The following is a 121,896-nucleotide window of genomic DNA, read 5'->3' as shown; positions in this document are numbered from 1 at the left end:
TTCTTGTGTTACAGTCTAGCTAAGCATGTTCCAGCTTAGGAAATGACCAATCACTGCTTTCTACCCACTGATGAACTTACTTAATTGAACCTAATGGCCTGCAAGTGCACACTAGCAAAGGTGAGGTGGAATAGGGGAAGGTTAAGTAGTCCATTTTATCTCCATTTTAATTAATGTTTCATCTAGAAAAATTTCAGTCACTCCGGCAGAAATAAATAGGAGTATTTGATACCCATTATAACATGAACTCAGAAATAGGGCAGAAAACAGAACCAAGAGCTCTTCACTCCCAAGTGGGTGTTCAAGTCTTTCAATTAGTAAGTCACTCCTTTGCTCTCACTTCTCTTTGCCCAGAGAGTCTTGATTTGTTTTATAAAGTGGAACAACAGAAAGCAAAAGCCTTCCTCCAGCTTCAGGCAGCATAACGCAAGCTAGCTCTGCTGTCATGAGCACGAAATGCTCCGAGTGATAATCCACCCTGAAAAGCAACTAAAGCTAAAGCTCCTCCAGCATCTCTGCATCACGTTTACTGTACAGGTCCCTAACTCAAGGACATGGATTATGCTTGGGCCACCACGAAGCAAACAATTAGACATAGTGATGCTCAAATTCACACCACTTACATAACTTCGTGGATTTGGCTTTGTGACCTTGACCTTTTTTTCCTCTTCTCAGTTGAGATTTTTTTATCTGCTGAAATTTTTACATTAGGTGCTTATGTTGTTCTATTCAAAGATGCTAAATATTGATGCTTGACCACAGCAGAAATAATATACTCTAACAAGCACTGAAAAAAAGATCTGCCACACAGGGGAAAATGACAGCAAAGCCTCAAAGTGCTGAAGAACCTGCATCCTATGAGGTAAAATAGGAAACAAGTGATAATGTAAGCCACACACACACAACCCTAAAAAAGATGAAAACGCAAATCCAAACCTAGAATGTTCTAGCACTTTTCTGTCAAAAGAGTTTAGAGGCAGAGAACTACCCTTACTTTACAGGCATGTAATGAAAGCACTGCCCCCACAGCACACAGGATATAAACATGACAAACTGTAACAATCTCTACCTCTGATTAAAACAAAGTAAAAGCCCACAGTCGTGATTCTGGAACGCATTTTCCCAATGATCAGCCAGCAATTTAGTAATGTTTTGTTGTGGAAAAATCCCTAAGGTACCAGGAAATTTCAGTGCTAAAACTCCTTCGGCAATACTACTTCAATCACTGCCCTGAAAAAAGTTTAATATAGACTATAAAGCCAGAAGGCAAAAAAAAACCCCAACCCTCTAGTCATGAAAAGATGAGACTTACGGAGTCTGCAAATCTTTACACCATTATATAACTCAGTAACTTTTGTATGCAACTCACTGCTGTGTAATGGCTGTTGGTAGCTAATCCTCAATGAAGCTAGGTGTCATACGAGACAAAGAAAAAGGAAAACAAATGCTAAGATATGTGGAATCCTCTGCATTTGTCAGACTATTCACACAGAATATATTACAAAAACCCAAACTTAAATTCACATCCACCCTATGAGTCTGGGCTCCACTGTACAGAGTATATATAAAGTGTATAAAGCAAGAGGTGAAGCAGCAAAATGTGAGGGAGGATGAATCTCTCCTGCAGTTTAGCCTGTTGTTAACACTGAGACACAAAAAGTGACTGTTCATAGAGAACAGAGTTCAATATGCCTTTGACAGAGCAACTGCAGCCCCAAACTGAAGATGCCTGCCACTGCTTTAGAGTACGACAACGATTTCTATCTGGAAAAGGATTTTAAGGAACACCATTTCTGTCTTGTTTTTGATTTCTTGTTTCTGAATGACATATGAGGCCAGGTGGGTGACAACATCCTTTCCACTGAGGAGAGGTTCCAGAAATAGAACAACACTACGTGAGATTCTCCTTTTGCTCTTTTAAATACTGTTCAAACTCATGCTCTCCTAACCTAATTTGAGCATAATTTAGAACTATATTTATAGCTGCTTTTCCACTCTGGAAACTGCCTTCACTTGCAGAAATGATGTTGTCTAATAATTAAGTTGTATATTGGCTGCAGCATTGCCTCTGAGCAAAACAGTTTGCAGCCTGCCTGCTTTTGATACCTGTTTCCTAATTATTATGGATCAACCTCTTCACTTGTGTTTCTGCCAAGTGTGAAGAGTTCATGGGGATTGGTTGTGTCAGCCCTTTTCACAGGGGAATTAAGCTGCATCCAAAATGCTGCAGGAGCTAACATGGAGTCAGCAAGCGGCAGTGCCTTTCTATCAGAGAGTCCTCTTAACTCATACTCTGAAGGAGGGATGTAACAGAAATAGCACTAGCCAGAAGTGAACACTCGTATCAAATACTCAGACTAAATCTTTGCCCAGTTCCTGAGCCAATTCCAAATACACTGTTAGATTAGACACTTTGAGGGGATTTGTCCTGTTTTGTGATCCTTGCAGAAACAGGGCTGCGAGAACAAATCGTTGGCCCAGGAAAGGGAGTCACTGAGCTGCGGAGTCACTCAGCTGCAATATGCAAGCTCTAAAAACTGTGCCCTCTCAGCTTCCTAAAGCTCAGGCTGTACAGCTGAGCCAGGGCCCATGTGACCGTGAGTCTGCCCAGCTCCTGCTAAAATGAGTTCTCCCTGGCTATCTCTGGCACACATACTGTTCCCACAGACTGAGCCTGTCATCACCAGCTGTACCACCTGCTTGGGCTCCTGAGGCCCTTCTGCAACTCCTCCTATTACCAAGCCATTTACTTGTTATACCCTCGTCCTGGCAGTGGGACAAAGCAATCAGCAAAGACACCACTTCTCTCTGGATCTGAAGAATACGATATCCCTTTGGACACATCAGAAGGTGACTGATACCACCTCTCTGTCAGTTCCACCTCTCCCCATGAGCACAGTCATGCTCTAGACCTTTACACACACCTCTCCTCAGACCGTCCTCACCCCTAAGTATGAACAGAAGTCTTACTGCAGGACTACAGAGGTGAGGAAAGAATAGAGCAGTATCAGGCTGTCCTGTCTGCTGCAACCCACAGAGCTAGGTACTCCCATTCATTCTTTAGAAGCCAGGAAAACCTGTCATAACTGCACTCCACTTCTTGCTGCCCTGCTTGGTGATATTTGGGCTGCACCCGGGAACAGCTGTGAATTTTCTGACAGAGGAGACACTAGCTACAGCTGACTGAAGTCCCCTTCCTGGAGGAAGAGCTGAAGATGTGAAAGTCAGCTAGGATGTAGAGGGGAGGGTGGTGCCCAAGGCTACAAGGTGCTCATCTAGCCAGACCTCCTCTGATGTGAAGTTGCCTTCTGTCATTACAGACAACTGAAAGGCCCAGACAGTACTGCAGGAGCTTAGGAGCTGCCTGTACTGATCAGCCAATGACCCTTGTAATTCCATGCCCTATTTCAGACAGTTGCCAGTCTCAGATGCTTAAGCAAGAGGCAAAAGAAATCTTATTTTGGCAACTGTGGAACAACTTGTTCCATAGCAGAATTATGCTGGAATATGTCAGAAGTCCCAGGAGATGAGAAAGGGTTTGAGGCATGTGTACAGCAGTGGCATGCAAGGTCCATAGTATGGTCATCTAGAACAGGGTGCAGTAAAGTGAAGGATCCATTTTTTAAAAAAAAAATCAGGACAAGAAATAGCACCATAGATTTAAATGTATTTCCCTTACCTACAAATACGCCAAACAGTCCTTCCTCTCTCTGAAGATTTAAGCTGCTATATCTTCTCCTTCACAGCCCTGAACAAAATTTATCTCATCTATAGCATGGAATTGACGCAGCTTCATGTTCTATTTCAACTACTTCAAAGGAACTTACACGTTTCTTTCCCAATCCCAGTGCAAAAGCAATTCAATTTCTAACATGTCTCTTGGTTCTTATCCTATACTGCCCTATTTAGGTTCTGTAAATTTCAGAACTTTCTGGAATAAGCACCCAACTTTATAAAAGCTTGTGTAGAGTTTTTGCCAATTACCTAGGTTGCACTTTCATATAACCCAGCTAATGAATATCAGCTTTAGCAATAACATATTGCTTAGCCTCTCAAAGTTAACCATAGGGTGTTTATTCCCATCAAGTTATCTGTCCAATGCATAAATGATAGAGCCTCACAGGACGGTAGCTAAAGCAGATTTGCTATCTGTGCTGACAGAGCAAAGCAGGCTTCCACTTTTCCACCTCGAGAGAGTAAAGCAGAAATGCTGTTATATTTGCAGGAAGACTCTTGGGAGCCAAGATCTGAACAGCTAAAGGAGACAAATTCCCCAGTCAGCAATGCACTTCAACACAAGCCTGACTGACTGGAATTACTTATGCGCTTAAAATTACACACACACTGAAGTAATTGCCAAATTAGGGCCAATGGCTATATCTGACATGCTGAGCCAAAATATTCTCCACCCCAGTACATACCAATGTTTCTGCTTTTGAACCTGCACAGAGACCTGTCCCATTAATATGTAACCGAAGCCCTTGACTGAAAGGCCATGAAGGACCTAGTGCAAAGCATTAAACTAGAAATTTGTCGACATAGACACAGATCATATAAGTGTATTTGCAGCATATCAAAGCCAGAGGCAACCTGTGAAAAAAAAAAGGAGCTGGCCAGCAATCCTTTCAGATTTTTTGGACAGCAATGTCCATGCTTTCAAAACATACTCTGATGACACCCAGGACAAGCAGATTCCAAATCTAAGTCCTGAATGAGGAATTCCTCTGGTGTATTATCTGTTGAGTCTTTCACCTGCATTTGCTCCTGGCTGATGTAGTGACACTCCGTCAAAATGGTTTCTAAGAATATCATATACATCACTTAAGAGTGCCTGTCAGATAATTCAGGGCTGAGCAACACAGCACTGGGAATTAGCCCCTCACTTCCATTTGTGGCCCCTAGAAGAGAGAGTTGTTAATTCAGCAGTTCATTTCAGAGAAAAATCTAGCATTTGCCCCTTTTCAAATCAGGTGGATAGGTGAAAATTCAGGGTTGGCAGACCAAGCAGACAGACTGCAAGCAGAGAGACTGCACATAGTGTCAGGAAGTTCTCTGGCATGATCCTATTTATGAAGAGCGAACATGAATTCCTCCTTCTGTCAGTAGAGGAGAAATAAGTGAAACACAGAGACAGTGTCTGAGGTCACAGCTGCAAATGCCTTTGAAGGTGAAATTATTGGTGTGGAAAACCTTTAGTACTGCCTTAAACATATTTCACTGTAAGGCCAAACTGAAAAAATAAAAAAGGATGTAATTGCAAATTAAAGTCCAAAATTGTTCCTGAAAACTCCGACTCAGCTGCTGCATAACCTTGAAGCTGTCTCAACTCTCTGGCTGACTAAAGTTGCCTAAGGCTGCCTCTGAACAGACCCAGAACTGCCCGTCCCAGCAAAGCAGAGTGGATCGGTATACAGTACTTGCCTGAACAGCACCTAAATCCAAGAGCAAGTGCTCTTGCAGACCTCCATTGTACACTGCATTTCATACCACCAAGCCAGAAGCTGCACCCTCCACCTTTTCTCACAATTTTTCAGAAGAGTTTCAGCTATACGGACATGTTTAGGAAGAAACTAAAAAAAATAATTAGGTGACTGCAAGGACACATAGGTGTGAATTTCAAGTGACATTCCCACATGCTAAAGAAGCGCAAGACCTCAGATGGGCTGCTGTCCACACCACTTTGTGTTAGCCAGCTCTAGTGAAGTTGAACTGCCAAGTACAAAAGCATCTAACTGCCCTTGACATTGTGCAAGTTCAGGATTCTCTGACTACCTAACATATATCTAACAGCCTACACAGATGCACCCAACTTACTGGATTTATGAGATATTACTTCCATCTATATACACTGTAGGCAAGTGAACAAACAACCTGCCTTGAGGGTAGAAATGCATGTTATTGACAAGGAATGACAAGGAACACATGTCATGTTATTGACATGTGTTGACAAGGAATGCATGTTATTGAACTAGAAAGTGAATTACAACAGTCCACCATGATGATACCAACAGACTATCTAAACCTGGGCCACTCCCACGATAGAAATACTTTCTCTGATCACAGAGGACATTTTGGCAGCCACAAATCTGAGTGAAAACACACACGCCACAACTTTCGTGTTGCATCTGTGACACTACCTACATTAAAAGCTCCTTGTACACTAGAAGCGAGCCGAAGCAAACTGTACATACTCTACTTGTACTTAAACGTGCCCTTCTATGATTGCATCAGTCACTCTGTTAATTAAAATAATTTTGGTGGGACTTCTTTTAGCTTTTAGAACAAAGAAATTAAAGGCCAGAGTCATTTCAACAGTGACTATCTTTGCAGGTGCTCCTCATCACAGCCTGGCACCACATCAGTGAGAAGGAATTTCTGACTGCACTGACTTTCCACGCCCGTGAGATCAGGGCTGACTTACATCAGTGCATGTTTACTTGCTGTCTCTTCTGCTGCTGATCATGGTTAAGAGGTTTCCACTCCCTGGATACTTAACCCTATGTCTCTGACAGAGTTCCACCCATCTTGGCTCTTCATCGAATTACCACAGAACGCAGTCTGACTTTATAAAAACAGTCTGTTTTAAAAAAAAAAAAAGAATTAAAAAAGTAGATCAACTGGCAGAACTGAGATGACAGGAACTTCTGGAGAGAAAAAGATTATAAAATGTAGTCAGACCAGACATCTCTTAAATAACTCAATTTGCTCCTCTCACTGTGCCCTGAGACCAACTACTCTTTGGGGGAACAACAGCCTTTTTGTGGCAGGGTTTGTGTATTGCCTTGCTCTTTATGCTGACTGGGACTCTCAGGTGCTACTGTGACAAAAATAATGAAAAACAAAATAAAGGAATGGAAGATTTGTATCATTCTTCAAAGTGAAGCCTGTTTTGATTTGTTTGTTTGTTTTACAGCCTAAATATCATCACACTGTCAAGCTCCTCTCCCTCAAGGCACTTGATGGTTAAATTTTATAACTAATCATCAGCATCTGCTTAGGGTAGGGAGTTCTTTGAGTTTTACTAAACCTCTCCTGGGCTTTGGGTGCTACTGAAGCATACAGATATCAATAAAGCTAATTCAGTTTTCAGCCAAATGCAATCTAACCACTGACAATCCACCTCCTTCAGAGTCTGCCACAACTGTGCAAGTATTTTTAACATTTATAATGTTTGCAAAAATTCCCAGGCTCCTCCTTTCCAAGACAATATTATTTAGCAGATAGGGAAGAGCAGTAAAAATTCCTCCTTCTCAGACCGGGCTATGACTTCCCATTCAAAGACAGTGTTGCTGATTGTCCTTGAAAGTATTTATGTTTCATTGGTGTTCTAAAGGCCTTGAAGTAAAGCAGAGCTTTGTTGGGCCTGGCATTACATAAAGCAGAGAGACAGCTTCTGTCCTGAAATGCTTTCAGTCTAAGCAGGCAAAACAAACAGCACATAAAAGGAACAGAAGGACCAAAAAGAAGTGACTTGTCTGAGATCACACAGCAAGTCAGGAATGCATTGGTCTGACTTGCAAAAAATCAATAAACTCAGTCCTTTTTTTTTGCAAAGAAAAAACTAATCAGGATGATGACCTGTTTCTGCCTCTGTCTCCACCATCGAAAACATTTATTGGTGCCTATTAATTTTGACACTTGACAACCACAAGGATTTAAGAAGCTTTAATTGCTGGCTCTTTCCCACAGTGTAAAGCACTGAGATGGAAAGTCTGATCTGTGTTTGGAGGGACAGGGCTGAGTAGAGAAGTCACACTTGTTCACATTTAACAGGCTGCCTACCCCCACACTAGATTTCGTTAGCTCAGTGCTTCAAAGACATGGCTATGATGTCTGATAAAGACTATGGCAGCATTCAAACAAACCTTGTACTCAGAAGAGAACAACACAAGAGGCTTCTTCTCAGAAATATCCCATTACATACACAGTCCTTTTCAACTGAGACTGAATTAGTCAAAACCTATTCAATGTACTTAAGTTAACACTACAAACCCCTTTGGATTGCAAATCTGATTGGCGGAGGCGGCAAGAAAAGGCTCGCTCAAACATTAAGAACAATTCAGGCATCCAAGCTCACAACAGTTATGACTCAATCTGGCTTGATTTCTAGTAGGCAGATTAAAATGCATTGTTTGTACCAAATAAAGCACGAATAATAGTATTGCCTTTGTCTGCCTCTTGCACTGCACTGCTGCTAGAGCTGTGGGAGACAAACCCCCCTCCTGGTGATACTCACAAAGAGACTTTACCTTCAGCTTCCTGCTCATAAGAGACTTCATGGCGGGGCAAGGCTGGGTTCAGCGACGCAGAAGACTGTTCAAGTCCTAGGGTCAATGTGGTGAGGTCACTGCTGGATTGTTCCTGTTCTTCAGGTTGCTCTGATCCAACCACTCTATTTAAGAAACGATAACAAAGCTTTCTTACAGGCACATTTGATTAATTACATTCTAAAGGATGCAACTCTGACCCCTGCATTAACTTCTTTGGTTTCCTTTATTCTTAGAAGAAAAGCTAACAAGGTTGATTTCCTCACTGCAAGCCAAATGGCTGTTAGAGTGCATTATCATTTCTCTGGCCCACTGGGCAGGATGCTGTAATCTTTTTGAAACAACAGGGATATTTTTAATTTACAGTGAAAAGAAGCTTAATAGCAATTCGAGTGATGTAATTTGGGGGAAACAAATTCCCTTCTGTTTGTTTTGTTTCTGTATCCATTAGACAGTCAAAAGAAGATTTTTGAAGTAACTGTACGTAAGCATCAGGACTTTTTCTGCATTTTAGCCAAAGGAAGTTTTGCTTAATGCGCATAAACTGAACAGTCTGTGATGCAGAGACACATATAAAATGCCAGACTACAGAGTGCAGCCCGATACCCTTACACACTCACTCTCACACTCTCTGCTCCTTATGACACCTCGATCTGTTTTGCATTGTGGCAGTTTCAGGGTAGAAAGCAGACCCGCACAGATTCACTCATAGCCTAGTGGGTTGCATGTCTTTACGCTAACCTTGCTGAACAAGCACTACAGTCAGTAAAAACAGAAGGACCAGCACTGCCATTTCCCCTGGTGCTCCAGCTGTGCCCTAAAAGAAAAGGACAGCAGCTGTTGTCAGGTATTCATGCCCTGTTACGCAATCAGGAAGAAGAGCACTTATTTCTGAACCCAGCTTTGGTTTAAGTGAGACAAAAATACCAAGCTGCTCAGAAAGGAGAAGTTACAGGCTTATGAGAAAGCAAAAATCAGATGTCTAGAAACACCAAAGTTGCAGTAATGGGGACCTCTGCCAGCGTTTCCTAGCTGAGGTTAGCTCACAGGTTTGGACCTCTGTCCTGATCTCTAGTCAAAGGGCAAGATACAGGCTTGTGAGTGTCGCTTTTCCTGACTATCTGTTCTCACTATCACACTTTGCCTAGCTGTATCTTGAATCAGAACTGAGTAACTTAGTTACTCACTTTAACTCCCAATGAACTCCATGAAATCCCACTGCCAAGCATGCTACTATTATTCTTTTCATTTTAATGACCTGTGGAATACACATACCAAGGTGCTACTGCATCGTGGGATATGTAAAACCGCCTGCGTATTTGTACCTGGGACCAAACTGGCTCACTGAACTGTTGCTGTATTCATCATTGCAGAGACCTGCTTTTTCCAAGCCTTGGATCACTCTGCCCTCCATTCCCCCTCAATACAGGAAGCTGACAATTGTACCATCTATCACCGTACAAAACTGCATCACCTCACCACACCCCCATAAAGTCTTAGACTTCCTAGCTTCCAAGGTTTTATTTCAACAGGATCCACCTACTTCACTTTTTTCCCTACTTATGTTTCAGAAACTCAGGCAGCAAGAACACATCATTTAAACAATGCAGAATGTCTCCAGCAGTAACAGCACAAATGGACTACTTCGGAAAACATAATTACTGGGTTGGAGTTTTCAATACGTCTCTGAAAACATAATCTCTTATAATTTGAGTCCTGACTATGCTACCACCTACTAACACACAGAAAGAGTCATCGAAGTGGAACTGCTCTTTAGTCTCACTATGATTAACACCTGCCACAGGAGATGTAAATTCCCTAGCAGCTGTGAGCTAGCATTAGAGCAAGGTCGAGGGTTTTTGTGAGGTTTTTTTTTCTTCCAGAGATGAGGAAAATAAGAAGCCATAGGAGACATGAGGGGCAACATTTTTTTCCTACTTTTCCCCTTTTCCCATTTCTCAAATACAAGAGATGTATTTTTTTTCTTTCAGATTATGCTTTTGAAATTTTAAATACTGATGGGGAAATTTGTTGCAACAATTTTTGGACCAACCTCCCTTCCTGTACTTCGTGTCCTCTATCAAATTTATACTGCCCTAACTACAAACTCTACGCCCTGCATCACTAGGTACTTCCTAAAATATAATTCACAGTTCATGAAACATTTGCTGTAGGTCTAAAAAGAACTGGCTGATTACACAATCCCAACAGCTTTTTGCATCACAGTAACTAACCTGGATAAACATATTAAAATATCTTCTTTCTTGAGATCACATTTCTGAGCAGGCAATGGTAATTCCACAAGAATTTTTGTCAGTCATCCATGGAAAGCAATGAAGTAGGACTCAGCATTGCCAACTCCCAAATATTTAGGGGAATGTTTCTTGCTCCCCTGCCCCCCGACCCCGTAAAGCACTCTGCTAGAATCAATAAGTTTACACAAGATCCTTGAATTTCCAGCTATAATTCTAGTTCTCATATGGCCAGATAAAAGTTTGAAAACATGATGCCTAACATTTTTGTTATTTTGTGAACTGCTTTAGTTTAAAACTAACATCTGATTCTGGTGGAGGTACGGGTTGCAGTATGTAGAAATAGCAAAACTTTGTGTCCACGCTGTAAAAACCCTTGTATCCATGCTACAAAACATAGTTCTAGGGGATATCTTCGGGTATTGTTGTTCTACTCATAGACAGATCTTGATGCTTTTCAGTTGCTTTAATTTCTGTAAGCACAGATATACAAAGTCATGATATATAAAACAAGTATGCATCTGAAATCTTTCAGTATGCAAGAGATCTACTTCTGTTATTGTGTCCTCAGCTTCAAATACTCCTAATTAGCAGCTGCCTCCAATCTTTTAATGAGTCTCTAACATCATTTAGTTCTGAAGCCACACACTGTTCAGATTGCCCTTCCAATTTTAATGTGAGTTAAATTGGGGTTTAACTTTTACTCATCTCCCAAGTTTCTCAACTGTGAATAATCCCCACAGCTTAGTGATTTGGCTGCTATTTGTTACCTGTGCCATGCTGCTAAACTGTTACTACCTGTCCTAACAAGCTCTCTGACTGGGCCAGCTGACAACTGTCTGAAAACAAAATGAAAGGGAAAACAGCAACAAACTCTCCTAAGCTTAATTGGGTGGTGTGAAAAACAGGTTACTTCGTCAGCCTTTGTAATTTTCAGGGATTAATTAAAGGATAATGTTTGCTGCAGAGGAGCTTATGAGGCAATAAATAGCTTTTGTGGCTGATTAAATGCCAAAGCAAAGCTGATAAAGGCATCTAATAATTGCAAAAGCCATTTAGTGCCTCGTGTCAGGGATGCAAGTCTCACTACACAACAGATCAGCAGCAAACTAACAAAACAGAGAGGAAGCTGTAGATGCCCCATCCCTGGAGGCGTTCAAGGCCAGGTTGGATGAGGCTTTGGGCAACCTGGTGTAGTGGATGGTGTCCCTACCCACGGCAGGGGGGTTGGAACTAGATGATCTTTGAGGTCTCTTCCAACCCAAACCATTCTATGAAGTCTCCTTGCCTCTAGAGACCTCGAATAGATAAATTCACACGGCATGCAACTCAGCCTCAAACCCAGACTGATCCTCACTCATCAAGAAACAGACAAGACGCTGACGAAGATGGTGATTTTGCCGCTCTACCAACACCTCGACAGCGCACAAGCCCCCTCCTTGGGCCAAGCACCGCCGTTTTACCAGCCGGGCTGCAAAACCCCGAAAAAGCTCCCGGCTCTTCCAGCAGCAGCCGAGCAGCGCTGCCGGGGGAGCGGACCGCAGCCCGGCCCGCCTCGCCCGCGGCTGTGCGGTGCGGTTTCTGCGAGGGGAGCCGGCGGCAAACCCGAGGGGTGCAACGCGGGGGGGGGGGGGGGGGGGGGGGGCGCTGCCAGGCCGGCTGGCACCGCCCCGTCTCTCCGCTGTCCCTGAGAACCGCCGCGTTACCTGGGCGGGCGGCGGGAGCGGCGCCGGCGGCTTCTGGAAGGCTCGACGGGCGGGGCGGGGCGGGCTGCGCGTGCGGCCCGACGGAAACGGAGTGCGCGCGGCTGCGCGTGCTGGCGGCGGCCGGGCCTTCCCGTGAGTGCGCTGAGGGGGGCGGGCGTGAGCTGGGGGGGCGAGGGGGAGACAGGCGCAAGCGTGATTTAGGGGCTTTTTCTGTTTCATTTATTTATTTGTTTGTGCGTTCGTTTATTTAACGAGCATGAGGGATGGCAAAGGTAGGAAGGCAGCCCTGGCTGCAGCATCCTCATAGCCAGTGCTGGGCCTTGGAGCTGTCTGTGAGGGTTGTATTTTCTCTAGATTTCTGTGCAGGTGTGAAAAGCTGCAGGGTCTTCACAGCCATCTGCTGCTTAGGCTTATTTGGACGTCTAGGCTGGCTGGTTTGTTTTCCCTTCTGATGGTGGCATATCGGGCTTCTGTGCTGATGGTCGGAGCTGCTTTTCCTGCTCGAGTGGGAAGAGGAGGAAGCAGCACATCAGGCTCCCTGGGGTGAGGGATTCACATCTCTTCCACAGCAGTGCTGTGGTGGCTTCAGGAGCTGTGACCACATCTGTTTCGGAGGCAGAAATACTGCACAGTGGAAACTTGGAGAAATAAACCAAACTGAGCCGGGTAAAATGGGCTCTCATGTCCCTTCCTCCTCTTTCACTTTCCCTGACCCTACACAAGCCCAGGTAAACTGTCATTGTGTTATTATTTTTTTCACTCTTCTTGCTTTGTTTGTTCCCTTGCTCTGTGGCTGATAAATAATAGGCACAGCCAAAGACTGATGTAACTTCTAACTGCGAGAACACACAGTTCTGCATTTTATAAACAATAATTAACTACTGCTGACTGCATCAGCTGTGAGAAGCCTGAAATGCTGATCACACCGTGCAGCTCTTACCAGAGCATCAAAGAAAGCAGAAGTATCAACTTTGAATTCTGCCACGTTGTCCTTTCCAGCTTGCAAATGAACTGATAATTTAACTGATATGATGCCTAAGTGGGTGAGCGTTAAGTTAATCAGAAACAAAGCCAAACGCTGGTGGGCCAGCATTGACTATTGGTTTGGTTAGTGTGCGTGGTGCTCCTCTCTGCAGTCTCTTGAAAATACTTTCTCCTGTATGGGCGGTGTTTTGACTTTATGCACAGATACTAACTTTGTCTATATATAGGTACCCAAAGCTTCCAAATGAACAGGAAATAGCACCTCAGTACTTCTAGTTTGGTAGACAAGATAGTTGTGTTCTGTGAATGATGATACTTGCAAGACAGAGGCACTGAGGGTGAACAGTTGCAAGTGTCCCAGAAGTGTTTTATGATTTGGGACTGAGTGGAGATGTGGGCAGCATGGAGAAATAGGTCAAAATACAGTGTAGCGTTCCTGAAGCCACACTTGTTTTCGTAGCATGGAGTCTAAAGTCAATTTTCTCCTGAGTTGAGGTAGCTCTGATTAAGCAGAGGCAGGAATCAGAGCACGTTGCTTTCTGGGGGTTAATGTCTTTTTTAATGTCTTCCTTCTCTGGGTATGGCAGAGATGGTATACAATTCAACTGACTTTTTTCAAGCTCTGTTTACTAACTTGCAAAAGCAGTTGGGTTTGAACATCTGCATTAGCTCTTCCCTTGGTTTATCATTACAGATTTCTACTTGAAGTCTTTATTTCCAGGATGCCAGGCTGTGACTGATTGATGATTAAATCGCTGTAAGTTCAGCATCAGTCATGCAAAACAGGGTCAGAATACATGAACGTGTGTCTGGAGAGAACAGTATTTATTCAAAGAGAACACAGAAACAGTAGCAAAAAGCGTACCACAGCTAACCAGTCAATTCACTTGCTGCTGGCATACTGATAAGTATTCCTATTTTCTCGATGGAGTATCCAAGCAGCTGGCCTGCATAAACTATGAAATGTAATTACTCTGACATATGGGAAATCTCTGGCAGGCACAGACTTGGCATGGACAGTGCAGCATCACCCTGCAAAGGCCCCTGGAACTGGAGCGTATTGGAGACGTGGCCAGCGTGTTCCGATAGCTCAGCTATTTCTGAGCCTCTGTCTGAACGACAGATTAGTTCAATTTGCTGTGTTCCTGGAACATCCCTTTGGCAGGATGCAGCATGTTATTCTTCCTTTCTCCCCATTTCTGCATTTCACCCTTTCTGACTTTTTCTGCAGTTTTTCTACCTGAGTCTGAATTTACGTTTTTGAAGTTGCTGTTCTCTGGACTGACTTCCTTCTCTCACCTAAAGAGGAAAATTTAGCACTAAATGTTCTCCTTTAGTATGTGGAATTCTCCTCTTACAATTTAGCAAATCCTGGTCTGAATTTTACTTTAAAAGAAAATACTTCAGGTCATCATCTATAAGAGCATATGTTTGTTGATCAGTTGCTAAATTAATGACAGACACCCAACACTGAGTTAGCTATCCACGTGATGTAGCGCTAAGAAAACAGCACAAGTTTTGGGTGTGTGACTTTTTTTAAGGCTTGGGGGAGGGAAGATAACCCAACAAAGTTCCTACATCCATGTTTGAGTTCCTTAGTGTTACCTGCTGCTAAGAACTTTGTTTCTTCAGTTATTTCTTTCTTCCTTTTAGAGTATTCAAGATTTGGCATAGTTTAGCATTAGAGTTTGTATAGTCTTTCACATATTTATATACTAATATGGATTTAAGTGGCAACTTTTTAGTCGATGTAAACTTAGTCTTAGCTCTTTGCGTAAGCAGCAGATCTGCTGATTTTTTCATAGAATCTCAGACTGTTCATCTGCGCAGAAGCTTCAGATTCTGAAAACCAGCCTCTCATCCCATTCAGCTGTAAGTTCCTCCAGTTTATTTTAATGAGAGATCAGTGGTGCACCGTTCTGAGAACTATAGCAGTGTGTGAGGAGTGACACGTTCAAAGTGAGGATGGTTGAGGGCAGCACTTCAGCTGGCATGGCAACGTTAGCACCTGGAGAGGCAATTAGAGTCACTGAACTGGAATGGACTCTAGTTGATAAGAGAAAAATCTATCAGAATTGATAGAAATTACAGTCCTTGCCATATTGTAGTTAAATATTTGTCCTGAAAACTCCAACAGTAGTATTTGAAATGTATGTTTTTTGATAGTTGTCTTCCTTTTTCTTGGAAGTAAGTGTAATTTTCAAACCTGAACTTAGTGGCTTGTATACTTGTGGGTTGATCAGGGTATGAACATCATTCCTGACTTTATGAGGGACTGAGCAAGTAGCCTCATTGTGTGTGGTGGGTATTCTTGCATGGGCATAGCGAAAGCACCCTACCTTTTATCTCGTGTTATGATGTCTTGTGCCTGGAAAGCTCTAGGTGAAAGTTGAACTAAACGTGGCTCTCTTGTGCAAGTACCTTATGACCACATGCAGTCCCTTCTTTATCTTGTTTGTTTAATAAGATTGGTACTTCATTTTCTTATTTTGCAAAGTATGATCCTAAACCTTTACCACACCTTTTACTGCTCAGAATTCAAACCTTCCTCTGAAGTTGGCTTCCCCCCCCACTCCACTGACCGCTTCTGGTGTTAATCATTATAGTATCTCACTCAGTTTTATAAATCCCTTGTGAGATGAGGTGATAGTTCTCCTTAAGCCTTGGCTCTCCTCTCTAAAAGTAGTAAAAAGACAAATCTGTCAAACTTGGGTTCCTCACATAAGGTACCAGAGACTATTTTTATACTGACTACTCTGAGAATTAACAAGTCATTGTTCTAAAAGACTTCAGCTTTAAGAGATGCGCCTCTTGGTCTTAAACCTTCTAACCACTGCCAACAGAGACCTTAATTTTACTGAAATTGCTTTCATGAGATGTACTGCACTTTCTTGAAAACTCATTTAAATTGAAAAAGAAAGTACTAAATCCATTTAAAATATTTTCGCACAGCTCTACAGTAGGTGAAGCAGGAGATTTTTAAGCGTTTGAAATGTTGATGTTCATGTGTGCTGGTTTGTGCAGATGCAATACTGGCTGGGTACGACTTAATTGGAGGTGTAAAGGTGCAAGTTTGGATCCCTGCATCTAGGAGATGTTCATAAAAATGGCTTAACCTTATGCAAGAAGGCAACAGAGTAACTCTTAATGGTTGTCCTTTGCTATCTATTGCAGTTTAGCATTAAAAAACCAAGATCACAGTGGGCCCAGTACACTTCCTGGAAAAGACAAAAGTCAACCTTCTGAGCCAATAAAACAGAGCTGGGTTTTTCAATAGAAATAAAAGTTAAACATGAGATATCTTAGGTCACTCAGACTAGCTCTTGTCAATACAGGGTTGTTCCCTAGAATGGATAGCTCTTGTTCTCAGTTGTCAGGTGTTTGGTTTTTTTTTTTAATTAAAAAAGACAAGGCACATTTTTTCTTTTACATAAAAAACCATTCCAGAGCACAGCTTATCTCAGCAGCATTTTCTGGTCAGTCAACAAGCCTTTTTAGGATGTTACTTACCTCAGCCCGTGTAACTTCTTTTTTGCTTTTGAGGTTGTGTGTCTCAGTAATCTTTGTTCAGCTTCACCTGTATTTAACTCTTTATTATTTCTGTAGAAAGTAAATACCTTTTTAAACCCTTTGTTGTGCATTCATTGTGCAGGCAATACAAACAAAAACATGAAGACGTACCATTTCAAGGTTTCAGTAGTATGCCTTACAAATGCACAGTTGTGTGTAATAAAAAAACCAAAACAGTTCCCTACAGTAAGAGCTGGAAGCGTATGCATTTGTGGAATTCATTGTACATCACCAGGTGTAAGTTTCTGGTGTAAAACTTAAGTTTATAGAAATATTTGCACTGTAGAAGCACTGTTTTCCTCACCCTGAACCGGGGTAAATACAGTTCATGATTTATTTCCTCTTTGCACAGGACTACCATGACTGAACAATTATAAATATCTAAACTTGGACAACTTATTGTAGCATTTAGGCAATATTAAAATGGCGGAGTACTGAAATGCTTTCTTTTCACAGATGGGAGTTTTACTGAAGAAAAATCTTCCAGAAAGCTATGCCTAAGATTTTGCTTTTTAGGCATGCTTATTCCCAAGGCACTAAGAGAGTAACCAAGCTCTTACTAACTGCTAAACTTATGACAATATAGTCATAGAGAATGGGAGAGTGCTACAGTAATGGAGATCCTTCTCTATTTCAGGAGGCTAGTAAAGGACGGACTTTTTTAAAAAAAACAAACCCAAACCTAGGTCAACATAGTATATTTAGCTGTTGACCAAGAAAAAAAGATATTTAGGAGCTTGGCACAGACCTTTTACTCTCCATTAAATTAAATGCACCTCACTGTAGGAAATAGAAGAAAATTAAATTTTTGTCGTTGTTTATTGCATAAAGCTTATGAGTGGAGAGGACTGAAAGCCTGCTCTGAATCTGTGGATTGCCAGTTTGTTTTTTGAGATGTGCTCACTTGTTTCGTACCTTCCCTCCTCCAGTGCCACCACCTTGCCAGCAGAAAGCTCTGCTTGTGCACGCACACAGCAGGAGGAGGAAATGCATCTGTCACACCCAGATCACTGTGAGTTACATCAGTGTGAAGGTTGAGCTCTGTTACCCTGCTGCTGTATGGTCCTCAGAGGAGCACCTCCCAGCAGTGGAGTGACATGCCTGTACTGGAGAGGGTCGTTTTGTCAGTCTCACACCAATGGAGACTCTCCTTTGTTGGGCAGAATCCCCCACTTCAGCTAGGGTTTGACTCTGGTTTTGGCTACCAGAGTAGCAACTCAAGTTTGAGTCTTGAACAGCAGCTCGGCCTGAAAGAGTGTAACTGAACAGATACCTCCATACCTGCAGTAGAGGAGAATATTCAAGAACTAGTGAAGCCACTAGAAGGTAAGAAGCCAACTTCTACAGTTCCTGACAAATCCAAAGGTCATGCCTTTTACTAGGACATGGAAAGAATTCAGATGAATCACCTGTATAAGAATGCTTATACTCAGAGAGCTGCCCTTGAAGTAACTCACTTAGGTGTAATTTAAAAGGTGAACTCATTTTTACTATAAAGTATCTCCCCACTTGGCTTAATTTAACGAAAAAAAAAAATGCAGTTTACAAGCTTTTGATTACAAAGCAGCTCAAAACCAGCCACAAGCCAGTTATTGCTGTGGTCCTTAAAAGATGTAAAGCTTGTGCTGTGCCAACGTTCTGTTTAATACTGCACGCCCAGCTGTATTTAACGCTATGTTATTTGCCATTCGTAAGTTAATCAAAACTTACATATGTGAATATGTTTTCATCTTAGAAGTTTTCCACAATTCCTAACATGGCTTAAGTTGCCCAGTTCTGCTTGAATTAAGACTTAAATAGAAAGATGTGCTCAGTGCCCTAGTAACCTGTAGGACCATGGGATGCTAGTAAAGTGGTACTAATGGTTAAGTGTGAAATTATCAGATTTAAAGACAAATGCTTAAGGTAACCCGCAAGCTCTCTAGAGATAATGGACCATCTTCTACAAAGGACTAAAGCAAAAGACTAAACTTGAACTAATGAGTTAAACTAAAACATGAGCATGCATACCTTGGATCTTCAGTGCAATTCTGAAATCAGCAAGCTTGGGAAAGAGACCTCGAAAAGCATTAGAGAGCAAGATTAAAAAAAAATAACCCTGCAACAGTCATAACTACATTTGCAGAAAGCAAGCAGCTTCCTGCTTAAGTGGGTTCCAAAGGTGACGTGCATGGAAGACAGAATTGTCAGATTGAATTCTTAGTTTAAAAGACATTTCTGAAGGCATGTTTATGCAGACTTGGTACTTGTTTGCAGAAGACAGTTTCCCATTTAGTTTCTAGTAGAATTTCAAGCAGTCTTAAAGTTTGGTTGAAAAGCACCATTTATGTATACAGTTGTTTCTAAACAGTTCTTCCAGCCTAGAATGTGGTCACCAGTAAGAGGTACTTAGTTTTCACAAATTAGCAAGCTTTGAATCTAGGACTATGTCATTAATTTGGAGGTCTAGCATTGGTGATTGGTGTTCTTTTGATGCAATTAGGTAACGGAGACAGACTCGTAGTTCAGTGCAAGTTACACACAACGCATCAAGCCTTGGGCATGCATGGTTCTACTCACTGGCCATGGGTTTTGGGGCCTGCAATGACTCAACTTGTAGGCTGTCATCATTAACAAGTAATGCCATGCAATAAGGCACAGCTGTAGAGCAAGATGGTTGGTGCTGAGCACCTAACATTCATGCACTATCTTTGAAGTTTTCATTTCAGCCTAGTTCTGGTCTGGTCTAGCTGAAGACCCATTAAACAGGTCAAATTCAGTTAGAGGTTTTCCAAGAATGTATTTCTTGCTACGTTTTGCCGTAAGTGACTACTTTGGGCACTGAGAACACTGCGCTAAACAAGCCAGATCACAGTCAATGGTCTGCTAGCTTGGAGAGCAGAGAAAAGCTCTCAGTTAACTATTAAGGTAACTAAATATATACTTAGTGCAGTGCTCCTGCTGGCTTCCGTTTTGAAAGTGTTAATTCACAGAACACTTAAGATCAGTCAGTACATACAATAAACTTGAAACAATTACTCTAAGTTCTGCTCCCCTCTGTTTTCCAGGTGCAGCAGTCTTTTTGATGTCATATCCAAGAGAGCCATCACTGAATGTTATGGTTGCATAGCAACTGCAATGTGACAAATAACTGGTTTAAAGCAGTCCTTTGCTGTGGTTATTTCTTTTCCAACAGGAGCCAGTTTCCTACCACTGCAACTCATAAAACCCTTGAAGAAAAACATATGCAGTGTTTTATGACTAAGAAAGAAGTTTCTTTATTCAAATACCTTGTTATTTCTGGGCGCTATCACCAGTACTGCACCAAGTTATCTTGAAGTACCCAGTATTAGCATTTCTCTGTAAACAGAACACCAAGCCCTATATCTTGTGTCTCCCTGCACTTGGATTATCAGTTGGAAACACCACAGAAATATTCTATGTATGAAGGTAGAAATTAACTAATGCAATACTAGTAATCCAGTTGTAATTTCCAAAAGCATTAGTTTTTTACCTAGTCAGCTACAGTGAAAAAGTCTTATCTACAGGAAAAAAATCTAAACATGGACATATACAACATACAAGTTATATATTCCCAGTTCTGTTTATTTTCATGGAATGCTAATTTAGTTACAATATGGCAGTTCATAACTACTGAAATGTGACATAAATTGATCTCCAATGCTGCAGAACAGTCTTGATTTATATATATTGTTTTAAAACAATCTTATTTTACATAGTTGAGGTCTCTGGTGGTTTTTGAGCCTGATGCTTAAGCACACAGCAAGCTACAAACCTTAGGTTTTATATTTATACATATTCTATGTATTCAGACAACTGCTGTAAGTTATCTATAATTTAATATTTATAAAAAGTGCATATACTGGTACATATGCACATCTAGAAACACACTTTTACTACTGCCTCCCTTTTATAAAAAGCTGTGTAACATACAGCCATATTATTCTCACTCACTGCTATTAAGGTACTTTACTATCTCTGTTACACAATTTCAACTATTTAATTCCCTCAAACTGAATGTAGGTATTTCTATGTGTATTTTCTCCTAAAGAAAAAAAGTCCTCCCTATTCCTTTAAGAAGCTTTAAATCATGCATCAGTTTAGTAAACAGTCACTTTAACATGGATTTTAGAATCCTAGACAGTGTAAAATCTACTTCTGGAAAACGTCTGTCTGTATATTTATTTTCTTCTTTTAGTTACAAAAAATATATAGGATTGAAACATACTGAATACATGCATCTCTCAAAGTGGCTATATTCTAGCCTTATAGATAAGTTAAAAAAGTACACCCCTGCTAACAGGATGCAAACATGGCCTCAAATAGGCCATTACCTGTATTTAATATAGCTCGTTACATTAAAAAGTTCAAGTCAGCTGTTCTCTCAAGATGGTGTCAGAAGACTGAAGAGCATAATATATTTATACTCAATATACAAAGGTGGGTGCAGATACCTAGTGCCATTTAATTATCCAATACTTTCAAGGCTTCTAGGCTTTACCTCTGGTGATACAAGTCCTGAAATGATCTGAATGAAAGTTTAACTTGAAAATTGTTTTTTAATACACCATAAAAGCAATTTGTATTTAAAAGAAAAATGTACACTGAACAACCTGAAGTACTCACTGAAACAACTGTACAAAGCTATTATAGATACAGAAAGAAAGAATGGTGGACTTAACTTCCAAACAGAAGTAACACTTGTTAACATATGTAAAATCTTGCTTTGTTTTGTTCTTCTACCAAGTAAGAATTTGCAGCCGTTCAGAACAAGTAAAATTCAAGCCACCTCACAATGTTTACATTTAAATTTCTTTTATACAGTGCAAACATTTAGGATAGAATAACTCCCCAGTGAAACAGGTGACACTGCTCAGTGCCAGTCTTCTGAAGATTCTTCTTTCGATAAGTCTATTTACATGTTAAGCTAAAGGTTCACTATATATACTTTGAAGTTTGCTGAATATCAGCAGAAAAATATGTGAACTAGCAGCAGTTGTATTACAAATATATGATGGTTACTTTAATGAATGCATAAAGTTTTCAAGACTGTATTCAGTGTCATACTGTTCTTGATCCCATAGTTCTCCAAGGTTTTCGAGTACTGATTTCATTGATGCTTTCCCAGAAGAGGTAGAGGTATCTGCTTTTTCAGTTTTTCCATCCTTCACGAAAGAGAAAAAAACACAATTAATAAACAGAATAATGTTTTCAGGAATATATTAAACTCTTCGAAGTCTGATGATTCTTTTTGGGGAATATCACTTCCCTTCTGTTTTTTAGAGAGCTGTCTACTATTCACCATTCCAACTTCAAAGTGTTTGTCTGATGAAATTTTACATTTTAAAGCAAAGCTTCTTCCTAAGCTTACTCTATTTTTGGTAGGTATTTGTAAAAATGGTTCTTTACCTTGTCAAGAGTGAACAGATCAAGAAGCTGTTCTGTTCCCATGCTCTGTAGGCTTGTGTTTTCTTGGCTGATCACTGTATTTGCAATATTCATTTTGAACTTTTGAAGACCCATAATCTTTTCCTCCAGAGTTCCCCTGGTTATCAGGCGATACACATTAACAACACGTTTCTGAAAGGAAAAAAAAAGCCCACTTAGCTCAGAAGTATCAACTTAGGTATTCAAGAAAGCATAATCTTTTAGTATTCATCACGGACAGGCTGGAAGCAGTTTGGCCTGGAGTTACCCTTCAGTAATTGTACTCAATAAATCTGACTGATGTTAGACAAAAAGAATGAGACTATGCCAGCAGATAGTAGAGGCACCTGCAATTGCATCTGTACTTGGGAAGTTAACAATTCACTGCTTTTTACAGCTGTAGAGGGAGATTAACAGCAGTCATTCTTTCCCTGTCCAGGCATCAGAGATGGACAACCCTATGGGGCTTCCCTTCAGTTCCTTGTCGCAGTTGCATCTCTTCCTCCACTGAAGGGTGATTCTTCCCTGGTCTCTTCTCAGCAGCTCAGGAAGTACAGAAGAGCAGGCATGCCAAGTTGGGGATGGGATAGGATAGGAAAGTACACACTTCAACATCTGGCATATTTGCAAGAAAGCAGTATGAATGAAAGCTTGGTGGAAACCACCAGATGTCATTTTTATTATATGCTACCACCTTTTCCAAATTCAAAGAAACAAGAGCTCAGCAAGGAAAAAGAACTTATGGGAAATGCAGTTTTTCACCTGCCCAATACGATGTGCCCGATCCATGGCTTGCAGGTCTCTCATTGGGTTCCAGTCATGTTCCACAAATACTACTGTATCAGCCCCTGTTAAGTTAAGTCCCAGTCCACCAACATGAGTGGTGAGCAACAGAACGTCTATAGATGGGTCATTATTAAACCTGCATACAAAAGAAGTTAAGCATGGTAAATTTCATTTCAGTAATGCATTTATGAACTTCAACTGCTTTGAGGCAGACAAAAGAACAATTTTGTACCATATAAATAATATAGTTGATTACAGTTGGCCTTATTTTGGTTATGAAGGGATATGCTTACCGTGAAACAATGGAATGCCTCTGACCAGCAGGTATGCTGCCATCTAGTCGTAAATAAGTAACTGAAGGTAACTGAGGTCTGAGAAGGTCATGCTCCACTATATCCAGCATGCTCTTAAGTTGACAGAAGATAAGCACTCTGTGCTGGGCCACAACAGCTTCAGTACCGCTTTCCGAAGATCCACCATTCCCCAAACCACAATCTATCAGCAGCTTAAAGTAAAAGAGCATTAAAGGATATCATTAAAATGACAGTAGATCTCATGTAAATTTGACATTGATGGAGTATCAAAAGTAGAAATAAGAGAAAAAATAAACTACAGAAAGAAGTCTGTAAATGACACTCAAATGACAATGCAAAGTTTGGCTTCACTGTCAAACTACGAAAATTTAAAAGTCAACAGAATAATCATTCTCTTAATTTCTCTTTACAATAGAATTTAAGTATGTAATGCAATCTAACTTTATCAAGCTAATAGTCTTCTGTATAATAAATAGGAGAAAGTTTGTTCTGTAACAAGGACAGGAATGAAAAACAGAATAAAAGTCAGGTTTTTGACAAGGCAGCAAAAATTATGTGAACATCACTTTGAAGGAAGCTTGTGCTTCCCCCTCCCCTTTGAATTAACAGGAAAAATAAGGCATGTGCCTAAAAACCCCTTTTACTCTATTTCATTTGCTACTTAACTGCTGTTTTAAGATCAGTTTCACATTGATGAAGTCTTGAAACAAAACTTCAGAACCGTAACATCGGTAGACACATTTAGGAAATTCAAGGCACAATATTCCAAGTCTACTTACTTGTTTTAAAGCAGACAGCTTAGGTGCATGTTGGATATCTCGGAGGGATGAATTATGAGCTGCAAGTTGCTCCGTAATTCTTTTATATTCGGGATGTTGGGTTGTTAACACTAATGCTGGATGGTTGCATAGCTTCCGTAAGTACTGCAGTGCCTTTATTTAGGAAATTAAACATTAGCAACAATGTAATCAATTTTGTTTGTCCTTTTTCTGTTTAATACAAGTATGGGGGCCATTCAACCACATTCCACAAGTTGGACTTCAGAGTGTTTTTCATTAAAGTTGCACATTTATATTAAGAAAATCTGTATTTCAAACTGTGTCCAATAACTGTTAGGAGCACAATGATCTTGGTTCCTGTTGCAGGAACAGTGCACAAAGACTACCATTTCCCACACCTTCTTGTGAGCATGGATATAGTAGATGGGTTTGGGAGCTGCGCAGAGCCTTTGAGAACTGTTGTTTTCAAGTAGCCAAGACTTAATCTGCAGTTCCTTAAGACCATGCACCTTTATAAATTCAGATCTAACCTTAAACTTTTTTGTTTATGTTTTAGAATCTTAATTTTTAAGTGTAACAACTGATTAATTCCCTCTTGTTCTGAGGTTTTGCAGTTGGTTATCAGTTTTTAATTGAGAGTAGCATCCAAGATGACAAAACAGCTGAACACTAGTTGAGCAGAACACATTAAAAAATTTAAGACTGTTTTATATCATTTACGACACAAACCCACAATTTAAGCATAATAGCTATACATCACCTTCCAGGCAATCCAATCCAAAATCTAAATATTTTACTTAGATCATATGGCCACAAATATGTAGGTTAACTATTTTGATTTTCATTATTTAATAAAACCAGAAATTAACCAAAGAGGTAGTAAAAATTACTGAAGAAATCCGTACCTGAAATACATGACCTGTAGCTTTCAGCTTTGGTTTTTCAGTTTCTTCATTCAGTGAAATTGAAGAAACTGTTTCATCAATATCACACTTGGCACGAGACTTGGCAAAATCTTCATAAAGCTGAACCTGTAGACCAACCCCCAGACAAAAGAATGAGAATGTGTTTTCCCTGAGAGTAGGACAGTAATTTTTAGAATTTAGTTTCGAGTTAAAATTCTGAATTATCATAAATCAAGAAAGCTATTTTATACATAGCACAAGATCAATATTAACAGTGGAATCTCTTGCGATTTAGTTTGTTTCAGCTTGGAAAATATTGTTTAAAAAAATCTGCAGATGCCTAGATGTTCTTGTAGAACCATGCCAGAAATTAAGCTAAAGAAATACTCTGTACTGAAATTAGTTTTTAAACAAATACTAGAAAAAATTTTTAGTCCTGTTGTCCCAGAAAATGTCAGAGCTGACATCAGCTTGACTCAGGAATACAGAAGTGATTCCTTTGTGGCCTTAACTGTGCTGAGAAAACCTAAGCTTCCAGCCACTTTTTAAGCATACCTGTAGAGGACTGAGAATACAGTAATAATCTTGAATAATTTTGGGTGGTAGATCTTGCAGTACATCCTCTTTCATTCTCCGTAGCAGGAATGGCAGAACCTGGCGGTGCAGTGCTTCCATTGCAAGAATCCCTAGTGAAGGTAACAGAAGCAGCACTTTAGAAAAAACCAAGAAAAGATTATTCAAAACATTCAGCCCTGCCCCACCAGTGTCATACATGTGAACCGACTGCACTTTCTCTTTTCATTGGCAGTTCTCATTTAAAGGAAGAAAGCCAAGATTTAACTTTGGATCCTTACCAGCCTCTTGTTCACGACTGGAGCTTCGGGCATCTCTACTTGCCAGTATTGGTTTGCCGTAACGAGCTGCAAATTGGCGTTCAGTGCCCAAAAATCCTGGCATAAGGAAGTCAAACAACGACCACAACTCTAAGACGTTGTTCTGAACATAAAAGAAATGTTTGTTAAATTATTTTCAAAAGTTGTGAATTGTTACAAGTTATCAGAAACACTTCCACACGTTTAACACTGCCTATAAAACACTACCAACATAACACTTCAACATTTTTCGAGCTCCTGGAGCATGGTGGCCCTTTCATCAACCTAGCTGATGAAAAGTTACGTGCACTTTTAACATATAAATGGACTTTCTACTGTGTCTGATGTCTTAAGCCACACCCTGAGTTGTTCTGGACAACAAAACCCGAGAGACACCAGTGGTCATAGTCCTGGGTGAAACAGATACTCCAGAGACAAGTCATTAGGACAAAGCCCCAGGTCTGGAGTTCAAGAGCTGAGTTTCTGGCTAGTTTCACTAGAGGCATAAGGAAATGCTCTCTCCCCTTCCCTGCCTGCTACTTAAAGAACAAGTTGTAGAGAAAGTCTTGTTGCCAGCTTTTGAGCCCCAGTAGTACCATGGATCCTGCACCCATTCCCCTATGCATGGGTATACTGAGAAAGGAAAAAGATGTAGTGTCAAGTATTTAGCAATAAAAGGCTTTTTTAACCATGTATACTTCGAACAAAACAACTCTGATAAACAGCATGATTAAAACAGACTGCAAAATAGATCTCTTGCTTGTTCTCTACTACTCACCCAACTCCTTTGGAAAAAACAACAGCAGTTACCTGGATCGGTGTCCCAGAAAGAATTATCCTGTAATTGGCAGTCAGCTGTTTTACTGCTTTTGACAGCTTTGTTTTTCCATTTTTTATTACATGGCCTTCATCAAGAATGCAGTAATTAAACTTAATATTTCTAGAAAAGAAGAACAGACTTAAGTAACATTTACAATTCTAACCTGTTAAAAACCTCAGAAAACAAACCAATTCTTACCTGAAGAAGTCAATGTCATTTCTCACAACATCATATGAGGCCACTATGAGATTGTGTCTTTTCACCTGGTGTTGTAATCTGAAGAAAAAAGAGATCATAACTGAAGCGTTCCTTACACAGGTTATTATTCCAGCCTTTAAAGGTACCATCACAAGTTCTACCATGCCCACAGACTATGCTTTAGTAGCAAAATGAATTGCAAAATTCTGTGTGTGATATTTTACCCAGGTCATAAATGCAAAACACATTACATTACCTTGCTCTCTCAGTAGGAGGTCCTGTATAGTGCAAAGGATTAAGATACTCCTTGGAGCAAAATTTGCCCACTTCATCCACCCAGTGTCCTGTGAGTGTAGGAGGGCACACCACCAAGGAGGGAAGAGGAACACTGTCCACCAGTTTTGTTCTTGCATATTCCTGAGCCCTTTAAGAGTATCAAAACAAGTTCAAAAATTTGTTTTTCACATAATAGTTGAGGTTGGATGGGACCTCTGGAGGTCACCTGGTCCAGCCTCACTGCTCAAGCAGAGCCACCTACAGCCAGTTGCCCAGGACTGCGTCCAGAGTCATTACCATAGATAAAACCTATCATTAAAGCCTTTAAGATACAATGTCATTTGTTTAAGCTTACCTGAGGCAATGATCACCTGCAAGAATGCAAATAGATTGTAAAGTTTTTCCTAAGCCCATGTCATCACAAAGAATTCCGTGAAGTTTGTATTTATTGAGAAACGCCAGCCAGTTCACTCCATCCTGAAATCAGAAAATTAGAAGGGTGCCTCAGAAGTAAAAACTGGCTCATAGCTACTTAGGCTTCAGTTCAAACACCCGTACGTTCTGTCATCCATCGCTGCCAAATTCTGAGCCTGCTGCCCACCGTGAATGCACCCAGGAGAGCCCATTTACATAAAGCAGAGAAGGAATGAAGGGAGAAACAATAAGCAGCCAAGCAGTAGGAGGCCTGGCTTTACACGGGCGAGCTGCCACAGCCAGCCTAAGCAAGGCAGAGCCCGTTGGCCATTCCTTGAGAAAAAAGACAATCCAGAGGAGGGGAGGGAATATCATTACAACAAAAACAGTGTAAACGGCATACATTACTTAATTTGTTCTTCCTTAGCCAAGAGTTCAAGATATACACTGCACAGCTAAGTACCCAACAAAAAAACCCACAAGCAAAAAGACCCAGCACCCAAACAATTCCTACCCTTCCATAAAATCGTTATCAGACTGGTACTTACTGCTCATTTAAAACAAAAGTATAAGCTGTTACCTGCTGATACTTTCTGAGCTCTGCTTTGATTGGTACTGGAATTTTATAGTTTTCCAGTTTTTTCCCATCCAGTAATTGTTCCAGAAAATGACGTTCTTTAGCTTTCATTCGGATTAATTCTTCAGACATGTTTGGTGGATCTGGTATACCAGCCTAGGATAATATTTTTAAAGCAGTAATGTAAGGGCTACAGTACTTATTTCTCACACAGGGAATAAGAAATAAAACCTCATACTATCTTAGACATGTTAAACAGACGGCAAAGATCTGCCATCTTCTCAACTGTATAAACAATTGTAGTACTGAGTTTGGATTTTGATTCCTTGCAGATCAACTCATCCAGGGTTGCAGGGTGCAAAAGACTAATTCTGCCTCAAAGGACACACTGAAAAGCTTGAAACAATTGTATAGGAAAGGGGAAATGCTGGTCATGCTTGTAAGATTTCACAAAGACTGAGCTATTCTACCTCTCATCAGACAGTCTATCTGGCTGGCTAGGGAATCCTTTGACACTTATTTCTCCTTAGCCACAATCTACCATCCAAAGTTAGACAGATTTTTCTCCTGCATATGTTAGTAGAATTAGAACTAAAGTGATACTGAAATCCATAGGATGCTTTCAAGCAGTTGGAAACTACTAGGAAAAAGAAAAACCTCCACATTTATAGCAGCAGACCTTGGATTCTTTGGGCTTCTGGCCTGGTATGGGCAGTACCTAGGAAGCCATCTGGGGACTCAATATGCTCAGACATTCTTGCTTGCTAATAATATACAGTAGCAAAAGAGGCATTGATATTTTCCATCACATCTGTCATCCCAGTTTTCTGGGCCACCTCCATCTTTAGTTAGCTTTACTTCAAAACCCAAGTTACTAATCACTTAGGCAGGGCTCCTGGCTGGGAAGAACTCCTCTATATCAAATAATTCCACAATGTATTTGGTTAATAAGAAAGAGGGAAAACTAACTCAGATTTCAGATGCTAGAAGTGCCTCAACAGGGTATTTATGTACATGCACACAGACAACAGCCCATTTGCTCAGCTGCTCTTCTGACCCTCCCCTTCTGAAAGAACCATGGCTGAAGTGTGAATACCACGTCAAGCAATTTGCTTTAAGTATATTGTGAATTTGTAGCACGATTACTTATCAATAAAACAGAAGAGATTAAGCTTAACCATTTCTCTTACAATCCTTCTCTCAGCCACATTTTCATTTTTATGGTTGAATGAATAATGAAACTGAGAATAAAGACAGAGGAAACTCAGCATAGCTAAGTTCTCCCAACTAATTTATTGCTATTGTTTCCAATTCCTCACAATTAGAATCCAACACAAAAATACAGATTAGAAACTCCAAGCTTATTCAGATCTCTAACTTTTACTTATCCAGCAGCTGAATTTGGATCTTGCATTTCAGGCCGTATATAAAATGCCAGCAAACAAACACAAAAGACAAGACAGACTCTTCATTTTGTTCCAGAACTGGAAATCATGCTTCATGGACACAAAATTGAAAGAGCGGAAAGTTTTTGTTTAAATAATACCACTATAACTACTGAAAACTGTAGGAGTTTTTCTTATGAAATATCTCCAAGACTACCCTAAAGAGTCTTCCGATGTATCCGTAAAACACCACTCCATAAAATTTTTTCACACAAAGCACATGTGAAACTTTGGGATTTAAATTGCTTTATTATCAAGTTTTCATAGACAAAGAAGGATTCCTTAATAAAGTATTTCCCTAGTCCCTATCAATCTACCTCCTACTCTTTCCACTGTGATGACTCCAACTCCTCTACAGTTATCAATTTAAACTCCTTGTTGAGCCTAACATTTAAAATTGCTAATGTTCAAAAGAGTGTCCCACAACAATAATGGTATTTTGTCTACAGTTCAATGTCCACGGGAGGCCTGTGACGAGTGGTGTTCCTCAGGGGTCAGTACTGGGACCAGTGCTACTTAACATCTTTGTTGGAGACATGGACAGTGGGATTGAGTGCACCCTCAGCAAGTTTGCAGATGACACCAAGTTGTGTGGTGTTGTGGACATGCTGGAGGGAAGGGATGCCATCCAGAGGGACCTTGACAGGCTGGAGAACCTCATGAAGTTCAACAAGGCCAAGTGCAAGGTCCTGCACGTGGGTCGGGGCAATCCCAAGCACAAGTACAGGCTGGGCAGAGAATGGATCGAGAGCAGCCCTGAGGAAAAGGACTTGGGAGTGCTGGTGGATGAGAAGCTCAACATGAGCCGGCAATGTGCGCTGCCAGCCCAGAAAGCAAATCATATCCTGGGCTGTATCAAAAGAAGTGTGGCCAGCAGGTCGAGGGAAGTGATTCTGCCCCTCTACTCAGCTCTCATGAGACCCCACCTAGAATACTGTGTTCAGCTCTGGAGTCCCCACCACAAGAAGGACATGGAGCTACTGGAGCAAGTCCAGAGGAGGGCCACGAAGATGATCCGAGGGCTGGAGCACCTCTGCTATGAAGACAGGCCGAGAGAGTTGGGGCTGTTCAGCCTGGAGAAGAGAAGGCTCCGGGGTGATCTTATAGCAGCTTTCCAGTACCTAAAGGGGGCCTACAGGAAAGCTGGAGAGGGACTTTTTACAAGGGTGTGTAGTGATAGGACAAGGGGCAATGGATTTAAACTGAAAGAGGGGAGATTTCGATTAGATATAAGGAAGAAATTTTTTACATTGAGGGTAGTGAGGCACTGGAACAGGTTGCCCTGAGAAGTTGTGGATGCCCCATCCCTGGCAGTGTTCAAGGCCAGGTTGGATGAGGCCTTGGGCAACCTGGTGTAGTGGAGGATTTCTCTGCCCATGGCAGGGGGGCTGGAACTAGATGATCTTTAAGGTCCCTTCCAACCCTAACCATTCTATGATTCTATAATTTTTCTCTCATTATTAATCTACTTCACTCTCAGTTTGCGTATTTCTAAGTCTGTGTATTTAATACAGTTCAATATCTGACACTAACTGGAAAGGGAAGTCCTAAGGGAGTTATGGAGTAACTACAGAAAAAAACCATGAACTGATCATGCATATGTAGACAATTAATAAAACAAGTATTCTGCATTGAGATGCTCACTAAATTCTATAAAATAGCTTTAAAAAAAAATGAAAGCTACATGTATTCCATAGGACTGTATTTAGGATGCATACGAAGAAGGGCACTGGCGTGAATGGCACTGGCATAAACAGCAGCATGACAGAAATTAATTTCTACTTTGCTCACTTCGAACTTTTTCAACATTTCAGTGCAAGCATACAGAAAGAAAGCACTCCGTTTATGGCAGATCACTAGGTTATCAGATACTAGGGTTCTATTATGCTAAATTAAAAACTGAGATAATAAAAGATACTAAACCCATTAAACTGTCTTTTTTTTCCATTAGAAACATGCAAATGAATTCTGAACTGTCTTCTATTACCATCTGGTGGTGAAAATAAGTTACTTAGAAGCTTTGTAGTCCTTCAAGTGCAATATTAGAAAGTGCCTGAGGTATGCAAGTTGTAGTAGGAGTGAAAAACTGAATCAAATCTGTACTGACTAAACACTACTGGATCATAATACATGGAATATCTTGCCCAAAGCTGTAGGGTACGGCTTTTTGATTTTAAGAACTACGAGTAAGTAAGCGTACTTGTCTCCACACTATATCTACTACTGCCATTTCATTTTATTCTCATTAAATCAGTATTGCTTCTTTATGCATTCCTCTTGACCACATACACAACACATATACCTAGGGGACAGTGCACATATAACTCCTTAGACTTTTGAGCCAAAACTAGCAAAAGAAGCATTACACACAAAATCAACAAATATACACTTTAACTTCATGTGCACAGTTGAAATGAGTTTCTTATAAAGAAGAATTTTACTTTAGCATTAATTTAGAAAATTACTAACAGAGGGGTCGATTTTACTCATTTTACATTATAAAGCCTGCATCTTCAATTATCTGACATGGACTCAACATCTATAAAACCAGTTTCCATCCAGTGTTTAAAAAGCCAGAAGTTTAGACTTTGTAGCTGGTGAAAAAGTGGTTACAGGACAGTTCACATGCTCAGTATACTTACAACTTGAGCTTACCTCAAGAGGCATTAGCCTAATTAGCGTTGCAAAGCACTGAGTAGCCATAAAACGTACACTGTCTGTCTGATCACTCATCCTACCCAGAACTGGAACCACTAGAAGAACAATGTATGGAACAATACCAACATCCAGCTGCTCCATTACACCTGGATCAGTTATTAAGGAAATAGTTTTTACCACTTCAGGATTGTCTGACATCAGTATACACCTGGCGGATTTCACACTCGATAGGTAAAAGCCATTAATACATCACATCCAGATGAACAGGACTGCTAACAAAGCCGGGGGCGTGGGAGGCAACATTCAGCTCAGTGAATTCCATGGTTTGAGAAACTGAATTACCTCCACCAAAACTTCATTTGATAGATAAAATAATAGCAATGGAAATGAAAGCTTCTTGCATTTCTTGTCTACAGGAAAAATTAACATTTTCTTTCATTCCTCCTCCCATTTTTTGCAGGCAACAGTTTTCCCAAAAATTATGCAACTGCAAGAGGCTTCTGCATTTTTGAATACTCAAGCAAGGATACACGCAAGTGCTTCAATTGCACCTTCTTGTTTGGTGTTGTCATCTATTGCTCCCAGCCACGGCAGAACTTTCTCTAGGAAGATATTCATTGTTGCCATGGTAGCTATTTTGCTCATAACACCTACACAACGAGCAGCCATGTGTCTCACTGCAGTGCTGGGATGTTGAAGGCACATATAAAGATGAGGCAAATGCTGTATTAACTGAATAGAAGAAGAGAGTGGGGGGAGAAAAAAGGTTAATATGAATTATAAACAAATTACTGAATTATTTTGAAGTAAACAGTCTTTTTTAAAGTCACCATTGCCTCACAAAGAAAGCTTGAAACAGCTCCTTCACAAGATCTAATTGTTTAGAATCAAAAAATTGTTTCAGAAGAAATAGACAATTGAATTTGAACAAGTATTACTCCCCAATACAGTTAAAATTCAGAAAGTAACAAAGTGTTTAAGGTTTTAGTCAAAATGCAAATCAAAAAAGCTCTTGATCATTAAGGAAGTGTTTCGCACTGGAAAAATACAGTACTAAGTACTGAGAGCTTTCTATTAAAAAAAAGAATTATTGCTTAAATAGAGATATGTAGATTAAAGAATTGCTTCCAGCTAGCAAATTTGTCCTAGACTCATCTCATTTATGTTTAGGCAGATATGAGTTATCCATGTTGGGAGTCTTATTAACTCTGTGTGACAAGACAGACAACCCAGAAGGAAATTCACATCTTCCCAAGCGAGTATATGTGTATGCACACGCCTTTTTTTTTTCCTCTTTCATCAGCACAAGTACATTTTTATGTCAGATATCTTAAACCATGTCCTAGTGTTGACTGGGACAGAGTTAGTTTTTAGCAGCTAGAATAGCTCTGTGTTTTGGATTTAGTATGGGACTCATGAGAAAAACATTGATGAGCACTAATATTTATAGTTCGTACTGAAACATCAAGGACTTTTCAGCTTGCTGTGTTCTTGCCAGTGTGCAGGAGCACTAGAGGCTGGGCGGGGAGCATGGCTGGGACAAAGCATCCACAACTCCCCTATGATTTGAACTTAGGATTGAGGGCTAAACTGGCCACTGAAGCATTCCACATCATGAAGCGTCATGCCCAGTATATGGATGAGGGCTGACTAGGAAGAAGAGCTCCTGCTCTTCCAAGGGCTCTCTCTCTTAGACTCTCAAAGTGCTGTATCTCTCACTCATTCCTTTTTTTTGTTTTCAGGCCTCTTACTCATCTGGGATTGCGGTGTCAGGACTTATCTGTTTCAGGATTGTTTGCAGGGATGAGACAGGCATTGGTCACCAGGTCGTGAGCAATTATATCACTTGTGCATCACTTGTCTGTATATGGTATTATACATACATATATTCATATATTATTATTATTAATTTGTTCTTATCTCAACCCATGAATCTCCTTCCCTTTTCCCCTTTAATTCTCTCTTCTCCATTTCCCAGGGGTGGGGGAGGGTGATCAAGGAGCTGTGCAGCATGTAGTTGCCAGCTGGGCTAAACCACAGCAAATGGATGGTCCCATTTTTCCTAGTGTAGAAGTCCCTAAATACTAGCTTTAATGAACCTATTCCACCCTCATTGAATTTCTATGTTTTTTTTTTTTAAATCTGCGTACAGTATTAGAACCCCCAAAACCAATCTACATGTTAACTACACACTATATGTGTGTATATATATAAAAAGACCTTTCCATGTCATATCCTAAATCCACTGAAAATCACTTCAGAATTTTATTAAAACAGATAAGAAACAATTCTGTATGTTCCATATGTATCATCTCCTCCATCTGCTCAGAATTCTGCAGCCATTCTTTATGGCCATCCTTTCCCATCGTAGCCTTTCCAGACAGAGTTCTGGCCTACTTACTCCTTGCATGGGAGCCTTTTCACATATTTCTGTCATTCTGTTGCCCTCCTCCCTGCCTCTTCCACAGCGACTATATTTATTCTGAACTACAGTACTACAGACAGGCTAGTACTGAAAAGCGTATGCAGATGGAGGCATAACAGTGGCTTTCTTGTTCTGTTTCTTTCTTAGTTTCTATCTTTTTATTTTAATCAGTATTTTACATTCAGCTGATACTTTCACAGAACTATCCTAACTTTAGGATCTCTCTCCTGAGTAGAAATAGTCAGTCTACAAATGCGTAAGATGTTAAGTCTTTTACATTAAGTGGTGGGTAAAAAGAAATAATTGAAAAAATTAATCAAATCCAGTCTACTGGATTTGGGGTAATTGAAGTTTCCCAATCCCCTGCACAGGGAGCCTGTCTGTTATCCAGGTTTAGGAAATCTGGAATTAGAATAAAGCAGAGTTGAGATACTGATTTAAATGTAACAATGGCATAAATATTATCGTAATTCAAACTTTGGACACAATCTTGTTTGGGCATCTGATCCAGAAAAGGATAGGCCAAGTCTAAACTGTAGGTAGGTGTTTGCTTTTGTGTTTTTTTCTAGAATCTGCTTAAACAAATACAGAATTTAACATCCTATAGGACACAGAAAAAATAGCTTTGAAGCATAACAGCTTAACTGCTGAAGATAGAAAGATATCTTCAGTTCATCAAGAGTAGGATACAGGACCTGGAGAACAGGCAAGCTAGCAAGTACAATAAAAATACCATTTGAGCAAAAATTAAAAAAAGGTCTAAAAAGAAGCCTTACAAAACAAAGATTTTAAACAGTGGCAATGAACAGAATTAATTGCTTCATACAAAAGCTGCTTTGGAATATGATTACCAGAGGATGTAGCTGAGTATCCATTGAAGCTGCGGTTGTTTCAAAAACCTGTAAAGAATTTACTAGCTCCTGGGCAGGAGCATCTCCTTTTTCCAGCAAGGACTTTCGGTCTGTTAAAAACAGAAAAGATGTTCAGTTTAGAGACTGACATACTGCACTTAGCCCACCAGCCCCCAACCAGCTTACATCAGAAACTTAATTACCAAAATTATTTATGTGAATGTTGTTCCTTAATGAACCAACCATAGCGTCCCAGAGATGTGGCAATCCTGTTGCCATTTCAGCACCAAAATGTTTAGCTATAGTAGATAAGGCAAATTCAGCTCCTCTTCTCTGTACAACATAAGGCTTCTGAGCCTAGAATTAAACGGTTTAACAAAGCAGTGAGGATAGATACATTTAAAAATAACAATTATTTTCAAGGAGCATATAGGCATTCCATTCTGGTTGTGTTTATAGCTACCTATGACATTTGCTGGTCGATTTTCTTCTTTGCAAGTTTTTTTTTATATAGGTAAAAAAAATCTTTTGTAGCAGATTTAAATCCTATAAATTTGGGGATCCAGCTTTTGCTGACGCAGGCCCATTTCAGCAAGAAGTCTTCCAACTGGTTCCAGTTCCGGAAGCTCAGACAGTGCCAATACAGAGGATACCAACAACAGTAACATGCTAGCAAAACTTCCCAAAAGCAATACTTGATTTGTTATTGACCCCTTTCTCTTGCTCCTGCTCTCTTCAGAAAGTGGAGCTGACAAAAATCACTAACAATTAAGAATAAAATCGACAACACTGTTTAGGAATCATAGTCCTGACTAGGATCTTATTAAAAAGACACTGAAGTTTTATATGAATAAAATAGTAACAAAAAATTTAGCAAATCAAGTGTGGAAGTCGTGTACACCCTAAAGCCAGGTGTATTTCAAATATTGTTTTTAATGCTTCAGAGCTTCCATTGCCCATCAAGATGACCAACATTAACATGGGTAATGGGACACAATCACAACACAGTTTGTGGAAATCCATTTGCATGGATTTATACTGAGATATTCATATCCTGTACTAAATGTAACATATTTCCAGAGTATTAATTTTCTTAATGACACACTGAAGGTTTAAATCATCATTGACTAACATATGCTGCTTGCATCTCAAAATTTTACGTTAAGTCAGTTCTCTCATGAAAACATCCGGGACTTCCCTCTTAAAACGCCATCAACTCCAGTGAATTGAAACTAATGGAAGGGAGGGGTGGATGTGCAAGTTGCAAACGCAGGTTTTTTAAATTTACCTCATCAAGTTCTGTAGGAATGCTTCCACTACTGCCAGTGGGGAGATCTGCAACTGGGGCTTTTGGAGCTTTTGGAGCAGGACCTCGCCGACTTGTGATGGCAAAAGCAGCTTTCTGATGTCTGTACAGTGTAATTATTCCCCTGTGCTTAGTAACTGTATGATGCATCCCATCTTTATCGGAGTTGGGCCCTAAAGGAAAAGAGAGAATAGCTGACAGCAATTTAAGATGCAGTTTAAAACGTAGGTGGAAGTGACAGCTACCTACAAGTCATCTGCAGATCTCAACGTGCTTTAAAAAACCAAAACGTTAAGTGCCATCGTCCTCAAGGATGGAAAAATTTAAGTACAGAGTAGAGTTACTCTGTTAAGAGCACACTACAGACTTGATAATAAAATCTAAGTGTGCAAACTGCCACATAAATTTTTATTCAGCAAGAAATATAGGTAACAAAACTTTAGTCAAATATAAAAAGTTTGCACAGTATGTAAACTAACACATTATGTTCTAAAGTTTAAACAAACTTGAACAGTTCAAGACTTGAATCATGATACAATAGCAGATGCCCTCAGTATCTTTGCATTTGTTGTTTCTAATTACACTAATCAGCTTAATTTTCAATCAGATATGAATGTTATTCTACTCTGAGACGAAGGAGGATGGTCAAATCTTAAAGCACGTTAGAATCTTTGACAGTATTATGGTCTTAATTTGTGTTGTTCATTCAATCCATCCATATTTAGCAAGGGACAGTCATTTAAAGAAAATCCATGACCGTAGTGCACCCAGGATTATTTGGTCATTTTGAACACTGTCTTCATCTTTTATTATCTTACTATTAGCCTATGGAACATAACACAAGTCAGACTTTTTTCTAACAGGCTACTCTAATTTCCATACTGAGTCAATTTCAATGCAAAGCTTCATAACACATGCAAATGAAATGCAATCATAAGTGGATAATAACAGTAAATAACTGAAAATTAAAACAACGGTCTTTTATACGTAAAGTTTCTGAAAACTATACACATCATTAGTTGTACACAGTGTGTAGTGTAAGATACTTGAATAATTACTAACAAATGAAGACTCAGTGACATGTTAAAAACACTGAAAACAAGACTCACTGAAACACTCATTTCAACAGTTCAGAGACACGCAGACATATTTTAAGAATCCCATCAGTCTTACATATCATACATACCTTTCGAGTTTTCATGGCTACTCTGAGGCTGTGCAGGACACGCTGCTAGAGGGGTAAGATGTGGATCCACACAGAGGGAGTTGCAGAGATTTTTTATAATCTTTGAGTTGGGACAAGGAGACCTTGTCGTACACTGCTGAAGTAGCTTTGCTATACATGAAGCCACATAGTTTTGTACAAGCGTATTCTCCTCTTTTTTGATAGCTTCCATTAAGGGCTTTATAACTGGATTTAGTTTTTCTGGAAGTTGCTGCAAGTTCACAACTGCACACGCAGCAAACGTATGGACTCGCAGATGCAACACTTGCCATTCTTGATTTGTTTCTGTAACGGTCATTTGAACTTGTTGTCGTTTACTGTCCAACTGTTGTAGAATTATAGGATTCAAAGTAAAGGATGATGTCACTTCATTGAAAACAGAAGTCACCTAATAAAATGGGAGAAAGAGTTACAGATCTGTTTCATTTACTGTTAAGTGGGATATCCTCTGAAAACTGCAGTTTTCATGGCAGAACATAAGTCACTTCATGGGGTATTATCATCTCCATTTTTCCACCAAATAGCAGGAAATGTTCCAAAATGTAGCTTCTCTATTCTTGAACAACAGCTCAAGCAGGAAGTCAGCCATATTATGAACATTTCAAGTCTATATTCCCAAAGCTAAAAGAGGAGTTTACGTACTCCTCCAAATTTAGATTGTCCTATAACTGCCAGATATATCCAGATATTCTGGCAATACATGAGCACATGACAGATAAGCAAAGGAGAATATGCTATGAATACAAGAGGCCAGAAAGGATGTGCAAGGTCCTATGCATAAAGAAGTTGTTCCTAAGCTGATCTGCTTTTGAGGAAAGAGACTGGGATAAAAAAAAAATCTACGGAAAAAGTTAGCACAACCCAGTAGATGCAGGATTTGCCATATCCTCCCCCACTCACAACTGGTTGACTACTGCTGCTTAAGTCTTTCACAGGAAACAGATTAAAAGCAATGTGGAATCATGGAAATGCTGAACTTATTCTGCTGATGGGATAGTTATGCTCCTAAGTACAGGAAAGATGATGGCTACTGAGAGGGTTAGTCTGAGGTTTTTTTTTGGTTTTGGATTTTTGTCTTTTTCTTTTAAATGCTCAGGCCAAGTCTTTCTGTTCTTCTTATTCTCAGCATCCCAGTTGCATACACAAACACACCCAGGATCCTAATCCCTCTCCTCTCCCACCCCAAGCTGCACCACATCCATCACCATTCCTTCATCCCCCCAGATCTAACACACCCATTCGACTCCAGTCTCCCTTTATTTTGCAGTCTCTCAAATCCACAGGCTCTCCACTGACATCCTACCTCATCTGTCCATACTCATCTCTCTCTCTGCTTAAGAAGCCAGTTTGGGGTTGGAAGAAAAACCTTTCATTTGTTGCCCCAGTATTATCAGTTCTATTTTTACTTACAGAGCTTTTCACGTCAAGAACTACCCTTTCTTGGCACATCTAACACTGATGTTTTCAGATTAAAAGACAAAACAATTGAACAGCCAGAAAATCAATCCACACTTTAAAACACATGCTTGGGGAGTCCAGAGGGAAGAGGTCTAGAGTCTAGGTCACAGTTTAGTCTTTTAACAGGTTTTGAAAGAGTTCCAGCCTGCTTTGTTTTCTTCTGTGTAGATTTCAATAATGAATCTACACCTGGAATCAAGAACACTGTCAATTTTTTCTCCTGTTAAGTATCTACCTTGCATTCCACTCAATTTTTGGCATAGTCTGTAAACACTGCAGTAATGAGTATTACATATCTCATGCCAAAGGATGTGTAAAGTCACCAGTTATTTCTGAAAGTTACTGTCTGAGTAATAATTATGCTGAAGATGTATTTCAAGACAAGAATAGATTTGAAGGAAGGGAAGGCATGCCTGTACTTACCAGCTCATTAGCTTGATCTATTGTAAATACATTGCAGTTTACTCTGTTTCCAATGTCAATGTGAGCATCAGCTAACAATGAGATGAGTTGTTTACATTCATTCTGCATTCGAGTAAAAGGAACAGCAATTTCATCATAATAGAGATGTTCAGAAAGGACCCCAAGTAAACGAGGTTGCACACAAATAGCCACAGTTCTACACTCCTATAACAGGAAAAGACATAATTTGTACTTCTGAGTAATCACAATTTCTTTTGTTTGGCTTTGGGCACTAAACAGGGCAATCTAGCTACAAAAAATCCAGTTTCCAGAGGGGCTATTAACATTTGTAATGTTAAGATAATGAACAAAACTTTCTGTCTGCCACTAGAACAGAAGTGATAGTGAATACAGGGAAGACAGTCATGTTAAAAGGAAGCACAGACCTTAGATAACAGGCATCTTGAGAATAGATTTATTTGTATAAGAAATGTGAACATATTTACTGATTCATAGTTCCAACAGTTGGCATTTAGCTCCCGAGTAACATATTCCTCCATTGTCTAACAATCCAGATTTTACTATTTAGATGTATAAATACCATTTTAGCTTATCAACTGAAACTTTATTTCAAGCTAAGTAGCAGACGACAAGCTGTGGATTAAGATAGTAAGTAAAATTTATTTTTGCTGCAGAAACATCCTACCTTCTGCAAGGCTGCCCACTCACAGATTACTAATGCAACACTAATCCTCTGCAAGGCAGATTTAGAATTCAAGTGGAAGAGCAGTAGCTGAGCTAATGATTCCGCTGGCTTTATTTCTTGAGTAACAGTATTTACACCTGGGTCACAAATGCAGCAACAAAGTGCTCCCAGCAACCTGACAAGAGGAGAAAGAACAGTCACTTCAATGTTAAAATTACTCTGCAATTGACGAATCAAAACAAAGATGTCAAAAGAGTCTACATAATTAGATTTTGGAAAAACAAGTATATAATGAAAAGAGATAAATTGTTTTAAGTATTTTTTTTCAGATTTCCAGTAAACTGACTTTGCTGCCATCATCCGAGCTCGCATGACGACATAATCCCTGGTTGGTGGATCTTCTGCAATGCTGTCTGCCCCAGCAATATATTCCTGAATCACTTCCTTATTCTGGGTTTGACCTTGACGCAGTTTAGCAGATGCCTTTTCCTATGCAATAAAGTTGGAAGAGGTTGAAAGTAAATGTGTTTGTAATAGAAAAGATGAATTTACATTCCATAACATTTCGAATAACCATCATACTCTGCGCAAAAGTTAGACTAAGCCAGAATGTTTCTTGGATAACAAACTTGTTAAAGCATTTAATCATTGTAAATCACCTCTCCACTAGTAATATTCTATGGTCTTATCAAATGTATGATATAGTTCCTTCACTATAATACTAAAACTAATATTCAACATATAGCTGATAAACTGAGTCCACACAGAGGAAAAAGGAAACTTCTTTCAGGACCTTTTCAGAAAAATGACACAATGCTTTTCGACTTAACTCAGCCCTGCAAACAGATGGTTTTTTTGAGCCATGATGGTTATGGAACCATGTAAATAAAGAGAAGTATTCACAGGGAGCATGCTATGTTTAGAGTCATAGAAAGGCACCACCACTCCCCTCTAACTCTAAGATCTTTAGAACATGTCTTTATATACAGCTAATCAATTTCCTGCTTTTTTCAGAACCGTTAGTGAGGTCACATTTCACTTACTTTTGATCTGGTTTTCACTTCTAGCAACATGTTTAAGTCAATGGGCAAATGAGATGGCTGCATCATTAAGCAGAGCCAGGCTCCCATCCACGGACAAGCAGCTGCAACCACATACTGTACAGACGCCTTGTTTAACAGTTCCAGCCATACCTTGGGAAACAACCAGTGGAAATCATGACAAATTTATGCAGTCTACTTAAGATCACATACCTGCCGATAAACTTTAGGAACCATCCTATTCTCCTTCACTCTATAGTAAAGCACCCCCTAAGCTAACTAAAAAATAATTACCATGAACACACTATTCTTCACCTGCACGAAAGCGCAGAGGATATGAAAAAGCAGGGTGCACAAACACTACACATCTAGGTCTTAAGTCATGCAAATACCTTGCTCATGCAAGTACCTTGTGAATAAGATCCAGAATTTCTTGGTTGCTTTCTAAAATACAAAATTGAAATATGTGCCTCAACATGTCTTGCAGAATTGGAGTCAGCCATGTTGAAGAGCTCTGAAACAAGGATATCATATGATCAAGCAGATTCCAATATGAATCGTAGTAAAACATTAATAACACTAATTCTTACCTGGTCTTGGGTAGACAGCAACGTGAATAACGTTTCCAGTGCTGCTTTTCGCACAGAAGATATAGTATGATGCAAGAATGGCCACACACGTGGGACCAAAACTGTGAGTGATTGCTGAATACTAGCACATGAAGGAGAGATGCAGAGGCAGCGACAGTGAAAAAAAAAACAAACAGAGAGAACCAAGTTAATTTTGTTTATCCTCAATTATGAAGTTTTATCCAAAAGAAAGCTTTTAAAAAAAGGAAAGTGTTATAGCATATAGAATCATAGAATGGTTAGAGTTGGAAGGGACCTCAAAGATCATCTAGTTCCAACCCCCCTGCCATGGGCAGGGGGTTGTATAAAATCATATGCTTGGTGATTTTAAGTGGAGGATCAAGTTAATACACCTTAAACATTTAAAATAGTTTGAGTCAATAGCTTTTTTTTCAGGAAAATACTGGGGTTTATTACTGGTATAAAGAACTAGTCAATTCAAGCATGTATTTTTTTACTGTGTTGTTTTACAGATTATACTTTGGGCTTTGTTCAACTATTTAAAAAAAGAGGAGTTTTGCTTTTGTTTTGAATTTATTATTAGGCATGTATGAGTTTAGAAATAATTAAAACCAAGCTTGGATCTTTTGTGCATGAACTTGCACATCAACTGATGCAAGTAGTACATGCTGAATTAAAGACAGCACTAGTGACAAAACTTCATTCTTAACTTTGAATTTGAGCAAAACCCAGCTTCAGCAGTGACAATCTTATAGGGTGAGAAAGATAAGATATGTAAAGCATCTATCTCAAGTGCAGATGCTGTGAGTTTATCGCATGTGTTATGAAAAATGTTAACATACTAACATGCAATTCCTTTAATTTTATGGAGTCCCAAACAGAAAGGAAGTAGGTATTGTCTTCGGCCAGTCATAGAATTAGTTGTTGTACTTGATGTGAATTTTCAAGTTTGTTACTTTCTTTAGAACTGTTGCAATAGTAAAGTTCTACAGGTATGTGCATGTGTGCTAACATACATCGTTTGCCCTCTTGTGTGAAGTTTGTCAATAAGGAGCAGACAAACAAGAAGTCTGTGGGCAGAACCACCGTATGAGTGGAGCTGATATCCTTTACTAAAATACCCAAGATGAATGGAGACAGGCAGGGGAGGAAGTTACATATAAACAATATCTAGTACCTTTTAATTATTTCGTTGTCTTTTACTAATGTAATGAAAATAGAATCACTGTCCTCATCTTCACTTTAAGGAAGAGCAAGAGTAAAATTAAAATACTGATTTAAGCAAGCATCTCCTTAGCACATGATTTAAAAGCAACTTTGACTATTCCAATTTGAAAATAACTGGACAGTGAAACCTGCAATACTGAAGCAATACTCAATAAAAAGTTACCTGCATTTGCGGACCTGAGGATAAGTCAGAAGGGAAGAAAGAAGGATCATGATACTGTTTGTGGAAGCTGTCAAGTCATCCAACTCCAGAAGTGCATCCCACAAGGTATTAAGAATAAAAGGCACCTACGCAAATAAGCAGAAGAGGTTATCACAAAAGGAAAACCCAAGTGCTGCCTCTAAGCATTATTTTCTTCACTCAGACCAAAAGGGAACTTTTTCAACCAGAATTGATGGAAAATAATTCAGTCACCTGTTGAGTCTGAAGCTGGACCAGGCTTTCCACTACTGGTACTAAAGATGCTGCAGCAACAGCTCGGACATCATCATCCAGATCTTGGAGACCTTCAATTATTGCAGGCAACACTTTAGGCAATAAAGTGTTGATCATGTCCTGCCAAAAAGATCAAAAGCATTTTTAAAATTAAAAAGCATGTAACGCCCCAAGAACTAAGGTATACTCTGAGTGCATGAATAAATCTGTTTGTATAACAAACCAGAAGCTACAAGTCCAAGACTATATCCTAAATACTGTAAGTTACCATTCATGGAGTAAACCTACATTACACATTTGAATGAATCGTAACTCGGCTCAGTTTTGGTGTAAACAAAGCTCGGTGTTTACCACCACCAGACTAAACCTCTCGTAGCACTCAGCTCTGTTAACCTCACATGTGAAAGTCACCAAAACCAGGCAAGCATAACCTCTATTTATACTGTTTTGTGGAAGTAACTTATCAAGATACAACAGTACAACTTTGCCATGTACTTGCAGATTTCTGCAGCCTGGATATAAAAATGCAGTCACACATCTTATAACCCACATGAGACCGCTTGCTTTATCGTACCTATCTACTGTTCAGCCACATTCTCAATTTTGAGCAGAGCTTTTTGTTCCAAAGCTCTTTGCAATTTGTCACGAGCGTTATTACCTGACGTACTGCCAAAGCATACTTTATTCCTAGGAGACCACCATGTCTCACTTCCCACTGTTCCTGTGTAAGCAGCTTCAGGAGAACATCCACAGTTTTATGAACTCCGCTCTCATTCATATGTTTCAATACTACTCCCAAAGTCTGAGCACAAGTCTCACGTACTGGTGCTACCACCTAGGATAAAGTGAATGGTGAAACAGTTATTTCTGTATGAAATTTGACTTAAAAAGAAACTAACGCGAGGTCAGGTGACCAAAACTGCTATACAAACAAGGTGAAATTTATGTATTGGCAACTTTATAATAAGCATCTGTGAGCAGATACAACAGGCACAGGCAGTAGCACCGTACAAAGCATAGCTGATCTGCTGTAGAATTATCTCCTACAGATGCCTGCTGATCCACCTTTTCACTCAGAGACAACTTACTTCATCTGAAACAAAGTCTCCAAATCTGTCTAATGCAAACACACAAAGAAGTCTAATAACCAAGTCTTCTAGCCACTCCTGATGCTGCTGAATCATCTGTAAAAAGAGAAAAATTGAACACCTTAACTGTATTTATTCATAAAGAATTTCTGATCTGTTTGCTTTAGCTAAAATTTCTAAGAGATACGACAACATATGTTTAAATTGACTGAATATAGTCACCTTGCACAGACAGTCAAGGCAAAATAGTCAGCACTGGTTCAGCTCACCTGGCTTATTACAAATATCATAATTTTTATTTTTTAAAAAAACCAACACATAGTACCTTTATTGAAAGGCTAGAGAGCACCTTGTAAGGTATACAGGTAATTTTACCCCTACGCAGTACACAACAGTAAGGTCATTCAGATAATCTATACTGACTAACATCAACATGTCCTAGGCAAGTCAATTATTATGTTTGGATAATATTTATAAATAAACATAAACTATGAAGCAGTACTGCACTGTGGGAGACTCAGTGAAAGGAACTTGTTTTTCAGCCATGTGTCTTCCAGATTTAACAAAGCAATATAGACCAATCTTGTCTTGAAGCTCTGGGCCCCTGTTAATTGGAGATCCAATAGCTCTGTAACTCTGTTTCAGATCAAACGCCCTTGCATAAAAAGCAACTGCTCAGACATCATCCTTCTTATCTCCAGTGTTTGCCTACTAGGTCACCACTTCCCTTGAAAACTACAATTTTAAATTAACAAAACTTTCATCATATTATGGATTTCATATTCTCATACATGTCAAAGAATTACAGCACATACAGCACGCGGAGCAGCCTTTGAAGCTAGCCTGGAGTACCTACACTCTTTCCATAAATAGTTAAGAAACTGTTTAAAGTATCTTACCATTGCAGCATGCGTTGTAAATTCCTGCAATCTCCATGGAACAAATACTACTCCGTATAGAAGCAAGGAGCGAGAGCAGCTTTTGCTTCCCCTATACACAATGTATGCTGAAGTAGCTTGATGAACATTTGATAAATGTCTCTTCCTCGTTCTTCAACACTCTCTAAATCACAAGCACTCTCAGCTGCTTTTACAGCAGGGAAGTCAGTACGAATCCGGATAAGATTCACTATTGGTAAACATGCTATCACTGCCAGGATATTTTTCAAAAGTGCTTTCCTTTTAAATAGACTATTTAAACACTTTTTCTTATCATAACAAAGCAAGCAGATTGATAGAATCAGGTGGTCTGAGACACTTCACTAGAGTTACACAATCAACTTATCAATTTTGTTTCAGTTTTTTGACCTGAAAATAGTATTCTCTAGTACAGAAGCTAGTGTTTAATAACTTTACACACAGTCTACATATTAACAGGTACTTACACAGTAGCACTGGTTTTGCAGAGGCCTTTTAAAAAAACGTAAACACCTCATCAGTGCATACAGTGATTTCATCTAGATTATTTTGAGCGGAAATTCTCATGATTTATATTCCCCTGGATTACCTATCTCCTGCAAAAGTTTAAGTCTTTTAAGGAGTCTGTTTTCTAAATTTCCTTTAAGTAACATGTTAAATCTACATGAGTGGAAACTTACCTCTTCTAAAGAGCTGTCTCCCATTTTACCACCACTTTTACCATGAGCTTTAAGTATCTCTCTCAGTCCAGTACCTGCACCATGTCGAACCTAAGAAAGTGAAATAAAAAGTCAATTTTTAAATAATTAGGAACAGAAGATAAAAACTACACTGGCTAACTGAAACAATACTCCTTTCTTCTTAATAGAAACGTTTCAAGTGCTGCAGAGTCAGTGGCACTTAGACTTGTGGGAAAGGTTAGTATTTTATTAGATCAAATAATATACTTAAATACTAATCTGTCAAAACCCAACCTTTTTTCCGAAGTATTTGCCAGCTTATGGCAGAAGCAAGTAAGAATTGCTTGTATTTTCTAACACAGAAGATGTTATCATATTTGCAGTAATGTAGCCAAAGACAGTTTTCATTTCATTTTACCTCACTATGTTTTAAGACACTAGTTTTCAGAGAAAGCAACTAGAAGTTATTAATGGTTTTTAGTAAGTTTATAAGCTAAAGAAAAGCAGTATTCTTGTATTTCTTTATATTTTTCTTTACATTATATATTATGTTTCTCTACAACTCTTTATATTTCTTAAACAGAATTTGGATCCCCACTGAATATTTTGGGGTCTGCAAAACAAATTTATGAAAATTATTGTTCTGCATAGCTTACAAACCGTCTTCTTTGGCTAAATATTAAAAAATAAACGAATAAGTGATACAGGAAAGCAAATTATAGCTACCTGTATGTTCCCACCAAACATGAACAGTTGAACGCACTAGGAAGAGTTTTTGAAGTGACAGAAGACCAGACCAGCAGAAAGATGTGCTACAGATACACCTGTTTCTGGCATTTTTGATACATAACTGGAGCAGTAATTGGCTAATCAAGAAAAGCTCACGCAATAGATACACAGAAAGTTGCAAAAGCAAAGTTTTGAACCAGGTTTTCGTTGAGCAGCCTTTGCATATATTAGAGCAGAACTTAGACTTTTTTTTTTTAAGGGCACTCCATATACATGCTGGTTGTTTGCCAAAAATAATTATATTTAATTTTGTGATAGTTGTCCTGGTTTTGCTGGGATAGAATCAATTTTCTGTTCGGAAAAGCTACATTTCTAAAGTAAGCTGCATTTTTAAGAAGAATGCCGCACCTGCTTAGGTGAGAACAAAGTTGATAAGACACTTTGTTTTAGTTTGTAGCCAGCCGAGGTATTCAGTTATCCATAGTGATCAAGGACTTTTCACCTTGTTTTTGCTAATGACCCAGATGTCCAAGAGCCTGGGGAGAGCATGGCCAGGGCAACCAACACCTAAATTGGCAAATGGGTGTTCCATACCATGTAACATCATGCTCACTATAAAATGGAAAGTTTGTTGGGGACCTTCTCTCTTTCTTAATGGTCACTGTCCCTGGAGGGTCTTGCCTGTCATTCTGCTCCTGAGGCCTGCTCTCTCTCTTCTTGGATTGTGGTTTCAGGATTTTCCTGCTTTGGGATCGCTATCTGGGAACAGTCTGGACATTGGTCAAGAGGTGGTGAGCAGTTGCATCATACATTGCTGATCTGTATATATTGTTATTATCATCATTATTTTTCATTTTATTTTATTTAAATTATTCAATAGTTCTTATCTCAACCCACGAGTCTTCCTTCCTTTTCCCAATTCCTCTCCTCGAGTGGGGAGGGGTCACTGGGTAACAGAACAGCTGGCTATTGTTTAGCCTTGCATACAGGCTAAGCATAGACAACAGTAACAACTAGAACTGAGTTATTGGTAGGTCCTCCTTTACTCAGAATATCTCAGATGAAATGCTAGCATTTACGTCCTCATACGTACAGTTTAGTTGCTGTTGGCAAAAGCTGTAAGCAAGCCAATAAAAACCAGCCAGAGAGCCTAGTCTTAAAATCCTAACTGTTCATAATACACAAATCGTTTATTTGGTCCAAGATTGCTTATCAGCTAGTTTTTACAAGCCAAAAGAGGAAGACTTGGCTAGTTAACTTCTCAGCTTCCGCAAACACAAAACAGCAAGGCAGACAAGTGTATAAAGGAAATACCAGCAGTAGGATTCATCTTGCCTGACTTCAGCGGCCTATAAGCTAGGCAACCAGTCTGAACTAGTCATCCAGGCTGCCTCTAGATATTGCAAGAAGATGCCAGAGGGCCATTTTATAAACATGTATTTTGAGGTAGTTTAACCTGTTTTTCATCCAGAACATACTGTAATAATAATTCTGTATTGATCTACTTCCTTAATTAAGATGTATGCACCCTATATCAAATGCACTAAGAAAGCTATGAGAACATCTGCATTCCAGAAGCCAAGCAGACTTCGGCTTCAACTGAAGTCTGCTTTCAAATAAGGTGAGGCTTACTAGCTCAGACACAGTGATATGCCACACAAATATAATTACCCTTCCTCTAGGACCAAAATAATTGCTTTGGCTGCATATGATCTATCTCTGTGTTTCCAAGTTTCAGAGCAAGTTGGCTCTGCCCATACTAACATCACTGAAACTGTGCTACACATATATACCTAAGTATGTTATAGTTGGTGTTAACATTTAATCTTTCAAAAGATCTTTTTTATTTTTTTAAAAAAAAGAAGTTAGTTGACAAGTTATTTCCACCTTCTGATCAAGGAAGAGAGATCATTATCAGCTACTTCAGATTTTTCCTTGGAACTGATATAAAAGTTTGTGGACAACAATATAAGGACTGAATAAAAGGGTGAGCACAACAGGTTTTGAATCTTGAAAATAAGTTGTCTAGGCAACCAAATATATAGTTTTTGTAGTTGGTTTTTACTATCATTCTAAAAAAGTTAAAAGTTCCTTTTTATAAACGAAGAGAACAACTGATGATTTGTAGCCTGCCCTCTTACCAAAGGAGTGATCCCCCCCCTCCTTTTCTACTAGCAGAGCATTAGACAAACCTGCCACTGTTGCACTGCGCAGTGCTTACACAATATTCCTCAAACTTGATGAATCCAAGCCTGTTTTAATTGCTTAATCTTGACCATAGATTTTATTTTGCTTGAATTTCAATACTTCCAGAGTTCTCATTTATAATCACTGCTTTCCATATCTTTTTCATGCTCTCCTTGAATATACATTGCACATCTGTGCTCATTTTCCCTTTAAATGAGTTTTGAAAAACACTTAGATTTTCTAAAAGCAGATTTGTCTTGGCTATGTAATCTGTATTTACGATTTATGTTATTTCTGATATCTAGCAAAATGCTCTTTAGTCCTACACATACATATTTTGTGCTTCTGTTGAAACTTGTTTTTTAATCTGTAGTTGCATCTTAGATACCACACATATGTCTTACCTCCCAAGAAGGGTTAAAGAGATCATTGCACACCTCTTCACAAAAGCTTTCCAGAGGCCATTCATTTGCCTAAATTCATAAAAAATAAATAATTACAAGATTAAAACAGAAAGGAATCAGGTGAACACTTCTTATATTTTATGTCACTTAGATATGTAAAGATAACAAAGACCTCCAAAATCTTAAGTATTTTTCTTTGCTACTGGACAGAATTGGAAAAAACAAACAACCTTCTTCTGCGCTTCAGAAACGTTGCTGATTTGGCATCGGATCTTTTAAAAACCTTATGAAGTTTGTTAGTAGTGTAACCTCTTCTCTATGGTAATTAATTCTGATGTTCTGGAATTCAGTCTCCCTTTAGGAACCATGCTAAGGCAGAAAATTAAGCAAAGTTTCTTCTCCTCCCCAGTGATTCATTAAATTTATGAACTCTGTCTTTAAAGAACATAATAGGAAAGTCTCAGTTTGAAATTACACTACGTAGTCAAATTGGGTCAATCCAATAATAAATACCACCCCTTTTCAAAACACATTCTGCATTTTTGAAAACCAGAAGCATATCCACTATCCCAAAATTTCCTACAAGGAAACTGACACTGCTGTGAAAGGAAATGATGATACGAACATTAGTAAGGTCATACCATCACAAACACAAAGCATTTGAAAGCCTGGCAACCAGCAGCTATTCAGCCTGCGTTTATCATTAATCTCTCAAATTCATTTTTCAAGCAATGTTTCACAAATAAGAATTTAATTATTAAGCTATGACTGCAAGGCTTATTTTTGTACAATACAGACTAATCAAGATATAATCTTCAAATAAACTTCTATGTACCATTTGTATTCTATAAGCATTTAGAATTTTTCAGCTTTTCAGTCTATTGAAACAAATGTAAGTTTTTCTAAGACTAAGGTAATTGTTTAAGTCTTCAACTACTAAAGACAGAACTTAATTCTACATTAAGTCTAATTACAGTAAGGCAAAGGTTAAATAAAGCATACGTGAACATTTAGATCAAATTATTTATGGCTCGGTGTAATCCTATCATCTCAGCGTTTAGCACAGTTTCACAGTTTAATTCCGAGCTCTGACACCTGTAATCCACCTACTCGAGTTCGTTTGGGTCACAAACTGCTACCAATGGATTAAACATCTTCTTCCTCAATGCTACACACAGTTTGAAGCTCGTTTGCTTCAATACATAAAAGCAAGCTGGCAATGACATTCTTTAATCCATTTCTCTTAATGCTAAAATAACTAAAGAATTTGGGAACGTAAAGGAGTTTTGTTTTACGTTACTCTGCTAAAAACTGAATGAACATTCCTGCTAAGAGCAGAACAATACATCATACCTCTTCCGGAGCATTTTCTACCAGTGTTTTTGAGTCTGTGGCAGGCTGGTTGATGACAACATTTGCAACTTTCCTTCTCTTTTCTTCTGGTTCCCCATCAGTGCTATCATTGCTGAGAAGGAAAAAGTATAAGTTATGGGCTGAAAGTATGCTTTAGAGGAGGTAATTAGTTCTACAGCTGAAGTCTTCAGATACAACCAAGTGTAGCAAGAATACAAAACAAAGAACTTTAACATGGTGAAATATGCAAAATAGGTAACGATACGTAAAAAAATTTAGTGAGGAAACAGCAGAGTTTGCTATCTCAAATTGGCAATCCTTCTCAGCCTTTTCCAAGAAATATAGAAATTCTTAAATAAGATCAAGGAAAGATAACTGTTTACTTCTTGTTATAAACACAGTAGGTACAATAGTATGTCACTATAAACTACAGTGAGGAACACAGCATACAACAGAAAGTTATTTCTTAAATTTTCAGTTATTGTATATCTTCTTAAATGCCCCATTTTCACAGACCATTCTCAAGCCATGTTTAATAACAGGAACAAACCATAAATTTTAACTGTAGCATCACATTATTTCAAGATCACTCTGAAGCTAGGTCCTTAACAAAGCTCTACTAGGAATAAGAACAGCACGCGAGTGTTTTACCATCAGCACATAAAAGATTAAGATGCAAAGACTGCAGGAAGTTTTTCAACAGATAAATCAAATCACAACCCTATCTTAACTGAAATAAAAAAACAAACCAGCTCACTATTATACCTCTTCTCATTAGCTTCCACTGCATCTCTGGATCTTTGCTTTGCAAACAGCTTAGCCATTCTTTTGGCTTTATTCTTTTGTCTACTGCTCATACCAGCTCGAAATTCTGAGTCAATTAACTCAGCAGCCTGAAGAGTCTGAAAAAGAAGTCATTCATTGTCAATTCCTCTTACAATGAAAGTCCTGAAAAATCCTCAAACCCACATTGCTCTCAGCTTCCCCAACCCTCCATCATTTCAAACTCAGAGCAGCAGTTTGACGTCAAATAATACTAACATGCAACTATGAGGTGTAAAAATTGAGGAAGCCAAAGCATACCATATTAGATGATGATCATCATACTTAACATACAAGGTTTAAAGCCACAGAAGCACAAATAAAGCAAACCCACTGTATTATTCCTTGCAGTCAAACAGCCCGAGGTTTTACCTACAGGTTGTTTGTTTACTAGTGAAACTGAAGAAGGAGAATAGTCCAGATCTTCATCATTGAACAGATCTTCAGTATTCATCCCAATTGCAGCACCCATATCTAAGCCAAGTTTCTTTTGTAACAGTTTCCTCTGTCGTGCTATCCTCTCTTTAGGATCAATTTCACCTTAAAAAAAAAATTAAAAAGGAAAGATGTGTCAGATTTCCAACCAGTCATATTATTGAAGGTTTGCTCAATGAAATAACCTAAGCAAGCCAAAAGTTACAGAATTAAATCGTACTTGACTGATATATCAATACAATCTTTAAACCAAATCACACTAATTCCCAGGAAGACATTTTCTGCTGATAAAGCTATATTAGTACTTAAACTGTCATCAACTTTCAAGCAGAAAATAGCTCCCACAAAATACATTAAATTACATTTGGTCTACAGAAGTAAAACAAGTTTTCCCTGAATTTTTAGGAAAGTGCACTTTGAACGGGAGCTAACACACTAAAGAATAAATACAACAACTGATTCAAGAACTACACTTTTTTTATTGAGCACATGCATCCTTGTGGGATCTGTTCATTTCGGCAGCCTAGGTTTTGGTGGTGGTTGTTTTTTGTTTTGTGTTTGGGTATTTTGTGGGTTTCTTGTGGGTTTGTTGGTTTTTGGTTTTGTTTTTAAACTTTACCTTCTGTTGGGAAGCACAAACCTTACAAATAATCACCACCAATAAAACCCCCTCAAACAATATTCAGTCCAATACCCTGTATTAAGTTGAATTTGAACCTGTTTTCTTCAGAAACATTCTTCACTGTAAAACATACTAGATCCAGGTGTCTCCTTTCCTTCTGCCCAAACTAACTCCTGTTGGAAATGAAGACTGAAACATAAGCATGATTTTCCCAGGGTGCTGGGGTCTGTTAACAATCTTATCTTCAAGTTTCATGTGTCAAGCTTGTTCATAGAAACTACCTCAAGAATATTGTGAAGTTTCAACACTAATTTCTGAATGCCTAGACTTCATGAGCACCCACATTTACATAAAAAATAGAAGATTTTAGTGCCTGAGTAGAATAAACCCTCCAAGTAAATCAAAAGTTTGTATCTTGTAGGGCTGTCAGACTTCACTTTTTACACATGCAGTACAGAAACCAGTCAGGAGATTGGTTTTTTTTGTCAAATATCTGCACACAAACTTGTAAGTAGGTGACCAGTATGCAAATTTTGAGGTATACACCAGGTTGAGTAGTACTTAGTTAATTATATCTCTACCAATAAGCTTTTGGTGTTTTTTTTTTTCTTTTTCTATACTGCATTTAATTGACAAGCAGAAAAATACAAACAAATTCCATTCTCCAGAAAATATTATTCCTTTCATATGTTCATCTTAGGAAAAAATGTCTAATTTCAAAGATTATTTCACTTGCTTTATGTCTATTCATGTTGGCTACTCGAAAAGGAAAGCTGCTATAAAATGCAAAAGAGAAAGCAGCCTTTGTACATTTTCCCCATCAGTTAAAAAACCCCAAACAACTAAAGCTATTTTTAGTTTCCAGTTACATTGGGGAATATTTTCTAACATTATTTCCTAGCATTCTGAGAAACCATGGATCACTAGTTTCATAACACTACCACAACAAACTTTCAAATCAGTAGGTTTTCTTGTTTGCCAGTAAAATATAAAGATATACCTGATTTATCATCTTGGACTTCAAATTCTGCACCAGCAGACCCAAGAAGAGATGCACCATGTTTTAACAATCGACATATATCAAATCTGTCAAAACGCAACCGATCTGTTGAAGGTGAATCTTCCATAGGACTTTCTGAGCCTGGTTCTAGACAGGACATTGGAAATAACATTAAGGACAGTGTGATTAAATTTTTGTTGAAATTTCTGGCAGAAGATTAAGCAAGAAAAAGAGGGAGAAATCATTTCACTCCTCCAGAGGAATCATCAGACAATACAGTATTTTGATTCACAAAGCGTAAGGGCCCCATTTCACAAAGACAGACTGAAAAAGCTCATGTAATACACTTAATTGAGTAGAAAAAAAATTAATGTTTTTCTCTTGACAAATTTACCTTTTAAATCTTGGACACTGACACACCACTAGGTCTTCTCTGTACACATAGTGCCAGCTTGCAGTTTGAACTGCACATGGCTCACAAATGATACAAACGAGTATCATGCCAACACTGTATCATATGACCACCAGTCAAGCATCTCTGCTACGGAAGCTGATGAGTAGTCATAACAGGTATGGTAGAAAGTCAGCTACCCGGGGCTGCTGAAGACTAGTTATCTGCTCTTCCCAAACACAGCTGCAGATATAGTGCAGTTCAATATTGATACAGAAGAGATTTGTTCCTCAAGGTGTCTTACTTCCTGGTTATTTATGAATTCACTTCCAAAGTATTCCCTCTCCTCAACGCTCAACGATTAGTGCGTTTTGTGGCTCCTAGTCATGTGCAGCTTTAGTATTCAAAAAGATTGGTCAGTCCTGCATAACCCAGCAACTCATATCGCAAACTACAACCAGCAGTATAAATACAATTGTTGCCTCCAAGAAATACAGCATTTAGTGCGGGATGAAGCACACCAGACTCACACTTATTTATGAAAGCTTGTTCTGTTACAGTAGAATGAGTCTAACTACATACAGAACACTGTACAAAATAAATACTAACGATATTTCTTCAGACCTGAAGAAAAAGTCAACATTTCATTACACAGATACAAAAAGAGAAGTGATTTATAGCAAGCCTAAGAACCCAAATGCAACCCATCAGACCACTGTAAAACATGTGTATTTGACTACCACATCAAACAACTGAAACGAAAGAAACAAATGTCTGCATAGCCAGTTTGCCTTGTTAAATGGTACCTTTTCTCAAACACACACAATTACCTTTTCAATTTCACATCTCATAGGCAGACACACAAGAACTGGACAATGCGTGTAACCCATCATTCAAAACAGCTGCTGTACTCAAAGACTGACAGGTTGCCCAATTTCCACGTACAAAAGGAGTGCTGTAAATAATTCTTGGAACTAGACTGGTGAAATTATCTTCTATCCTTGGTAAGATAGCAGAGTCAACAAATAAAGTTAAGTATACGGATAAATGTGATTTATTGGGAAAGAGTCGGAATGGCTCCTGAAAAAAATCCCTTATTAACCTAAGAGCGCCCTTAAAGAGCTCCAACAAGCGGATAGAAGGGATCCAGTGGACATATATTCAAAAGCTTCTGACAAGTTTTCATATAAAAAAATTTCATATAAAAAAATTGAAGGACCTAAGTTACCATAAAATTGTGGAAAACATCCTTTTACAGACTGAAAGCTGGTTAAAAACAGATAAAAGTTAGCTTCGGAGTCCTGCAGGGATCAGTATTGCAACCAATTCTATCAGTCTTTAGCAATGGGAAGGAGATTTCATTACGGACTCTTCCCCAGGTATGTTGATGACACTAAGCTCTATTGGGCAACCAAAAGTCACATCACCATGGGACTGAGGAATCCAAAAAGGACTCTCAGAACAGACTAATGGGCAAAGAGGCAGATAAGGTGCAAAAATAAAACACCTAAACCATGCCTACACAACACTGCATTCAAAAGTGGCAGTTAACGTTCACTAAAGATTTTGGAGGCACTTCTGGCAGTTTCTGTATTCACCAGCTCATTGGGCAGTGATAGCCAAAACAGTCAACTAAGTACTGGGCACCATCAGGAAGGGCACTGAAAACATGATAAAGTACATCATTTTGCTGCTATGTATAAATATCAATACTCTAGAGATGTAGGTACACTGTGTGCAGTTCTGTGCATCTCAAGGAGGACATGACTAAGAAAAAGCACAGAGAAGTATAAAGTTATCTAAAAGACAAAGCAGCTGTCTTGTGAAGAAAGACTGAAGAGACTGCAACTCTTCAATCTGAGGAGAAGGAAGTTTTGGAGGAAAGGAAATATGCTGGTTTATAAAAATCAAAAAGGTAGTAGACAAGGCAAATGCAGAACTTGCTTATCAAATTCTATAGCAACAGAACCAGGAGGCACTGAATGACAAAAATCACCTCTAAACAGATTAGAGTTTTGTTGTTGCTTGTTGGTGGGGTGAGAGTTTTTTGGGGTTTTTGTAGAGTCTTTTTTGGTTGGTTGGTTTGGTTTTTTTCGAGTTTTTTTTTTTTAACAGTGAATTTCTGCAACCTGTGCCACATAAGGTTGTGAACATAGACAGTGCCAAAGGGTTTAGACAAAATCACTGACAATAGGTCCATAAGTTGACAAAAAAAGCCACTCTAACATCCCTAACATGACAATTTCAGATGCAAAGTGAGTAAAACCAGAATAGACTTCAGCAAGCTGCCACCTCACCTCCCTCAGAAAGGTGATTTGAGCCATGGAATAGAGAAAAAGAGTATCTGCAAAATATCATTATAAAGTTGATTGGTTAAAAGTTTTGCTATTTTACTAGTTATTATTCCTTTTATTTATAAGAGTAAAGCTTTATGAGGGTACAGAGCACAAGCACGGGAATCTTTGAAGAAACAAAGGTCAGGCGCATGGTTGTAATTGAATACGAACATCTGAAGTCAAAAAGTCCTTCCATATAAAAAAGTCTATGGTCAAAAAACCCAGAATCACACAGGTATCTTGAAAAGTCTCATATCACAGTCAGTTTGCATCAAACAAACAATGAACTGTACATAATTGATTAAAGAAGCACCTTGTTTTGATCTTGGAGTTGGATTCCACTCAGGTACATTTTTCACTATTGCTTCCACAGCCTGGCCAGCTGCAATACGAGTATCCCAATTCGTACTTCTTAAATACACTAACACCTGTAAGGAGAGATTAATAAATAAATAAACATTTGGTTGAAAACGTACTTTCATAAAATCCATCAGCTGTTATGCTCTATTAAAGCACAATTACTTTTAATGCTATGGATTAAGACAACATTCAAAACAACAAAAATAAGAGGCAAGGAAAAAATCAAAGAAATGTGAACAGCCTTCTCTATATTCCTCACTGCTCAGTAGAACTCTTGCTATAGCCAGACATTAAGAATTTGTAAGACTTATTTAGTCCCATCAGTCAAACTCAACTTTGATTTTGTCTAGGTACTGAACAAGGCTTAAGATTTTGGCTTTTTGCTTTCTAAAAGGAAGCATTCAAAAGAGATTAGTAGACTTTAAAATACTGAAGTCATTTAAGCCAAGAAGAGGGGCAACATGAGTCACTTGGAGCAACATATGCTCTTCTAAACTGATTTACCAATAGGTCTCAAATCCGGAAAAATCTATGTCTTTCTCTGAAAATGGTTTGATATTCATGATTCCTTAGCCACTCTGTTCATACCATCAATTGTGGTGAGGGCACCTGTTCAATACGAGCAGAACTGAGGTCACTCAGCTATCTCCAGCTGTCACACAGACTATTTTTGGTGTTTTTACTGGACTTGGCCAGATTGAAGTCTCAAACTAAAGGAAATATCTTTCAATTTTCCAGTCCTTTTAAAGACACGCAGTCTCCTATATTTTTTGATGGTATATCACATCAGTAATAATCTTTAAAAGCAGTAGAAATTTTATAAGGCAGTAGAGCTTCTCTATAGAAGAAAATCTGAATTTACAGCAAACATTGAATATCAATACTGAATGCAAAGTAAAATGTAACGATTTCATAGGTTTAACAGAAGTAGTCTCCTGTTTTCAGAGAACACAAGACTACTGTGCTTTTTCTTCTTCCCACAGAACCCACAGCCCTTTAAACTAGTTTTAGTCTCACCATTAAAGTACTGAAAGCATGCTCAATTAAAAAAAAAAGATGCTTACTTTAGATAAGAGATTATTCAGTTCATGAGGATGCAGTTTCACTACTTCCCCAAGTTGCTGTGCAGCTGCTTTTCTTGTTACTGGTGTTGTACCGGTGTCCAGTAAAATAAAGAGACGATCAAGCCTAAATATGATTGACAAAAACCGAAAACGTTATGCTATTCATAGTTCAGCTGCCCATTTCTATTAATATTGCCCAGCATTTTTCAGTTTATTTAATGCAAACAGAAGACTGCTGGCCTGAAGACTGTCAACTGACAGGGTGACAAATGTACTTTTTTTTCTAATATGCATAATTGCTCTAAAAGCACATTTAATTTGGTAAGCAAAAAAAAAAAGAAAAATTTCTAGAAACATTAGTCTAAGGAATCTGCAGTTATAAGAAAAAAAATTGTTCCCCTCTTTCTTCTGTGATAGAACGTTTTCAATCTTGAAAAACAAATACTGTTAAGTTGTAAATGATCTTCTCCAAATTCTGTCTGATAGAGAAAGCAAAAAGCTCAACTGCTTGTATTGTGCATTAACATTTCTTTTGAAGGCATAGCCTATGTTCTAGAACATTAAACTCTGCTTTTCCAGGATACCATGAATTTTTACTTTTCACATATTTGCCCCCTAACTACCTGGAATATATAAGACCAAACCTGTTGTTGTATTTACAGCTTTGAAATACTACAATACCTCCGGCCTTTCCATGAAACGGGAATTTAACCAGCTGATCTTTTTTCACAGTAACTCTGTATTCAGTGAAAGAGACTCCGATCATCTATTTTCAGAATAGCTAGCTTATTTCTTGTTTATAGTTACTGAATGAGAAAGTCATGCTATAAAAAAAGCACACGAAAATAGAGACTATCTAGATAATCAAATAAATTATGGAAGTTCATTATTCCCTCCACTATAAGTGGGACAGTCAGGACTCTCTTTACAGGGTGCCTAGTTTATCCAGTAGTTATTGGGCAGCATGAAGTTATTTCTCAATGCGAGTCTAGAATCTGTCCACCAGTGCAATCCAGAATTGTCCCTTCTAGCCTTCATCATAAAAATACTCCTCCAAATATTGCAACAATAAGAAGCTGGAACTTAAATAGCAGTGAAGCTCACCTCTACAACTGCTCTAACAACTGGAGAGACTACATTAAATAGCCATTAGATAAAAAAGTTTCTAACAAAGTATTTCAAATCATTCCAGTATTTTAGATACACTTCTGATATTTGCCAGCTTTGAAATAATTCTCTTCCTGCTACTAAAATAGTTGAGCCCATTTCAATTTCTGCAGACAAAACTGAAGTTTCAATTGCTATGATTTACTAGTTAGTAAATGGTTTTAAAGTTACATAAAAATGAAAACTCAAACATATCTAAACTAGCAGTTGTGTGTGATTAGATGGTCAAGAGGAAAAGCAAAACTTTACACATCCAACTCTTCCAAATCATTAATCAGGAGGAACATATCAGATACCTAGTTTTTACCAGTATTTTTTCCTTCGTGCGTTTGACAGCAATAACCCAACCTGATGTACAGCACTCAGTGTTTTTCAATACAAAACGTGCTACCTTTTCAGAGCAACAACAGCTTGCTCTTACTTTCTTGTTCTCTCATTCTTAAACTCACCCCTTTCAGTCTTCATCTCTCCATGAAACTTCAGCGTTCCATATTCAAGAAGTTTGTCATTTAGCACCATCCGTTCCTTTAACTACCAAAGTATCTTTTTTACACCCCTTAAGTCAAGCAGAATGTGCAACTTAGACCACTTCCTCAGCTAGAACTCTTCATGTGTCAAAACAGGAGGAAACTGCTATGACAGCCTACCCTCAAAAAAACCTGAAGTTTAATCCCAATCTTAGTTACAATACTAGATATTCACTCCTAAAACCCACAGTTTTTTGAAGCTATATTACCTACAAAAAACAGTTTGTTTTTGTTTTTGTTTTTTTTTGTTGGGCTTTTTTAACTTGCAGTATGTTTGGTTTGTAATTTGTGATTTTCAATTGTAATATGCTTAACTTACAAACGCAAAATAAAGCAAAAAAAATTTTCCATTGTCTCACATTGCTATAGAAAGCTTTCAGCATTCAGTCCCAGTAAAATAAGGGGAAACAGGATTAGCAAATACATCTAACAATGCCTGACTAACAGTACTCCTAGTCACACTAATCATTCTTCCCTTCCCTCCTCCAGACTTCCCTGATGTACAATTCCCAAACAGTTAGTATTTAGGAGGCATTAAGATTCTTAAATTAAGTGCTGCTGTTCTGCAGCAGAGTATATCAGCACCTGAATTCTACTGCTTTAGTTGAAAGGGTAGCACTGAGAAAGTTGCCACTGATCAGCAGCACTAGTTTGTTTTTTTTTTTTAATTAAAGTTTTCATTTTTAGTTTCATTAAGAATGAAAAAAATACTAAAAACTCTAAACAAAATTGTTTTGAGGATCTGCGGTTTGGAAAGAAATTTCCTAAGTTCTGATAAGGCTTTTATTCTCAGAACCAACTAACAGTCTCTAAACTAGCTGTTAATGCCAAAGAGAACTAAGAGTTTTCTAAAGGCATGTGGTTCTGCCTCTCAGGCTAGACAATGCTGTAGGCAGAGCACTGTGTGGTTCACATCGTTCACAAATGTAACACAGAGGTCTGAATCAGTGTGGCAGACTGAAATGCTCTATAATGCAGATAAATCTTATAATTATTTTATGAAAGAGTTCAACACAGGCCATCAGAAAGTTGTTCTAAGAATACAGAAGACAAGCAAACAAGAGAAATATAGGGAGTACTTAAGGGCAGAAAAAAAAAAAGAAAACCAAAGAGATTTATGGATTGTTACAAAATATCTAAATACTAACCAATGCTAAAAATGAAATACATCTCTAAAACTACTACTCCTGCACATTAACTGCCACAATCAGAGCTTAAAAATATTAAGTCCCTCACTTCTAACTCATAAGCAATGGTTCAGATAATCCTTTTGTCACCTTCCAATCCTGAGTCAACTGCATCTTGACAGGACAGCAACCACACACCACCTCTATGTGAACTCATGCTATATGAACTCATTACAAAGCACTAACTTGTTCAAAGAGGTAGACACTTTTTTTCTTCTCACTTGAGAAGTTTGAGGCTTTCTAATCACTGCTGAAGTGTACCAGCAAGACACAAGTTAAAGTAGCAATTCAAAGTTCTTATGAACAGCATTACATCCAAATTAAGAATTTTTTCTTCCAAGAAATACCACATTGAGCTTTTACATTGACACAGTTCATTAGAAACGTTTCTGACACAAAAGCATCATTTCAGGTGCTTAAAAACAGGCATCAAGTAGCAACTGAGATGCTTCAAAATGAGTCATGCACACAGGGTCAGCAGACATGACACAGGATGCAGGAGATCCTTGTCATTCTGAAGTAGCAAGGAGACATTATACCATCTAAAACTGGCACCAGAAACCTATATTAGGTAAGCGAATCCTCCTCACAAATATTCCAAATCAAACCCTGAGCATTTCATTAAAACACACCAGTTTTGAAAAGACTAAAGCCTGAATTCTTACTTTCAGAATAGCACCACCTGTGAGATAATCAAGAATAATCAGTAAGTCTATGATCAGGGTACCAACTGGAACAGCCAGCCCAAACTGGACCAGACTCTTCCACCACTTGACTACTACCACTCAAACAATTTTATCTAACAATCCTAAAAATAAAAATAAATAAATGAACTCTTAGAGATTTTGGGCAAGAAGAATTCTATCAGTAAACACTTTCATTTGCATTGTTATTCATCAGAATAGCAAGGCTGGCTGTCATAAGGGGGAACATCATTGCTCTAATCAATATTATTATGCAGAATGATTATGCGTACAGGCTGAGTTCAGTTAACTAAAGGGGGTTTTGTGAATAAAAGCACATAGAAACTATTATTGACCCCCAGTCATTACACATGACAAGCCTTTTGCTCTTCCAGTGCACTACTGCAGCAAAGACTACAAATTAAAAACGACAAAGAACAAACATGACAGCAAGTACTTTCAAAAGAGCCACCACAACTCACTCAGTGTCACTCTCCAGGTGGCATGGTGATTCCACATTCTAGTCAAGGCTTCCCAATCACTTGCACATACTCAGCATTAAACTAAGTTAGACATGACCATATCCAGGCACAGCAGGTAAATATTGTAACAAGTGACCTGTTCTGATCTTCATGCTAAACTTCAGTTCTTTGCTGCCTAAAGGTAAGTCTCCAAACAGAGAGCTGATCTCCATTTGGAGGGACGGTTATCATAATATTTAAAGTGAACCTTATGGCACTCCTGTGGAAACTGGATAATGTGTATTTGAAAGCCCTTCAGCAATAGAGGCATTAGAAAGCTAGTAGCAGGATAGTTAATGATCAGGTCAAGATACACAGGTTATGAACAGTATCTTCAAAGTGTTTTCAAAAGAAGACATAAGCAGCTGAATTGTATGAGGATCTTTATTAGCCCAGTGTAAGCATTCTGACTAGATTGGGTTCCCAAGAAGGAAACTTCCAGTTTGCTGATTTCAATGAGTTAAGGCTTGAAAAGGGCAGTGAACTGATTATTGCTGCCAATGAAGTGATCTGTTTGGACTCTACATCTCTGTGTGTGCCAATACTTTTAACTGGCCAGGGAGCAGTCTCTGACAGTAAAGGCCAACTGGTACAGCTCATAATTATGCTAGCATATCCTCCAACCCATTAAAATTGTGTGACTGTACAAAAAAACCTTAGTGGTGTAGTCTCTGGAACACTCTAATGTCAAACTCTGCCTACAGCTCTTTGGAAAACTGCTAGTTGGCACCCATCAGAAGGCAAGGGAATACTCTTAGGAGTTTACAGTACAAATTGTATTTCAACACCCAAAAGCTTCCTCCAAGGCACTATTTTTTAGTGCAGAAATAGCCCAGAAACCTAGTAAACATCACTAAATTAAAATTTAGACTTGGCAAGGGTTGACACTCTCTGTGAAATTCAACCCGAGTTCTAATGGAGATGCCTTAGCTTTTCTTGTGTGACCTGATAATCCTTTGTTCAGGGTGGTGTTTCATTATTTGGTCAAATCCCAGCTTGGTCAGCTTCACAGCTCAAGATCAAGCCCTTACACTAAAGCACATATAAACTGTTAAATAATCAAGTAAACAACTTTCACATATGTGATCAGCAAGCAAAATATCACTGAACAGAATTCACACAAAAAAGTGTGATGATACATATAAAGAACGGATTGTGATTTTAATTCTCATAGGTGAGAGACCAGGGAATAAATAGTTATGAAGGTGGGGCTGTGGACAACAGATAAATCTTCGTTTCCCACAAAGCAGTGGAAAGGACACCCGGAATTAAACAAGAGCTCTGTCAACACACTAGTCCATACTGCATACGGAAGCCAACTGAATGCTAAAATTAGTGTAATTCATTCCATATGGAATGTATATTTCATATAATATGATCCATTGCACTAGGCTGTACAAGTTTTATTTGTGAACTATTACATAGGCATCTACATCCAACAATGCAGCCCAAACATATGACAATCACATTACAAAAACTATGAGAAAGAACAGGAAATAAGAAAACTGTAAACGTGTACAAATATAAGTGTATTAGCGAGTGATATAAGGAAACGCCTTGGTGAGAATTGCTGTTTTAGCTGCTGGAGCAGGTTAGAATTCTTACCAGAGTGCAATCCTAACTTTCAACTTTCATTTCGGCCTGTTAGGAGACTAAGAAATTTTAGAGTTCAATCTCATTTGGGTAGTAGTGTACGTGCTACTTCTGGTTCCCCCCTCCCCACAACTGAGTGGGCACTCCCTCCCACAAACAGCAACAGGGAAGGCAGTCCACTGTTCCAGCCTTTGAGTTAATCTCCATTAACAAGATAAGTGTCATGCTATTTTTTCCCGCCCTTTGAGTCAGAACTCCTGTAATCGCGTTGGTGGGAGACCTACCTACTCTGATGGTACAGACACAGGCCTTTCAGTAGTAGCAAAAACATACTTCTTGTTTGCTTTAACTCTTGCTTTTCACGCAAGAGCAACCATGAAGTCATAGCTTCCAAACAAGCTGAAAGCCGAATTCTCTCTTTAGGAAGCTTCTGATAAGCCCAAAAATAACATTTCTAAAAGGTACACAGGATTTACAAAAGATTTTTGATAATTCTGCTATCTTGTAAAAACTTCAGCCTCCCACTGACACAGTATCAAACTTGAAATGTTACATTAGTAATGATGCCAGCCAGTGCAGCCATTTGTTCTTGAGAAGTCAGAGCCCAACACCTCAACAGCAAGGAGCAACATATGAGGCCCACTTATCTTCCAGGAGCTTTACTATCATAGCCTTCTGACATTATTATTTATTTTGAAATGAAAACTAGGTTCCTAACATACATATTACCAGTTATACACAAACAAGTAAACAAAAACACTTTGATACTGGTATCTAGAGTTTTCAATTACATGGATCAAATCAAGAATGGCTTGCAATGCTCTCCCATACTTGCTTAAGGGAGTGTCCTAAAATTACCCTGAAGAGGTTGTCTTTAAGAAGGTATTTCAGGGTGAACTTAAAGATATACCTATTAAAATTAAACTGTTTATTTTTAATGCATCTTACCAGCTTCATGCATTTCATCACATTTTAAAAGCGTATCTGTTCTCTTTTGTACTGTGAAGGCCCTCAAAAATACAAGCAAGCCATTAACAGCCTTGGTGTTGGAATAGTGACACATGAGGTGCTTTTGAACACATTAAAGAAACCCTGAAAAAAGTTTTAGTAGATAATGAAGTGTTGATAGTCCCTTTCAATATGTACTAAAACTCAACCACCCTGAATAATCTATGAGTATTGTCATTTTCTATAAATTGCAAGTATTACTTTTTCATCTAAAGTATCCCAGACGATGACTAGTGAGCCATCGCATTTATTCATTTGGAACATATACTTTGTACCAACGAAGCTGAAGCAAAACTTTTCACTTCCTTTTTTATTTCTCAGTTCCACTATCATGAATTACTTTTATTAGCTATGCAAACATTATGCTACTTCATGTATACTTTTGAGACTAGAGACAGGAGATAAAGCCTACCAAATTAGCTTGCGCATTCACAGAAAGAACACTGACCTTCCCACCCCCCTAAACATACTTCTGGAGGATGATGGTATTCATTAGTTAGTCTTTTCAGCATAAACTACCAAAGAGATGAGCATATATGAAGCAACTGTTCTGCAACATCTTTTGGTATGAGGGATTTACTGTTCTGCTTTTAGGTCTGTTTTGTAGTGTACCATCACAGAAGTGTTTTATAGAAGTAGGTCTTCAGTCCACGTAACAGCTGAATCTGGTAAAACAAGCATGTATACATATAATGCAGAATAAAACATCAGAATCTCTCCTGTCAATAGATTACAAGTGAGTGACAATTATTTTTAAGATGACCTTATTAATAGCAACCTGCAAATTCTCAATCTAATTTTCAAGTATTTCCAAGCATTCCCTATACTTTAGATCTTCCTGATCAGACTAGGGTTTTGAGAAAGGCTTCCAATTCCCCAAACCGCAGAAACTAAACTTTACTGGGAAGACCATCACTTGATAATTTACTGTTTTGAGAATGTTAAAACACCCCTCCACTCATCTCTAGAAATAGTTATTTTTCAAAATATGGTACTAATACAGAACTAACCCTAATGAAGTTTTTTGTTAATATCAACGTTTGGTATGCACTCAGCGAAGACTATGGTCCTTGGAGAAAGATTAATTTGAAGCGACTTCTCCCTCACTCCCCACACCTGCATAGCTGGAATCATTCAACAATGAAGTATTAAATTGGTCCTTCGAAAATACAAAATATGACTGTAACTACCTAGAGGAAAAGTGCAGATCTCTACAATTAAATGGAGCCGGAACAACCACACCCTCTACAGAAAGGTAAGTCTACAAGCCAAATACTTGTAATATGTCTGAAACGAAAGTACCTTACAAATTCAATGTTCTGAAGTAAAAGGTGAAGACAAGATTTCTTTTGTTCACAAAAGCAACACTGACATTACATCATCAGTGTCCCTATGGCCCATCAGCTGAAGTGTTCATTTGTCAAAAGTTGCTATGTAACTCCAAAGGGATATGGGCGGGTTTTGCTGTATCTATTAAAGAACATGCATGAGGCCAAATTTACAAAGTATCACTTCTGACAATTATAGAAACATTGGAGTTCTCCAGGAATAACCAAGATGTTACAGCATTCCAAAACATGTACTACTTTTACATAATTTACATATGGAATTGAAACAATTCTACACCAACTCACAAGCACCTTTATTAAAGTTCTACACCTTATGTTCAGCTTGTGTAACATTTTGATCTCAAAGCTGTACTTTGAAGCAGTGTAGCACATGTGACATTATTAACACACTAACTTTTTTAGTGCTCCATGCTGACGCTTAAGAATGACCCTTATCCAAACCAGACTTTTTTCCTGTCAGTGACCAGACCAAATAGGTGTTAACTAAATCTTTGCATAGAGCACTGCTGGTTTTCACTAAAGCTATGTGGTTTTACAGAAATACTGGTAACTGAATTTGAAACCAATCTTTACAGTAGACACTACCTCAGCATACAGCTGAAAAACTGTATCTTGATATTCCAGTTAGCACCCATATCACATGTACATTAGCACATTATTTAAGGAGATTGCCTCAGACCTAAGGCAATTAGAATATTACTCTATTTTACATGATGGCTTACAGTAGTATTTTAACGTACATAGTAGTCTTGTTCCAGCAATCCTTACTGTTTTCAGGTTCTTATGGACAGCTTAAGAAAAACAACCCACCCTAATACATAACAAGTTGACAAAATAAGAGTATAGTAAGATAAAGGGATACTGTGTAGAAACTACAAAGCTCAAACTAAAACACCTGCTACTAGAAGACCTAAAAGGTATACTGCTGCTATAAATTTTGATTAATAATGGATTTCCATGACAAGTGTGCACACTTTTACTTAGCTACATAGAATTGTAAACTCACTCATACACAGCTTCAGAGAAAGAATTTACTTTTGTTACAGCACTTCAAAGTACAGAGATACTACTACCAGGTGACTTGAGACTAGTCTATCACAAGGTTAATTTGAATTTATGGTTTCAACTAACCTGTTAGGAAGCTTAACATGCCCACTTCTCACAGAAAAAAAGACGGCAGGAATTTGTGCTCAGCATTTTTTATAGGACAGCTCTATTAAGACATACCTCTCTATCTGTGAATACTTTAAACGCTGGCACACCCCAGCGCACATGTGTGTAAGCAGATACTACCCAACATCTTGAGGCAGAGCCAGGACACACTAATCACTTTTCTCCACGGAAGCTTGTTTTATTTCGGTTACTTTACAACTAAGGGCTTTGAAAGGCAACACGATTTCTTGCCAGTTTTTGACCCGGTATCGTTACCTCCAGTTCCCTAGCCGTTTAAACCGAGGAAGGACTGGCCAACACAGCGGCGGTGTCGAATTCAGAGGAAGCCCGAGACGCTCCAGGCAGAGCCCCTGCGGCCTGAGGAAGGGAAGGGGCTCCCCTGCGCGCCAGGCACGGCAGCCACCCCAGGCCAGGAAGCAAACCCTGCCGCCGGAGCGCGCAGCCACCCCCAAACCCCACCGAGGCGGCCCACGCCGCCGAGGAGCGCGGAGGCCCCGGCGAGGCCTCCGCGGGCTCCCGAGACGAGAGGGGTGGAACCCGGGCACCCCTTTTCGCCCCCGCGGCCAGGCCAGACAGAGGGCCGGGGTCTCCGGGCTGCCGCTGCCAGCCCTCCTTCCCCCACCATTCCCGGCTCCTACCGACCTGGAGACAGCCATGGCCACCCGGAGCTGGGCCTCGCTGGAGGCGAGCGGCGGGACAGCAGGCGGGGGGGCCGGCGCCGTGCTCCCCGGGCGGAAGGCGCAGGGCCTAGCTCAGGCCTCTCGGGCGCCGCACCCGGCCCCGGGCCCGTCGGTGATCCGCGGGGAGCGGCTGCGCGCAGCTGTGGCCGACGAGAGTCAGAGTCTCGCTCCCCCCGGGGGGGCAGCAGCGGCGCGGGCGGGAGCGGTGCACAACCCTCGGAGCGCGAGTTAAAGCCTCTATTCCCCCATCGCCGGGGCGAAGCCCAATGCCTGGTTTTATACGAGCAGCCATCTTGTATTTATTGCCTTCCTCCATGATAGCCGCTTCCTGATTGGCAAGAGAGCCCGGCCGCAGCCAATGGGAAGAGCGCTTCTAAGGGCAAGGAGGGCGGGCGCACGCAGCGCCCGGACTGAGCAAGACCGGCCATGGAGCCTGCCGAGCCGGCCGGGGGCGGGAGAGGTGCTGGCCTCGGGCGGGGCGTACCATCTGCACGCATCGGGGGGGAGGCTCAAAGGAGAGCGCCCCAGTCCCTCATCCTGAGGGGAGAGGGGGCCACGAGAACGCGAAGTGCACTCGTTTTCTTTCCAATCCACCGGGCGCTGGTGCTTCTTCCCCTCCAGCGTGGCAGGAAAGGGCGGCCGGGAACTGGGCGAGCTCCCGCCGCGCTCCCCACCCGCAGAGGTGCGCTGCCCCGCTGCTCGCGCCCGGTGCCGCGGCGCGGCCGCTCGGCCCGCGGAGACTACGGCTCCCGGCGTGCAGTGCGCGCGGGGCCGCGCCCCTCGCGCTGGGACGCCGCGCCGGCGGCCGCGGGGCTGACAGCGCGGCCGTCCCGGGCGGCCGTCGGCCTGTAGGGAGATGGGCGCCCGGGGCGGGTCGTGGTCTGACAAGGGTTTGTTAACTGGCACCAGCCCCTCCAGGCAGCGAGGGGGCATCTGAGCCGCTCCCCGCGGAGCGGGGCCCAGTCGCGGCGGCTCTGTCAGCGGCCGCCGTCCCTTCCACTTCCTGCCGTGTGCGTCAGGGAGGCAGCCAGCCGTCCTGCCGCGCCGTTCTGCCGCGCTCCGCGCCGCCTGTAGAGCTGAACGGGGCGTACAGATCCCCAGGGTCCCACCCGGCGGTGTCTTCTGCCGGGCGTGTGCCCCGGGCGGCTGGGCGCAGTTCCGCTGAATTCCTGTGGAAGGAAGACCCAAGCTCTTCGCGTGCATGCCAGCAGCTTCGATCGCATCCAGAGAAATACAAATTAAGAAACTGGCCTTCAACTAATCGTGTAAATTAATGATCCCAGACAGGGACGTAAACTTAGCTGACGTGCATAACCTTTCATCTGATAAGTTGAAAACACAATAATAGATTATTCTTTCCTGTAAGTGATGCATAAACACATGAATATGCATAATCCTGTGTGATAAGGTTTTCCTTTAAAGCCCATTGCGGTGCTTATTTCATATCAAACCTTTCTATAGGGATTTCTGCTCACCCCTGACCTTTCTACTGGGTGGTTTGCCATTCCCTGTAGTAGTTAACTCCTCATGTATGGGTTTGCTCATGCATTCCCCACTAGCGCATGTGTATTCCAAACAGACATACTAACGCTGTCTGCGTGTTCACTGCTGTTCTATAGTTCTGTAAACAAGACACTGCTACATAATACCTCAGTCTATTAATATCCATGTGGTCCAGCGCGGTGGGTTGACCCAGGTGCCCACCAAAGCTGCCCTATCACTGCCCCTCCTCAGCTGGACGGGGGTGAGAAAATACAACAAAAGGCTCGTGGGTCTAGATAAGGACAGGGAGAGATCACTCACCAATTACTGTCATGGGCATAACAAGACTTGACTTGGGGAAATTAATTTAATTTATTACCAATTAAATCAGTGTAGGATAATGAGAAAATAAAAAAAAATCTTAAAACCACTTTCCCTCCACCCCTCCCTTCTTCCCAGGCACAACTTTACTCCTGATTTTCTGTACATCCTCCCTGCCCAGCAGTGGAGGAGCATGGGGAATGGGGACTGTGGTCAGTTCCTCACATGTTGTTTCCTCCTCCTCCAGGGGAGAACTCCTCACACTGCTCCCCTGCTCCAGCGTGGGGTCCCTCCCACAGGAGAGGATTTCATCACTATCCCTAGTGATGAAAGACTTTTCACCTTGTTTTTGCTAATGACCCAGATGTCCAAGATCTTGGGGGGAGCATGGCCAGGGTGATTGACACCTAAATTGACTGATGGATATTCCATACCATGTAACGTTGTGCTCACTATAAACTGCAAAGATTTCTTAATGGTCGCCATCCCTGGAGGGTCTTGCCTGTCATTCTGCTCCCGAGGCCTGCTCTTTCTCTCTTCCAGGATAGTGGTTTTGGGATTTTCCTGCTCTGGGATCACTAGCTGGCTGGATAATTGGTCAAGGGGTGGTGAGCAGTTGCACCATACACCACTTTTCTGTATACATTATTATCATTATTATTTTCCATTTTATTTTATTTCAATTATTAAATAGTTCTTATCTCAAACCCACGAGTCTTCCTTCCTTTTCCTGATTCCCTTCCCCAAGTGAGGAGAGGTCCCTAGGTAGTAGAACAGCTGGCTGTTGTATAGCCCTGCACACAGGCTAAACATGGGCAACCAGCTAAATATGAGTCAGCCCAAGGCCTCTGCACCACAGCATGTGGCCAGAGCAAACCACAGACTTCATTTTCAGTAGTAGAGATGGTTTTTGTCACAGGGCTACGCTCAATGACCCCGATAATGCCTTTTCTCTCCCCTGTCGTGACTCTGATGTTGTAACTACCTTTAGGTAGCTCAAGATGCCTCCTGTAGTAGAATATGTGAAAAAATACAGTGGGTTTAGTTGGAGGCCAGGAGCCTCTTACTGAAGTACTCCAAAACTACACGCAGCCTCCTTTATGCCATCGTGTGCTACAGGTGCATCTGCCTGGGTCCCTGACCCACGATCCAAGGCACACCTCTACTCCTGTCCCCTGTGGGTACGTTTTCACACGATAGGGTGCCTGCTGTTCAGCCATGTGATGGGAAGGAACGGCAGAGAGTTGGGGTAGGGAGCAGCAAGGAGCAGGCTGTGGGTGGTTATATTTTTCTTGCATGTTAGATGCTGTTGACAGAGATGTACAGCAAACATCCCTGATAATATTTCTGCATTTGTTCAGCCAGGAATCATCAACCATCCTGTCCTGCTGTGGGCATTATTGAAATTACTCTCAGGTGCTATTTCTAATTCTAACACTCTGTTTCCTCTTAGGTTCCTTAAAAACATTTTGTGCGTTGTATTAATAGCAGCCAAGGCAGTGTGCCCGTTAAACATCCAATAAAATTTGTTTTGAGCAGTGCCATAGGGTTTTTCCTACCTGACAAAAATACATGCAGGAAAAATGTTGGTGATGGGTTTTATGCACTGAGTACTTCCTGAAATGGTGATAAGCTGCAGTCCAAGCAAAACAATCTGCAAAAGACAGAAAAAATGATCTGTAAATAACAGATCTATAATAAATATTTACCTAATAGCAGTCATTGTGGACTGAAACACAATTCATTCAAGTTTCACACCATATGTTTTTGTGTTTCAATGTGATGCTTATGTAAAGCACATCATTACTTAATTGTTCACCTGTATCTTCTGCTCAATCCTTTTCCTACACCCTGTGAAAATCAATTCTTCTTTGTCCGTGCATCTGTTCACCTGCTCCATAAGTCATAACAATCTTTCTGCATATTTGTTGTCCTTTGACCCATTTTTCAAGGAGTAGCCATACATTTTCTCCTCTTTTCTCGGATTTTAAAATAATCCCCCCTGCAAATCTGCTGTGTGCCAGTACACTCTCTCAAACCTGTTTCTAAATTAGATAAAACTCAATAATTTCCAGTCAGTTGGTATGTTAGTATCGTTACTTCCTGCACTGATGTCAATTATTTTTATTTTGTTTTCCTCCTTCTGCCAACTGTGTCCACCTGTGAACTCTTATTGCTTAGTCTGCAGATTCATAGCAACTGCAGCTCTCTTACTTGCTGTGTATGCCTACAGAGCCTAGGGAAAAAGTGGTGCAATCTCCAAGTGCTACAGCTGTGCAAACAGTAGATGATGGTGGCACAGTTTTCCTGGTGGCGTCTCTCTTGATTAGACCTCTCATACCGTAATCTACTACATGTTCTAGTCTTCTAGTTTTATTTTCCAGTTAGTTTTTCCTGTTTGTAGATTTGTATTGCTTAGGATCACACCAACCTCTCTGTAACTGTAGGTGTAGCATTTGGTAGCTCCTAATCTGGTAAAAAAGATTATTTTCATAATACAGCCTTGTACCACAACCTTGGTTTTGTTAGCAATGGTCTGTAATTTCTCCAGCATGCAGTTCCATGATCTCAAACTTCTCATTTTGTAACTCAGCTCTTCTTTCCACCCTGTTTTATAACAGATGGTTATAAGAGAATGTTAAATTACAGCTGTTATTACAGCAGGTTTTATAACAGAAGGTTTAAATTACTGATATTCTTTGGACGTACTTTTTGTATAAAAACTGGAAATTCCTTAGTTTTGTCTAGCTGTTATCCACACTCCTGATTTAAAGAAATAATTTATAGTTTGGCTAGTTTATAGTTCATCTGGCATGTTTTCTAGGAAATAGTGTAATCTATCCATTTCATATAGTTGTTCTCTTTTCCAAATTAACTTTTATGTTTACATTTAGATCCTCTCTTTTTATCTCTCTCTGCAGGGTGTTATTAGTAACTATACCACTTCCTTTGTCAAGAAAGTGACTGAAGTATATGTGTGTCCACTAAATCTAGCTTACGAACTCTGAAGTATTAGGAGATTAACAATAGTAACTCACACGGACGATTGCACCTTCATACCTGATACATCCCTGACATTTAGGACAGCAGAGATCTCCATCTATATACAGAAATTTTTATGTATATTTATAATGCACATATACATACATTTATGTATACATACGCACATGTATAAGAAAGAATTTAATATTTCATATCCAGAAAGAAGACCGAAGGGGAGAAAAGCTCCTGTCAAGCACCTAAGTGGGTTTTTTTTGCATCAAAGTAACAGGCAAAAATGAACCACAGATAGAGACAAAGAGAAATGGAAATAATGAGGTCAAACTCTTCCTATAAATCTGCAGGTCTTTCTACTTAGGCCTGTGGAAAAATGCAACATGAAAATAACATGAGAGAAACAAGTAGAGACCTTATTAAGTTCTTCTGTTATTTAAGCTTGTGTGGCTGTAATTTTTTTTTTCTTTATTTAATTTCGGTAGTCAGATTGTTCTTTTTTTCATGAACTAAGGCAAGAGGGACATTAGCCCGTGCAGAAAAAAAAAAAAAAAGTTCATATAATTCCAGTGTGCACAAACTGAATACAAAGAGCATAAATAGAAAAGCACCTCTGTCATCAGGGACATAAGGATTCAGAAACACACTATAATGCTGAATAAACAGGGCCAGAGGTTTCACATTTAGTCCAGCTCTTTCCAAAAGCTGTTGCTTTTCAAAGATAGAAAAGAAGGCTAATCTGTGGCCATCATCACAAGTTCTGCTACAGTTAATGAGTTTAAATTAGGTTAAAAACAAGTTGGGTGAACATATCCTTTGCTCTCTCTCTATTTTATTATAACCAATATATTAAATGATAGAAAACAATTAATGTTTTCCTTTTAATTTGTAAACACTGTTTCTCAGAATATATTTTAGGCCTATTAAAGATTTCTGGTGTTTAACTTTCGAAAATCAGAATTTCCCATTCACCACGTACCAGAATTGCTATTAAATAACTCCAACATTATGTAGATACCAGGATATGGTGGTCTCATTTTTCATCTTGGGTGTGCAGACAGGGATGAATCAGCTGTAGCATTCCCTTTGCATTGCCAGTTTATACTTTTTTTCTTCTATTTACTATGTGCATCCCTGAGCATCTGAATACACCCCAAAGATGGATTGAAGCATGATTAAAAGGTATTAACAATAGCTTATCTTCTCCTTAAAGGGTTAATTTTGCTGTATAGACTTTTGTTTGGTAGTATAACTTGCACAGTAACAACTTCTCTCTGTTTATGTTAGAAGAACTGCATGATGATCATCCTCATCTGTGTCAACTTTTAAGTTTATCTATCTTGGGGGCTCTTTCATCTTCCTTTGTGGAACATTCAGTCCTGACCGCTCCTCACAAAGGAAGAAAACGCCTGCTGCTTTCGGTATGACTTTGCATTGACTTGCCTGTTTTACTTCTTACAGAGGAAGTTACTTCAGATTTGTTTGTTACACTTTAACTAATTCATAACTGTAAATTTTTTGTCATGGGTGCAGTAATAGCAACATTATAGTGTGTTTCGATACTGAAAGTGTGCAATAAGACAGGTATTTGTAATAAACAAATTCTCAGGGTTTGATTCTCAGATTCCTCAAATGATGGGATTCCTGATATCCAGTAAAAACTAGCTTGCTTTCAATGCGTGAAACGGATTTGTGGAGCATTTTCTCACTCGATTGTCTGAAATTCTCATTGGATTCTGGAGGGAATGTCTTCGGGATATTATACTACATATAGACTAGATTTAAAGCTTAAAGAGAAGCTTTAATTAGTTTTAAGCTCCCACATGACTCTATTGCAGGATTAGAGATCTGAATGTTCCTGTATTTTTTTGATAACTGTTATTTGCATCAGCATGGTGCTCACAGAGCCACAGGCACAGCTTAGAAGACCCAGATAAGAAGTTGCCAGGAACTCCTCCTCCAGCATGTGCCCTCTTTTTATACCCAGTAATCTTTCACCAGCTTTACACATACATCTCTTGCACATTTCTTCCCTCACACTGATAAGTTTCTCCTCCTGACATTTACATTTTCCTTTTCCCTCCTCTCTTCATTTTTCTCTTTTCAAAATTTTTTTTTTTTTTTTCCTGTCCTTCACCCCCCTTCTCATCTCAGGGGAAAGGAGAACCAGGTTGCCTCCTCGCCTGGTTCCTTTTTTGTCATCTGTTTTTTTCTGACTGCCCACAAGAAGAAGAAAGGGATCTGCAGATTTGGCAATTGCTGTTCACTGGAACCAGTAAAGCATGGTCCACTGACAACTGGAGCAAATAAGAGTCAGCCTGGAGAGGAAGCAAACACTAGTGGTTGATAACAGCACGGAAACTATTGCTTTGTGTTTGCACCCATGTTTTAAATAAACTGCGATTCACAGCCGCCAGGGATTCATATCCTCTTGCTGAACCCCAGATGGGGAACGCATTCCTTCTTTCCCCAGGACTGAGCAGATTGTAAACCACAAAAGACATTTGGGTGTCTGCACTTCTGGATGCCCCCTGTGAGTCATCTTAAGAAGGAACTAATCTTCAGAAGCTCACACTCAGGTCATTTAACTGCAGGTCCTGGCACACTGGTGGTAGCAGTGAACCCCAAATTTGAATCGTTAACACATCGTTGATCACTTTTGCACATGAAAAAAAGCCTGCAGCTTGCTAGCAGTTACTTTAGATGCAAACAAACAGGAAAGAATCCTGATTGTACTTAGGCCTCCTTGTAGGTTACCTTTTGCCCCAGCTGAGAGAAAAACAGTCACGTGCAATCCTTTTGAGCCCTTTTTAGATAACTTTATTCTTCACACACAAAAATAAATTAGCTGCACGTGTAACACGGGTTTCTACATATAGACTGAGTTGTATCCCTGTGTTGTAGTTTTCTGCTGGAGCTGACAACACTTTTTCCCAAGCCCTTCTTGGGAGTCAGCCTTCTTCTGCACAGAGCTCATCCAAACTTTCTCCCAGCACTTTCCAGGAACCACCTGAATGTTTCCATGACTCAGTATGATCATACCTCAGGGTGACCTGGCCGGCTCCGTGGCTTCACCACCCAATAAAAATCAGGCCTCCAATTAAATCATGACTTCAGGACAGCAACAGAGAAAGTTGTTTTCTGTGAGTTCAGAGTTCAATAGCTATATATATTAAAACTCATAGAAAATTCCTTCAAGTAATTTTGTGCTACCTCTGGATTTTCTGTATCCTTGTGTTTTTCTTCAAGATTTCACGCTCAGGGCAGTGGGAAACCAACACTGTCCATCCAAGTCTTGCTTTTTATTGCTCTGTGATAGAACAGCAGCTATTTCTAGGTTTGCTGAGAACATACACCAAAGAGGCCAGCAGGATTTTATGACATTTTTGTAGAACTGTGAAATAAATAAAAGTGTTGGGGTTTTTTTGTGTGATTTTTTTTTTTAATGAGTGCCACTGTAATATAATATTCAGTTAAAAAACAAGAAGCATTTTATTTCCTTTAATTTTATTCTCCACCGTGTGGATCAATTAGTATTTGAATACTACAAATGCGAATATGCAGTGATGACTCAGCTGCGGAATTTGAGATAAATGTCAGTAACAGTTTGTAATGTACTATGTGGGTTTAGCTCTGCCTAATTCCATTAGGAACAATAGGGCAGAAAGCCTTATCCTAAATTTAAATAAATAAATAAACAAAACCAACTTGAGCTATTTTCATATCGTCATCTCAAAGCCGTTTGTGGAAATACACTTTCTATTAATTTTGCTTGAAAAGAGGAATCCAACAGTTATGAAAGTGATGTTTCGTCAGATAACAGGAATTACACCATCTGACTGTTTGTATTTAAACCCTCCAACAGTCCTGCAGGAACTGACCAGGGACTGGTAACAGGTAGTGCTGATCCTAACTTCATATGCTACATTTTTCTTTGCACTGAGCTTTCCAGTGCATCAGCTTTCCAGCTATCCAGGGAGTCCTAGCACACCCAGTCTGAAGTAACAAAGGATTGACTGTAGGGTCACTTCAATCCTAAAAAAAAAAATGTAATTCAAAGCCCAGAACAAAAATATGAAGGGCAAATATTTGCTCTTTATTCACTTTATCAATACTGCATACATAGTATAAAAAACCCCTCCAAATGCTTGTAATACCAGTCCCTAATTCTTAGCTCCCTGCTGGAGAATACCAGGGTGGATTTTGTTGCTGTTGTTTTTTTTAAATAATCTAGCAATATAGTAGCCCACGTAGCAGATCTTCCTCACCTTCAAAAAAAAAGAAGCCTAGATAAAGATTCTCAGCTTATCCTTCAATTTTTTTTTAAAAAAAAAAAAAAAAAAAAAGGCACAAGTGAAGGAACAAATAAATGCCTTTCCTTAACATTTAGTGCCAAGTTCCACAACTGGTTTATACAGAGAGCGCCTCATTCCTGAGACCACATGAATGAGGCTCACAATCAGAGATTTAATAGGAAATGCAATTGACTAGCTGCTGTGAAAATGAGAAAACTATTTACTTTGTACAATGAACAAAGCCAAAGTTGTTCTACCAGTTGCAAAGGCAACAAAGCATTTGTAGTTTGAATTTATATCCACAGAATCCTTTGATTTTGGGAACTTTTTGCATGTGTTACAAAGTAACAGGATTTGCCAGCTATTCCACACTTTGGAATCTAGTCCTTATTTAGTAGCTATAGAACCATGAATTCAGAAATCTGGGGTTTATGCTGCTAGTTAAAAGGCAAAAAAGCTCTGTGGGTTTTGGCTATGAACACTCTTGCAGTTTTCTAGTGTGTGCCTATGCCTTCTTGCTTTATGCTTTACAGTTAACGCTGCTTTTGAGGCAGCTTCTTCACCGCATGACTTTAGCATTCATGCTAATTATTTATTTTAATATCATAGTCTAGCTTTATCTTTATTCACTGTGATGCCTTTTAAAAATATTAGTTTATGAAAATGTAATAATAATGAAAGATCTAATTTTTTTAAGTCTCATCCAACGAACCAAGATACGTTTAGCCACAGTAGGAGCTCTTGGTGCTACTGTACAGCTGCTGCCATGAATTTAGTTACCATTTGTTGCACTACCTTCTTGAGACCTGCTCAAGTGGCAGTTCAGAAGAGACCATCTAATACATGGCTCTTTCAAGTAACTTACCTGAAGAGGTTATTCTTTTATTCTGACTACATTACTTTGCTGTGCTGTAAAATAAACTAGTAGAAAATAGAGCTGGAGAGTCAGACAGATATGACTGACAAACAGGGAGGTGCAACTATATCGGCACCGATGATCTTGGCCAGTTGAGACAGGTAAGCTCTGATGATACATGAGCTACCTCATTTGGATGCGTTGCTGAGAAAATTGTAAATTTACCTGCACTGGGCTATTCTGAAACATAAGCAATTTATACAATCAAGATGGGTATCCAGATTACTGAAAGCAAGTTTGACATTTAGAGCATTCAAACAATTTGCTTGCATGTTCTTAGCAATCTGGGAAAAATTCTGCTATGAAAAAGAGTGCAGCTAGGTTCAGTTGATGGTACAGAATATTTGGAATTAAACTGCAATGCTGCAGAGATTGTTGGTAGTAATTCAAACTGCTATTTTCAAAGTAAAGGATGAAGTGGACATAACTTTGCTTCATTTGTTTCATAGTATTTTTTCTATGTTCTCAATGCTAATCTACCTGATAATGCAGTATTTTATTTTGACTTTTGCATCCGAAAGTTACATACATTGTAAAGAAATGTAAAACAAAGACAGAATTACAATCACTCATAAAGTTGTTTTAAGGTACAGGGTTCCAATTTCACTAAAAGGAGGGACTACTTTAATTCCATGTATACTGAGACCTTGTCTCCAACTACACTTAACAAATACACTCTAACAAATTTGAAGAGCCAAATATCAGTAGAAGCTAATCTTAGAATAGAGACCAGTTCTTTACTACCGAAATTTGCATTTTCCTAATTTGTTAAAAAAAATAAATTGGTTCACGTACAAAGTAAAACGGGTAAAAGTAAGTCTAAGGTGAACAAACATTGTCTTTTTTATTCAGTTCCAGTTGTAGTGGTCTCTTGGGGGTAAATCATAATGTGTTGTCTCTTCATCTTCAGGTCCATAATCTAATGGCAGACCATAATTGTAATCAACTGTTACAACTGGTAATCTTTTACTTTGTTCCATCTCTCTGGCAGTTTCACCTTGAAAAGGTTTTCTTTCATAGTCTATTGAACTATCTTCTTGGTGTACAGATGAAGATGGATGCATTGTTCGTGAAGAATATGGTGCAAATCTGGTTTTTCCTCTATTAAATTCATCTGAGGGATGCATTCTCCTGTTGTCTTCAGGACAATTTTGTCGATTACTGTAAGAAGAACAAATATGAACAGTGAAATCCTTAGAAATAAACCAGTTGATTTATTGCTGGCGGTCACTGCTAGAAATTAAACTTGTGTAACCTTGAAAGAAAATTCAGACCCTCATTCTTATTTTTACACCTAAAATTAAAATTTTCCCTACTGGATGCTGCAAACTTGTTTACATTAATTTTTCAATTCTAGTGATTAAAATTACAGTTCTTTATAGTAAGTAATTCTACTAGAAGATGTTTGGTTTCAAGTGATGTTTCTAATTAAATATCCCTGTTTACTGATAGTTTCTTTACCTAGGGGCCATTTTTGTTCCTAAGCCCATGTTTTCATTTTTGTGAATAATATGCAATAGTAGCTCTCTAGTACATAGTTTCAACAGGCAATAATATACTTTGGATTCATATCTCCAAATATTTTAATTATTAATTCTTCTGCAACAGGAGAATCCCTCTCCTACAAAATACATATGGAAGGATCTAAAAATGCATACACGATACAGACACTTTTTGTTTTGGATTCTCTTTACTCTCAAGTACCTTACTTTGTAAAATAAGTGGTGTATAAAGTCAATTCAGAACAATCTTTGTCATTTTAAAATATTCTCCCTCACTGAACTACAAATTAATTCAGACTGGAAAGGATCTCTAGAAGTACCTAGGGCCACCTACTCAAAGTAGGTCTAATTAGATGAGTTTGTGCATTGCCATGTCCAGCTGAGTTCCAAATATCTCAAAGGATGGGGATTTCACAGCTGCTCTGGGCAATCTGCTTCAGTGCCTGACCAGCCCTCACAGTAAAACTCATTCGCTTGATGTAGACAGCAGTTAAGAGTTAAATATAGGATCTGTATTTTGCTTTTTTTCTTCCTGACAATAGCTTCTCATATTTTGTGGTACGTTAGCTCAAACAATTTCATAATCACACTCAAACTCAATATAGATGGACCACAAATTAGTCACATTATTTGCTCAGTGTTCACATTCAATGGTTTAAACTGCATTTAAGCAAAAATATTAACATCAATTTTTACACTGTGTAGTTAATTTTTTTTCAGCTGGGAAACTAGGGGAGTAACAGTGTAAAGGTAAGTCAGAAAACAACATATGAAATCTGATATTTACCTATAACTTCTGTTAAAGTCATCGTTATCAGACCCATAATCTCTGTGAAGTGAAGGAGATGAAGAGAAATGAGGTTCTGGTGCATTTTCATGGGAAGAAAAAGATTGACTTCTGCAAATAACCAAAAGAATCACATGTTAATAAGAGTACAAATGGTTGTAAGCTTTTGCAAAATATGTGTTTATCAAATGAGATAAAAATCTTTTTACTTTTAATTTAGATTTACTTAAAAGCTTAACAAAAACTATCTCAATTGTATGAACACCTCAAAACAGTACGCTTCATTGTAATGATATAATATCCTCTGTTTCAGCTGTACAATGGAAGAGATTAAATTGAATTTTACTAGCCCAACAAGTATCTGAAATAGGTTCTGAAATATTATAAATATTTATATTATAAATATTTTGAAATATTATGTCAGAATCCAATAGGTTTACTAATAAGTGACATATCTATTTGGGAGAATATGATGCAAAGGGTTTTCTAACAAATTATTAACTCACAGAATAAACAAATGCAAGTCAAACTTCCTTGTAGCATTACTGTTTATTTACACTGAGGGCATAAAATGTCTTGAGGGCTGTTTTTTAAATGTAAGTTGCTGTACAAAACAAAGTGGGTCAAAGAGTTTTGTTGCAAGCTGACTCTAAAAAGGTAAAAGAAACACATAACCTTTAATTTAAAGAAGCATAAGCTTCTAATTTAGGAAACATTGGCTTTCAAAGCTGCAACACTCACCATACAATCAAACCCTTCCATAAGTCAAAACAAAAAGAGTTAATTAATTGATCATTTATATATGATTTTAAAAGGATGATTAATGGATTTTAAATTAATTTATTTTTAAAAATGAATTAATTTGAAACTTAAAAGTGCTGAGGTTTATACTTTTATTCTCTAATTCTGGTCTTACAGTTCAGGGATGCTTTACCTGCCTGAACACCATTCATGTGGCAAGTCATCGTGACCTGAATGATCATGAAAAGGTCTTGGCCTTTGTCCATTCCCTTTATTAACATAACCAAAATCTTTTAACTGAGTCTGTTCCTGTAAGTCATCATAAGGCTGATGGTCATGAAAAGGTCTATGCCACTGTCCAGGACCTTTAATACCACAATCTTTTAGTTGCATCTCTGTTTGTAAGTCATTGTGAGGCTGGTGATCATTGAAAGGTCTCAACCGCTGTCCACGACCCCTATTAACAAATTCAAAATCTCCCAATTGCATCTGTGGCTGTAAGTCATCATGTGACTGATACTCATGGAAAGATCTCAGTCTTTGGCCAGGACCTTTGTTGACACACTCTAACTCTTTCAATTGCATCTGAGTCTGAAATTCATCATGAGATTGGTGGTCACGGAACGGTCTTCGTCTCTGGCCACGGCCCCTGCTACCAAAATCATAATCCTTTGACTGCCTGTCTTCCTGCAAATCACCGTGAGACGGATGGTCAGGAAAAGATCTCTGCCTTTGTCCACGGCCTCTCTTAAATTCAATGCCCCTCGATTGTCTCTCTGCTTGTAAATCATCATGAAACTGGTGTCCATGAAAAGGTCTCAACCTTTGTCCAGGTCCCTTATTACTGAAGTCTAGGTCCTTCAGCTGCATGTCTTCTTGATAATCATCGTAAAACTGGTGATCAGGAAAGGGTCTTCGTCTCTGTCCTGGTCCCCTATTGTAGTCCCAATTTCTCATCTGCATTGGTGCTCTTAAATCATCCTGAGTCTGACGGTCATGAAATGGTCTTCGCCTTTGTCCAGGTCCCTTATTAATGAAATCAAAATCTCTCATCTGTATCTGTCCTTCCAAATCATTGTGAGAGTGGTCATCATAAATTCTTAACCTTTTCCCAGACCTGTAAAGAAGTTTTTGTCTTAAACAGAACATCATACTTATAAGCGCTACGAGTCATTAATGAAAACAAGTTTTTTTAACTAAGAATTGATATGAAAGATATTGCAAATAGGTATCAAAACTACCAAGAATCCGAACTGTAAGTAAGATTATAAAACTTTCAATGTCTTAGTAGAAGCTGTGATAAACAGTCAATTGTAATTTTATAGTGCATGTTAAACAGGCAAAAACAGTGATTTCAAACTAATCATAGAATGGCATAGGCTGGAAGGGACCTTAAAGATCATCTAATCCAACCTCCCTGTCGTGGGCAGGGACGCCCAAACTAAAATTAATTAATTAATTAAAAATAATTGCAGATTACTGTAGAATAATAAAGAATGACAGGAAAAGTAAAACACTATTTTTCCAAGTGAACTAATTACTTACAGACTTCTCATAGCACACACTCCCTTTCTTTCCCTTATCTTTTCACCGTTCCATCAAGTTCTGTAGATGTATTTTGCATGAGCAGGCTATATTCATAAAATCTCTTTTAAATTAGAGTGTCTATAATATTTTCAATAAGAAATAATTATCTTTCCCACAGTGTGGTGTTTTGGCTTTTAATTCCATGTTTCAGCCTATTACCCTTGAAAATCTTCATTTGGGAACCGCTCTACAGGTCCTTCCATTGCATGTGGTGGGGGAATAATATCTTCATCTGAATCCCATACATCCATTCCAAGGTTACTAAGAAGAATAAAAACATCTCACATAACCTTCCTTTTTTAAAACAAATCACTGAGAGACAAAAAACTCACATAAAATTCTTCAGTTTGGAATGACAGAAATTTCTGCATGTTAAGTTAAATTTACAGGCATTCGTAACTTAGCAAATTTTAATTTTGTAAATGTATTTGCGGAAGGGCTGCAGGGAAAGCAAAGAGAATACCTGAACATCATAAGCTTGGAACAGCATCCTAAAGGATGTGAGGCAAGCACCATACCTATTCAAAAATCTGACACAGGACTAACTTAGTGATGCACAGATTAGACATAGCAGTAAAACAAAAGGCATTCAATTAAACTAAAAAGATGCAAATCAGTCAGGTATTAGTTTAATATCAATTTACAAGGTATCCTTGGCCCAAATAACTTAGGAAGATGTAAAAGTTTGCCATTCTTAGGTGAATACGATAAGCATAAAATTCCTACACACCAGGGATACAACTACTATGAACAGAGCAGTTGAGAACAATCTTCCACTTTCCCATACTTTGTTATTGCTAAAACTGTTGTACTTTTAAAAAAAGTATCTGGTTCTACTGTGCCAACAACAGCAGGCAGATCATAGACCTTATAAAGCAAACTTTGCAGTGGCTCCTTTGAGCTTATAATGAGAGAACACAGACTCAATACACCTGTCACAGGATGATAAAACCACGCCAATGTTCAATAGTAGTTGTCAGGTTAAAAAAAAAAAATCTTTTCAACCATATAAATTTAAAAGATGAATGAAGGAAGTACACTGCACTCCATGTTATTTATAACAAAAGTCTTACAGTATATGTGTAGTTGCGTATTAAAGGTTTAAAAGGGGCTTAACTTTGGCTTATGCCTGGAAGTGAACTTCTCAAAATACCAGTAGACATACTGAAAAATCCTAACTCTACAACTAAAAGCTTTTGTTTACCTTCTCATTGGTTGTGTTCTGAGATCTGTGAGATATACGAGACCATCCATGCGATGACCTCTAGCATCACCAAAAGCTAAAGAAAAAAAAAAAAAGTCCAATGAAATGTGCTCAAACCGAGCCACAAAAACGTGACAGAAAAGTTTCTGTTCACCATGAGATGCTGAATTTGAAACAATTCTAACTTGATAGTAAATACTAGCAAGCTAGCAATATTTTTTTTTTTTGAACAACTGAAACTAGTAGTGGTAGCAACATATGACTGAAAACCTTTCAAAGCAAAAGAAAAAAAAAAAAAAAGAAAGATTTTAAGCAGCTGAAACATACTCCTACTATTCTGGCAACATGCTAATGCTCAAACCTTGCCTGAAATATAATCAGCAGTCAGAGAAAATCTTCTATGGAAGCAAGCACATGAAACAACTCTAAGGATACTAAACCAGAATTGTAGTATTTGTGAATACAATTGTATTGTATTGTAATTGTGAATTACAACCCAACATATGCCTTAGTTCAAACTGTATAAATACCTTGGATTGCTGCCTCTGGGTCCCAGCCTTCAACATCTATAAGATATCTAAAGAAAAATATGATTAGATTATTGTTCAAAAGGATTACAGATTAATACAAGGACACTATCTTTTGTGAACAATGATTTCTGTTTTCATACAACCCTTACCTACATATCAGGTAGCCAGTTCTATTAATTCCATTAGTACAGTGAACGCCAATGAGTTTCTCTATCGAAAAGGAAAACACAGTCTTTAATAGTCCAGAAAGTGAAAATACTGAAAAATTACTGCAAGACAAAAAAAAAGAAAAACAAAAAGCAGGACTTTTCTATCAAAGTAATGATAAATAAGGCTTGCTATTTACAAGGTTATACTGTCACGCCTGTAAAAGAACAGACACATCCAGACTTTGTCCTCTTCCTTCATGCTGCCCCTCTAGCAGCAGTTAGCTCACTACTTCCAAACCAAGATTAACTCTGCACAATGTAGGAAAAAAAGAAAGAGGAATGATAACAGGTAAAGTCATCAGTCTGGCCTCAGCCAGAACTGCAGCAACAGGAGAAAAACAGTAAAATATGGTTGTGAAAGCAAATCTAAACAAGCAAATGTAAAATTGAGGAACTTAATTTACAGATTCTTGTAAAACTTACAAAAAGGAGAAAATAAACATAATGCCCCTCGTGTCTAAAAGTATGAAATATATTACTAGAATAATTCATTTAACTGGACTAAAAATTTGTATCATTACTGGGATGAACAACAGAAATGAGGAATTTGCATTCATGTATGGAGAAAAGAAGCACTCTAATTGGAACCAGTAATCTCTAAAGATACGTGTCTTTTTGGAAAGATTATGTTAAGCAGCTAAAGGCTAAAAAGGAGCCTTACTATTATTAGGGTGTTTCAAATGAGGTATTTCCAACAGAAATAGGGAAACACTAATATGGTCATGCGAAACCTCATCCATACTATTCCATACAATTCTAATTACCTACATTTAATGAAAAAAAAAAGAAATATGTATAGAAAGGGCTACTATGATAGTCACAAAAGAATTTATGAGAAGGGACCTAGGAAGCTTGTCTTATTTAATCTGAAAAACCAAATCTGAGATACTGAATATAATAACAGGAATGAAGAATACAATTCTTAAGGGCAAAGTTGGCATAACAATAAATGCTTATTAACTGATTGAGAGTTTTAAGCTAGATTTTAGATGAAAAACTTTAATCATCAAAGTTTAAGTTGTTGCAGAGACGAAGTGGTCTTTGAAACAGGACTTTGATAAATTTCTGAATGAGATAAAATGTAACTACCACAGAACAGGATAGTCACACTACCATACAAGCTTAATACAAGTTGGTGTCTTAACGATTTAGATGCTGAAAAAATCCAGCTTCTCAAAAATTTTATGTAAGAAAAACCTAGAGAAATTTTACGGGTAATTCAAAACAGAGGACAAGTTACGACGAGTAAGTTAAAATAAAAAATGAAAGTTCTCCCAACTCTGAAGTTACATAAACCCTGCCAAAAATGGTGCTACTAGCTGGAACTGCAGGTCTTCATTCAATAACAAATTAGGAATTGATTCAATTCTGAGAATCAGAAATAATTAGATTCAAATACAGACTATTCTTTGTCATATAAAAAAATCAATAGATCAAAACCAGAAAACTAGTAATTTCCAAGAAATTTCCCTAAGCCAAAAAAGGGCAAAGGAAGAACTTGCACACTAACTTCCTGAGCAAGGATAAAGGCTTCTTCTTAAACCTTTTAATTTTCCCAGCACTTCTAATTCAGGCTCTCATACCCGAGATTTAGGTCAGACCTCTTCCACAAAACAGAGTTGACCATCCACAGCAAAACCATGGTTATACTCTGCAGCAAAAACTGTATGCTCTTGGCCAGTTAATATCTCTACTTTCTCACAGAAAATGTCAAAGTAACCACAGCAAATAGCATGAAAAAGCTTGAAAGAATGGTCCTCCAATATTGAATAGACTGTTAAAATCTGCCTACAAAGAATCACTAGCAAAAAAAGTGAGGTAGAAGCGGCAAACAGGTTGTGCCAAAATACGTGCAAATTTATTTCCGCAAAAAGTGCCTTATACCATCTCAGCAAGAACTGTACTCTTGCATAAACACTAAAACAGCAGCAGATCCACACTGTGAAAACATCGTCACTGTGTGTGTAATATGATTTTTAAGAACTGCTATGATATGAGGGCAACAATGGATTCATAACTCAGAAAACTGCTACATCAGACTAAACAGACCTAAGTTGATCACACGTGTCAGCGCCTAATACCATCAGAGGAACCCTGTGCTATTTAGAACATCCACAAAGGGCTGGTGGTTACCACACTAAGCTGATGGTAGACAACTTGGGTCAGACAGATGAAAGCCTTGTTACAACTGCTTTGACACATAACACAAATACAACAAACACTATGAGGAAAAACATTTGAGCTATTAGTCATTTTTGAAAAAGACACGTTTTATATTCCCGAAAGATATGTAATGGTTCACATAATATATCTTATTGTGATAATAAGGTGTAAAGTGATATGGAAAGTCTTGGTGACTTGGTGTCTTAAGTACCTATTGAAATTAATCACTCATACAGTTATAACCAAAATAAATTTTTTTGTCTTTTGCAGCATAAGATGCTGGTATTTACCATTTCCCGCGTTTTCCCACAGGAATTTTCTGACCCATTTTTTGAACTGTAGGATAGTAGCGTTATCGGGGACTTCAAGTCCAACAGTGTAAAGTTTCTTGTACTGCACACTTTTAGGTAAATCCTACCAACAAGAAGATAAAAAAGAAGTAAAAATTATTGAAGTCTTGTATGAAAAACCTTAAGCAGTATCTAACATAATGACAATGTAAAATAGTTCAAATCCTGAGTAGAAACTGAAAACAATCCTGACATAATTCTATAGAGACACGTTCTCAGAAACTACCATTTACATTTCCACTTTAAAGACCTGGTCTCAAACAAAGAACAGTTTCTACAGAAGACCTATTTATCCCTGCTAACAAGGCAGCACAAAAAAGAGCTGGTTCTTGTAATTCCATTCTAACCCATTCTTGTAACCCATTCTAATTCTTACAATTATTAGCAATATTTGTCCCTCCCATCCATGATCACATACATACTCACATATTCACCCCTTTAATACAGCCCATGTAAATTCAAAGATTAAGATTCAGTTACAACACTGCTATTTAGTCCCCTTTTCAACAGGGGGCTGATTAATCACATTTGTTTGGACCATACTGGTAGAAACTTGGAAATTAATAAAGTAGTTTAAAAACATAGACTTTCTTGGTGGATTCCACTGAAGATGAGTAAAAAAAGACCCTAGGAATAAATGTGTCTTCAGGACACAGACTGTAAGTCTTCTGCACCTTTTCTACGGTGCCTGGAACTGAAGTCTCTATCCATTCCTCAGAGTTACCAGAAGACAAATAAGCCACAAATGCAGCTGGCTGGGAGGAGGAGTTACTTCCTCTGCGATAAAGCGTTTAGTTTCCACTGGAGACTAAGTTAGTCTAGATGGCTCACTTGCCTGTTCCGATTCAAGGTAAACAAATATGCAAATACTTTAAAACAAAGATTGCAGTAACTATTTTATTTTGTTATTATGCTTATATTACCTTAACTTCATAGTATCGTGTGGTATATGTTAAATCAATAATTAATCCAAGCTCCACATTTAGGGCTTTCATTGCAGCAATTAAGTCTCTCGGTGTAAATTTCTGGGTTGGGGTAAGCCTCTGGTTAATTGCCTACAATGAAAATGGAGAATAAAGATTTACTTTTTAAGTTCTAATAAAAAGATATTTGTAATATTCAGCTGTTTTAATTAGGACTAGGAGACATCAGTATTCAAAAGGGATGTTTACAGTATCAGAACCATATTTATGTATTATACAGATAAAAAAAGAAAAGGAATTAAATAAAAAGAAAGCAAGAATTTGTTGTGTATTCCTGTTCAGATGAACATGCAAGAAATAGTGTGAGAATTTCCATTTGCACAAGGTTAAAAAAAGTTATTAAAATAAGCACTAATTTAATAGACACAAAAATCCTGCTAAATGTAGTATGTATATATGGATTTTTAGGTAACCAAACATCAGCTAAAAGCAAACCACCACAATCCCCTTTTCCTTAAACATACTTTATCCTGCACAATAACATAAAATTAACAACGTATTTCACATAAAACATTAGAAGTTGTGATTTGTAAGAGTACATTTCTTCTAAAGGTTTTAACTTTCTCCCCACAAATGTCGTGCAGACATTTTTATCCCTGCTTCATCTCTTGGAAGAGTGTACTTGCATGTCACTTAGCACTGGGAAATAGTAACACGAAAATATGGTGGCTAAGAAAGCTGAACGTTGGTGGGTAATTAATAATTAATTTCATTTGACAGAAACAGTGGGAAAAATGTTTACTCACCCTATTGTAGCTCTGGTTTTTGAAATGTGTTCTTGACTCTAGGTATGAAAATGCCTCACATACGCAAGACTGGCTTTTCTCTTAATAGTGCGCTTGTCCGTTGTGGCAGCCTTTTGACACAGGCTCAGCCACAACCAATAAAGACAGTGGCAAAAGATGCAGCAGCCTCAACCACCTGTCAGCTCCTTTGTCAACAAGAAATTCAAGCAGACTGGACTCAGAACTAATGAAAAGGAAGGCAGCCACAGACCACATACTTCATAGAACCACAAATGGTATAAGGTAACTAACCATTCCTTCTTTTGACTGTATGGATTATAATCTAAAATGCTAGCAAGTACTTATCTTGAGTCTGGAAACAGAAACAGGAAACCAAATTAAAGAATAAACAGGAGGACAGTCCTATCAAAGCTGGTTGGTGATTGGGAAGCCTGAGCTAAAAAGAGTAGGGTAGGATGCATATTGAAGTATTCAGTCCTATGTATTTCAGGTAGCGGTGCACTGCCGAAAAAAGAGTGGAGGTTGTTGAGGTTCAAACAAAATGAACGTAAGTCAATTATCTCACCGCTATTCAGTGGTGACTTTTAGTAAAATCTGAAACTGAACTTAGTAACTTTGAGGTGACAACAGTGAATCTGCAACAGGTCTATCGTAGAATGTTAAGGATTTTTTTCTTTTACTATGTGAAGTCACACAAACTGAGGTGGAATACAATTTACAAAAATAAGATTTTTGCTTGATTGAGTAAACAGTTAAATGTGTTAGGAAAGACTATGTTCTGAAAGACTATTTGAAACTTTCTGAAAAACTCCTGCTGAGTATTCAGTAGGTTAGGTGTTTAATTGGGCTTTGAGAATGTGAGGAATCCTTCTAATGGTATGGGAAAGAGGGGTTAAGGCATTTTATCATTACTATACTGCAATGTTACTGTTAGCATTACAATGATGATCTGAAAGGAAGGACAGAAAATCCTTCCATGTAAACCCATGATCTTAAAGCCTTTACTACCAGCACATCTTCTGCTAAAACATTAACCCTTGAGTCTTGAAATACTGAAAATATGCTTTTTCGCCTTGGGTGAAATCACCAATCATGAATTTCCTAATAGGTAGCAAAGAGCGAAACTGCTGCATATTTAAGAGGTCTGTTGCACCAACTTAATAATAGGACTTCTGACGTTTATTTCCTGTGTATCTGAAGCAAGGACTTCCAGGAGTTAATTCACACAGCACTTGTGTTAACTTATACAGAAGGGCAAATTTGCCCTATGCCTCAATCCACCAAAGAACTGAAGGTCTAAAAAAGCTTCCACATTTTCTATTGTCACAAAGAATTAAAATATCTGACTCAGTGTATTTAATAGATTAAGATGGCACTCCATTTTAGTAAGAACCTAAAGGAAGTACTAACACATCAATAAAAGAAATCTATGAAGACTTCTTTTTTAAATTTACTGCATTCCTCCAGATCACTGAAGCTTTTTGCTTATGAAATTGGTAATCTGAAGCTATAATTTTAAAAGTTCTGCAGTGGCTGGTATTCTTTAATGGGCACTTGATTTCTGTAAAATTATATTTTGGCTTACATTGCCTAGATTGTTATTCATATCATAACCCCTTCCATGTGATTTTCTTACAACAGTCATGAAAAGATGTTAAATGTAGGCTACTTAATAGCGATCAAATGAATTGTACTAATTGATTAGAGATTTTATTATTTTTAAAATATACGTAAAAAGAGTAACATCAAATCAAAATTTTAAAAGAAAGAGAAAAAATACACAATATTATATTAAAAAGCCTCTAGTAGACAATTGGAAGGGCTAAATCTTAATAAATTATTTTTTCATAAAACTTCCCTGAAGTTTGTATGAATATTCATGCTATTCTTCATTACTTTTGCACTGTATCTAATAGAGCCAATCTGTAGTTACTTTTTATACATACCCCTTTTAAAGGTACTTTGAAGGCAATGAATCTAGTTCCTGGTATAGGCTGTCCAACTGGTGTCAGACTCCGCCATCTGTAACGAAATAAATATTTATTTTTAAATATTTTCAAATGACATGATTCAACAGAAGACACCCACAGCTTCATGTAAAGCTTCTTAAAAAAAGATATTTCCTGTTATGATTAAAACTTTGGGAAAACACAGCACATAAAAATTATGCTCCTAAAATTGTAGTAACAGTTATTTCAAATTATGTGAAGTATCTTACAAATATCAGGCAACTCTGGTGCCATATTTCACACAGTTCGAATATAGAAGTTAGCTTTTCATAGATTCATAGATTTCTAGGTTGGAAAAGACCTTAGAGATCATCGAGTCCAACCATCCCTAATCCCCATTAAACCATATCGCTAAGTAGATCATCCACCCTATTCTTAAACACATCCAGGGATGGGGACTCAACCACCTCCCTGGGCAGCCTATTCCAGTGGCTGACAACCCTTTCAGAGAAGAAATACTTCCTAACATCCAACCTGAATCTCCCCTGACTAATCTTATACCCATTTCCTCTTGTTCTATCACCCATCACTAATGTAAAGAGCCCTTCCCCCACCTCCCCACCATCCCTTCTCAAGTATTTGTAGGCTGTAATCAGGTCTCCCCTCAGCCTCCTCTTCTCCAGGTTAAACAGCCCCAACTCCCTTAGCCACTCCTCATAAGTTTTATTTTCCAGCCCCTTGACCAGTTTAGTCGCCCTTCTTTGGACTCGCTCCAGGAGCTCAATATCTCTCTTAAAGCGAGGGGCCCAAAACTGGACACAATATTCCAGGTGCGGCCTCACCAGTGCCGAGTACAGGGGCAGGATCACTTCCCTGCTCCTGCTGGTTACACTATTCTTGATACACGCCAGTATCCCATTGGCCTTTTTGGCCACCTGGGCACACTTCTCCAGTCAACAAGATATGATAGTTATCTTTTTTCTATGATAAGTCATGCAGCTACTAGCATAATATATTAAGATTTAGATTTCCAAACAGCAGGATTCAATATTTCCTAAAATTCCTTGACCACATAAGCAAGAAATCGTAACTGATGTGCATGAATTTGAAAAAAAATTACTAATTAAATCTTGATGTGTTAGTAAAATCTTTTTAAAAATCCTTCCATTAATAACCTGCCTGTTTCATCAAGATCTTTCCAGAATAACTATAAAAACGTTTTATTATATATTTGAATAAAATTAATACTTTGGGATAAAAGAAAGAGGAAGTTGCCTAAAAGAAGTTGGAAGAACATCTACAGAATATTGCTACAGCACTGATCAAGCTTATTTAGCACACTACACAGCTTAAAGAAAGACATTTCCATTGTTTGCAAGTCTAAAGTCAGGAACCATAATAAAACAAATCTTTATTCTCCATAGAGCACTACCACAAAGAAAATACTTCTAAGAGATAAGAGCACAGTTGCTCTTATCATAAAGAATTATGTCCCAAATCTGCAATTATTCCATGAAGTGGTTTCAAGGTATCATCAGGACAGTTGAAAACAGTCTTTTTCCTTCCTTATTCTTCAACTTCCAAAAAATTCCTCCCCTCAAAATGTTAGGACAGTATTTACAAACAAGTAGCACCAATATAAAGCAAAGCAGATGGGTAAGGTTCAACACGTAAAAAAATATTCTTATAGTTGGTGGAAATTTTCCAACTTGGCTGAATCAAACACCTTTAAAAAGCTGTCATATGCTCATATCAATCATTTCATTGACAATGAAATGCTAAATTTACTTTTATTAAAAAAACAAAGCTTCTAAATTTTGCAAGCGTGTTTACTTTGTAATATGCTGCTTTTTCAAAGAAACATTCTTGACTGCACTTTCTCTTGGTACTTTGAAAAACACAGAGAATATTCCACCGCACTAAAACTTAGCAAAAATCACCTACTAGTATGAAGATTTGTCAGAACACTCAAAATACTAGTAATTCCAAAACCACAGAGAACACAAATCCATGAATTCTCCGAAAAAACTATGTATCACATTTCAGAGATCTCAGGTTTTAAAAAAGTATGTAAAGCTTTATCTGAAGAAGAAAACAAGTTAGTCAGCAGATCAATTTTACCTTCAAAGAGGTAACTTTCTAAATTTAGGACTTTTATTTCTTCTCATGTGAGGACAGATTATCTGTATGACCTCAGAAGATGCAACTGGATGGCAATATCTACGTGGCCTTTTTGCATTTTCAGCTTGTACCTCAACTATTAAAATACTAAACATTTTCATAAGATTCTTTAACACTGGTGCCCATTCACTTACAATTTTCTGAATTAATGTTTAAATTACTTTCTCTCTTTAAAAGGAGTATCCAACAGCTGCTAGATTCCTTTCTGATTTCCATAAAACCACATCATTTATGAAATAAACTGAATACTCTATTTTAAAATATTCTAACCACTGAGTATTTTGCTTTGTTCACAATTCCCATATGGGATCATAACAAAAACTAGATGCTAGCTGGCAAAACTCTCACTGAAATATCCATAATCACGCTTGTCATATTATATAAATAATATTACCATTCATGGATGTTGGAAGTAACAAAGGAAAAACTTACAGCATGGTGACCGGAAGCATAATTGATACTAACAAATCACGTACCAATCTACTACATCAGTGTCTTTAGCACTAATGTCTTTCGTCTTGTCATGAGCTAAAGAAGAGATTGAGACTCGCAATGCAGACGTACAGAGGCTTAGTTTAATGGACAACAAATGAAATAACAAAAGAGTAATAATAACTGGTCATGAGGAAAGGCTGTTGCAAACAGCTGTCACGTAGAAGACAGATACAAGGCAAGAAGGTATAAGGGCAAGCTAGAGATTAAATCACTGAGAGGTGTTTGCAGTAAAACCATTTACTAAATTCTGAATTGCTGCAGGAACTTTTTACCTCAGAATTGCAACGAGGAAACAAAAAGAGTCTCCTACTTTATATATTCCCTTAGCTTAGGACAGTTGCATACAGGGGAAAAAAGAGCACGTTCTCAATCACCATAGTTAGAAAAACATTGCTCAAATAATTACACATCATGTATTATAGACGAAAACTGTTCTAACTTAGGAAGTCTTTCCAAGTGAATTTTCAAGCTTGTAAACTTTGGAGCCTGGTAGTTGTACACTAGTTGCAAAATATGAAAACAAAAATCTGAGACCATGTTCCATTTATCCTAGCTTTAGATAAATTGTATGTGAATCAACTAAGATCATATCCAGTGTAAACAGACTGAAAATCTTACCAAAGCTAACAAAAATCACAACATCATGAAGTGTCTCAATTGCAAGAAGTGGTCAGTTATAAAAAAAAAAAAAAAGAAACAAAATCCCAACCACAAAAGACCAATTACCTTATGTAGTAAGATAATTTTTAAAATATCATAAATCAGAAATTCAGATCTTTTTTAACTTGCTTTCTCTTAGAAAGCTACGAGTAGAAATCTACCATGACCATCATAAACACAAGCAATTATGAGTCAATAAGAAATGATCAAAAAAAGGCTTAAAAATCTTAGTTGCTTTAAATAGCAACGTAATAAAGACTTTGTAAAAATTCTGAACTTTTTTTCAGATTAAAAGATTGACAGAACAATGCATCAGGATTACACATTTTGTTGTCAGACCTTAATAAACTTGGGAGTTTATTCTCCTGTTTTTAAAGCCATTTAAATCCTTCTAGAAAAAAATCTGCAAAATCAGCAAGAAACTCAAAAGCTGCTGACAGCTCTATGGTAGAAAATTAGCAGAAGGCATTCTTCATCAGAAAATATAAAGGGTATGTGTTCCATGTTATCTTTAAAACGATATTCAAAAGGAAACTTTAGCATATTGCTGCAGAACTAAAAATTATCTCAATTTAAAACCAGCAGATTGGAATAAAGTACTTAAAAGAGAACAGCACTTAAATAAAAAGTGACATATTGCACACACATGATACATTTCCAATTACAACTTTATTTTTCTAAGTTTTCAATCAGGTATCAATCCATGGACTACAAGCAGATCAAGACTTGAAAGTCAACAAAACATATAAATCAACCAATTATTTAACTATTTAGCTTTAGCAGTCCCCAATTCCCTATCTTGTTTTGTCTTCATCACTCCCTAACTCCCATCAAGCATCTTAAAACACTGGCAGAATTTTGCTTGCCATTCTAAACAAAATAATCACCTTTTTTTTTGAGAAAAAGTATTATAATCAAATGAAAAAATTGTTCTCCTTTCCCTCTGATATTTCTGTGATTCTTGAAAGACTTCCAGTTAAATAAACAAATACAATTATTATTGAAACTACAGACTCTAGCTGGCTAATCTTTTAGAGGTTTTTAAGTCTAGTTTGCATGAAAATATATTACTCTGCTTATCCATTTTAATTTAAATGAAAACCAAGCATGTTTTATTTTCTTTTCTTTAATCTAAAAATTTCAGAGATATTCAATAAAACAACAGAAAAGAAACTAGCTTCATGCATCCTAGTAAAAGTTTACAAGATATGTGACCTAGATTAACCCAAGAATCTAGTAGCAATATGCTTTTAACAGCAGCAACCAGTGAAATGGCCTCTGTTTGAGGACAAAAGGAAAATCAAACAGCAACAAACTTAGAAAACCACTTTCAAAAAACAATCAGCTGCAAAACCAATCAACTGAGGATCATAACAGGGCCTGCATAGCAGCCTCCAGCTTCAAGTGGGATAACAGAAGGCATAGAAATGCCCATGACAAAAACAAGCTGACAGTAAATTTCAGTAAGGCAAAATTTAGTATTCATCTTGAAGCCTCTTTAGTTAAACTCAGAGGTATTTTGAAAACTGAGACAATAATCCAAGCAAAGAACATTATAGTATCTGTGTTTTGCATAAATCTTGCTATTAAAAACCAAAAACCAAATGTGATAGCAAAGATGTTTATCTAGGTTTTTAAACATACGAAACTACTTATCAATGAACTGCAAAGCACAGCATAGATTGTAAATATCAGTAACATCTATAATTATTCATCACAACTTTGAAATCTAGTAAAGAAAACTTTATTCATTTGATATAAGCATAATTTGTTGTTGTTAATCTTACTATGAATCAATTCTAAAACTTAGAAAATTATACTGGAAATTACAGCTACTATATCCCCTTAACAAAAATGTTAAACTAGAATATGACAAAACTGTGCTCCACATCTGACTCTACTAAAAGTTTTAACTGAAGCAGATAAAATATGCAGCTGTAAGTAATTCACATTCAATCATTTAAACAGAAGGAAATCTTATGATTTATTTTCTTCTGTGATTATTTTAAAGAAAAATATTATGTTTCATATAAAGATATTACATACATTTTAATGGCAAGCTAGACAAAAAAGCTAATAAATAATTCATAGGTACAATACAATGGAAAGACTGAACTGGAAATAATCTGAAAATTTCATGTCTTTAGTTTGTCAGATCTCAGTGACAGTTACATAAAAATATTGAGCACAGCAAACTGTCAAAATATACCCAACCAGTTCTTTATGGCAAACCAGTTAGAACTCCTCGGTCTTTTCTGAAGCCTAAACTCACTTTACATTGCCTATGATAATGATGTTTACATTAGCATATGCTAAAAAAAAAAAAAGAAAATCTCTATACAGTAATTCCTCTACAGAGTAATTACGATATTTTTGACATGAAAAACCCTTAAGTATAAAAGGAAGTAAGCTCTCTTATCTTACATTTCCATGTGTAACATTCAGTTTAGCAGTAATGTATTCCAGTATTCCAGAGTAACAGAAACTAGTACTGAACTCAAGGCATCAATTCAGAATGACTTTCAACTAATAGTTAAAAATCAGTGTCAGCAAAACAGTGTAAATAGGTATACATTACTCAAAAGCTACAGTGGGTGGAGAAGTAAGTTCAGAGAGCAATATCTGAAGCTACACTTAACAACTCAAGGGTTTCTACAATTCTGGAGCCCCTCATGAACATCTATGCTTATGAAGCAGTTATAAGTTTAGAACTTACCTGGGAAAGTGAATTCCAAAACACTCAAAAGGATAATTATTGTAACTATAGAGAAATTCAAATCTAAAATACTGTCAGCTGTAGCAAAATCATTTAGAAAATACTACTTGGAATCTCTTCTCCTTTCTTTGGCTACTGGTACTGCATGATATACACACAGCTTTATTTTCGAAGTGGCTTCCATACCTCTATAGACACCAGATTCAATAATATTCTGTCAAAGAAAAGACAGCTCTACAAAGACCATGACACACTGTCAAGACAGAACATACACTGAACAGGTCCAAAGCGGAAGGGAGGGACAATAGCTCTTAATCATCTGTTACTACATAGATTTCTAACGTTTTGTCCCCCCTGCCAAGTTGGATACATATAAGTCATAGCTTGCAAAAAAATACTGTGGATGTAAAGCATGGGAGAAAATTTTCCTTATCATGTCAGTAAGTAATTGCATAGCTTTGTACTTGTGGTGGTGTACTGTAACACAAAATATGGGCCTTCAAGTCTTACAGCAATGTTACAATTACTCAGGTATTATAAGTAGCAATTTCTCTCCATCCCAAATTTTAAATGCAAACGTTCTATGCCTGATGGTATGAAGCACTTTCACTTTACAAATAAACTCTCACAGTAACCCTTCTCTTCCGTCCACCCTTGAACACGCACAATCAGTTATGCCGCAGACTTCAACATTCCTGTCTAAGTGAAAATGCTGATGCTTTTAAGTCTGCATAGAAACAATTCCGTTAAACATGTATGTTTATAGTGCATAGGCAGAAATAATTTGGCTTTGTCCTTATAATAAAAAGATCCCACTCCTGCTGATTTTTTATACCATTTAAGGGAAACATGCAAGAAGGTGACATTTCTGCAGATGCTTTTCAGAACTGCACTCGAGTTTATGAAATTATACCCATAGTAGTACTTTGGATGCTGATGCACAAACATGTATAAATCTGTAAAAACATTACAGTATTTTATGACTGTTTGTTTATGTAACTTGAACTCCTTTTACTGGCTGGTACTCCACTAAAAATTACAGTATACATATATATTACAACTACTAAAGGACAGCAGCATTTCAGACACTGAAGAAGCAGAACTTGACTACATGGTGTGAACTGCACTGCAAGGGGTCACTTGAATCTCTCTCTTATACTGATGTCTCACTTTGCAACAAAATTACTTCTCCAGCACTACTTTCTAGGATTGAGACTGCAATGGACACAGTACAGGTTAGCTCTGCTCTAAGACATTACTGGGAAAAAGGAGAAATGCTTTTTGCTCTGAAGGAATGCAGGAAGTCTTACTTCCAGTCCACCTCATCCTCTCACTGCTGGAGTATTTGTGCAAATAGCAAGATCAAACATTCAGGGCTAGGGCTGAGTGACAGGGACACACGGACAAGAGTGGGCCAAGAGGAACAACGTACAAGACTGGCAGTGCAGATCCAGTGGCAACACTGGCAGTTAATACCACCTTAATACTACTGGAGTACACCAGTAGTATTAAGGTGGTATTAAGTGCTGATATCTAGCAAGGCTGCACAGTACTATAGCACAACCTTTTTATAAAGGGAATTTTAATTATACTGCAGACACAGTATTGTATAAAGCGATGGTAACAAGCTGACCAGTTAAAAAAAATTTTCACCATTTCTTGTTTAGTTGCATTATTCCTCACTACTTATAACTTAACTGAAACCTCAAGTTCATTGTATTGCTTTAACTAGCACAACGGTATTTGGATTAAAACTGTTAAGAACTGTATAAAGAACTGGGGCAGTAACAGAAGGACAATCTTAAAAAATGTCTCTCTGTAGCGTGACTTTCTTCTCTTTATCTACTACAGCACTTCTCTTGCAGTATCATTAAAAACGAAACAGTTACTGTTACATTTATGGCTGTTACAATACCGCGACGAAAGTAGTTGTACTTCCATAATACGCTACTGTCTGGATTGATCCTTATGCTATAGCGTACCACAATCTCGCTTCTGCCAACAACTATTCCAGGGGCCAGGAAATTACACGTGCGGGATCACCTAGGCAAAAATAAGATTTCCTTAAGCCCTCTTCCAGGGTTTGCTGCTTTTTTTTCCTAGTGTACTGAATTAACTCACAGTAAAGAACTACAACATGCTGCGCTAGCACAAGGATGACATCAGTATATTGCTGCAGGAGATTGGGAGACTGACAATTCCTTAAACTCCTTTACTGCCAAAACCCCAGTACTGTGGATGTCTAGCCTGATTTGTTAATAGTATCAAAACCTAAGTATACGGAGAAGCTGAAAGCACTTCAGTATCAGGAGCTTCGTCAGATGGTAATACTAACTTTATAACCAATTAGTCCACAGCAGATGTTTCTCTCCTTAAAAGATACACAGGTATTAGTTTCCAATCATAGAAGCCAAAAGTACAGTCTACGGCTTCTTCCAGGCTTAAGAAAAGAAACGCGCGAAGCCTGAAAGCTGCTCTAGTTCAAATGCAACAGGGGAAAAAGAAGGGAGTGCTCATTTGCCCTCAATTCTCAAAGTTTTAGTAATGATTTCCAAGCACGGAGAAAAAAAAGAAAGTTACTCTTTCAGGCTTTCCGCTTGCAAACCTAACCCACTTTAGCTCAATTTTGTCCAACTCTTCAACAAAAATTCATAGAAACTTTCATGAAAATATATGCTTAAGTAGCTTTTTAAAAAAATTTATTCTAATTTTAATCCCTGATTTTGTCAGCTAAAAAAAAAAAATCAGTTTCTTGAAGTTATTTTAAAAATTTTGTTCACCTTTTGTTTCTATTTATTCTTTTTAGGCCAACATACTTTGCAGGAAATCATGCTTTTTGTATTTTATTGCTCCTCCTAAGAATATTCTTAATAAACTTAACACCTCCCCTGAAATCAGGATAATATCAACCTTTTCTCAAATAATGTATAAACTGTAAGTTATTGTCCCATTACAGCGTGCCTTTGTTTCTCAGCACAGCCTCCTATCCAAGAAGTTTGTACTGATGTCAGCAGTAGCACATGGGCTAAACTTTTAAACTTGGGACTTTTTTTTTTTTTCAGTAGAGCTGGAGAATAGAATTGTATCTGTTTTAAACAAGATCATTCTGTGGTCTCCATATACATTCCCAATCAAGTCATCAGAAAGCCTGTATAGTGCATTTGGAGGTTTTTTAATTATTATTTTTGCTGTCCTCATGTCAAAAAGAAAAACACAAGATGTTACTGGACCTGAAGCCATGAAAATATTTCTTGATCATACGCATGCAACTACCTGCTCCCATCTCATCAGCTCTTCACCCACTCCTGGTAGCAAACATCTGAGTAGTCAGACGAATGCACCACTCTCCCGTTTCCACGGTAAGTATACACCTGGGGGTAGGAAAGTTAGGAAGAAGGGACTGTGTTTGGCTGATGAAGGAGAAGTGTTCACGGACAGGCTGGAGCATTATACTCACCTTGGGGATGAAGAGCTGGGTTGTTCCTGTCTTGTAGAAGATACCTACCTTACCTGGCTGTAGGTGGTGAAGATGCTTGTGCCAAGAAAGTGTCTGGGGCAGTCAGCGCCCCTTCTCTACGGGCAGGACTGTGCCCACTCCTGCCTCTTGCTTAATGTGAGGGATACTTACCCATCGGGGATAGTATTCTTCTTTACCATGCTGAAAGCAGGAGCAGGCAGAGCAGGAGACAGCGGTGAAAGTGGGCACTGCAGCAAAGGAGAGAGAACCGCGCAGTTAACACGGTGCTAATCTCTTCCTCCATCGGTGGGCCTTTTCACAGGGCTGACTCTCAAGTAAACTAAACCAAGCAGTCAGCTGGGACTTGAAGCCATCCTGAACAAGTTCTCCAGCTTGAGAGCAAGCCTATTTTCTCCACTGCTACAGTACGACAAGAGGGAAAGACAACTCACCTCTCCTCTCCAGAAGATCAAAAGACAGAGAGGAGAGGTAGCAGGTTTCTCTCTTAACTCTAGCAGCAGCAGCGCTACAGGGATGAAGATCTTCCTGGCAGTCCCTTCCGTCCCTCTCCTGTGGCTCGGATCAGTCTGTTCTGCCCTTGTGCTTCCACAGCTAGAACTCTTGTCTCAACGAGAAGAAACTCCAGGCAGCTGCAAGAGGCGAGGCCAGCACCTCAGCTAGGGAAGGACCATCACCTGCCCCACTCTAACCTAGGCGGGTCCGATCCCACTAGATCCCGGGCACCGTCAGCACCCACGGATCTCAGTGGAACCAGGGCAGAGAGGAGAGGGGCTAAGGGAGCTCCCCCCCTCCACAGAGGGCCCATGTCCGCCGCTCCAGAGAAGATGATTGAAGCTGGCCTGAGGCTCCCTGCTCAAAGCCGCACGCCCCCGCGAACGCAGGGAGCCCCGGGAAGGACCGCCGCCGAGGCCGGCTCGGGGCGCTCAGCAGGAGGCGGCAGAGCTCCGGGGAGGAAAAAAGGAAAAGAGACTGGGGCAGGGGGTGAGGTGCCGGCCTGACTGCGGGGGGCCGGGCAGCCGGCTGTCGGAGAGGGGGCAGGCTGCTGCAGCAGTCGGTGACAGGGAAAGGCCCGGGCGCCGGCGGGGCGGGGAGAAACGGGGCTGCGGGCGGCCCGTACCCTGACAGGATTTCTCTTGCAGAGGAACGTTGTTGCGAGACAGAACGTTCCCGAAAGGGCCTGCACTGCGCCGGCGCAGCAGCTCGCCGGGAGCGGGGATTGCGCCTGCTCCCCCGGAGCCGCGCCGGGCAGCGCCGGCAGCGCGTGCGCAGCGGCGGGCGGCCGGTGAGCCGGAGCGGCCGCCTCTGGCCAATGGGGCGAGGGGGCGCCTCTGCGCGTGCGCGGCAGGCCCGCCCGCGCGTGACGGGGCGCGCCGTCGGTGCCGGGCGGGGCGCGGCGCATGCGCCGCGGCGCGAGGTGCCGTGGCGGGCGGCGGAGTGTCCGTGCTTTCGGCCGAGGGGGGAGGTGCTGGGGCGCGGCCGTCGCGGCGGCTGGTGGAGGCTCTTCGGCTCCGCCCGAGCTCTGGGCAGGCTGGAAAGAGAGGAGTGTTGCTTTTTCTCCGTGGGAGGCTTTGTGTCGGGCAGACCTGGAGTTCGGGCTCGGCAGCCTGGGCGAGCCGCTGAGTGGGCCGCCGGCGGAAGCTCGGCGGAGCTGTGGAGGGGTCTGTGAGGGAGGAACGCACGGAGCGGGCGGGGCGGACAGGGAGTATTGGCCTCGTCTTGCGTCGAGAGATGCGCTACATCCCCGCCCGCATACTTCCTCTCGGGAGAGGTGCCAGCTCCTGCGCTCGGGACGCTTTGGACTCCCTCGCTGCGTTTTCTTGTCTTCCTTTGGCTCGGTCTGTCTGCAGGGTGCCGTCGTGTGCCGCGCCAGCCGCCTCTGGCCGGCCGCGGGTCCTGCTCGCGTCTCGCTGCTCAGAGGGTGGATAGATGAGAGCGCCTGCCCGCCTGTGAGAACGGAAGGCGGGTTGGGGTGAAGGAGGGCAGTCGGTGAGCCAGTGCCAGATCACTTACGTTGGTGTGCAGTCTGCGGTATTAGCTTTAATTTTCGTTTTCAGGCTGGCCTTTGAGTCCTTTCTGAAACTCCTCCATGTGTTTGGCACTTAAGGAGTTGATAACTTACAGCGTTAATCTTACATTAATGTACATTAATTAATTTACATTAATCTACAAATGCTGTGAAATGGTAACAGCGTTCTTGCCCTTCCCGTTCACTTCTTTATAGAGACAGAAGCGTTAAATTTCAGAGTAGAAGTTCTCTAACACAGAATTGATAAGCTTGCTTATTAATTACAGAGCTGCAATTTAGTCTGGAATTATTGCGCTGGTAGTAGAGAAAGAACAACTTTATTTCTGTTTGTCAAGACAGTATACTTTTAACACTTCTAAGACTAGAGTATTGCATGTTTCATCAGTTGTGTGTTTTAAGTTAGTGTACTGGAGAAAAAAACAACAATCACTCTTGAATATACATTAGTGTCTTATTACCTCTTTCACTCCTTTATTAAAGCAATGTTTATGGAACTTTTTGCTTGCTGAATTGAATGTGCTCTGAAGCAGTGTTTCTTTTTCCAAATACATGTCAAAACTTACTTATTTTTGAATGCAGACACTTCAAACAAATGGATCCTGATCAGAAACAAAATGAAAAGGCATCAAATGAAATAATTAAAGGAAATAATGCTAAAAAATGGCAGATTTCGTATTTTTGTTCATACTACCATAAAGTAAGAACTAGAAAAATACATAGCAAATGTGTGAGTTCCATAAGTGTTCTGTTTTGCCAGGAATCTTCAATTTCTGCCTTTTTTCCACATCCATGTAAGAAATGTTTCATGATTGATTTCAGTAAATCAGTTGAATGAGAGTAGAAAGTCTTGAGTTAATGATTTAGAGTTAAGAGTACAGCTTAGAAAGAGGGTAATAATCTTTTTGATGCACATAAGAATAGAAATAGCTTAATGTTATTTACAACAAAAAGCAACATCTGAGACGTAGTGATGTAGTTTTTCTACGTAGAAAGACCAGTCGTAACTAAATCCATTTGATGTGTGCAGGAAAACAATTCTTCAGTACCTGATCGTGCCTTCAGTGAGGTGTTATGAGCTGAACCAAGCAACTGCATGCATAAGTTCTCTGTGAGAGCAGTCATGTTCATTTTCTTTGCTGAAGTGCTGTCAGAACGCACCTGTTCAGTTCATTCTGAGAGAATGGGGACAGCTATTCCACAGTATTTCATGACTGGCTTTCTGCACTGCTGTTTTGTGATATTGCAGCAGTTGGCTCACAAGCACCCTGAAGCATTCAGTGTAGAGTGGAGTGGGCCATAGGGTGTCTTCTCTGTTTTGAGAGAAAAGCGCGGTGTAGGAAAATTGATTGAACTGCTTGTGGGAGGAAGCATTTGTTGTAACTGTACTGCAAGAAAAGAAGTGTGCTGAAGAGGTTATTGAGTTTATATCTGCTGAGAGTAAAATAGTGGTTTTTAGAAAATTAAATTGGCATATCTTTTACTTAGTTGGATAGTTGGTTATGTAAAATGTTTGTTTTTTAGAGATAACTATGATGATTTGCGTACTTAGTGTAACATAATTGTGGAAAAGTTTGTTGTTGTGAAATTTAATAAATAGAAGTTCAAGAGATTTTCTTCATAAGTTTTTTTGTTTCTGAGTATAAAATTTGTTTACAGCCTGAGAATAGTAAAATGCAGATTATATTTTGGGTTTTCTTTCAGTTTGTGAGTGAGTGTTGTGAAAGCTACTCATATTTTAGCATCAAGTATAACATAGCCATCAGTGTTTCATAGCAGTATTTTCAAGAGTTTGTATGCAAGGATAGTGCTATGCTGTCTTTTTCACTTCCAGAAATGGACAAAAAAAAATTCCTGTGTCTTCAAGAAAGAAAACATAAAATCAATAGTCCTAAAATATTTTAATCTGAGGGAAAGCCAAATACCACAGTGTAACACAGCAATTATTTAGAAGAATCTTATGGAATCTTAAGGTGCTCTTGTTGGGAGAGGATCATAAATTCTTGAAATTCTCACAGCACTTCATCTTTGAAGAACAGTTGAATTTGACTTTCTTACAATTAAGTATAAATCTCCTGAAACCTTCATCCTCTTACTTTATACCCATATTTAATCACTAACATATTTTACTTATAGTTTGTATTCATTTTCTTTGACTTTATTTCTCTTTTTCTACTAGAGTAGTCATTGTGGATGTGGTAAGTTCTCATTTCAGTGTGCTGAAAAAGATTGAAATACGTTTTGAATACTACATAATTTATTACAATTCTCAAATCCCCCTGTAAGAAGCTTTTCCAGCCTTCTAATAGTTATTTTGCAGCTTTTTACTGTATTGTTTCTTGTTTTCCTCTGTCATGTTTCAAAATACGGACCCCTAAATTGCATTAGTGTTGGCTAGGTCAGTACTATATAGATAAGCAGTCCCTCTGTACCCTTACATTGTTACTGTTTCTACAATCAAAGATTATACCTGCTCTTCTTGATTTACATGGAATTTTACCTGCAGTTTTTTTTTTTTTTTAAACCTGTAATTAATTTTTTACAGTGGCTGCTTTTTCAGTGTACCCTTTGTAGGTGTGATGTACATTTCTTGCATAGGACACCTTCCTTATTAAAAAGTGTCTTGTATAAGTGTATGTGGCTTGAAAAATATGCATTGCTTTAGTTCTTCCATCAGCTCTGTTTCATCATCTGTAGAGTTTTCTTTGAAATTATTATTTTTTTTAATTCGGTCTGTGCAGTAAGCCTTTTCATCTGTAGGTCACAAGGGCTCTCTAGGTTCAAGTCAAGTTCTCGTTATCACTCAGCAGAAAACTGTCTAAATAGGGTTAGTAGGACTAAATGTACTTTGAAATTATGGTGCATTCCCAAAGCTTGTGCTTTTCTTCACTGTCCCTGGAGTGTAGTGTCAGATGTGATAGCAGCATGGATTAAATAGAGTATCTCCCTCACAGCTAGAGCTAATGCCAAATTCTTTTCTAACGAGATGTTTCAAAATAGACCATCTCCTTAGTCAAGGATGTGCAAATAACACAGACTTAAAAACAGCTAATCATCCTCCTTGCTTAAGCCAATTTATTTTTTTCCTATCCTTGAAATTTCATTGGGTGGTGCTGTTTGGTTTGCTTGATTATTCCCGTATACTCCCCGCGCTCTACTGAGTTGTTATCAGTGGATGACAGCCAGAATGGTTGTCACTACTAGAAGCACGTTCTGAAAATTTAAACCATGATTTACAGTGAAACAGCTGTTGTAATGTTGGTCCTCATAAGTTGTTTATTAGTATGTTTTGACATCTGCTTGTTACTGTATCATTTAAATGCATCATGGAGAGTGTGCATTAAATATCTTAAGCAAATATTTTGAGTCTGTCCTTCTTTGCTCTGTTGTATCTTAGTTCCTCAAATACTTTCTTCACTCTTGTCCTAGGGTAAGTGCTTTCTTTCATGCAGCAGTTTTGAGATGCCTCATTTATGAAACTTACAAATATGCTTTCCATACACTGTTTCTGATGCTTTTCATATTAGATTATTCCTCTTGGCTTTAAGTACAAACTGATAATTCATACCTGTTCATATTTGCATATTTCTTTTAGTATAACTTCACTTTTTTGATCTCCTGTATAGTTAACTAAACATCAAATGGGTGCTTATGTTTTTAACTGAATAATTTTTTGAAGTTGTGGAGTCTTTATTCTTTTTAATCAAATAAGAGTCTTTGAGATGTAAATGAAAATTGAAAAGTACGAAATACAAAATTCTGTTAATAGAAATGCTGGTGTAAACCTGTAATTGCTCTTGTTTTGTGGTTGTTTTTTTTTTTTTTATGTTAGTGTGGATTTGCATCAGTGTAGCTGATGAGAGCAGAATCTCTTTTGAAATGGGAAAACTTGCATCCAGGGAGTTGGCTTGGATTTTTCAAAGAAATATTTTTGCCTTTTTGAGGGAGTTTCTATGCAGCTTGATTGTTTTGTTAAATCGAAGGAAGATCAAGTACTGACAGCTGAGCTATGCCGTGCCGTTAACCATGCATCTTGAAAGGTAACTTTGACATTCAGAAAAAATCTGAAAGAGCCCTCTGAATGATAGCTGTGTTCCCTTTTTAATGGTACAGTGTGATACTACCTAATATTTCTGATTAATTTAATGTTAAATCCTGGTTTCAATGTGATAGGTTCTTTACAGCATTTCACTGGTTATTAATCTCTTCTTGTATTGTGAACCAAGAAGTCTGCACACTCTAGTCTGATATATATTTTTTAAGAATATAATAATAAATCAGAAACATTGTAGCTAAAAAAAAGTCATGATTTTTATTTTCATTGTATAAAGTCCTAGTCTCAATTCTGAAACACCCTACACCCCCTGGAGAAATAGGCTTTGTGATCTTCTCTGAAACATAGATTTTTGGCTGTAACCACCAGAGGGAGCAAATTGCGTGGTCGAGACTTCACTAAAAATGTCTTCGGTTGTCAATAGGAGCTAGCCCATGACCAATTCACACTCCTGATTTTTGTGCCAGAAAATAATCCATTTGGAAATTAACAATAAACGTTAATTCTCAAATACCAGAAACGTTGGTCATTTTAGTTTATTAGTATTTATATTTACTAATAAAAATGTGACAACAGTTGGTCAAACAGTTAACATGTAGGAAAAAATTATATGTGATTTACATTTTACTTAAAACACTGAAAAGTTCTTCCTGATTTGTTTTTCATAGTTTACTGAAGATGTTGAGTATGTTGGTAGATGACAAATAGAAGAACTTGTAAATCAGAACCTACAGGAAGGTAGTACGATAAAAATACTTATTTACATATTTCCTGCTATTGTGCAGCAAAATTTAACCAGTCAGCTAGAAGTCTATTAATTTTTATTTTTTACATACTTACATTGAATTGTCCCATTGAACTCAGTGGCAATTCCCATGGTTTAAGGTAGAGATTTCTGAATTTAATTTCCTTATATTCACTCATCAGCAGTAATACTAGCTCCAGATGGTGTATGAGGCCTTATTGGTGAGGAGGCATGCCCCTAAACCACTGTAAGTACTTTCACTCCCTGAAATGAGAAACCCATGCTTCTGTCTTTGCCATCTGCACCACCTCAGCCTCAACTTTGTACCTGCTGAACAGTGTCGGTACAGTGGATGGGAAATAGGGGGTGGACACAAGGTCTGTTACCATGTGCAGAAGGAAGCTGCCATGAAGCATGATGAACATGATGCTCTTAGTCATACGATTTAGTTTTAGGTGGTCCTGTGAGGAGCAGGGAGTTGGTCCCTTCCAAATTGAGATACTCTATGATTCTGTTGACAGAAGTGGCCCATGTGGAGATACTTTTTGGGTTAAGTTTGTATCTTCATACAAGCAGGATTATGAGTTGCGCAGGCTTGCCACTTTGAAGTGGTTTGTATGTCACACATGCAACTGTTGCAGACAGACTAAAAATTATTTATTTCTGCATCCTGTTTCCAGCAGTCCTGAGTACATGTGCACAGAGGCCAGTATCGCTTGATTGGAGAGAATACAAAGCAGAGTACTGCTTTGAGGATGCATTGATTTAGTATACATTACAATTGTTTAAAAAGGGCAAATAATTTGGCGTTTCTGAGTGTACTTTTGTGTTTCAAGAACTCTTGAGATATAACATTGACCAGAGGGAACTGGAAGACACTTCAGGTGAGGAGTGGAAAGTATTTATATACACTGTAGATATCTTCAGTGTCAAAGCACAGAATGAAATACTGGTTTAGATTAAAAAATTGAAATGCATTTGTGCTTTTTCATCTCAATTCATCTAGCATCACTTCTGCGAATATAATAGGTTTGAGGATTTGTATTGTTCTACTTTGTTTGTCTTGCTTCAGTACAAAATTATTTGAGAAGTGTAATCTCAGTGTCTGTGGTTGTTCAACACTAGCTTGTATAAAAAGTATTTAAGTCTTGTCAAACTTGAATTTCAAAAGTGTGTTGGAGACATTTATGATTTATTTTGGCCTTGCTAAGTAATAGGCAATGCTTGTTAGACACTTAAAAGTTAATTAGGAATTTATCATTCAAATCTGAAGTTCACACTATAGAATCTGAACTGGAGAGGTGTTTCAGTGATAGCAGTTGTGCTTTCTTTTAAGTGAGTAGTTTTTTAGATGTGTGAAAATTATATGTTAGTTTATCCACTTTAAATGGTATCTCTTTGTTTAGTTAGGGAACTAGCAGATTATAATAAAAGTAGGGCAAGGTAACTTTTGGCTAGTGCTTGAAACCAGCTGATCATCCCAGCAGTTGACTCTTTCTCCCTCAGACGGAGTGCTTTGTAAGCAGTAGTACAACAACAGAATAATTGATGTCATGTTGGGCAGAGTGGTTTTTAAGTTACTGAACAGAGGAGGACTCCCTGTTTTGTAGAGGAAAGTTTAAGCTTTAAATAGTTCAAATTCGTAAATCAAAACTTGGCAGAGGTAATTTTTCTAATGCTTTCTGATGTTATGTTGACTTTTGTGTGAACCAGACAAGGTCTGTCAAACTGAAGTCTCAGCAGGAGGAATAGAGGACATCTTCCACTGCACTGAGTTCCATGCTGTCATAGTTAGACTTCTGTCTTTTGGCAGTTTTAAAACTGATAAAGATGCATTTATGCTGCTATCGAGCCCCTACTATGGCTGCATTTAAACATACTTTTACTTTTTTTTTTGGACACATCCAGATCGCAGATGTGCTCAGTTGTCTTACAACTGTCTTAAAGTAATTTTTCAAGGTGAATGGTCTAACAAAACCTGACCCAAAGTATTCTAAGCCTTAAAAAAAAAAAGTTAAAACTGCAATTAAAAAAAAAAAATCCAACCTTTTACTTGGATTGTGTGAGATACTTTAAGTTAGCCTGAGTTCTGTAGAATCTTCTTTTCAGTTGCTTCATTGGATTTTTATTCCAGGTTAAAACAGACTGCTACGAAAAATAGAAAACTTGGAAATGAGAAAGCAGAAAAACTCTAGATAAACTACTTATGGCAAATAAGATAGTATAACTTTGAAAGTAATCAGTTTACCATATGTAGAATATATTGGTTTCAGCTTCAGTTTTTCTTTGAAGACAATATGTATGTTTTCAGTCTGTTTTTTAAAGAAATACTTATGGCTCATAACACAGGTTATAAAAGATTGCAGATTTTCTTCACTTAATTTAAAATAAAAAATAATCATTTATGAAATTGCTAAACTTTGTGTGACATTCTCCATGTATTTCTCTGTTCATTTTATATGCCTTTACTGTATGTACAGTATAGTATACCTCTTTTCCTTAGTAAAGAAAGGGAAAGGGAGAGTAACAACTCCCACAGCTGTCTGACCATTTTGCTTGGATGTCGTACCTCATAGTGTAATGGATTATTTGTTTTATTTCCTTGCTTGATGCCGATAGTTTGCGCAGTATGAAACTGAAGAAAATGCTCATCCATCCCCCCAAATTAATTTCTTATCTTAACTGATCAAACAATATGATTCAAACATACAGCTATACAGCAGAATACCATATGAGTTTGCAGAGAAGTGTTCTAGCATGTAAGCAATGTCTTTCAAGTATGTATCTTAGAAATATACACTCAATATAGCACAAATCTTCTGTGAAATGCAAATTCATTCTACAGTATACATTTATTCAAACAATTATTTGCATGAGCATCTATAGATGCTTATGACAGATCAGAAACAATGTCTTTGCAAATAGACTTCTGTGAAGTGGTATCCCTTGTTCAAATATTTGTTGTTTGAGGTGCATGTGTTTATAGAGTACAGACGTATCACTTCTAGTAAAAGTATTTGATATGTGTATTGACTAGAAAATTTTTTTTCTTGGAACTTTTTTCCTTCAGATGAATTTGAAACTCAGAAAAAGCAGGAAGCTAGATTTCCATCATTGCTATTACAGCTGGAGACTGCTATATAGGGAATATTGCAGTGACTGGTGAGAAGATGAAGCAAAGTTTGTTTACAGTCATAAGCTATGCAGAGTGAGAAGACTCAAAAACCAAATGTGAACATTGCAGATTTGCACAACTAAGCAAGAAAATGGCAGATGGCTTAGAGGAAACAATAATTCCAGCTCCTTGTACACAGTGATAGCTTACGACCTAGTAAAAGTTTCTCAAGCTTTTGAAACTTCACAGTAGTTAGATGTGACAGCATCAGATCAGTGCTCAGTCATGGCCAGAAAAGAAATGAGTGTTATGAATTACTAGGAATGGAACAGGGAATAGAAGAGGATGTTGTTATGCCACTTAATAAACCTAGACTGCCCCACCTTTTTGAATAGTATTGCAGTTCTGCCCCCCATCTCAAAGATTGGAAACTTTCTTCAAAAATGGAAAAGAGGATAGTGAGATGAATTTAAAGGTATGCTCTTACATAAGGAATTCATTACAGTTGAATGCGTCAGTATACACTAACCTGGAAAGGAGATGGCTCAGAAGGGGAAAGAACATGATGAACGTCTATAAAATAATTTATGAATGCAGAAGATGAACAACGCACAACTGTTCCCTTTCTTTTCAAACAGAAAGGTTAGACAGGCATTGTCAGGTGAACTGTCAGGGTCAGGTTAGTACCAAACAAAAGGAGAATGTCCTTCCCAGAGTAGGAGACCATATTCCAGGATATTGTTAGGGCTGAAAACTTATAAGGGTTCAAAAGGGGACTGGATAAACTAATGGAAGAAATCTGTTATGAACTGTTGCACATAAAGGTGCTAAATTTTAAGAGGTACGTGAAATACAGGCTACCTAATGCTGAAAGAGTACTTAAAGTATCATTTACTTGCTCTGCAGATGTCTTTATTTAGACAATTGAATAGTTCTTAGATAGACTTGTAGTCTGACCGTGTGATTTTTTTTTTTTTTTGCAGCTACTCTGCCCCTCAAGCTGTGTTGTAAGACACATAATGGTGCTGCTATTAACTGTGAAGTCTCATCTAGCACAGATGATGTGCATTTAGAGTGACGTTTCTATACATCACTGTGTACTTAATGATACCACTCTGACTGTAACATCTGAAAGAACAAGTTTTCCTTAGGATCTATAAATATTTATTTTACTGAGATCAGTAAGGAAACTTGTGTATGTATTTATGTATATTATCAAACATATTATGAAAAAAAAGTATATGAATGGTTACTTGTATTGTATCAGTAGTTGAAGTAAGTTTGTGGAACTTATTGGGACAACTAGATGCCCTGGTCCTGCTGTAGCTGCACTGTGACCCCATTTTAGTTTCACTAAGTGCATGTTCACACACAATCTCCATCTTCACAATTCCACTACTTCTAGAGTAAATCAAGGATTATGGTGTCCTCTGCGGCAACTGTTCTCTTTTTTTTTTTTTAACCAGGTCAAGCTAAGTACAGATACTTGCCAAGTATCCTACCTGAAAGCTGAGAGCAGGTTCGGAAACAACCAAAACAGCGGTTCGGAAAAGCTTTTAAAATTTTTTCTGGCTTCTTTACTTCTGGGCTTCTAGTTAGGCCTACTTAGGAATTCAGTCTTCAGCAATTTCTAGTTGACTTTCTTCCCTGCTGCTCTGACACTCTTCATCCATCCTGCAGCTATTTGTTTCTGTTTCCTGACTAAAAATCTTTCTCTCACTTCCTCTCCAGCTCCACATGCTTGGGCGCAGAATAACTGGAAATGAACTCTGCAGCTTAGGAGTCATGCCTTGTTTCTGTATTGGTAGAGGGGACTGTTAAAATTTACCTTCTTTTCCATTTTTCTGCATCTTTACTTCCTCTGGAATTAAGTGGTGGTAGTGTATAAAGTAATCATCTAATATGATGGTTCTTGGGTAGTCCAAGATTCTCCAGAGCAGAATTTATTCTGGAGTTAATGTATGCTTTATTGTTATCACATGTAACAGATGCAAGAATTTTTATAAATCATAGAGATTAAGAAGTAATTTAAGAAAATGCTATCTCAGGTACTCTGCAGTCAGTGTACAGTATTGTGTTGTTGCTTAATGAAAAGGAAGTAAATCCCTGTGTAAGTTTAGTTTCAACTATAACTTCTGTTATAGAAAGGGTTAATTTGTCCAGCAAATTATGAATGAATACCAAGAGGAATGTTTAGATCTATTCCACAATCATCCTAAAGTGTGTGACTTGTGTGATTCTGATTCTGTGATTATACAGAAATTTGTGGGCAAAAAGAAATATTGTGGCAAAGCATTCCTATACTTGCTAGTTTGTTCTGCCCTTTCTTATCTACAACAAAAGATGTGAACAGAGAAGAAGAAAAAAAGTTCAGAAGCTACAAGTATTTTATAAAAGTATTTTAAAATAGAAAGCAAGTCTCCAGCACATCAGTGTGTTCCTTCCAGTTAGCTTTTAAAGTGATACCTGATATTAATCAGATATTCAGCATTTGGGTACAAAATCGATCTGAATCTCAATCTTAAGATACAGTTATCTAATTTACTTTCACTGTGAATATCTCTGCAATGCATGGTCCTGATATAACTCTCTTTAAGGTTCAGATAAATACTATTGCTTTTAGGGAGGCTGACATCAATCCTCAATTAAAAACATTAGAGATTCTATCAGTAACTGAATGACAGGAGTGTGATTAGTTCAACTGATACAAATGCTACTTTAAAAATCACTTAAATTATAATCCTCATTGATAAATTTCATTAAATATATTTTCAGAATACTAATGCATTAGTATCAGATAGTAGTTTGGTAAAAAATATCATGTATGGTATCAGTAATCATATGTTGAATGTATTAATATTTGGATAAAATTTAGAACTTGAAATAACTGTCAATGGAGAAATTTTTGTGTTTTTCAATAATCTGGAATTTCAATAATTTTTTTCCTCAGTCATCTGAAAGTGATCTAAAATCATTGCTGAGAAAAATGTGCTGCTGGATAATGGCACTCGTATTTAATGGTGCAGATCTTTTCATGAGTCAGTTATGAAAATGTACATGTGCCATCATTAAAAAGTCATTAATGCATAAAAAATGGAGAGTATATCTGCAAAAGATGTGTTCCACACAGTGACTTTGAAAATTCTTAGCCCTTATCAATAATGATGTGAAAAGCCGGGACGGATTGAAACAGGCAGAGTTCAGCTGAGATCTGCAAGTTAAACCTACAAATTGAGACACAGGAGGTACTGAGTTACTGACAGGCATGTTGTGCAAATACGTTGTATTTGCTTATGTCATAATGTAAATATACGATCTGCAGCTTAAAGAGGCCTGTTAAACTACTTTTGGACCTCATAGCCCTGGTACTGAAATAAATATCCTTAGTGGTAAAGGATTCCATGGCTGTTGTCTGCCTCAGTATTTACTAGGTGACTTTATACTTTCAGAGATCATGCTGAAGCCCGAGTTAATAGGGCTAGGCTTTTCTAAGTATCCAGCGGAATTACGTTAAGTTAGCTTGCCTGTATTCCTACAAATCACAGCTTTGGATTGCTTTGTAGCCTGGAAAGAGTTGACGTATTCTTTTCTAAGATGTGCGTAGCCTTCTTTGATTTACTTCTTATAAACTTCTGAACCAAATCCAAGGGAATATTAAATGTTATCCAGCCCTGTGTTAGGAACAGTTAGATTGTTAGACCACTAATCTGTATTAGTATAAGAATTTTGCTTGGAAATTCCTTTTCTTTAGCTCAGTCTGTCAGAATCACAGACACTTTGATTTCTCTTGTTTGTTCAGGTCATAGAGGAATTTTCTTCTCTGAGTTTCTTCCGTTATAACAGGGGTAGATAAGGCTTTTTTTCTCCACCCGCCCCCCCTCCCCCCCCTTTCCCCTTTTTTATCAACTATAAGAGAGAGACGCTATTTGAGAACGCTTCTGGAATAATAGGTACAATTTCAGTTGCCTGTGTTCAAGAAGGAGGAGTACAAAACAGAACTGGTGCACTAGAACAGTGGGAATTGGCAGTTGTGAGAACAGACAACTCTTCCGAGCAGAAACTAAGACCTGGGAGCAGTTGTGGTCAGAGAAGGATTTACAGAGGAGGCTGAGGTGGCTGCAACTTCCCCTTCCCATCTTCAGCATTGCTGTAGCACATGCTCCCAGACATGTGATTGGGGGGAACAGCTATTCAGCTCTCCCACAGTTGCTTTATTTAAGTGGAGCAGGAAGAGAAACCCAGAAAGGGAAAGATTGATTTAAATTAAAAGACAGCATTGGTGTAAGAACTAATGCTCGTTAATATGTTTAAGTTCACAGACACAACTTGTGAGCTTTAAACCTTGTCCAAGGTCTTTAAACCAGACCCAAGTTTCAGAGCAATTTGATGAAAGGGTTTATATGACATATTTGCTTATGATAATAGGGTATTGGACTTATTCACCTGGGGATCTCTTCCAGCACAATGTTTTTATGAAAGTTTCCATCTATGAGAAGTTGTTTCAAGATTTTTGTAACAGGTTTCAGTCCAAGTCATTTCCCTTGCCTCAGTGTTAAGGCTCTGCTTTTTCCCCTAGGGATTCTTAAAAGACCATAAGGATTGTGGAGATCGCTAGGTTTTTTTTCTTCAGAACTTTAAGAAAAATTTTGAAGCGAAATAACATACTTTGTAGTAGAAGCACCCGAGTCCATGACTGTACTATTTCTGTAGTAAATTTTGTTACAGGTATAGTAAGTGATAGCTTAAAAGAAGCAGATGAAGTCTGAGTTGGGTTCTTAATACCACTCTCTTTATCCTGAAAGGAGACACCAAGGGATATGTCTTTTTCCTACAAAAGAAATCCTCTCTGAACTCTGATCTGACAGGCTGCCAATACTGACCTCTACTGATTCTCGTTAAATATTTGTGAATTACATGTTTTCTGGAGGTTTTAGAGAATTTAATTTTTCCCCTCTCTTAACTGTAAATTCAAGAAAGCATCCTCCTTCAGGAAATAACTTAAGCACATGCTTATCAGCCATTCAAATGTTAAAATGCAAGTGAGGTGCTATGCCTGGGAGGTAGCAAAGTATAAATACTGTTTGAAAGACATGTAGTTGCTACGGTCAATTAAAATTAAGTGGAAGTTTCACTTCATTTAGGAGGGTAAACTTTCAAATATATTTCAAAAAAATAAATATGCACGCGCAATTTTATTGAATGGCTTTTTCTCTTCTGTCAACAAATTTTGACTTAGATGTGCCTTTCTTTCTAGATGAAAAAGAAACTACGTCCTTTGATGTCAGGCAAACTTGTGCATGCTTTATTGTGGGCAGCTGATGAAGGAAGTGCTTTTCTGTAGCACCTGTTTCTTGGCTGATAAATTCTGCTTGATGCAGGTGGTAATGAATTGTGTATTTTTAAGGTTTATCAGGATTCTCATCTGTTAGGATTTCATGTTCAGAACTGTGGGAAATGTTTGTATGATGGCTTAGGGTTTCTCAGTGCTTCCTAGTTAAATATCCTCAAAGTGAAGCTCTGGGGAAAAGCTTTAAAATTTAGTTGAAAATTAACATTTTTATTAGATACTGCATCTAACATGCTGATTTTTGTAGACTGAAAGAATTCTTACACATTCTTTACGGATGGGACTGTATATCCCATGACACATTGTGAACACTCACACTGAGCTGCCAGAATTTATCATGAGATACGAAGTTCTGAGGCAGAGAGTCAGCAAAGACAATGGCACTCACTAAAGAAATATGGACATTATTCCATTGAAATGTTTCTAGTTTTGGAAAAATTCTGGGTTCTCTATAGTGTTCAACTTTTCAGCTACAACTAGAAATTTCCCAAGAAACCTGACATTCTCTGAAATATTTTTGCTGTTGAAATTCTGGGTTGACTTTCTTCAAGAAGCCAGCTGATGATGAACTTTTGTCTTTTCCTTCATTATAAAGTCTTACAGCTCCTCTTTCAATTAGTCATTTTAAGAATTGGATATCAGGATGGGGTATCTATCACCCTCCTAGAAGAGTTGTCCTAATAATTAGTTATTCACAATATTTTATTTCTGCCATCTACATCCAGTTTAAATTTATCAAAATTCAGCTTCTGGAGTTGTTTTTGGTATGCTCATATCTGCTAGTTTATGACCCCATACTAGTTATGTTCTTGTTGTGCAGACACCGATAGGCTGTTGGTACCTCTCTCTGTATTTATGATGTTAAATTGACTTTCCTCAGTCTAACTCTAGAATGCAAGTTTTCTTGTAAACTTTTCTTGAAGCTTTCCCATTCGTTAAATTAATAAATTAGGGATTTTTTTTGGTAATAAATATTTTCATAGTACTCTGTCTTTATGCCAAGATTAGCAATGAAATTGTTTCTTAAACTCTTTCATGCAGAGGATGGGTGTATTCTGGGAGTTATTGAGTTCCATTTTTATGGAGGTTTTCTGTAGAGTTTCCTGCCAGTGTTTATGTTTTTCTTTATTGTTGCCCTTAGGGTCAGAAAAAAAAATGTGTAGACTCCCAAGTCATACAGTGAACTTAAATGTAAAGAAAACCTGTGATAATGATTGGTATAAACAATTGACACAAATATTGATAATGAGATATAAAAAATGGACATAAAATGTATTGATAATAAGGTATCTGCTATCTCAATTCTCTTTATAGCATAGTGACCTTTTGAAAAACCATTTCCTAAGTAACTGCTTCCAGTTATTCTCATTATAGGCACTATAAAATTATTTTAGACCTTTCTTGGAAGCATCTGTATCCACATGTGCAACACTATCAGTGATAGATGTGCACAGAGCTATTATTTGGATGCTTACTTGAAGAGCTGTAGATTTTTAAAATTCTAGTAATTTCAGAAAAATGTATAGTTACATGTGCAGATGCCGGAAGCAGCAGCTAGCTGACTCACCTACTCATCTATTGAATATCTTATGGGTAAACTGACAGGTACAAAAGGGAGCTGAAAGGTATCAGTAGATGGCAGAAAAACACTAGTGTTGTAATGAAGAAAAGTTGCTTTACCTGTGTAACCAGAACCTGACATCCCTGCCTTTATAATATTTTAAAAGTTTTGATCTTCTTTCTCTTCTTTGAGCTCTAGGCCTCCTTATCAAGACTTCTGCCTTGACAACAACCTTTTCCTATATTGCCATATTACTGTTCTCCAGTTAGTTCGAAATCTGCCGTCAGAGGGAGGTTTACAGATGCTTTGATGCAAAGTAGACAGCTGCTCTTTCCATAATGCTCAGGGAAGATTGAGAACTGGTGAAATGAGAAAGTGTTCATAGTACTGTGAGAACCATTCACCTGATACAGGAGTTCCTCTGGGACACTGCAACTATAACTTGGAATAGCTGTTTTGCTGTTCTGTGGGGTTTTGTTGCTAGGGGTCATTTTTTCTATCAGTTTGAAAAGGTGAACTCTGATCTTAGGACTCTTGAGTCTTTGATCTGCACAGCGCTGTCTTGCACCCAGCAGTGCTTATTAGTTGAAAGCACAATGCTGTATGAAAAGATGTATCTGACTTCCATGGGCTTTGGAAATGATATGACTGCATCAACACTGTGCCGCGTTCTGAGCTAAGAAAACCGGCTGGGTCCAAGCTAGCATATGAGGAACCAGTTCTGGCATCTATAGCTGCAGCACTGTTAGTTGTTACTTGTTCAATCTGTCAACAAGTAATTTTAGCTTTTTTTATTCTCAATTACATAATCTTTGCATGTTGATAGGGTATGTTGCAATGGCCACTAATGAGAAAGAACTGGCTTGAATCGATTACAATTCTGTTTTCAATTCCTCTGGAGCAATTGAAAGTAATATAAATTTAAATGTAAAATATTCCTGTGGTATTCAAAAAAACTCCAAAGGAGGTTTGGTTGGTATAAAATCAAGGCGATAAGATTTTTATTTCAGAGTGATGATATTCTACAGTGTCCAGTAGTACATATTAAAACAACAACTGCAGTGGGTATTATTGTTTGTGAGTACTCTCTGTGTCTCTGCACATCTTAGATCTGATGTGAAGACAGCCTCTCCTTTTGCTGCTGTGATTCCAAACGAGCCTTTTCCCAAAACCCTTTAAGGAAGCACTTCTTTACAATGAAAGTTGGTGGCATGTTTCCCTCATGAGGAGGACAGCATGAAGGCCTGAAGGAAGAACTGAAATTAAGTTTGTCTGAGCAACATAAGAAATTCAGAGAAGAACAGAAAGTTCAGTTACAATAGTTGGATTATTCTATTCAAGCTCCAGACTCTGCATTCAGCCATAGCTGATGTCTATCATTAGAACATAGGCAGTAGGAAGTTTGGGAGAAGAGAGTGAATTAAGTGGTATTTAGAATATAGCTGTGTCTACAATAAAATTTTTAATTGGCTATTTTGCAGATTCCTTTTATTTAAATTACCTTTGTCAATTTGAATACTGGAGGTCTTAATTAACATCAATTTTCTTATAGAAGTTCCTTGGATTTTAATGTTTAAGTACATCATTCCAAAATTTTTCTTTCACTTCTCTGAGATGAGAGGCTAACAAAAGACTATTTCCCAATAAATTTGTTACAGGATGTGTCCTGGGGAAAAGTCCAATACTGTTTTCTTCAAGTGTTGGTGTCCTTTTCCAGATCTTTGTGAGTAGAATCCTTTGAGGAACATAGAAACAATTATTATTTCATATTATATAATTTGAGTGAAATGGATTTAATACCTTAAATACCATCTCTTTTACTGTCTTAAAGTGAATGTATGTAATACAGACCTGTGAGAAAAAGACATAATATAGACACATTTCATGTGACTATACCACACATTTTACTTGCGATATGCCTTGAATAAGACATTTATTGCCTACAGAAGTATGTGATAGAATTTTAAAGATAATACAATTTTTAACCATCATTGCAACAATGAGACCTCAGCTATCATCTACTGAAAATAGTTCAAAATAATTTAAATTGAATATCAGTTTAGTAGGTATGTTTATTCATTAAGAATTGCAAAATAGGCTGGATTAATGCCTTGGAGCACACAATGTTATTCACCTACATGATTTTCCTCTGTAGTCAGGCTTTGATGTTACAAATCAAAGTAATTTGTATGTTCTAGTTTATAGGACACTAAAAAGAAACAGTTCTTCAAAGAGCATATATTTTTAAAAGAAATGGAAAGCACAATTTTCAAGCAGAAGAAATAATAACTTGTGGTGTTAACAATGAAGGGAGAAGAGTTTTAGTAATGAACTGTATTAAAGGTGCTGAATCTGCTACAAGAGCTATTGTATGTTTATCCTAACTTAAGTATGAGTTTATTTTTTAGCATCGAACTGCAACTCACCGCAATTGACAACTTGCTGGTAGTGGCTATGGAAGCTAATCCAGTAGAGTGTAGTTTTTAATCATACTTCCTATAGATGGTTTTTAAATAATGTGGGTCGTGGTTCATTCACTACTATTTGTTACATGCACACTCTCTGTACCTATATTTTAATTTCTGTAGTTCCTTTTTTCATGACTTGTATCTTTAATACCGTATGGATCAAACACACTGAATGAAAATTATATTTAGAGGAGATCAGAAGTAAAAATTGCATAATAAATAATAAATGTAAATGAGGTGAGAGATTACTGAAACAATCTGTTTTAAGTTAATTTGAATTCTTGCAAAACAATTATTTGCTTTACACAGAGGAAAAAAAGTAAAATCTGTAATTGCTACCTAAAAACAGGCTATATGAATTCCTATGGTAGTCAAACCTGTGTATGGAAATAACCATACAATAACACAGTTCCAGGAGAGTTTTCAAGCTGAATTATGCAAACCCTGGCAACTCTTTCCTCAGATTGCTCTAGAGGAAGTGTATGGGGCAGAGGAAGAAAGGGATTCCCTTAAAAACACACAAATTATTTGTATCTAGGAGAGAAACAATATTACTGAGAGGGGACAGAATTTCTTGTAAACTGTTTTATTCCTTATACTTTTGCATATAGTATTGCATCAGTTTGGCTGTGGGAAATAAGAACAACATGCAGGACTCTTGTGTAAACATTTTGGGGGGGAAAAAAGCATGGGTGCTTTTGGGAATGTCTGTTTTAGAAGCAAGTCTTTAATTCAATAGATGTTTGTACTTTTTTACTTCCATGCTTAAGAAAAGCACATAGCATATGAAGTGCTTAGCAAAATAAAATACACATCTATTATACCACAAAAAATTATTGAAAAGTAACTCCTTTACTGTATCAAGTCTAGGAGGGTCCTCTGCTTTCTGCATTTAGTCAGATCCACTGAGTGGAAGGTGCAAGAAATCTGTCATAGACACTTACTGAGTAATTTGCATTAAGAGGTATTTCTTCTTTATAGTATTTGGCTTAAATCCTGAATGATTTGATTAGCTACGTAAATGCTTAATCTCTTGAAAATCCTGCTAAACTCTTGCCCTCATTGAAAGCTGTGATAATTTGTTCTAGTTAATTTTGTATTTACATATATTGCCTTTCAGTTCCACTGAATGTTCCTTGTGTGTTTTTTTTTTTTTTAATAATGGAGAGATAAATAAGAACACCAATTTTACCCTGTCTGTCCTATTATTTTGCACCCCTCTGCTATTTGCTTTTACTAGATTCTTCTTCAAGCAATACCAATTTTTTTCACTGCAATTGTGAGGTAAAATTAAATACTTATGGAAGTTGATGCCTTTAATTCTGTTTTTTCAACATACAGTAGAGTTTATGAGACAGCTGTAATTTGTGCTGTATTTATTTTTTTGACATATGAAAGACTTTGATCTATTCAGAGTTGTCCTGCACCTTTTTCAAAGGTAAAAGAGCGATTAGTAAAAGGTCATAGAAGAAAGCGCTGCTTTAAATCTAAGTTTTATAGACTTACTGCATGTATGTAAGAAAGCTAAACAGCCTTGTGACTTTCTTTTCCACTGGAAGTGTACATCATTGCTGATAACTATTTTGTATTGATACAGGGTGAAAAAAATGGCATTTTTCACTACTAACTCCAGAAAAATTCTTTTGGAGTCTCTTAATGGAGCTGTATTGCAAGGGGATTATGTTATAAGCAGTTTGATACTTTTTTTTTCCTTTGTTTTATTCGCTTCAGAATGTTGGCTGCTTCATTAGTGAGGAAAATGCAAGAACGTGGATTCAATCAGCAGGGAGATAGAATGGTTTCCTGTTGAAATATAAACCAATGCATGTACTAACAGAAGTCTAATCAGGAATATATAAACAGGGCATGGCTTATGGAAACAAACAAAACAGGCAGCATTCTGGAAGAGAAAGTGGTGATGGAAGTGCTTCCAAGCTACTTCTGTGTTCTCACAATCTAGTTGATGGAGGAAGTGGAAAAAATTATTGATGTGTGGTCTCTCCTAGGTGTAATGCTGCATGCTTGTTACCTTTTTACCAACTAGCTCTCATAAGTCTTAGGAGACTTTACAACAGATTCTCAAAAGAGACTTACAACCATCT

General features: G+C 38.3%; 2 protein-coding genes across 5 annotated transcripts; both read right to left on the bottom strand.

Moving 5' to 3' along the window:
• Nucleotides 1-21,488: 21,488 nt before the first annotated feature.
• Nucleotides 21,489-68,214, bottom strand: BTAF1 (B-TFIID TATA-box binding protein associated factor 1). The gene is made up of 38 exons (XM_086616916.1): nucleotides 68,155-68,214; nucleotides 58,305-58,428; nucleotides 57,194-57,308; nucleotides 54,154-54,300; nucleotides 52,473-52,636; nucleotides 52,040-52,176; nucleotides 51,275-51,386; nucleotides 49,922-49,990; nucleotides 46,602-46,691; nucleotides 45,005-45,100; nucleotides 44,575-44,751; nucleotides 43,896-44,036; nucleotides 43,644-43,768; nucleotides 42,254-42,374; nucleotides 42,073-42,177; nucleotides 41,667-41,816; nucleotides 40,970-41,112; nucleotides 40,624-40,798; nucleotides 39,939-40,142; nucleotides 38,019-38,445; nucleotides 36,815-37,005; nucleotides 35,730-35,883; nucleotides 35,527-35,636; nucleotides 32,781-32,982; nucleotides 32,248-32,396; nucleotides 28,151-28,303; nucleotides 27,512-27,633; nucleotides 27,137-27,304; nucleotides 26,881-26,958; nucleotides 26,673-26,802; nucleotides 25,845-25,986; nucleotides 25,546-25,676; nucleotides 24,991-25,116; nucleotides 24,086-24,238; nucleotides 23,286-23,497; nucleotides 22,969-23,128; nucleotides 22,189-22,359; nucleotides 21,489-21,944 (listed from the first exon to the last, which is right to left on the bottom strand). Exons 1-38 carry the CDS (start codon nucleotides 68,166-68,168, stop codon nucleotides 21,798-21,800), a joined length of 5,535 nt encoding a protein of 1,844 aa, XP_086473042.1. The 5' UTR covers nucleotides 68,169-68,214; the 3' UTR covers nucleotides 21,489-21,797.
• A 10,376-nt stretch (nucleotides 68,215-78,590) lies between these two features.
• On the bottom strand, nucleotides 78,591-101,637 carry LOC104380361 (uncharacterized). 4 transcript variants are annotated; one of them, XM_086616440.1, is made up of 13 exons: nucleotides 101,599-101,637; nucleotides 100,913-101,110; nucleotides 100,632-100,708; nucleotides 90,949-91,024; nucleotides 88,197-88,328; nucleotides 87,214-87,337; nucleotides 84,701-84,761; nucleotides 84,552-84,598; nucleotides 84,022-84,097; nucleotides 82,977-83,078; nucleotides 81,424-82,347; nucleotides 80,490-80,600; nucleotides 78,591-79,361 (listed from the first exon to the last, which is right to left on the bottom strand). In XM_086616440.1, exons 3-13 carry the CDS (start codon nucleotides 100,658-100,660, stop codon nucleotides 79,049-79,051), a joined length of 1,995 nt encoding a protein of 664 aa, XP_086472566.1. In that variant the 5' UTR covers nucleotides 100,661-100,708; nucleotides 100,913-101,110; nucleotides 101,599-101,637; the 3' UTR covers nucleotides 78,591-79,048. The 4 variants fall into 4 exon arrangements, with proteins under 4 accessions (XP_086472566.1, XP_086472567.1, XP_086472568.1 ...); XM_086616441.1 differs by lacking the exon at nucleotides 100,913-101,110 and having other exon boundaries at nucleotides 101,599-101,614; XM_086616442.1 differs by lacking the exons at nucleotides 100,632-100,708; nucleotides 100,913-101,110; nucleotides 101,599-101,637 and adding an exon at nucleotides 89,003-89,187 and having other exon boundaries at nucleotides 90,949-90,975.
• Between the last annotated feature and the right edge of the window lie 20,259 nt (nucleotides 101,638-121,896).

The sequence above is a fragment of the Tauraco erythrolophus genome, chromosome 9, assembly GCF_009769465.1.
Source record: "Tauraco erythrolophus isolate bTauEry1 chromosome 9, bTauEry1.pri, whole genome shotgun sequence".
Taxonomy (NCBI): Eukaryota; Metazoa; Chordata; class Aves; order Musophagiformes; family Musophagidae; genus Tauraco; species Tauraco erythrolophus.
Note: the sequence above shows the minus strand (reverse complement) of the source record. Positions and strands in the feature narration are given on the sequence as shown.

Coding starts and splice junctions, on each gene's coding strand:
- LOC104380361 (XM_086616440.1), bottom strand. CDS start 100,660: ATGGTAAAGAAGAATACTATCCCCGATGG. Junction 82,348..82,976: donor CCAAATGAAGATTTTCAAGG/GTAATAGGCTGA, acceptor ACTTCTTTACAG/GTCTGGGAAAAGGTTAAGAA. Junction 79,362..80,489: donor GACTTTAACAGAAGTTATAG/GTAAATATCAGA, acceptor TTCTTCTTACAG/TAATCGACAAAATTGTCCTG.
- BTAF1 (XM_086616916.1), bottom strand. Junction 43,769..43,895: donor TCCAGCTTCAGACTCAACAG/GTGACTGAATTA, acceptor TTATTTGCGTAG/GTGCCTTTTATTCTTAATAC. Junction 32,983..35,526: donor ATACTCAGCTACATCCTCTG/GTAATCATATTC, acceptor TCTTCTATTCAG/TTAATACAGCATTTGCCTCA.